This window comes from Triplophysa dalaica, chromosome 15, assembly GCF_015846415.1.
Source record: "Triplophysa dalaica isolate WHDGS20190420 chromosome 15, ASM1584641v1, whole genome shotgun sequence".
In the NCBI taxonomy this organism is placed as follows: Eukaryota; Metazoa; Chordata; class Actinopteri; order Cypriniformes; family Nemacheilidae; genus Triplophysa; species Triplophysa dalaica.
The window spans coordinates 20,600,629-20,714,940 of record NC_079556.1 but is presented as its reverse complement, the minus strand read 5'-3'; the positions used below and the strand labels follow the sequence as shown (position 1 = coordinate 20,714,940).

The window sequence follows — 114,312 nt, the reverse complement described above, 5'->3', positions numbered from 1 at the left end:
TTGATCATGTATGTTTACATGATCAAATATAAGTTTATTCAAGTGTGCTATTAGTATGCTTTTTTAAACTTACAGTAGGAAAGTATACTTTCAGTCTATTCAGGCCTCATTCATAAATGTTATGCAGAAACCATCCTAAATTAGATTTCATGATAATTTCTCAAAGTGAGTAAACTGTTAAACATTTCTGTAGAAACAACAGTCATACTGGCAGCAGTTTGCCAACTTACTATTGATTTAAACTTATGTCATTTACCGGCAACAGTTTGTTCAAAGAACACTTAACATTAAACATTAACAAGTTGTATTCTTTATCTATAAAATAACAGCCTCATGCAAAGCATTCTGGGAACGGAAAAATAATTTCTGGTTCCCAGAATGCTTTGCATGAGGCTGTTATTTTTTGTAAATGTAACTGGGTCAAGGGTAAAAAGTATTGCTTTTGGATTGTACATCTTATTTTACAGAAATCCTACAGAGTTTGTCGTCTCCTAAAAAACGTGTCCTATTTCGCCACTATTTCGCATGTTTATTTCCCTTTTTTCATATAATTTTTTTTCATAGACTGACTTTTTGGATGTTTAGACTCATACAATATAAAATATAACAGATGGTTCAATATAATCGTAACAAATTCATTCTCTGAGCATCTTATGTCACGTCCATAACTCAAAATGTCACGTCCATAACGTTGGAATCGCCCATACAGTTCATTTACATTGATATCTCACAGTATCACACAGAAGTGAGTACACCACTCAGATTTGAGTAAATATTTTATCGTATCTTTTCCTGTGATAACACTGAAGAAATGACACTTTGCTACAATGTAAATTAGTGAGTGTACAGCTTGTATAACAGTGTACATTTGCTTTTCCCTCAAAATACCTCAACACACAGCTATTAATGTCTAAACCACTGGCAACAAAAGTGAGTTCACCCCTAAGTGAAACTGTCCAGATTGGGGCCAAAGTGTCAATATTTTGTGTGGCCACCGTTATTTCCCAGCACTGCATTAACCCTCTTGGGTATAGAGTCCACAGGAGCTTCACAGGTGGCCACTGGAGTCCTCCTCCATGACGACATCACAGAGCTGGTGGATGTCAGAGACCTTACGCTCCTCCACCTCGCGTTTGAGGATGTCCCACATGTTCTCAATAGGGTTTACGTCTGGAGACATGCTTGGCCAGTCCATAAGGGACTAAGAAAAGTTGTTACGTAACCTACAAACTTTCTGAAACCTATACGAACCTTGGGGAGTATATTGAGCATACAAATACTACGCCACACATCTAACTCGTTTATTGACAAGTTGAACATGTTAAGCATGAAAGTAGTCACATTCAAATTTGTAAAGAAGTCAGAATGAATGAAGCACAGTTGAACCTCCTTTAATAAAAAAGTTGTCACTGCTTATTTAAACTAACTAAAGTTAACAAATTTAATGAAAATAAGTTACATATACTTTTTTTGGTTAACACAGTTATATCTCTGAGCCCTTCATTTATCATAACTGGCCAACAAGTCTTTACTGGATATCCTTCAACGCATTTTAAGGTAACAACATAGTGCAGGAATCATTCTTTTTTTACAATAAAGGTAAGTGACAGAATTGTTGCTGTTAAGGTGTTATTAGCAATATGGAATTGCTGTCAGTAAAAAAATACATGAAAACAAAACGACAGACAAAAAATGCAGTTCCACTTTTATCTACACGATATTCAGCATTTGGCCGATCATGTAACGGAATGATTGAGATTGTTATCAGCTATTTCTCAATTATCATGTGCTTTCACATGTGTGGATCTGACCATGAAATGACTTCTGGCTCTTGATGTTTCACCTGATTGGCTGTTGGCGGAAAGCGTCAGAGTGTCATTTGCACAAACACAAGCATAAATAGTCCAAAGGTGACACAAATATAAACACTTTGAGGTTCAGGCCACGGGTTTATTTTGAAGACGACAGACGCCCTGCAAAGTGAGTAATGCTGTACTTTACACTGAAGCTCAATGAGAAATTCTGTACTTTATTTCTCTGTCATACTGTATGTAATGTGAAAATGTGACATATTTGATGTTCACGATGTAAAGAGTTTGGGTGTGTCAAGTGGATACAATAAACGCTTTTTTTAAATACTTGCTAAACGAATGAATTATTAACACAATTACCTAAAGGTACCATTATGTCAGATATTCATAAAACACTCTTATATCTTTCACAGTCTGCAGACAATAAACAACTCTAGAACACTCTAGATTCTAGAACACAATACTTCACTCTCTTAAACATCGAGGTCTGTATTCTGTCCTTTTTTTCCGCATCATATTTGTTTAGTTTATCACATAAACTGATTGATTTTCTCAAATGGCAGTCGATGTTGCTTATGTATACAGTATATTATTCAGCAGGTCATGGAGGTCCATCTGTCTGCTGTGATTCTTCTGCTGAGTTTGTGTTCCATTGATGTTAAAGCTGATGATGTACCAGCTGATGTAAAGCCAGGCTATGACAAATTTCTCAGACAGCATGTATATGTAGACATGAATGAGGCGAGATGTAACAGTGAGATGAGTAAAAGACACATCACTGAAGGCCAAACTAACAACGACTGCAAAAAAGTCAACACCTTCATAACAGCATCAAAACAAGAGCTTAGAAAAGTTTGTAATGGTGCTGGAAAAAGTTATAAAGGTAGCGCACGCATGTATGTTAGCAACCAACCTTTTACTGTGGTTACATGTAAGTTACAAAGTGGTGAGAGATATCCAAAGTGTGAATACAAAGGTAAAAAGTCTACTTATGGTCGTTATATTGTTCTGGCGTGTGACCAGAAGTGGCCAACACATTATGATGGAGACATAATTGTAACAAATTAGGCTCATATAGAGCTCATATAGAGCTGTTGAATGCTTCATTTTGATTGGTAGACAAACATTTAAGGGTGTGCACTGCAATAAAACGCTTCCAGATCTGTTTTTGTTGATTTACAGATCCAAATCAAACCGAAATAACAGAAAATTTACAGTATAATTTAAAGTCATCCACATCATACATGAACATCAGCTTTCTCTGTCAAACTTTACAGTATGTGTCAACATGCAGTTTAATGTTAATAAAGCATTTCCAAAACACATAAGGGATTATGTACAGATTGTTATCACAAGAGTAACCCCAGCAGTGTGACAGTGTTATTAACAACGCTTCAAATACCAGAAACAGGCAACTTGAATTTTATATTCATAAATATAATGTCCTGTATTTTATTAAAAGGCATATTTATATTACATTTTTGTATAGAATTAAACCGTGCCTGTAACCCTGTGTTATTATTTTGAGTGGTTGTTATCTGGGAATATCAGATCTTGAAATTTCAGATCTGGATCAACTTCTCTTTCAGTTAGAGTAAATCATTTTTTGCAAAACTTTAAATGTTATGACTGACTATATTTCAAGACATGAAATTGCATTTAATCGCTCCTTTAAGGGCTGTCTCATTCTTGAAATCCTAAACTGGTAACATTCATTCCCTAAAAATTCCCACAATGCCAAGCAAAAGTTATAGAGCATCGATGTTTACCATGGCCCTGTCTCAAATGGCCCACGAGTCTGTAGAGCGTCCGGATTGTCTTTTCTGGGCTCAGAGGTGTGCTCACGAGCGCCGCCTTTGTGCTCTAGATGTGGTCTCTTGCGAAGCCTGCTTTGAAACAGACACTAGTTACCTACCCGGGAATCCTTGCAAACAACCAATCAGAGAACGGATTGGAGGAGCGTAGTGGATGTCAGACAAACATAAACATGATTTTTTCAATTAATGATTCTATAAAACTCAAAATTTTAATTGTTTCTTTTCACATTATTGCTTATTTATTTCTACTAACTATTAAAGTATAAAAATGTTTAATGCAATCCGTTTTCCAACTTAAGGGAATAAGCTCCTGAAGGTTTGTTGTAGATTTATATTTAATGGTCTCTGTAAAGCAGAACAACACAGCTTCTGTATTACACAGAAATGTTAAGTAACACCGTAGGTGCATATTAAGAACACATTATGCACACATTGTAAATAAATAGATATGCATTAGCAGTTTCATTACAAACATCTCCTGCTTAATGCTCAGGTGGCACGATCACCATATGAAATACTGAACTATGAAAACCTGAATGTCCTGTCCCAAAAAACAACAAATGGGACAACAGCGCAGACCAATAGTGAATGTCATCAGAGTACCGCGAGAGCGACTAGAAAGCACAGATCCTCTTTCCGGGATGAGAACCTCAAGTCTGTCCCAAAAATGCGCTCCCATGAACCCTTGTGCCTATAGGTCTGCACTTTCTGACGTCACCAAGTGGACCCAGAGCAGGTCCACAAGACCAGAGTGTGCCATTTGGGCCAGGGCCTATGTTCCCATACACGAAATCATAGATAAATAGTCACAAGATCCAGAAACAAACATTACCAAATGACTTACAGTTTTTCTAAATTGCTAAACAAAATGTACTCGCACTTTCTCAAAACAGTTAACATAATGCCCAGGTATCATCACAGAAGCATCCCACGTCATCATTAGTCCATGAACTTAACTCCAGTGATGTGGGATAAATAAAACAGCTCCTGTGTAACAACTTTTTTAACTAGAAATACACACCAATTCTAAATTCATTCCACTTCAAAGAAAAAGTCTCATTGTGTTACTGAAATTAATTGGTGCACTAAACAGTATATCTACAAAACTTTCACGTTAAACATATAATAGGTTCTTGAGTTTAGCCTTCAGATAAATATGGAAGCCCGTTTCCGCCAGGGTTGGGAATTGTTGGGAATTTTTGAATAAGTAACTCTTATCAAGGACTTAAGTATCTCAAAATAATGAGAAACTAAGTCGAAATTTTAACTTATGAAATTCATAAAAATGATTTTTAATCTGAAAAATATTAAATAAATAAAATATTAATGATCATACTTCTATTAAGAGGGCATTCCCTAAAGCCACAGAGCCTACAATTCATACAAACTGTGGATATCAAAATATGTATAAATGGCCTGATAAATAAAAATATATATATTTGGAATAATTTGATTTATAAACTGTTAATTACGGTTCTTGTTCATTCTAAAACTAATTACAATATGTATGGATGTATGTTATCATGCAGATCTATCAAACATCACTTCTGGAGGACCACTGTCCTGTGCAGTATAGTACCAGCCTTCGTTAAATTCACATGAACTGTTCATAAAGATCACACGCATGTGTGTAAAGCAGGGTTTAACAAAAAATCTGCAGTGTTTGTGAAATAATGAATGGGTCTTTTTCACAATTTGATGCATTCATTCCCGATACCGCATTCAAAGCATCTACATGCAGAGATCATGGCAGATGAGAGCAGATTGAATGTCAAATTAAATTACATACATTGACTGCTTTTTATGTATAGTCAATATAAAAATACACAATAAAACAATAAAAAGTTTCACTTATTGGATATTTCATTTGTCAATTGATTCATGTTTATTAATCTATATTTAGCACTTTAAATTTAAAGAGTGGAATCTCTTCAACCACCACCAATGTTTGTCATTCACCTGGATGAATCGATGGCAGCCAAATTGCGCCAGATATGCCCACAACACACCAGCTTATTGGTGTAGAGGAGAAGGACTGAAGAAGCCAATCAGTACATAGGGATGACTAGGAGGCCGTGATGATGGACTGATGCAGGTAGGGCAAATTTGGTCAGGATGCCAGGGTTACACCACAACTCTATTTCAAAGGACATTCTGGGATTTCAAATGACCACAGAGAGTCAGGACTGTGCTTTTTGATAGTATAGTGATCCACACAGACCACAACGGGAGCAACTACTGCTGGTCTCACTTACACCTCCTCCAGTAGCAGCCTAGTTTTCCTAGGAGGTCTCCCATCCAGGTACTGACCAGACTCAACCATGCTTAGCTTCAGTGGGTAACCAGTCTTAGGCACAGGGTGATATGGCTGCTGTTTGTATGGGGGAGGCAATTTGTACAGCATAAGGACAACAAAAAGCATAAGTGCAATCAAAAAACATTGGAGAGTTTTTTTTTTGACAGAGTAGAAAATAAATAGAAGTCAGAACTGATCGGTCAGGTGTTGACAGAAGAGATGCATTTTCAGACGATCTTTCTTGTTCTATAAACACCATGCAATGTGCTGTGTTTTACCTTTCTGTGTTTTTCCTATTTGCTCCTCTAATGCTGCTTTGGAACAATGCTCATTGTGAAAAGCGCTATATAGATAAACTTGAATTGAATTGAATGATCAAATCAATAGGAGCACAGGTAATTGTGCATCCTATAGAATCATCTTGTGGGCTTTATACTTCTTACTGTAAGCATACAGTATCATTACAGTACACACTTTATATGAGATACATTTCTCTATTCTCAATACCTCTTCCGTATTTTTGCAGAAAATAGTATACTTTTAATATAAAATAAAATAGTATACTAGGTTTGGGAGTTGTATTAGGACGAAAACAGTGCTCATCAGTTTCATCAATTGCGACGAAAAGGAAAACTGTTCTATTCTGTTCTATTGTAAACATGTACTTGACAAGAACTATGATGAAAGATTTGCTTTGACTGTTAATAAAACATAGTGGTTCAGTTTAGCTGGATGACACTTCCCTTTCCATTCAGCCTCAGAAACTGGTACTGGTATTACTTATTTGATTTCTGACACGGAGTCTTTTGTCATTTGCCTAGATAACATCATTTGTGGAAAGTAAGATTTGAATGAATAAATAAGTTTTATTTATTCAACATTTGACTGGCAAGACACTTCTGTTACAACATCCTGAAATAAGTCAAACATAACATAACAACATCGCAGGAGTAGGACTGTGATGTGTCTCTTGTTATGTCCTCAAGTTGTTTTTGTATAGGGTTATGGAGGGACGGACAGAAACCATGAAAACAAGGACCGCAAAATTCTGCAAAGTAAAAATAGTCAGTCTTATCCCCAGAATGTCACTGTGAAGATTCCGCTCAAAATACACCACATATCTTCCATTGTAATATGTTGAACATGGCATTATGAGGCCATATGTTTCTGCACACATGATGGCGAGCCAATTTCTGGTAAATAAACATTTAAAAGTGCATTATCTGGGATTGCGGCCCTTTAAAACGCCCTGACTAAACCTACACTATCTGCTTACCAGAAGTACATGGGGTGGCAAATGCTCCTTAACTAATGTGTTTAACATCAACCAAACTACATGATGCACAAATGTTAGTCACGTGAAATACTTCCCTCTTCAAGAACCCTCCGGTCGGGTGTTATCCAGCACGTGAACCGTGTGTCATCAAAACACAAAATTCACAACAGCGTTTAAACACTCATTGTGAATATTCTCAAACCACCAAACAAAGTACTGTGGAGATACAAATTCCAGCAGAAGAAATGCTTCTAATGTTTCGGTGTCAAGGAAGGCTTTTATTGGGGTGAACCTCGATCTAGATAGAGGTGAATCCCACGGTGAGTCAAGTAGGACTTACAAGCCTGGCTAACCAATGGGCACGATCCTAAAGAGTGATAGGCAGAGAAAGAGAGAAACAAAAAGAAGAAAACAAAACAGCACCCCACAAACAATTTTCCCACACAAACAATTTTCCCACACATAATACACATAATACACGTAACACTCTATATCAGCATGGCTGTGATTAGGTCAGAGGCATGAGGAGAGGATCGAGACAATCACTGTCATGCTGATATAGACACATATCACACGACTTCTTGTGCCAGAAGTTTCCTGCCGGTTAAACTTTGAGTAAATACAACTATATTTATTCATTCAAATCTTATTCCCAGAAATGATGTTAACTGGGAAATGACACACCGCTCCCTGTCAGAAATCATGCAGGAGCATTCCCCATAGTGCCGTCATTCCACACATAGAAAGGAAACCAGTGATATGAACACTGTTTGCTTGTGTTTTATTCTTTATTTTAAGGCCGCAACAAGAAACCCAAAAGGTGCTGCACTGTCCAAGGTGGAAAGATTTATGTGAACAATAAATAATTTGTCAATGCAAGTAAACAACTAGTCGCACACTTTAAAAATGTACGTAAAGATACAACATGGATATCATACATTTTACATACTTTAAAACTTTAGATAAGAAAATGTTGGAGCCACTGTCAGAAAGCAATGCAGTGGTAATAAACAGTCCTTAACTACTTTGGTAAAAGTGAGTTCAGTGGCTTCATCGTGCCTCTTGCTCAGTAATGGGAAAGAAGAAGTTGGGATACATATTATCTGACAGCAATGTCTTTTGGACCCTCTCTAAGTCATCTGAAAAACCTTTAGTGGTCCGCCCCATACTGGCTAGCCAACCCAAGGACTGATCAGATAAATGGAAGCCAGCTCATAGTCATTGGGTAAGAAGTCAACACCTTCAGTCGGTTTTTGCTTATTTGACACATAATTCCAACACATAATTCCTGATGTTTCGTTTTTGTATGGAGGGTTTGAGTTGATGTGTATTCTGCAACTGGAGCTGTTTCATCTCAAATTTAACATGGCAAAGGACACGTCACCGTACTGTCTTCTGATAATCTGGCTGGGTCTTTACTTGAGTCCTTTTACATGAGTCAAACACCAACAAACTCTTCTTTTTACATTGACCTCACCATGTGTCCATGTAATGGAATGGATGTTTCACAGAACCAGTTCTCTAACAGGTGTAGAGTTGGGATCAGATGCAAAAGATCTATTCTTAGTTACGTTCAAGGGAAAGTCAGATAACTCTGGAGACAGTTCCTACACATCCTTTACCAATGCAATGGAAGATCAAAATAAACAGTACTCTGGCACGACGGTTATATTCACGTTTTATATCGAAGCATGATGTTCCTCGGGAATCATTTTCAGATCACAGCCTCTGTTTGAGTCAGAACTTGTTGGTAAAGAAAAGAATACTTAAAGAAAAGTAAAGAAGCTCTCTAAATCAACAGTGTGGTAATGGAATGGTTGTTATAATTTCACTGTGCATTAAATTTAATTTGAATTCTAAATGATCATTTTAAAATATACAATACAAACTATACAAAGTTTGAGTACAATAGTACTCCCATTTCAATTACTCTAAACTCAATTAGGTTTTATTTGAATAGCACTTTTCACAAATTTGATCGCTTTACATACACCATAATTAAATTTATTATAATATTAATAATACTAGGGGGAAAATTAAAGAGATTGCGTCACGTGTGATGTTTCCAGCGTGATTGCGTAGCACGTGAAGTTGTGGATGCGCGTCATGGAGCCATCTGAGGCAGTGCAAGCCATGTATTTATGTTAAAAAAGTATATCATTTTCTAGTTTTCTTTGGAAATGTCTCCAAATTTCGCTAGACAACACACTTTCTCATTGGCTGGTGTTGTGTGGATCCTTGTGAAGCTGCGATAAGACTGAAACATGAAGTCCATCATTGATATGGACCCTGGAAAGCTTTTCTCATAAGATTCAATTTGTTTTCCACAGAATAAACACATGTATGTATGACATGTGGGTGAGAGAATTATCATGAAATTTTATGTTGATAGTCAACTATTCCTTAATTATTTTATTTTTTTCCTTTCACTCTTGTACTGCAGTCTTCACACGAAATATATTATATGACCACATTTCCAAAATCCATGAACACTTTTGTCATTTGTATATCACCACGAGCAAAACATGTGATATTGTCCTCACATTTATCAAGTGATAACATTTTCAAATGCAGTAGTTAAAAATGCATTAAAAACTGAATTATGGCTAATTCCATGCATTCCTGTTAGAATTATTTTGAGCCTCCAGCAGAAAATGAAAGGGTAAAAGTTTCACACAGCTAATTGCAATTTCAAATTAAGCCAACCTGTCCTGTAAGGGTAAATCTGCATTTACAGTTAACAACATGTGACATGAACATGAACCACATGTTAAAGAACAACCCTTTGAAACATATTTCAGTCATGTTGTAGCATTTCCACTGTGTCTCTAATGAGTTCTTGTTATTCTGTAATGCATTACCCATTGATGTGTGAGGCTCACTGTTGTCAGTGTTTGTTTTTATCTGTCAGTCAGTGTGTTATGAGTGACAGCGTTGGCCTTCTGATGAGAATTGTTTACAGTGTCATACACAATAAGTCATTTTCAGAGATACGTGAAGTGTTTTGTTAAATTAGATGAGTTTTGGGGGTGATTCATGTTGGTGAGACTGTTTGAAGAGTTTTGAAAATGTGGTTTCAGTACATTAGTTTTTACACACACACTTGTTAGTCTCGGACTTGACTTCATTCTTTCACTTGTGAAATGTTTTCTTCAAACGAAGCGGAACTGTGTTATTAAGTCTTATTCCATTTGTGTGAAGAAAATAAGCACGTCATGTTGCTTACACCCTATCTTGACCATGATTGGCTGTTGACTGTAAGCGTCACAAGTTTATTTGCACAAGCTCAAGCATTAATAGTCCGAGGTGACAGACAGAGACGCACTTTGAAATTCAGGCTACAGGTTTATTTTGAAGACTTCAGTCACCCTGCAATGTGAGTAATACTTTACACTAGCTTACATGAGATATGTTGCTTTTATTCATTGCTGGTATTTTAAGGGGGTACAAATGGAAAGTAGTTATCAACCAGCAATCTCCAAAGACCAGTGCAGTGCAATTCGTTCAATGTGTGAATAAAGTCTGTCTTAAAGCAAAATACTTTTTTGGTTTATTTCTACATTTGCAAGTATCTCCCCAGATAGCACACATCCATCTGGCTTACATCTATTTGACGTCTGCATTTACATCTGCGATACACATTTTGCTCATCTGCAATACAACTCGGAGACGTCTGAACGTCTGTAATACGTCTGCTAAAGATCTGGAGATCTGCTGCGCGAAAACATCTGCTAAACATCTTAGAAAGAGCAGCTTTACATCCATTCTAAATAAAAAACATCTTACAGACATTTATAGATGTCTTTAGGACGTCTGACAGCAGACTTCTCCGAGACGAATTGCAGATGAGCAAACAATGTATTGTAGATGTCCTGCAGCTGTAAAAGCAGACGTCAAGTAGACGTATGCCAGATGTATGTGTGCTATCAAGGTCAGTGGTTCATTATCTTTCATCGTACAAAATGCTGTGTTTTTCAAGATCTGTTGATCATCTGCTAGCGCTACAATATTTCTTTATCATATAAAAATGTATAATCCATTTGATGTTCATTATACGCAAATTATTGACATAGTGTTTTTCTTTAACATGTGCAAACCTTAACAATTCATCACACATAAGCATGATTTAATTTGCCAAAGCCTCGCTTATGTCAGATTTTTTAAAGTATTTTTTAATTAATAAAACATTCCAGTTAAACTGACTATTATGTAGCACAGTTTGGATTTAGAATTTCGTACAGAAGTGTATGATAGTTATGTTGTGCATTTCATTGTTTTACAGTCTGCAGACAAAAGTCATCTCCTGGAACACAATATTTCTCTCCCTTAAACATAAGGGAGAGTCTGTTATTATGTCCTTTTTTTTCACATCATATTTGTTTCATTGATCACATAAACTGATTCATTTTGTTAAATGGCAGTCGATGTTGCTTATGTATACAATATGTTATTCAGCAGGTCATGGAAGCCCATCTGTCTGCTGTGATTCTTCTGCTGATCTTGTGTTCCATTGATGTTAAAGCTTATAAAGGACCAGCTTATCTAAAGCCACGCTATGAGAAATTCCTCAATCAGCATGTGTATCTAGACATGAATGACCAGAGATGTAACAGTGTGATGAGGGAAAGACACATCACGGAAGGCCAAACTTACAACGACTGCAAAAGATTCAACACCTTCATAACAGCAAATGAACAAGAGGTTATAAGAGTTTGTAATAATGCTGGACACAATTATAATGGTACGGCAGGCTTGTATGAAAGCAACCAACCTTTTTCTGTGGTATCATGTGGATTACAAAGTGGGCAGATATATCCAAACTGTATATACAGAGGTAGAAGGTCTACTCGTTACATCGTTGTGGCGTGTGAGCGCGGGTGGCCAGTACATTATGATAGAGACATAACAGCAACAAAATAGGCTCAATATAGCCTCACTTTTAAATGCATTAAAAAATTTCAAAAAAAGGAGAAATGTAAAAGAAGAAAAACAAAAATGGTTTAATATGTTCATGATTTTGTTACCTCTCTGTGCTAAGAGTCAATAAAATACTCACAACTATTGAGTTTATGCGTTTATCACACATGATGTCACAGGTTTTCCAAGGGGGCTGTTGAATGCTTCATTTTGATTGGTCGACAAACATTTTAAGTTGTGCGCTGCAGAAAACGCTTTGAGATCTGTCGATCACATAACAGATCCTAATAAAACTGAAATAACTGAAAGGTTACAATATAATTCAGTCATTCACATCACACATGAGCTTTTTCTGTCAAACATTACAGTTAGTGTTAACATGCAGTTTAATATCAAAAGTATTTCCAAAACACATATAGGTAAGGGATCATGTACAGTCCAGTTATCCGGTTGATATTGCAAGAATAAACCCCAGCAGTGTGACAGTGTTAGTAACGAATGCAGACCTTTATTTTTGTTTTTTTAAGGTTAGACATGACGATCAAATGCCGGGAACAGGCAACTTGGTTAAATAATTTAAAAATATAATGTCATGCATGTTATTAAAAGGCTTATTTATATATAATTTTTGTGAAATATTAAGCTCTGCCTGTCACCCTGTGTTATTAGTTTTGTGTCAAGGAATTTGGGGGAGAAGAACCCAAATGCAGGCAGCAGCATTGAAGGGGATTTATTTATAAAGGTTTATTTAAAAAACACAAAACAAAGACCCACAAGGGGGTAAAACAAGACACGATAGAATAAAATAAGGAACAGGGAAACAGGGACTAGACTTACTAATACTGCAACTCAAAACAAAACAAAACAAAACTAAACACTTACTGGACTTGACATCAACAAGACCAGGAGTACAAAGGTAGGCACAAGGTACATACAGGACACGTGGCACGAGGCCTATACAGGCACGAGGGACATAGTACATTCGGGTACAACGGTTCACGGAATACTGAATACAATGCAAGAACACAGGACAATGAACATGAGGATGTTTTATGGGGAGACAGACAAAGGATTATTGACAGGGGACCAGGTGTAGGGGATGAAACACTCAAGGAAAGGTAACGAGGAAACAAGATGGTGGGAAACCAACCGGAGAGAGAGTATAGCAAGCCGATAGGCTCACTATCTCTCCCTACACAAACAACCTTATAACTCCACTGCAAGACCAAGAATAAACATGACATGATGGCTGAATCATGACAGTTTTGAGTGGTTGTTATCTGGGAATATCAGACCTTGGAATTTTGCAATTGGTCAATCAGAATCAAGTATTCGAGAGCGCCGTGTAATAAAATAATAGCACTCAATAAAATGGATTAAAAGATGAAACAGGATGAAGAAATTAACACTGATAGCTTGCTTGTTCAGGATTTTCTCTTCATGCTGAAAATATAAAAACACAACGAATAAATATAAAGAAATTGCTTAAAAAGGGTCTGTCAACACTGGTAATTGTCACACCCATAATAAGCCAGAGTCCACTTATGCAAATGTGTTCCTTATATGGCTGCTCCCAAGTTCCCTGTGCTCTCTGACCTCTGAGACTTCCCGGCATATTACCTAGACTACTACGTCAATCCCGCCGCCATATTGGTGAGGCCAAAAGTCCACCACAAATACATACGAGTGAATGGTGGAGCTGCAGTTTTCTGGATAAAAGCACAACATCGTTTTCATTGAAAACATAATTTAAATACTTTTCTATTTATGTTGAGTACAGAAATATTTTGGCTGCAGTTAGAGATGGTTATAGACTTGAATATTCTTTGTTATTGTCATACGGAACTGTTAAAACTCAGGCTTGTCAAGCAATCATTTTGGCTTAATAATTGTGTGCACATTGCTAATGTGAGATAGTTTAAGGCAGAATAAATGCACATGATCAGAACACAGCTCGTGCACCTTTATGTCCTCGGAAGAATTAAAAAAAATAAAAAAGACATATTTTATCTTTGAAAATGTCTAAAATTACTATAGAGAAAGCAATATCCACAGTGAAAAACATTAGTTTTTATATAATACCTAAATAAACAATATTGCCTTTGGTGTTTTGTTCCATGATTCAAATAAAACCCAGATACAATCTCTAGATGTCTGTGTTTTATTCTCGACTACTGCATCGTGGTCTGTTATTTATTCTTGTATTTTCTATAATATTTCACTAAACATGGTGCCATATAGTGGTTTCTCACGAATAACATGCACAAATATTGGATTTCACATTTCCTTATGACAACCATTCATTTAAAGTAGGGTATAACTATTGGGATATAAACCAACTAGAGACATGATAAAGTTATACTCTATATATGTCATAAACCATTTAAATGTGTTAAGAAATGTAAACGTGATTGCGCTTATAATGAAAAGCGCAGCTCTCCCATTGGGGAAACAGACACTAGTTAGTTACCAATCAGAGAACTGATGGGAGGAGTCTTGTGGATTTCAGGTATGTTTCAATAAAACTCAAAATATAATTTTTTCTTTTGACAGTATTGCTTATTTATTTCCTTCTAACTATTAAAGTATATAAATGTTTAATGCAATGCGTTTTCTTTCGTAAATGCGTAAAAAGCACCTGAAAGTTTGTTGTAGATTTATATTTAATGGTCTCTGTAAAGCAGAACAACACAGCTTCTGTATTACACAGAAATGTTAAGTAACACCGTATTTGCATATTAAGAACACATTATGCACACATGGTAAATAAATAAATATGCATAAGCAGTTGCATAATAAACATCTCCTGCTCAATGCTCAGGTGGCACGATCACCATATGAAATACAGAACTATGACAACCTGAATGTCCTGTCCCAAAAAACAACAGATGGGACAACAGCGCAGACCGATATGTAACAAAATTATGAAAGTGTTTCTCGTATAAATTTCAACCATTATTTAAAAAATGAAGTCAGAGAGATGTGGGTTTTGCCGGTTGTCACAGGAAAAAAAGTGAACACTGAAACAATGTGAGCCGGAGTCTTACCAATGACAAAACCCCTGTACTCCAGATACCGATTCACCACCTTACAAGCTGAATGAGACACAGCCCGTTGTATAAACATCAATGTTAAACTTTTATCTTTGAAGTTATTTATCATTTGCCTGATAAATAACAATAACATTTATTGTTTAACTGTAAAAAAACTTCTCTTTGAGTTTTCACATAAATCTGTGTTTCATCATGTAATAAAATCTACTTAGAGACATAAAGTATTAAACTAAAAGAAATCAGAAATGCTACTTCTACTAAAATATTAATAAAATTCTCAATATATCGTATTGTACTGTAACATGAAGTTCAGTTATCATTGAAGGATGCTCATGTCATTTATATTCCAATTAACAAAGGAAGGTCACTGTTAGTCTTACCTCTTTCATCCAGCAGATGGCGTAAAACACAAGAAGATGTGTGAGTTCATTCATGACTGCAGCAGATGATCAAAGCACAAATTATTTCACTTCAACTTTTCTGTTGAGTTTCTCAGCATACAACAGACAATGAGGAGTAAACATCATCAATCTGCCCAAAAGAAGGTGAACACAGAGCATTTGATTTCAGTATGAGGACAGATGCTTGGATTTAAAACAGTGAAACAGAATAACTTAACCATTTAATTTGATAAACTGTTCTGGATCATAAATAAATAGTCACAAGATCCAGCAACAAACATTACCAACTGACTTACAGTTTTTCTAAATTGCTCAAAATGACGTACTCGCACTTTCTCAAAACAGTTAACATAACTCTCAGGTATCATCACAAAAGCATCCCACGTCATCATTAGTCCATTAACTTAACTCCAGTGATGTGGGATAAATAAAACAGCTCCTGTGTAACAACTTTTTTAACTAGAAATACACACCAATTCTAAAGTTGATAAATCACCCATAAAAGTCATTCACTGAGCCCGGTTTACTGTGTACCAATGGCTGGGCAAAAAAAATCGATGAATTGTTTTTTTTTACATGCGATCGATGCTCAAAAGCCGTGAATCAATTTTTTTAAACTATAGAAATCATGTTTTTTAGCCAGTATAACTCTGGGCCATGTTTTGGATATTCACCATGTCCAAATACAGTTGTGTAAATTATTTTTGTTGTCATATTCCAGGAAACCCCTCCAAATTTCATAAAGCACTGCTGAAAGTGATAAACATTGTGGTGTGTTGTCAAGTCCTATGAAAAGACTGACAAGAGGACAGACTATATTTTCTGAAGTCTGTTTTTGAAAGTTTATTACTCTGTGCCTCAGGGGCCCAGGAACCTGCAGACAATTGTTCTTGATTCTAACAGGTCTCAACAAATAGAGGAACATTTATTTTTTCTATCATGTGTTATTCAATAATTATTCTACATTCAATAATTCAATAATTCTACATTCAATAATTATTCTACAACTCAAGTGTCCTTTTTTGTAATTTCCGCCTGAATTTGGCATACCCAATTTTTAACAGACCCCATAACCACATACAGTGGTATAAAAAATTGAATAATTTTGTATCATTTCACAGTAAACCTCTCAAAATTACTTGTAACTTGGTGTTGAGTTTCTTGTGGTGTTTTGGTCCGCCCCCCATAGCGCATTGCCATATCTCACCATCTGATTCACCTATTTGGACAAATTAGGGAACTACGTAGAGGTCAGAGTCTGAGCTTCCGTTTAATATTTATCTCATGTGAATAGACAGAGGCTCAGAGGCCCAAGCTTTTATCTCACGTTGCTGAAGTAGCACGTTGATGGGAGACATTGAAAGCGGATATTTACATTTACATTTAGGCATTTGGCAGACGCTTTTATCCAAAGCGACTTACAGTGCACTTATAACAGGGACAATCCCCCTGGAGCAACGTGGAGTAAAGTGTCTTGCTCAAGGACACACTGGTGGTGGCTGCTGGGATCGAACCAGCAACCTTTGATTTACCAGTTCAGTGGTTTAAACGTTTAAAACAACGAAAAGGGTTGGAAAAAAGAAAAAGATAATGTAGCATTTGTGGCTAAGTGTAATGCTGGGAAGAAGTTATTAGCTTAGATATTTGATGGATGTGTTGTTTGTTTACAAACATAAATTTCATACATCATAATTCATTTGACTTGTGGTAAAATAAAAATACATTCTGTGAAGACATTCTGTAGGATAAGAGCTTTCCATTTATATAAAGCTTGAACATGTTAGACATATTTGACCGTTATGAAAAATGTTCGTGATCATAAACATACATGATTTTAAAGGGGCTATGACAAGGGATATCATGAATTTCAGACTAAAAGTGACCCTGGATGACAAAACCTTAAGGGTCTTAAGGGTCAATTTTTCAAAATTGAGATTTTCACATCATCTGACAGCTGAAGAAATAAACTTTCTTTTGATATATGGTTTGTCAGGATGGGACACTATCTGGCGGAACAACAACTGTTTACAAAGCTGGAATCTGAGGGAGCTAAAAAAGCTAAATATTGAGAAATACGCCTTTGAAGTTGTTAATCTGAAGCACTGTAGCAGGCCATCCAATCAGAAAAATAACGTTTTTATACATCTAAGGTAGGCAATTTATAAAATATTTTCATGGAACATGATCTTTACAGGGGGGCACGGTGGCTTAGTGGTTAGCACTTTCACCTCACACCTCCAGGGTTGGGGGTTCGATTCCCATTTCCGACTTGTGTGTGTGGAGTATGCATGTTCTCCCCGTGCCTCGGGGGTTTCCTCCGGGTACTCCGGTTTCCTCCCCTGGTCCAAAGACATGCATGGTAGGTTGATTGGCATCTCTGGAAAAAATTGTCCGTAGGGTGAGAGTGCGTGAGAGAATGAGTGAGTGTGTGTGCCCTGCAATGGGTTGGCACTCCATCCAGGGTGTATCCTGCCTTGATGCCCGATGACTCCTGAGATAGGCGCAGGCTCCCTGTGACCCGAGGTAGTTCGGATAAGCGGTAGAAAATGGAATGGAATGGAATGATCTTTACTCAATATCCTAAAGATTTTTGGCAAAAAGTAAAATTTATAATGTTTTCCCCTACAATGTATTTTTGCAGATTACTAAAAACGTGCTACTTCAGACTAGTTTTGTTGTCCAGGTCACAATAAACGGGTCATTTTATGTACAATAAATGCCAAAATAGGTCACTTTTCCAGATACTAGAGATTCTAAGGTTTCAAATGCTACAACATATGATAGTTAGTTAGATATACTGTATATGTAAACATTAAGGGAATACTTTTGTGATGTCCTTTTGGACCCCAGAGTTTAACAGGTATAGTAAAACCATGTTAATATCGTAAGGAACAAAGCATGACTCATAGCAATAAACCAGACAAACATAACCATCAAGCCAACTTTCACATGCTGTAACCCCAAAAACCATGAAAAAACAACATCGGACGGACATATCACGTGGTCTTGCGATGTCAGCCGCTTCGCACACCCACACAGCATCTCACTGAGAGGATCGAGGGGGGGGTGTCTCATTTCAATGCGTGTCTCATACAGCACTCCTTCAGTTCTATCTGCAGTCTGGAACAAAAGCTCTATTCAACATGTTGAGCTGCTTCCCCTTCACACGACCACGGCCTGGCCATACTATTACTGTTAAACATTAAAGAGTGTGAGTGAATCACAGACTTCACCTGCATACTTCTGCATGAACATGTACAGTATCACATCATGTATCACATCATGTATCACATCAACATCAGCAAATTTTCTCTTCTGCTCCATTCTCTTACTGGTCTCATGATCCCCCTTAAGAAAAACACAGTGGTACATCATATTACCACAGAAATTCGGTTGCCCTTTCAAAATAAGTGTACTTATGTAAAGTTTATCTTCGTTTTTAAGTTTATTGCATGTATAGTAAGTTAACAAATTTTAGTTTCAAAAATGTATTTTAAATATAATAATAATTCAATACAAAATAGAAAAGATGAAGATTCACATGCCTGTCAACAAAACAAAAGGCAAAAATGGAAGCTTTTATTAATGTACTAGTGTACATTAGTACACTTTTATGAAAGAATATTTCGTTTTCGTTTGTACAGTTACTACTACAAGTGAACTTCCAGATATACTGATAGTATACTTGTTCAATACTTGTAACACATTTGTTTACTAGATGAAAGTACACTTAAAAGTTTTCTACTTTCTTTGAGTGAACTTAACATCCAACTTATAGTTTGCTGTTTATATTATTTTTGCACATTATGTACACTGAAATGTTCCTATTTATTGAATTTTTATGCTTCGGTAAATTTCTAAGATCAGTTCAGTGTGTGTAATGAAGATGAGCTTCAGTTTTATTTACTCTGAACTCTTCCATCTCAACGCTGAACATGTCATATAAACTTAAACATGTACGTTTATAAGATAGTATGTCAAACTATGTGAAAAAAGTATAGTCTACTCGGTCAAAAGAGTAAACACAACTACAAGTCAAGTTCACTCAGAATATTTCATTATACTTATATTGAAAGAATGAGGACAAGTATAGAGCAAATATACTTAGACTTTTCTGTCAGTATTAGTCATATTCTTCCGGAAAGTACATAAAAAACACAGAAAGTATACTGTTCCTTGTATTGTAGTAGTTGTTAATGTTTGAAATATTTTTTTTATATTTGTTTGTTTATGTAAAGCAGATGAGGAATGAGGCACAGGTTTAATTATGGTAATGCAGAGTATGATGATAACAGGAGGTCTTGAGCTCATATCTGTCATGTCTGACTAACTCCAACACTTTAAAAAGAAAACGTTTTGTGGATCGGCAGTCCTTTAACCTCATAGTATGGATTTATCCTTGATCACCTGCGAGTAAAGGATCATCAGGAGAATCACAGTTTAGGACCGTACATGTCCCTGCAGGAATAGAGGGAGTATTAATACTTCCTGGATTAAGGGTCATAAAGGGTACATTTCAGGAAGTGAAGAGAAAAATAAACAACTTGTGTCCCCTCAGCTTTACTTGTTAGGAGCAGATGTTGTGCTGTGGGGATTTCCAGTCTCAAAAGAGACAAAGTTCCTCTTTATTTTACCCTGAATGATCTCTCTTTAGCCACACTGTTCAATGACAACCAATGATTCGTTAAATTCAGACTTTGACACAACCTAAGCTGAAAAGATTGAAAATCAAGTCATGAATGTGTGTCCAGGTCATTGTCCAGCTAACACAAACTGAATGACTGTACTGTAAATAACACATATGAAATGTATGACAGTGCGGTCAGCTTCCTCATGCATTTTCTCTCCTAACTCTATACAAAACATGTACTCAAACCTAACCATGTCAACCATGCTCAATCTAAATTTAAAGGAGTTCAAATCTTACACAATCATCTGTCATCGTATCATATTAACTTAACTAATATGTCAGTTTGTATGATTATAAGAGTCTGATATGACAGTGTGTCCAATTATAAGACGTTTACATTTATACATTTGGAAGATGCTTCTATCAAAACGACTTACAATGCAATATACTATACATTTCTTATTATCTGCAATCCCTGGGATCCCATGACCTTGGCGTTGTTAGTGACATGCTCTAACCACTGAGCTACAGGAAAGCTGTCTGATATGACAGCGTGTATGCTGTTGAGTCTGATATGACAGTGTGTATGATTATAAGAGTCTGATATGACAGTGTGTCTGAGGGAGAGAGTCTGAAATGACAGCTTGTCTGATGGAGAGAGTCTGATATGACAGTGTGTATGATGGAGAGAGTCTGATATGACTGTGTGTATAAATATAAGAGTCTGATATGACAGCGTGTCTGATCATGAGAGTCTGATATGACAGTGTGTATGATTATAAAAGTCTGATATGAGAGTGTCTGATAGAGAGAGACTGATATGACAGTGTGTATGATTATAAGAGCCTGATATGACAGTGTGTCCGATGGAGAGAGTCTGATATGACAGTGTGTATGATTATAAGAGTCTGATATGAGAGTGTCTGATAGAGAGAGACTGATATGACAGTGTGTATGATTATAAGAGTCTGATATGAGAGTGTCTGATAGAGAGAGACTGATATGACAGTGTGTATGATTATAAGAGTCTGATATGAGAGTGTGTATGATGGAGAGAGTCTGATATGACAGTGTGTATGGTTATAAGAGTCTGATATGAGAGTGTCTGATAGAGAGAGACTGATATGACAGTGTGTATGATTATAAGAGTCTGATATGAGAGTGTGTATGATGGAGAGAGTCTGATATGACAGTGTGTATGATTATAAGAGTCTGATATGAGAGTGTCTGATAGAGAGAGACTGATATGACAGTATGTATGATTATAAGAGTCTGATATGAGAGTGTCTGATAGAGAGAGACTGATATGACAGTGTGTATGATTATAAGAGTCTGATATGAGAGTGTCTGATAGAGAGAGACTGATATGACAGTGTGTATGATTATAAGAGTCTGATATGAGAGTGTCTGATAGAGAGAGACTGATATGAGAGTGTGTATGATTATAAGAGTCTGATATGACAGTTTGTATGATTATAAGAGTCTGATATGAGTGTGTCTGATGGAGAGAGTCTGATATGACAGTGTGTATGATTATAAGAGTCTGATATGACAGTGTGTCCAATTATAAGACGTTTACATTTATACATTTGGAAGATGCTTCTATCAAAACGACTTACAATGCAATATACTATACATTTCTTATTATCTGCAATCCCTGGGATCCCATGACCTTGGCGTTGTTAGTGACATGCTCTAACCACTGAGCTACAGGAAAGCTGTCTGATATGACAGCGTGTATGCTGTTGAGTCTGATATGACAGTGTGTATGATTATAAGAGTCTGATATGACAGTGTGTCTGAGGGAGAGAGTCTGAAATGACAGCTTGTCTGATGGAGAGAGTCTGATATGACAGTGTGTATGATGGAGAGAGTCTGATATGACTGTGTGTATAAATATAAGAGTCTGATATGACAGCGTGTCTGATCATGAGAGTCTGATATGACAGTGTGTATGATTATAAAAGTCTGATATGAGAGTGTCTGATAGAGAGAGACTGATATGACAGTGTGTATGATTATAAGAGCCTGATATGACAGTGTGTCCGATGGAGAGAGTCTGATATGACAGTGTGTATGATTATAAGAGTCTGATATGAGAGTGTCTGATAGAGAGAGACTGATATGACAGTGTGTATGATTATAAGAGTCTGATATGAGAGTGTCTGATAGAGAGAGACTGATATGACAGTGTGTATGATTATAAGAGTCTGATATGAGAGTGTGTATGATGGAGAGAGTCTGATATGACAGTGTGTATGGTTATAAGAGTCTGATATGAGAGTGTCTGATAGAGAGAGACTGATATGACAGTGTGTATGATTATAAGAGTCTGATATGAGAGTGTCTGATAGAGAGAGACTGATATGACAGTGTGTATGATTATAAGAGTCTGATATGAGAGTGTCTGATAGAGAGAGACTGATATGACAGTGTGTATGATTATAAGAGTCTGATATGAGAGTGTCTGATAGAGAGAGACTGATATGACAGTGTGTATGATTATAAGAGTCTGATATGAGAGTGTGTATGATGGAGAGAGTCTGATATGACAGTGTGTATGATTATAAGAGTCTGATATGAGAGTGTCTGATAGAGAGAGACTGATATGACAGTGTGTATGATTATAAGAGTCTGATATGAGAGTGTCTGATAGAGAGAGACTGATATGACAGTGTGTATGATTATAAGAGCCTGATATGACAGTGTGTCCGATGGAGAGAGTCTGATATGACAGTGTGTATGATTATAAGAGTCTGATATGAGAGTGTCTGATAGAGAGAGACTGATATGACAGTGTGTATGATTATAAGAGTCTGATATGAGAGTGTCTGATAGAGAGAGACTGATATGACAGTGTGTATGATTATAAGAGTCTGATATGAGAGTGTGTATGATGGAGAGAGTCTGATATGACAGTGTGTATGGTTATAAGAGTCTGATATGAGAGTGTCTGATAGAGAGAGACTGATATGACAGTGTGTATGATTATAAGAGTCTGATATGAGAGTGTGTATGATGGAGAGAGTCTGATATGACAGTGTGTATGATTATAAGAGTCTGATATGAGAGTGTCTGATAGAGAGAGACTGATATGACAGTATGTATGATTATAAGAGTCTGATATGAGAGTGTCTGATAGAGAGAGACTGATATGACAGTGTGTATGATTATAAGAGTCTGATATGAGAGTGTCTGATAGAGAGAGACTGATATGACAGTGTGTATGATTATAAGAGTCTGATATGAGAGTGTCTGATAGAGAGAGACTGATATGAGAGTGTGTATGATTATAAGAGTCTGATATGACAGTTTGTATGATTATAAGAGTCTGATATGAGTGTGTCTGATGGAGAGAGTCTGATATGACAGTGTGTATGATTATAAGAGTCTGATATGACAGTGTGTCCAATTATAAGACGTTTACATTTATACATTTGGAAGATGCTTCTATCAAAACGACTTACAATGCAATATACTATACATTTCTTATTATCTGCAATCCCTGGGATCCCATGACCTTGGCGTTGTTAGTGACATGCTCTAACCACTGAGCTACAGGAAAGCTGTCTGATATGACAGCGTGTATGCTGTTGAGTCTGATATGACAGTGTGTATGATTATAAGAGTCTGATATGACAGTGTGTCTGAGGGAGAGAGTCTGAAATGACAGCTTGTCTGATGGAGAGAGTCTGATATGACAGTGTGTATGATGGAGAGAGTCTGATATGACTGTGTGTATAAATATAAGAGTCTGATATGACAGCGTGTCTGATCATGAGAGTCTGATATGACAGTGTGTATGATTATAAAAGTCTGATATGAGAGTGTCTGATAGAGAGAGACTGATATGACAGTGTGTATGATTATAAGAGCCTGATATGACAGTGTGTCCGATGGAGAGAGTCTGATATGACAGTGTGTATGATTATAAGAGTCTGATATGAGAGTGTCTGATAGAGAGAGACTGATATGACAGTGTGTATGATTATAAGAGTCTGATATGAGAGTGTCTGATAGAGAGAGACTGATATGACAGTGTGTATGATTATAAGAGTCTGATATGAGAGTGTGTATGATGGAGAGAGTCTGATATGACAGTGTGTATGGTTATAAGAGTCTGATATGAGAGTGTCTGATAGAGAGAGACTGATATGACAGTGTGTATGATTATAAGAGTCTGATATGAGAGTGTGTATGATGGAGAGAGTCTGATATGACAGTGTGTATGATTATAAGAGTCTGATATGAGAGTGTCTGATAGAGAGAGACTGATATGACAGTATGTATGATTATAAGAGTCTGATATGAGAGTGTCTGATAGAGAGAGACTGATATGACAGTGTGTATGATTATAAGAGTCTGATATGAGAGTGTCTGATAGAGAGAGACTGATATGACAGTGTGTATGATTATAAGAGTCTGATATGAGAGTGTCTGATAGAGAGAGACTGATATGAGAGTGTGTATGATTATAAGAGTCTGATATGACAGTTTGTATGATTATAAGAGTCTGATATGAGTGTGTCTGATGGAGAGAGTCTGATATGACAGTGTGTATGATTATAAGAGTCTGATATGAGAGTGTGTATGATGGAGAGAGTCTGATATGACAGTGTGTATGATTATAAGAGTCTGATATGAGAGTGTGTATGATGGAGAGAGTCTGATATGACAGTGTGTATGATTATAAGAGTCTGATATGAGAGTGTCTGATAGAGAGAGACTTATATGACAGTGTGTATAAATATAAGAGTCTGATATGACAGCGTGTATGATTATAAGAGTCTGATATGACAGCCTGTATGATTATAAAAGTCTGATATGAGAGTGTCTGATAGAGAGAGACTGATATGACAGCGTGTCTGATCATGAGAGTCTGATATGACAGCCTGTATGATTATAAAAGTCTGATATGAGAGTGTCTGATAGAGAGAGACTGATATGACAGCGTGTCTGATCATGAGAGTCTGATATGACAGCCTGTATGATTATAAAAGTCTGATATGAGAGTGTCTGATAGAGAGAGTCTGATATGACAGTGTGTATGATTATAAGAGCCTGATATGACAGTGTGTCCGATGGAGAGAGTCTGATATGACAGTGTGTATGATTTTAAGAGTCTGATATGACAGTGTGTCTGATGGAGAGAGTCTGATATGACAGCCTATATGATTATAGAAGTCTGATAGGAGAGTGTCTGATAGAGAGAGACTGATATGACAGTGTGTATGATTATAAGAGTCTGATATGAGAGTGTCTGATAGAGAGAGTCTGATATGACAGTGTGTATGATTTTAAGAGTCTGATATGACAGTGTGTCTGATGGAGATAGTCTGATATGACAGTGTGTATGATTTTAAGAGTCTGATATGACAGTGTGTCTGATGGAGAGAGTCTGATATGACAGTGTGTATGATTTTAAGAGTCTGATATGACAGTGTGTATGATTTTAAGAGTCTGATATGACAGTGTGTCTGATGGAGAGAGTCTGATATGACAGCCTATATGATTATAGAAGTCTGATAGGAGAGTGTCTGATAGAGAGAGACTGATATGACAGTGTGTATGATTATAAGAGTCTGATATGAGAGTGTGTCTGATGGAGAGAGTCTGATATGACAGTGTGTATGATTTTAAGAGTCTGATATGACAGTGTGTCTGATGGAGATAGTCTGATATGACAGTGTGTATGATTTTAAGAGTCTGATATGACAGTGTGTCTGATGGAGAGAGTCTGATATGACAGCTTGTATGAATATAAGAGTCTGATACGACAGGGTGTCTGATTATAAGAGTCTGATATGACAGTGTGTATGATTATAAGAGTCTGGAATGACAGCGTCTCATTTAAAGAGTCTGATATGACAGTGTGTATGATTATAAGAGTCTGATATGACAGTGTGTATGATTTTAAGAGTCTGATATGACAGTGTGTCTGATGGAGAGAGTCCGATATGACAGCTTGTATGATTATAAGAGACTGATATGACAGCGTGTATGATGGAGACAGTGTGTCTGATGGAGAGAGTCTGATATGACAGCTTGTATGAATATAAGAGTCTGATACGACAGGGTGTCTGATTATATAGAGTCTGATATGAGAGTGTCTGATAGAGAGAGACCGATATGACAGTGTGTATGATTATAAGAGTCTGATATGACAGTGTGTCCGATGGAGAGAGTCTGATATGACAGTGTGTATGATTTTAAGAGTCCGATATGACAGTTCGTCTGATGGAGAGAGTCTGATATGACAGCTTGTATGATTATAAGAGACTGATATGACAGCGTGTCTGATGGAGAGAGTCTGATATGACAGTGTGTATGATTTTAAGAGTCTGATATGACAGTGTGTCTGATGGAGAGAGTCTGATATGACAGCTTGTATGATTATAAGAGACTGATATGACAGCGTGTATGATGGAGACAGTGTGTCTGATGGAGATAGTCTGATATGACAGTGTGTATGATTTTAAGAGTCTGATATGACAGTGTGTCTGATGGAGAGAGTCTGATATGACAGCTTGTATGAATATAAGAGTCTGATACGACAGGGTGTCTGATTATAAGAGTCTGATATGACAGTGTGTATGATTATAAGAGTCTGGAATGACAGCGTCTCATTTAAAGAGTCTGATATGACAGTGTGTATGATTATAAGAGTCTGATATGACAGTGTGTATGATTTTAAGAGTCTGATATGACAGTGTGTCTGATGGAGAGAGTCCGATATGACAGCTTGTATGATTATAAGAGACTGATATGACAGCGTGTATGATGGAGACAGTGTGTCTGATGGAGAGAGTCTGATATGACAGCTTGTATGAATATAAGAGTCTGATACGACAGGGTGTCTGATTATATAGAGTCTGATATGAGAGTGTCTGATAGAGAGAGTCTGATATGACAGCTTGTATGATTATAAGAATCCGATATGACAGTGTGTCTGATGGAGAGAGTCTGATATGACAGCTTGTATGATTATAAGAGACTGATATGACAGCGTGTATGATGGAGACAGTGTGTCTGATGGAGATAGTCTGATATGACAGTGTGTATGATTTTAAGAGTCTGATATGACAGTGTGTCTGATGGAGAGAGTCTGATATGACAGCTTGTATGAATATAAGAGTCTGATACGACAGGGTGTCTGATTATAAGAGTCTGATATGACAGTGTGTATGATTATAAGAGTCTGGAATGACAGCGTCTCATTTAAAGAGTCTGATATGACAGTGTGTATGATTATAAGAGTCTGATATGACAGTGTGTATGATTTTAAGAGTCTGATATGACAGTGTGTCTGATGGAGAGAGTCCGATATGACAGCTTGTATGATTATAAGAGACTGATATGACAGCGTGTATGATGGAGACAGTGTGTCTGATGGAGAGAGTCTGATATGACAGCTTGTATGAATATAAGAGTCTGATACGACAGGGTGTCTGATTATATAGAGTCTGATATGAGAGTGTCTGATAGAGAGAGACCGATATGACAGTGTGTATGATTATAAGAGTCTGATATGACAGTGTGTCCGATGGAGAGAGTCTGATATGACAGTGTGTATGATTTTAAGAGTCCGATATGACAGTTCGTCTGATGGAGAGAGTCTGATATGACAGCTTGTATGATTATAAGAATCCGATATGACAGTGTGTCTGATGGAGAGAGTCTGATATGACAGCTTGTATGATTATAAGAGTCTGATATGACAGCTTGTATGATTATAAGAGACTGATATGACAGTGTGTATGATTATAAGAGTCTGATATGACAGTGTGTCTGATGGAGAGAGTCTGATATGACAGCTTGTATGATTACAAGAGTCTGATATGATAGCGTGTATGATTTAAGAGTCTGATATGACAGTGTGTCTGATGGAGAGAGTCTGATATGACAGCTTGTATGATTACAAGAGTCTGATATGATAGCGTGTATGATTTAAGAGTCTGATATGACAGTGTGTCTGATGGAGAGAGTCTGATATGACAGTGTGTATGATTATAAGAGTCTGATACGACAGAGTGTCTGATCATGAGAGTCTGAAATGACAGCTTGTATGATTAAAAGAGTCTGGAATGACAATGTCTTACTTTAAGAGTCTGATATGACCGAGTGTACCACGATGAGTCTGAAATGACAGTCTGTGCTCTGGCGGAGGGATTTCTCGGGAGCGCGCAGGTCATCCGCTCTTCCGCCCAGTTTTCCGACGTGATTCGCCAGCGCTGAAAATGGAGTTCGCGTAAAGCAGAGCCCACCAACTTCCCATTAAAAGTATTGACATTTCATGGCACGTTCCTGTGATAAAGTTGAGTAAATCAAAGAATTTATTCGTCTCCAGCCTTCGCTGGCGCATCGTGAGCTCGGGAGGGTTTGATTTGATCGCCGTATGAAGTCTGCGAAGAGAGTCGCTTGATCGGCTCATGTGGATTTTCCAAACTCGCTTGTCCTGGGATTTGGGTGTTGTAGTCGGATCAGGATGAAGAATACGCTGATGATTTCTCCTCTGGATGTGATTTACTGGGCAGATCGTCTGAAGTACTGGTTTCACTGGTTTCATACACCGTTTAGTGTTTTGGTGTCTCGCGAAGCATGCTCGACTGTACATCGGATCGGTTTCCATCAATAACGGGCGATTTTACATTGAAAATGGAGATATTTGTGATTTATTTCCCCGTCGTGAGTGCGAACTCGATGTTCTTTCCAGAACTTGGATCCCCGTGAGAAGAAAATGAGCGACGAATCAAATCAAAACAGCGAGTGAGTGTACACACGAAAACATACAACACAAACATGTTACACACGCGCACACACAACGAATGTCTGATTCTTATGTCTGAAAATATCAGTTTTTACCGAAGGACATGAAGCTAAATATGTAAAACATCTGCTCCTTTACGTCTGATCATATATGGCCTGTCTATCAATATGCAGTTGAATATGTCTGATATCATACATAACCTCTAATATCTGTTGTTCAGTCTGATCTTATATCTGATGCCTGACCATACATAACCTGTCTTTATGCAGTTGGATGTGAAATCATCATATATTTGATCTTATCATATATGGTCTGCCTGTCTGCGCTTAAATGTGTCTAATCATATCATATAACTGCATATCTGCAGTTGGATGTTTGATCATATGTCTGATCATATATGACCTATCTATGTCTGATACTATGTCTGCTACCCTATACATAGCTTGTCTATCTGCAGTTGAATATGCCTGATCATCTGATGTCTTATCTTAAATGACATGTCTATCTGCAACTATATGTTTGATTAAATATCTGATGTCACTCTGATCATACATAGACATCTGCAGTTGACTGTCTGATCATGTATACATATATTAGTCACATATAACCTCAAATATGCTATCTGGTGTCTCATACATAAGCCATCTATATGCAGGTGTATACGTCTGATCATCTTTACCCGTCTATCTGCAGTTGATATTGAGGATTGGGTCTTTACACAAGATGTCTGATCGCACATCTGATGTTATATACAGTATATCTACAGCTGAATGTGTTTGCAGTTTGTCACTATAATAATGTGTAGTTATCGGTGATGAGTTGTGTATTTCATCCAGATGTGATGAGATGTGGGAGTGTGTTGTGAACACATTTAACACTCACACTAATGTTAGCTAGTTTGTGCCTTTAAACCTTACTGAGCTGTCTGCGTGTGTGTGCGTGTGTGTTTAAGCGCGTACTGGAAGTGCGGCGCGTGCTCGCCGCGCACGCAGGGTTGTCGCCATATTTTTCTCAATCGTCATCGACCCCATTCATAAAAACGACAGAAAGAGGAGATGTGACGGACGCGTTTGTTATAGATGGACCGACATGTCGAAGCTGACGTATATGCGTGTCAACATTCGACTACAAGGCAGCGCTTTTTTTGACAGCGCGAGAGAGACACAAAACTGCGCCGATCACGTGACCCCGCCTCCATTCATAAAGAACCTCGCGTGCCCATTCACACCCATACACACACGTTCTCGCACTCGCATGCACTTATACACGCGCACACAGATTCGTGTGATGTCACAGTCGGCAGAGAAAAATACTTCAGTGTTTTTCGGCCTTCCATAATTGAAGTAACTAAGAGGTTTGAAGGAAGGATGCTGATAAAACTGACATCTTGTCTGATAGAAACCTTTGACATGGAAGCAGTTGAAATCAGTCATGTATCAGTCATGTATGTACTCATACAGTAACAGCACCCACACTTACTAAATATAGCGCAGCTGATTTAACAGTGAAGAAGTACTGTACCGGTACTGTACTGTATGTGTCATACAGCTTTACAATGATAATGAGATTTATAAAGAAGCCTTGCACCCTATAGAACCTTTCTTGCTTTTAAACTCAAATATATACAGAGAAAGGATTATTATTGGATGCCTATACAGGGTTTCGCCTGGGTCAGAGTTGGTCTTCGGGGTGGAAGACGAACAAAGCCGTCCACAGTTAAATGTACTTCTGAACGGCAAGTACAATACTAAAAAAATCAATGCAAAGAAACAGTTGATTTGTCATTTTATTTTGTTGTTAAATATTATTTAGTTTAACAACCTTTTTACAACCAAGTTATATAATGGGTGTGATGTTATGTGACACAGATATTACCTGTCACTCTCACGTCATCCTTTCCCTCTTTGAAGAAAATCTGTCATTTTCCCTCTGGCCTTCATTGATTTTCGTTTGCCAGACTTGATGACTATATTGATATATAATCATATCAGCATCATAAGACATCATTTCCCGTCCTTACATTGAAGTAGGAAGCATATGGTTTTTTTAGGCCCTACTTTGGTTTATGGAGTGTCCAACAACAAGTTTATGTACATACGATGTGTTTAAACACTATAATGTCGTAATAATAGGCAGTTATTCGTACCTTACTTCTTGACTGACTCTCAAATGATTCGCTCCGCAATTCATCCATCTTGGCCCCTCCTACCTGCTAACCTTGTGTCATGTGATTGGTCAGATGCTGTAGTCTGTTGTGATTGGTCAAACGTGTTCATCAATGTCGCAAATGGAACCCCAATACCATCATTAGAGGAGTACAATACATGTGGTTGGATGTCATGTATATTATATGTGTAGCTAGAGATGGCGGCGATTTTACCGAACCAATTTGAGCCCGAGTCTGACGAGGAAGAAGACGCTAATCCACAACAAACTCCACCACGACTGGAGCAGATGTTTGTCAGTGGCAAGTGACAACTCTTGTCATAAAAACTCCCAGTGTGACAACATGCATGTTGTGCTTTTGCTCATCAATGAAATAAAATATATTTTTTTCTTAAAAAACTGTTAATACTTTAGTAATACTATTATTTCGTCTTAACTGTGCGTTATCAAGGTACATAGAGCATTTCAGAAAGTCGACGTTATGAAAAATTATTGTAGTGTCACTCAAATATATCTATAGGTGCACGTGCGGGAAATGTTTCATAATGCAAAGTTAATAGCATGATAAACAAACTGGTAAACACCCCAGAAATAACGGTACATGCTAATGTAAGCGTTATATGCATTAGTTAAACACAGACATAAGGTACAAAAATATTTCTTGAAGTTAAGACACAAATGAAAATTCACACTAACAGGTTGTGATTCGGTGGAGCTAACAGGTCCAAATAGAGTTGGTATTGCTCCGCTTTCAAGGATCGTCGTATCACATACCCTGCAGTGAACGCGCTAAGATTATTAAAGCAATCTTCGGTGAAATGACGCGCGCACATTTAAACCCTGGGGTTATACTCATTTGGTATCGTTTGAAAAATGAATTGTAACCATTTTTCCCTCAGACGTCCTTCATTTGGTAGTTGAAATAAGACGAACTTAGTGTCACACCGTAGAAAACAGGTTTCAGACATGATACACACACATCACGTACGAGCGACAGTGTTTGGGGGAGGAGAAATACATTTTCACGTCAGTCTCAGCAAAACGTAGGCGGGGACTATGTGTAGTGACGTAGATACGCAGGTGAACTATTCCACGTCTCGTTTATTTGATTCAGAGTCGACTCCCATTTTTACAAGCAAAATAACTTTATTTATTCACCTTCGGACTTACAACTTGGCAGACAGCTTACTTTCAAACACGGCAACATAACAGACTGCATGAAACGTCATTTTCATGATCTCATGCTACCTACTCTTTAAATAACAGTTCTTATTTTCACTGTTATGTTATTTTATTTTATTAGCAGCTAGCTAACACCAACTTTTGTACTTGTTTCACCTCTCTGCTGTCTAAACTAGGCCAAATTATTTTATAGGTAATTTGCTATACATTTTGTCAAATAAATCAACTGTAAATACTATTGATTATTTAGACTTAACCTTACAAGTAACCACTCTTGCTAAATTACCTAAACACACTTAGGTTCTGGGGTGTTTTGAGGGACTTATTTGATGGATTCGAACAGCGAATATTGTGAGTTTGGTGTAAGGATGGAAATTAACACAAAACACTTCATCGCTGGATAGGACTTCAGTTCAGTTCCTCTTTATTAATTTCCCGAATGCAATTTGGTTGCAGCATACAAGTAAATCACTTAAGACAATACAACCACAAACAACACAAAACAAACAAGAAAAATATATATATTTTACCCTAAATTTAAAAACTTTACAGCTGAGGGCATAAATGAATGTCTAAACCAGTTTGTTTTGCTGATACGAGTTCTATAACGAATGCCAGAAGGGAGAAGGTGAAACATGTGATACAATGGATGGAAATCATCTGATAATAAGCTCTGAGGTCTACCCAAAACCTGTCTATAATGTAACTGGGCCATAGTCCTCTGCTTCCTCACAGTTCTTTTATTTCCCTGATTTACAATCCTCTCAATAGAATTGTTGTTTTTCACATTTAGAGAATAAAATCAGCATAGCAGTGAAATGGAAAACGGCTCAATATAAGATATCTGTAGAACATGCGCATCAATGACTTATCTTGGGTGTGACGAGACACTTATCCCATGAGATGAGACACGAGCCTGCGTTCACGAGAATTAGACGAATTGTTTCGACTTTTTAAAATATATCCTCAATGGGGAAATATATAGGGAAAATAGTATTTTATTAAAACATTTAGTCATTATAAAATCCCCTTGTACTTTATGAAACAAATCAAACTTCTATTCTAAAGAATTACTGTGTATTATACCACAGGGCAGTTGAATGCATCAATCTGATTGGCTGACAAACGTTCTTTAGGGCTGCAACTAACGATTATTTTAATAATCGATTAATCTATAAATTATTTTTTCGATTAATCGATGAATCGGATAAAAACAAAACCAAGAAAAGCATTCATTTCCAACCCTTTATTCAAAAACAGAACTTAAATCTTTAGAAACTGCACAAACATGTTGCTCCTTGAACATCCCTGAGCTGTTATAATAAAAATGGACTAACACAAAAAACATACACATGTATGTTTTAAATAAAGTGCCACCTGAGCTGCCAGAACAATAAATAATTTATAAAAAATAACGAACAATACAAATCAGAAAATTTGACAGGATTTGTTTTTGAATGTAAGAACTTGTTCTCTACACTAAACTGCAGACAGACACTCGCAGATGCACACACTCGCAGACGCACACACTTTTGCAGACGCACACACTCACAATCTCTCACACTGACACACACACACACACACACACACTCTCTCTCAAATTCACTTGAAGCTTATTCATTCAATTACTACCATCATTGTATTAAGTGCAAGCTTCATTTATACACCACATTTTAACAAAGCTTAAGATGACCGAGTGCTATAAAAGAACTTTAAAATTAAATTAAAAAGTACAACACACACAAATATATTTGTCAATAATAACCTATATGGGACAAAGCACAGAATATACACTGCAACAATTGCTTTTCTAACTTAGTTTTTTGTCCTGTTGTCAGTTCAAATATCAAAAAAATCTTAAATCAAGACACATTTACTAGACACATGAAAAAGCATAAGAAATGATGTCTTGTTTTCTGAAAAAAACACCTCAAAATTAAGTGATTGTTTGCTTAAAACAAGCAAAATTATCTGCCAATGGGGTACGAAAAATAATCTTAATGAGATATAATTTCAAACAGAAGTTTTAAGCATGAATTAATTTTCTCATGCCATTTTTCTTGTCTAGTAATCTTGAATTTTTTTGTAGAGGCTTGGACTGGAAACGAGAAATAAATTACTAAGTAAGAAAAGCTTTTTTTGCAGTGTAGCTATACATGACAACAGATTGATAAATGAATGGTTCAAAAAAGGCGAGTGAATAAAAACGTGTCTTTATTCTTGCAATGCAAAGTGCAAAGTAACTATACCAGCCCTGCTTTACTTCTGTTATTAACGTGCTAATGCTAACTTGTCATGCTTGTCATGCTGGATAACGAGTAAACATAAGCACCAGGGACATTACGTTCTTCACTTCAAAACGGAACAAAAGAAGGATTCTGTAATGACTTAACCTGCTGTTGAACTCCCTTCCTCCTCATCAAAGACTCCAACAAGTTTGCGTTTCAGGTGCTGGATCATTGCCGTGGTGCTCCCGTGCCATGTCGCTTTTGCATATTTTGCAGTTAACACACTTTTTCTGTTTATTTAGTGTGAAATGCTCCCGCACATTGGATGACTTGCGTCGTGCGGATTTCTCTGCCGCCACCATGTATCTTTCCTCCGCTTGTTTTTTTTAATTTTTGCTCCGCCCTGTCTATGACGCGCCAAACTCTGCTAGCATCAGTGCGCGAGAGAGACCGAGTGTGTTCACTCCGCTCCGCGCTCAAATAAAGTTTTATTTTTATAATCAAACGTCTCCGTGTCGCGCGACACAACGAATCGATTGTGAAATTCGTTGCCTACAATTTTAGTAATCGATTTTTATCGATTAAATCGATTCGTTGTTGCAGCGTATTAACGTTCAGTTAAACTCACACCTATGAATGTGTTCCAGGTCTGCTGACTGCATTAGTTCCATATCACTTCGCCAAGTTTAAACAACAGAAAGATTATAGCAGTGGTTCTCCACGCTGGCCCTCGAGATACATTTTCCGGGTTAAACCGCAGCTCTGATAAAACACACCTGAACAAGCTAATCTGCTCTTGATCTGACGTTTATAATGTCAAACTTTACTGTTAATGGAAATGTGTGCAGTTTCGTTTCAATAAACAAAGCATTTAAAAAACAATATAGAAATACATATACTGAAACCGAATAAATAAAATAACTAAATAGAAAAACAATATGCATTAATAAACACTGATAGCCTACTGGTTCATTTTTTCCTCTTCAAGCTGCTTATGACCTCAGTGTTCGGAATTGACATATTTGCTGTCAAGTGTTATTCTTTTAAATCAATTTAATGTATCTGATTAATTAATGTCTGAATGAATAACCAAAGTCAGAACCAGCAGGGCCGTACGCAGGATTTTTGAAATACAGAGCTCCAAAAACAGAATTTGTCCCAAACAAAAAAAAAATACTTTATTAGTCTACATAATATCAGTAGGCATGTGCATTTTAAAACGTTTGGAGTGCGAAGTACATAACAATTGCTAAAACCATCTTTGTCTTTTCATGTTTGTCAGTAATGAAAGTAAACACATGGTCAATAGATATTTTATTCAAATACTGCCAGATTAAAATTCAACCGGTCTTTCAAAAAGGATCATAATGCATTTCGGGTTCGAATTACAAAAGAGGTTTCCATTTTTGAGTGAACTGTCCCTTTAAATTTTTTGTGTAGCTACAGAAGTTGCAGATAGTTAAAGGCCCCCGTTTTTTTCTCCTGTTTTTAAAGCTTTGATTGTGTTTTTTGGGTGTTTAACAATGTATGTTCCTGTTTCTAGTTTTAAAAAAAACCTTTATATTTAACATATTTCAAGTCCACCGCTAGCTGTGTCTCGTTTCGTAAAGCTGCGTTTTTGTGTCCTCCATAGCTATCATCCTTTAAAGGAAGCGGTATATTCATTACTTTAAAAGCTTTTAGTATTCACTTGATTATTCATTGATTAATATTTATCAACTCATTTAGTAATTATGAGTTATACAACCAATCAAATATAAATAAAAACAATTCGGGCAAAAATATTCACTCTTACGTCTTATCACTTAAAACTTTTTTTAGCTGGAATTTGGAGTGAGATACAAGGGGAGTGGCTTCAGTGCATCATATACATGTCTTTGCTCAGAGCTGATTTGTCCAGTTTTGGTTTGCGATCTTTAACCCAGAATATAACCTGCTTCGGAGCAGGTTAGCCATGTAGCGAAAGTCACCATGGCGACGAAACCAATCCACCTTCTTAAACCCAAAAACTCAATGCGAACTAACCTGGGTATAAACCGGCTTTGTGCAATAGGCCTCAGGACCCTGTTTCAATAGAAGCTTCAACCAAGTCTGAGTTATAGCTTGAACTCTGAGTTGAGAAACTCTGAACTTTTGGTTAGGTAACAGCTGAACTGAGCTAGTTCAGTCATCTCCGAGGAGGCTGACTCTGAGTTAAGTGCGTGCACCACGTCTATGATCAATGGAGCGCCGGTATTGCGATTCACCATGGCAACGACACCAAAAAAGCAACATAGCTGCAGAAAGAGTTTGAGAGCGAGACACACTTTCATCACAGCTTTGCACACAGCGGATTTACTAATGTGGTCTATACATCCCCGGTGTTGTATAGAAAAAGGAAGGTTTGAAAGTGACATAGTATAATTGAATTAATAAATGAATATGGCAATAAACAAATAAACGATTCATTAAAAGAATGCAAAAAGACAGAAATAAATTATATAATCAATTTATTTCCTCATGTATTACTCAAGTGATGAGTGTCAGAAGTCAAGTGATTGTATATAGAACACTTTTTTAAAGCATGGCTGGCTTGAGTTCTGCTCAGAGCAGGTTTGAGAAGGACTGGATGCACTTCTACATTCATTGTTAATTACTTTTTAATCTGTCAATTTATTCTTTATTTTAATCTTATCTTTATTTACACTTATCAGTAATTTCTCGTCCTCCATTAAAAACAACCATCATGTTTATGATAGTGATTTAAATTATATAAAGAAATCCACTCTGGTCCTAAAATCCTCTACTGAAATGATTCCCTCCCCTCCGTCCCTATGAATTCATGCAGTCTCATCATCTTCCTCAGCAAAAGCAGACGACATTTGTTTTTAGTATGTGGGCAATGAGTCTTAAATGGAAATATAAATAAGATAGACCACTCGTGCTTTAAAGTGGGAGGATATAGAAAGAAACTCTGGGTCGACCAGGTTAGGTTCACAGAGTAAGTTACTATGGTTACTGACTCTTGAGTATATGTTACTTCTCTTTTAGAAACGGCTTGTGTTATTCACTTTCTCAGGTTTGACATACCTCACATTCTGAAACTGAAAACCCAGAGTTTCCCTCGTTTCAGGGTTAATATACTCAGTTTTCACTAAACCTCCTTTCCGAAACAGGCCTTCGACTCTGAACGAAACATCTCAACGGTGAACAGTTTTATTTGTGCATGTTGTTTTGGTGGAGTGAGTTTGGTGCTTTTTTTCTCACGATCTGCTCACTTCCTCACAGTATTTCAGGAACAGAGAATAAGTTGAGTGTTGTTGGCTGGTCTCGTGATCGGGTGAAATGATTCACCGTGAGCCGGTTTAAAACCGATAATAATATGATAGATGAGATTATAAATGAATCGGCTGTGGGTTTACTGCAGACTGATATGACTGAAATGTGGATATGGTGATATTTCTGAAATCCTTGTATGGTGATATTTCTGAAATCCTTGTATGGTGATATTTCTGAAATTGCAATTTAGGCTTATTATTCGACATAAAATATATTTTTATTTTACAAAGAAACGTGCAGCATTTGGGAAATATTAAAGGGGCAGATGTTCATTTCTAATTTGTTGTGAAAAAATAATATTGTGAGATTAGTATCGTGAATCGTATCATGAGTGGAGTGAATGGTTAAATCTCTACTCGTGATAGATGCTCTCATGAAGAGTTTCTCAGTTTCCACATGTAAAGAACTCTTATGAATAGGAGCTGATGTGTGTAGGGCAGCTGTGGTAGGAGATCAGACCGTGCTGGTACAAAGCTTGTGTGTATCTGTGTGCATCTTTAGCTTAATCAGTTTCAACTCAACAGAAGATATTTTGAGAGATGTCTCAGTGGTTTTCTGAAAGTCGGTGGGGTTCAGTTTTGTTTGATTATCAACATTCTTCAAAATATCTTTTTAGCGTGTTCTGAAGAAGAAAGAAACTCCGGTTTGACATGACACGAGGGTGAATTAATGAAGACAAAATGTTCATTTTTTCAGAATGAAGGTGGTGTTGACTCTGTTGTTGTGTTTGTCCCGTGTGCAGTGAGAGTTACGCGCGTGTCAGAGCTGTGGTGATGACCAGAGACGACTCCAGCGGCGGGTGGCTTCCTCTGGCCAGCGGGGGTCTCAGCTGCGTCACCGTCCACAGAGTGAGCCGACCGGATGCTGAGCCGCACTTCCTCATCCACGGAGAGAGACTCAAAGACAAATCGGTAATGATCGCATCACTGGGGGAGGGGGTCTTTGATGGGCGATGGATGACATCATCGCCAAACACGCTCGCAGGAAGTAGTCGTTTGGCTCGCCTTCAGACTGCTTTAAATAGATTCCCGCTGTATGACGCACGATGAGCTCATCGGTGAGCGGAGAGAAAGTGACATTACTGTGAGACGTGTTATGCTTGCTCTTACTGTAGACAAGAGATGCAGGTGTGTGTAAAACACAGACAACAAACACACACACACACACACTCTCATCTATATTATACATTCATGAATGGTTCATGTTGAAGTGGAAAAACATCATTGTGTTTTATACGTCCTGCCGCAGCAGCCTGTTTAAATAAAAGAGTTCAGTGTGCACATGTTACAGGTCTTTAAAAGCCGAAATACTTTGCCTCTCCATTCAGACGTTAATGAGGTGTATTGTATTGTGAATGATGCCGAGTTTCTAATAGAGCTCTTCATGGTGTGTTCAGGTTGTTCTGGAGTGCATCATAAGCATGGATTTGCAGTATAATATAGTCAACCCCATCTTCCATCACTGGAGGATAGACGACAAGAAGTTTGGCTTGACCTTCCAGAGCCCGGCGGATGCCAGAGCCTTCGACAGAGGGATACGACGGGCCATGGAGGACATTAAACAAGGTGAGGATGACAACGGCTCAGCGGCCAACATATTGTAGCTTCAGAAGCCAAAACCGTTGGATAAGCACTCCCCAGATAGCACAGGTATGTTTGTAAGATCTGGATAACATCTGATAAACATCTTGGAGCAGTTTTACATCCTTTTAAATCATAAACATCTCATGTGACATGAGGATGACATGCAGACGTCTCATAGACGTATTGCAATTGCAGATGAGCAAATAATGAAAAAAATAGGACGTAAATGCAGACATCAAATGGACGCCAGATGTATGTGTGCTATCAGAGTCAAGTCACTTTAGATATTTCACACGAGGTGATGAGAGTGTTGATTCATTGAATGTCTGATGTTCGTGCATGAATGCAGAAGTGTTCTCAGTTTAGCTGTGGTAATGGGTCAGAGAAGGAAATGAGAATAACCGCCGGAGTGATCTTTCTTTAAATCGAGGCACTGTATGGTGTCTTTGTCTCAAGTCTCTTATATATAAACATGCAGTCGTATCAAGTCTGGCTTTTAGCTAAACCTTTTCCCAATAAGAAACAACTCATGAACTAACAGCACTTCCGGTCACTGCCAGAATCCGATCGTTTTTGTTTTATACTTGTTGCACTATAAGCAGTGTTACGGATATAACCTGAAGGTGAGATTGGTCAAATTTAGACGGATGACGTTGAACACTCTCTTGAAATGGCTGGTGTGAAAGTCCTCTCATCGTGATATCTGAGATGTCTGTGTTACAATGCTGTTGTTCTTTCTTGCACAGAACTCAAATGTCTTCTAATGGCACGTCAAATATGGCTTCACAAGGCAAAAGGTTTTTATCTCATTGGTGACGTTTCTCATCATGAGATGTGCAAGGATCAATTTTGAAATGCTTTCATATTTGAATTTAGTGCTTATGCATTTCTTCGTTTATACCAATTAAGATGAAATATGAATGTTTTAATCTCAAACACATGGTTTCTTATCTCATCTTTCGAATGACTTGAATGATGGATTTTGTGCTTTTTATTGAGCACCATACAAGGAGATAAAACAACAGCGTTTTTATATTAAACTAGAAACAGCAGGTAACATTTTACAGAAGAAAAAACATCTGAACACCAGCCTGAACTTGTTTTAGTTGGTTAAACTGGTGAAGCAGGATGGTTGTAGAGGGTTTTTGGCAACTTTTTTAGCTGTTGAAGATGTTTTCCCAGGCTGATCAAGTGGGTGTTTAGCTGGTTAAAGTTGGGGTGTCAGCTGTTTTAGCACTTGGGGTTAGACTTGCTAAAAAGTGGCCAAAACCCCAACGGCATCAGACTGGGAGACCAGCTTAGACCAGCCAACCAGTCTAATCTGTTTTAGTGTTTTTTTTCAGTAGGCGTGGCAAAATGATGCTAACAATGTTTAGCATGTTGCTAGATTGATTTTTCAGTTTGGGCTGGTTACTAGGGTGTTTTACTGGTTGCTAGGTATCTATGTGCTTGTTTCTAGATGTTGTTAAGGAGTTATTTATTTGTGTTGAACTGAAGAAATCAAGTCATAAATATTTGTGATAACATTGTGGCGAGTAAATGACGAGAGAATTTTCTCATCAGAGTATTATTTTTTTATTATTTTAAGTGTGACTTGTGTTGACTCTTGCGTTTGATGTCATCGATGTACAGCACATTTTCAGAGGTGTTATTCCGAGTTTGGAGTGGAATTTTCCAGTGGCTGTTGTGTAATCGTTGCTGCGTCTTCTGTATTCCTCATGCATCGCTTCAAACCGCACTGTGTCCGTTCGGTGTGCAGACCCGTTTCTATGACAACCGAGCACATGGTGCACACGGCGAGTGCGGCCTGCAGCTGCTGGATGTGATGTGAAACCCTCCGAGCAACATCAACAACACAACGTTTTCTCTCTGATCACTGTCTGTCTGCACAAAAACTAACGCAAAAATAATCTCTACGAGAGTGACGAGCGTAAACTTTAAGACCTCAATTTTTCATTTGTACTTATTGAACTAACAGGTGCACTGACGGTGTACTGGATTAGTACTTGTAGCACATTTGTTCAGTTGATGAAAGTACACTTTGAAGTCTACTCTCACAGTAATACACTAGATTTGTAGTGATTTGCAAGTTTTCTTCAAGTGAAAATATCATCATACATACACGTTTATATAATGATGTATTATTTTCGCTTCAAGTACACTTCTTTGTTCCTATTTAGGTGTTTCACACTTTAATTCTTTCACTGGAAAAACACCTTGAGTGCTTTTGAAGTAGATTTGAGAAGATCAGCTTCAGTTTCACACTTTAGTTTCATGAGAAATTGCGAGTAGTTCAGTGATGTTATCATGTGATCGTCACCTGGTTCTTGTGTGATTCAGTGAAATTGTCGTTATTAAATATGAATGTTTGTTTGTTTCATGTGTATGTAGGGTGTCAGCAGTACAGTGATGCAGATGTTCCTGAAGATCCATCATCAGCACAGGTGAGTGTTTGTGTGCGTGACTTCACCTTCAGCTCACGTGACGGCAGAATTTCATTCATTCACATGCGAACGGGGCTAAAAATGTCTCTTCCACTGGAGCTTTAATGCTCGATCAATGCTGCTGCAGACCCAATCACACGCCTGTTGCTAGGCAGCGGGAGTGAATGTGTTGCCATGGTGATGGAGAGGCAGCTCCAGCGTGAGGCATGAAGTAAGGCCACGCGTCGTTAATGAAGAAGAACCACGTCAGGTTGTGTTGGCATCAGCATCGACGGAGGTCCGTTCTGAGATTGACTTCCTGTGTACAGAGTCTTTGTGAAATGATTCCGGTCTCCAGCTGTGCTGCAGGGCATGATGGGAATTCAGCTGTCTCGCGCGACACGCCTGAGCTCTTGATGTATGTGACGTGACCGCTGCAGCGACAGACTGAAAGCGTCCGTGTGACTCACAATGCTCTGTCTGTCTGATTCACACACTTGTATCAGGTATGAATACACACTTGTCAGAATGAAGATGGAGAGACAGAGAACATCTTTGAGTTCCTGCAGGAGGATCTGTCATCCCGTGTGTGTGTTTCAGTCATGTGACTAGTAGAACTGAATCCTGATATTTCCTCTTTCTGATTATTGTGATGTCTCAGTGTGTCCGTGAACCTCATGCATTCTGAAAGCATCTCACTCACGAGTCATCTCACTCATGTCTCGCACATGTCCTGTCTCATGAGTCCTCAGCAGTAGTGTGAGACCCGCGCTGTGACATCACAAGCTTCACATGATCTGTGCAGACGCAGCCGGACGTCTCCTTTCACAAACAAGTTTAACACAAATCCTCCTCTCACACCCGTTAACGTTCTGTCATTTATTTCATGTGCTGATAGCTCCACCTGCTGGAAAAAGAAAATTTTTTTTAGAGTTTCTCTTGAGAATAAAAAGTTGGCCGGTCCAAATATTTTCTGTTACATGTTTGAGAATCTTTTTGATTCAACAAAATCTTTTACATTATTTTACATTTGAATCCCGTTCTCTTAACTGGTTTATTTTAAGCGCGTATCAAAACTAATAATGTATAATATAATTCCGCTGCTCATGTCGTTATTAAATGAGTGTTTTGATGTGTTGTTGTGGTGACAGGTGAAGCAAGAGACTCCAGTGAGAGAGATGTTCTCTCCTCGAGGAATCGTGTCCACCGAGCCCTTCCGTGGTTCTTATGTTCGAGCTCCGCCCTTTGATGATGATCTCAGCCATCACTTTCTGCCACCACAGGTACTTCATCACCCTCCACATACAGTGATGTGAAGTCATACTGACTATGACTTGCATCATGAATCATCACACGGATTGATGAGAATTGATTGTGTTAAGGTTCGATGAATCACAGTAACAAACCAGCGTATTACATGTTCGTTTTTAATACAGGTTTTGTGATTTATTGTAAAATCCTATTAGTGAAAACTGGATTTTTTCTTCCCACCGGCAGGTTTCCTTCAACACCACGCGTCACGTCAGCTTTCAGATGGACGACGAGGAGATTGTGCGCATCAACCCCCGCAGAGACGTTCTCATCCGAGGCTACGAGGACTACCGACATCCCGTCTTTTGGAAACGAGACGTTGAGCGCGACGAACCGGACTTCATCTCCACCTTCTCCAAGCCGGATGGGAGGAAGTGCGAGTTCTTGTACCCTGAGGGCCCGGGGTCTCACGGCAAAGACTCGGTTAAGACCCAGCAGCCGTCCCCCCTGCCGAAGTCGAAGGCGTCCCGGCGGCGTCGTGAGGACGGGGAGCGCTCCCGCTGCGTTTACTGCCGCGAGATGTTCAACCACGAGGACAACCGGCGGGGCGAGTGTCAGGACGCCCCCGACCCCATCAAGCAGTGCATCTACAAGGTGAGCTGCATGCTGTGTGCCGAGAGCATGCTGTACCACTGCATGTCCGACTCGGAGGGAGATTTCTCGGACCCGTGCTCCTGCGACACCAGCGAGGAGCAGTTCTGCGTGCGCTGGCTGGCACTGCTGGGACTGTCTCTCGTGGCGCCCTGCATGTGCTGTTACCCGCCGCTGCGCGCCTGCCACCGCTGCGGAGAGGCGTGTCGCTGCTGCGGGGGCAAACACAAGGCCGCGGGGTGAGCCCGGGTGAGCCGACGGTTTGTTTTTTCATTCACCCGAGACGGGTGAGGCGACCCTCGCCGCGGGAGCTTTGATTGACGCGGCCGACCGCCGGGTTCTGCAGTGTCAGGGGGCTCAACAGGAGGAGACTCCTTCAGCGAACGGAGAGATCGCTTGAACTTTCAAGCCAACGCGTGTGACGAAATCTTTTGTACAGAGATTATATCAGAATATTCATAACAATGAAGTTGTGTATGTTTAAAGGGATTTTAGTTTTGTTTTCTTGTGACGTTGCAGTGATCCATGTGCCCTTTTCCTTCGACTGTAGATATTTGAACAAAGACAGCACTAGATATTATTTTCCATGAATTAAAATGCTTATTTTCATGTGTTGACGTGACTAAATGTTCTGGCCAGTAACCGTAATAAAGCGACAGCGGTTGTGTACTGTATATACAGTTTGACATCTTTCCAGGAATGCAAATGTATTGATCTCTTTCATTACAGTGCAGGTTCATGTTAATGCTTTTATCTTTAAGAATTTGATCATTTTCTTGAAGGATATACGTCATGAATTCAAGAAGCACTTACACTTAATGAACTGGCTCTTGATCTTCATCAAGACGATTCTTGACAGTCTAAAATAAACCTTCCTAATATGTTTGTTTTTTGTTTCTAATTGAATCTTATTTTGACGTGTAATGAAATAACGGGCACACATGTCATTTGAAACGTGAATTTGTTTGTGCCAAACTAATGCTATGACAGGGATCATCAGATTTTACTTTCTATGCAAATATTCCCATGAACCTCTACACAACACGCATATCTAACACTATATTCAAGCAGTGGTTTCATTGGACGGTACAGATGTGTTTGTCTGCTGCTGATGTATATTGTGTTATGTACATAGATCACCTTTGAATATTCTTTCACATTGAAAAGCGGTGGATGACAACGTTTGACACGTTCATAGAGATTCTCTCTAGTTTTGTACGGCGGGCGGACGAAAGACGAAGGTCCAGTTCAGACGCTGCTGGAAACAATCACTCATTTACATCAGAAGAATATAATTTAGCTATGTATGACTGTTAAATAAAACGTGATATCGTTCTCAAATGTCATTCCACTCAGATTACAGGTTCCGTGTTGTTTTGTATGGATTTCATCTAGTTTGTTTGGCGGTGATGGTAAAGCCTCATATGCAACATCTCTTCTTGTGTTTGACTATCACGTGCTGCTGTGCTTTTCTTTCTCTCCTTTTCTCTTCGTGTACATTTTTGACTTTTTCTAGGTTCTGAGATGAGTTTGTGATGCTTTGCTTGCACTGGTGACGTTGTGTATCGGTGGTTTTCCGCTTGACTTCATCATTCTTCATCCCTGATAAAGTGCCTGACATCCCTCATTAATCCTTCTGTTGCTTTCTATCTACAGTATGTGGAGGTTATATTTTTGTCATGCTTTGAAAAGACTAAATATATGATGTAATATTTATAGTTCAGTAACTCATGTCATAGTTGTATTTTCTCTATACAGATGTAGCTTGTTACTTTCCTAAATATCCAATGTAAATATGCATACAAAATGTTTTATGTTACAACATATACACTTATGACATCAATTACCATTAACATAATAAAATGTTCAGTTTCAAGTTTCGAATGTGTGTGTGATGATGGCTTCACTTCAAATGTTACCTGGTTGTTAAGAGAGAAGACACAAATGAAGACAAAGAACATCAGCTAAATAATATATATATTTTTTTTTTATTTGTTATTTTCACATACACAAAGCTCACCCAGGGTGTCCGCTGGGTCTTGAAAAGTATTAAAACTTGTTAAATCATTTTAGAGAAAATTAAGGCACTAATTAAATTAAATGCCATTTTCTAAAGTATTAAATGTTGTATAATTGTTTCATGTTTGTCCAGCAAACGGTACTAAATAACTTGTCAATGTAAGTTCAATGGATCCCGCCCATGTGTGCACCTTCTGATAGAACAGTCAGCTTTTGTGGGCAGAGTTTGGAGGAGAGACAGAAATGGCGGTCAGTGGCGAGCCAACCGCAGAAGTCAGAGAACGGACCAACAGCCTGGTGTGGCCAGCCGTGGCATCCTTGGAACCATCATCATCTCGTGCCTTCGTTTGAAATACAGAAATGAACACACGTATACCTACCCGGGTAGTGAAAAGAACATACATAATCCCAGAAAAACACACACACACACACACCAAGAACTTTCATCGACTCTTTCTTTGTTTGACGTTGTTTATTTGGGTTTTATTGTGCGCTTGTGCACTCAGGAAGCCGGCTTAGGTAGGCAGGGATTGTATATAACTGTCTTTAATTTTGTGTACACTTCTAAAACTTACCTGTTTTGTGGTATTTGTTGTCTGACTTTTTACTACTTCAGGCTCCGTAGTCGTACCTAGAATTTTCAGATTTTATCCCAGTTTCAATTTATAGCTAATTCGATTAGTTATCGGTAACACTAACACGAGCAGAGGGTTACAGTATATTGTTATTTTGTGAGGTTATAAAAACACTGAATGTACTCACAGCGCTCGTCTACAACATCTCACAGCTGGAACGAGTCTCATCTTATCCCGTATATCATATCTGTTCATGTTGAACTCATCCAGCACATTCTCTGACATGAGCAGCACATAGATCATCAGTGTACTCATTGAATCTGAGAGCTTTATGACTGACTCTGAATCATCTGGATGTAAGTATTTCTGGATTCTTTCATATAATGACTTATCCTTTAGCTCCAGTAAACAGTAAAACAGGTTCACTGAAGCTTCATCTGAGATCCTCTTGTCCTGTAATCGTTTAATGTATTGGGTTGTGTCTGTGATGCTGTCTGTGGTGTCTTCAGTGCGTGTGAGCAGACCTTCGAGAAGCCTCTGACTAGACTCCAGTGAAATGCCCATCAGAAAGAGTAAACACATCTTTTATAGAGACTGTTTTACCAATTCCAGGTACGCCTTTGGTCAGAATAATCTTCTTCTTCTTGGTTTTCAGTGACTGAAATATCTCATTGCATTTGATGTGTTTGTCCTGTGATGTCTTGGTTGTGTTTCTGAAGGCATCATCAATATTCAGAATCTCACGTTCACGGTTGACTTCTTTCATATCTCCCTCTGTGATGAACAGATCTGTGTAAATATCCTTCAAATCGGCTTCATTTTCCGTCTCACCCTCAAAAATACTTTCTGAATCTTCCTTCATATTGATCTTATGACTTCTCAAAAACTCTTGCAGTCCTAAAGTCTCTGTTATAATAACTAAAGAGAATAAAAGAGATATTATTTAATACATATGTTATTCACATCAGCATGTTCATCATTATTCACAAATTGAAACAAAAATGTATCTAATGTAGGATTACGGACCAAATCTCACATGAAACAGTTAAACACATCATGAAATTGGGTAGGATTAAATAAATAGGGCATGAAATGTAAGCAAAAGAAAAGTAGGAAAATATGAGGCATATATATATATATATATATTATTACAGTATATCTGATATGTTTATATACTGTATGTATATCTGTCCCGTTTCGAGTCTTCAGAATCTTGCTTTCTCAGTTAGTTCTGTGTTTATAGCTCAGATGTTTTTATCTACAGTAGATCACAGGAGGGATCAAGTCATTGGGTCTCGTTCACAGCTTGCATATGCACACATTTCTGCGTGAAATATGCATACGAACGATTTTAAGAACAACTCATGATTCAATGAAAAATGTGTTCTTTATTTCCTAAAAAGTATAGAGACAACTGAAACCACACTTACACAAAAAAACACTTCGTCTGTACGGTCTTATAAGTAATCCTTAATGCAGGACTAGCAGTGAATGAAAGGATTTTAATACATGATGTGGAAGCCAAGAACCACCCGACGCAAAGCGGAGCAACAAAGGAATATACTTGGAAGAGTCTTCAAAATAATAGTATTAATCAACTACCATAGTAGAGAATATAAATACTATGATGACATCTGTTTGCTTACTGACATTCTTCCAATTATCCTCCTCTGTGTTTTGAAGAATAAAGATATTTATACAAGTTTCTAAAAATCTTAAAGAGAGTTATAGTGTAGCTGTCTTGAGTTGTCTCACGTACATATATCTCATTATGAGATGAGACAATAACATGATCATTTAAGTTAACTTCAGGAGTCAGTTTAGTGTCTGTTTTATTTCTGTGTAGTTGAACACAATCTCTTACTGGTCCAGAAATACACTCAAGTCCCCTATCAAAAGCTAATCTTGATGTTGTGATTCAAAACGCTATGGGAACAGTCTTTGTTCGACCGGTTAGACACCTAAGGTCTAAAAATACGTGTGAAACAAACATATCTTCAGGTTCTTTTGTCTTCAAGGACCGCTTTGTGTGTGTGAGACTGGATGGAAGCAGATCTCCTCTAATCGGATCTTTCTCTAAGATTATAAGCTAAATAAAACTTAGTGGCTGAGTCGGAAAAGAGATGTGTCCCTCCGTGCCATAGGCTGATCTATCTAATTGGAGATCTGCAGGCCCTGTCAGTCTTGCCATCCTGGTAGGAAATGCTCCTGGGCTGGTCAAAGCCATTTTGTTTCCTCACCCAAATTATCCCCCGGAGGTTCCATTCTCCACCGTGCATCCGGTGGTTCTTGAGGCCTTCTGCCTTTCATGACATCAGAGCAGGAAAGACTTCACTTACTGTGTCCAGTACGTGCACCGCACCAGCCAGTGGCGTAAGTCGGAGCATGCTATGGGGGCCACAACCCAGGGGCGGCCCCCACTAGACAAACTATGTCACATTGGGTGAGGGACGCTATTGCCCTGATCCACAAGGCGGGTGGTCAAGCTTCGCCTCTAGGAGTTAGGGCTCATTCAACCAGAGGGGTTGCATTCTCTATGGCTTTAGAAAGAGGTGCCCCCTTTCAGCAAGTGTGTGATGCGGCGAGCTGGTCCTCTACGCACACATTTATCAAATTCTATAGCCTGGACATCCACTCCAGGCTCATGTGTCCTTGAGTCGACATCCAAGAGTAGGGTCTGAGGCCTCTTCAATGTCTGTGCGCACCCACTATACAACCTTTGTGGGTCCAGACACTTACAGTGCGGCAGCGTTGGTATTCTAGTTCCTATAGCGTTTTGAAATATAGCATCGAGAGTAGCTTTTGATAGGGAACGTTTCGGGTTACTAGGCTGTGACCCTGTTCCCTTTAAAAGCAGGAACGTGATGATGCATCAATGTGGGCGTGCTCTGACCTTTCAGACAAAGTTTGAACCTGAGGATGGGTTTGTTTCACGCGTTTTTATAAACCTCAAGTGTGTGTAATTAACTACGTCACCCACTGATGTTATTTAAGCTAAATTTTGGTGTGTTTGGCACACATGTTTCAAAACCGGTCTAACAAAGAATGTTCGTCAATAAAGAAGTGAACACTGACACAAAAAATATTCAAAAGTTTCAAAAAGTTTAATAGGCCATTGTAGTAGAGTAGGCGGGTCGAGACCGTGGATCGAGTCCGGTGAGTAATTGTGAATGAGCGCCAGCTGTGCGCACACCGAGCTCGAATCACGTAGGAGATAGGGAGCATATAAGAGTACGAGCGACCGGACCGTCGAGGAGAGAGGACCGGGCCCGAACATGTTTTACGTTTGTATTTATATTTATATTTGTGTTTATGTTTATGTTATTTTGCCGGCGGTCGTCCGTGAGGGGCCGCCGGATGTTATTATTTATATTAAAACTTTATTTGAATGTCTGCCGGTTCCCGCCTCCTTCCTTCCCTTTTATGGAGAATTTCTACTGCCATCAACACATTTGTCAAGGTTAAAGGTTTAGTGCTTGATTTGGAAAGGTGCTTATTTAAGAGTTATGATTCTGCCTCTTCATGTCATGTCTTTCTTGATCTTGTGGCAGAATCATGGCAGGATCCCTTTTCTTTATGTGGAGAGAGTAATTTTGAACCCTTTGGTTTCCATATGACTCTCTCTGGTCTCATCATTGGCCTCGCCCCACGTTTTCAAGTTACCATTCCATTAGTGTTTCATCCCGACACCTGTTCCCTTGTTGATTATCCTTTGTTCGTCTCCCTATTTAATGCCTTTGTTTCTGCTGTCCTGTGGCATTTGTTTTGTACTGCTGCGGAGTTGTGTCCTGTATTGTTTGTTCAAACCGGACCCTGTGGAAACCTTACCTTACCTTACCTCGCCTGTTTTTTGAGACGTTGTGTAAGTTTGTTTTAGTTTAGTTTTTTTCCCCCCACATGAGAAGTCTTTGTTTCTTGTTTTTATATTTAGTCCTGTCTTTGTTACCCCCATCGTGGACTTTTGTTTTGTTCCTGTTTTGTTTTGTTTTGTTTAAATAAATCTTGTTTAAAACCCCTTTTAGTTGTACTGGAGCGTACAAAGGATGATGATTGATGATTTATCTAGGATGAAAGATTAACATTACTGTTTTAAAGCCCCCACGCATGAAAACACACAATGTAAAGTTAATGAAAAAGACAAACTACGTTCAATTTATATTGTTTGCTCTTCTGTATCCTACGCTAGGGTATAAATAAAATGCCTACAAACATTCAGTAAGAAACCACTAGGCCATTGTTGATCCCCTGCTGATTTTGTAAGTTTGCCTGCTTACAAAGAAATTAAGGGTCTATAATTTTTATGGTAGGTACATTTTAACTGATAGAGACAGATTTTTTTTAAAAGGGGTAAGAAATGTTACATAAAAGTTATTAACTGATATGCATTTAAGTCAGTGAAATAAGTATTTGTTCCATGCCAACTAGCAAGATCTCTGGCTCCACAGATTGGTTATGTGCCTATATGGACCACACATTAGTCCTGTCACTTTAAGAAAGTACTCCTAAATCAGCTTGTTAAGTGTATAAAAGATGCCTGCCAACAGAATCTGTCACTTCCATTCAACCTCTCCACCACCATTGTCCAGACCAAATTACAAAGGATGTCAGGGACAAGATTGTAGACCTGCACAAACCTTGAATAGGCTACAGATAGAAGCTTGGTGAGAAGGAGACAACTGTTGGTGCGATTATTTGGAAATAGAAGAAATACAAAAATAACTATCAAATGCCCTTGTTTTGGAGCTCCCTTCAAGATTTCACCAGTGGAGTAAAGATGATCATGAGAAAGGCTAAAGATCAGCCAAGAACTACATGGAAGAAGCCTGTTAATGATTTCAAGACAGTTGGCACCACAGTTAGCAAGCAAACCATTGGTATAACGCTATGCCACAATAGATTGAAATCCTGAAGCACCCGCATGGTCCTCCTGCCCAAGAAGGCCCGTCTCGCTCGTCTGAAGTTTGACAATGAACATAAAAATTATTAAAAAAAGGCTTTGCTGAAAGTGCTGGCACTGCTGTGAGACCAAAATTGAATCCTGTGTTTGTAGGGAGAGAAATGTTGACTATGAGAATAATAAAATACTGAAAACTGGAACAAAAAACACCTGGGAACTCCAGGCACAGAGGCTCTCAGAAAACAATCCAATGCTGGAACTAGAAGTGCAAGTGCTTGAAAGTGCAAAGTGGTGGGCAGAGAGGAAAATCGCAGAACGAACAAAAAGTCCAAGTAGCTCTCTCTCAATGCAGCCTTACCGACACAAGATGTGGAGATCAGGAGTTAGCTGGAGAATCCTGGATACATTGCAACAAAAAAAAACATTAAGGTCAACAATAATCCATGATATAAGGCTCATACCAAAAAACATTGTCGCACTAAATGAATGAAAAGAGAGGCAGAAATAGGCCAAACCAAAACGAGTATCAGGTGATGGCAATCATCAGTGATGTAATCCTAAAGGTACAAAGGGAATCAGGTGATAGATAGTAGAGTAATAGGAAAAAATGAGGCACACGTGTAATATGAGAATATGGCGCTCCAAATAAATAAAAATGTAAAACAAAACCACTAAGACAGACTATAACATTAACCAGATCACTGAAGATGGGTCGTGGGTCTGCTTTTATCATGACAAAGACCCAAAACATATTGCCAAGAATACCAAAGAGTGGCTAAAGGAGAAGCATACTAAATGTCCTAGCCAGTCTCTAGACCCAGTCCTATAGAACATCTGTGAAGGAGGCTAAAACTCTAATTTGCTGACCGACAGCGACCTTAAAGATTTACAGAGGAGTGGACTAAAATGTATCCTGACACCCGTGCAAACCTGGTGACCAACTATCAGAATTTTTTTACCTCTGTGCTTGTCAACAATGGTTTCTCTACCAAGTAGAAAGTTATGTTTTGCTCGGGGATCAAATACTTATTTCACTATCTGAAATGCAAATCTACACTGTTAGCCATTACCTGCCATTTCTACAGTAATATATTGGCAACACTGTGGCCAGCTAGTTACTGTAGGTGTTTAACGGTAAAATACTGCAATGACTCTTTGAAGACACATCATTAAAATAATATATTAACTCACTGAAGTCACAAAGTCTTAGATGAATATTAAGTGTAAATAACAGATGAACACATGAAGTCCAGAGGAGAATTAAACATAAACCTCATTAACATCTTCACTTATTACAAACACCACTTTCACTTTATTTCTGTCATCTGTTTAAGGCCTTATTGAGAAATAACAGAGACGTAACTCTAGTTCGTTATGGTGGTTTCATTGTGTTTAAAGTCACCATTATGGTGATCAGTGTCTGCTTTAGTTGGTAAGTTTTTTTTTCCGGCAGTTGCATTATCATTTTGTTATGTACACTTATGCAATAACACTGAAAGAGACTTTTCAGAAAATGAAACTTTATGTTTGCTCAGTTACTGAAAAAAAACTCTTAAAGAAGTAGATTGTTATATAATAATAGTATAGCATTTATGATTTATTGATATATGTTTGGTAAATTAATACAGCAGTTATAATTTAAATATCTTTGCGATTGAGACACACTTAGACATTTGAAATACAAATCTCATTAACGGTGACAAACAATCATGAATGAGTTTTGTACTATGCACCCAGCATGCATTGCAGCATGATGCAGTTCAGTTGATTGTCACCATTGTTGAGATTCATATGTGGATTGTTGATCTCTCTGTGTGTCCGATTCATTCTGTAGATTCATCTTTTGACTATATATTGTGAGAGCTCCACTTCATGACAGTTGTCCCACCGGATGGTCAATTTTGTGTATAAAGTGTTTTTCTAAAACATGTTTCAAGTAAACAGTTTGTAATAAATATTTTAAAAAGAGTCAACAGCTCAACTAAAATAAACAACTCAATAAGAGCTTTTGCAGATGTACGACCTACAGTAACTAGCTGGCAACAGTGTTGCCAATATATTACTGTAGAAATAGAAGGTAAGGGCTAACAGTTTGTGATGAATGTATAAATTCAAGAATTGTGAGAGGTTTTTATTAACTCTTTACACAGACAGGTGATAGAAACACGAACATATTTATCAATTTTTGGTCGTTTTATTTTCCATTTCCACTTCTTTTTTTTTCTTCTTTTTTAATGCATTTAAATGTGAGGCTATATGAGTCTAATTTGTTAAGATTATGTCTCCATCATAATGTGTTGGCCACGTCTGGTCACACGCCAGAACAATGTAACGACCATAAGTAGACCTTCTACCTCTGTATTTACAGTTTGGATATCTCTGCCCACTTTGTAATTTACATGTAACCACAGTAAAAGGTTGGTTGCTTTCATACAGGCGTGCGCTACCTTTATAACTTGTTCCAGCACCATTACAAACTTTTCTAAGCTCATGTTTATGTGCTGTTATGAATGTGTTGACTTCTTTGCAGTTGTTAGTTTGGCCTTCAGTGATGTGTCTTCTCCTTATCTCACTGTTACACATCTGCTCATTCATGTCTACATACACATGCTGTCTGAGGAAATTCTCATAGCCTGGCTTTACATCAGCTGGTACATCATCAGCTTTAACATCAGTGGAACACAAGATCAGCAGAAGAATCACAGCAGACAGATGGACCTCCATGACCTGCTGAATAACATACTGTATACATAAGCAACATCGACTGCCATTTGAGAAAATCAATCAGTTTATGAATGAAATGAAACAAATATAACAGAATAAAAAACCTTGATGTTTAAGGGAGAGAAATTTTGGGCTCCAGGAGATGTCTTTTGTCTGCAGACTGTGAAAGATATAAGAGTGTTTTATGAATATCTGACATAATGGTATCTTTAGCTGATTTCATCATCCTTATGTGTTATAAATTAATTTGCTAGCAAGTATTAAAAAAAAACGTTCCATGCATCCACTTAACACACCCAAACTCTTTACATTGAGAACATCAAATCTGTTTTACATTTCATTCAGTACAGAATTTCTCATTGAGCTACAGTGTAAAGTACAGCATTACTCACATTGCAGGGCGTCTGTAGTCTTCAAATATACCTGTGGCCTGAACCTCAAAGTGTTTGTGTTTGTGTCACCTTTGGACTATTTATGCTTGTGTTTGTGCAAATGAAACTCTGACGCTTTCAGCCAACAGCCAATCAGGTGAAACATCAAGAGCCAGAAGTCATTTGATGGTCAGATCCACACATGTGAAAGCACATGATAATTGAGAAATAGCTGATAACAATCTCAATCATTCCATTACATGATCGGCCAAATGCTGAATATCGTGTAGATGAAAGTGGAACTGCATTTTTGGTCTGTCACTGACAGCAATTCCATATTGCTAATATCGCCTTAACAGCAACAATTCTGTCACTTACCTTTATTGTAAAAAAGTAGGACAAATGATTCCTGCACTATGTTATAATTGTAGGGGAAAGTCCAAAGACTCGTTGGCCAGTTATGATAAATGAGTGTGAGATGAAGTCAATCGAAGAAAACTTACTAAAGAAAAATCGGTTACACTTTACATTAAGGTTCCATTTGTAAATTATTTATAAATGCATGAAACATAGCAACTTATTTACAAATGTATTGTGAATCATAAATAAGCAGTTATGAATAGATAAACATAAAGCCCATCTTTTATCCACCTACCAAATAGTATTAACTTTATACATTTATTAATGGTTAATAGATGTATTTATTTATATTAAAGGGCTGCACTACAAAATGTAAATGCTGTGCTTACCAAAAAAACATAATTTCATTAAGTTTGTTAACTTTAGTTAGTTTAAATAAGCAATGCAACTTTTTTTAATAAAGGGGGTTCAACAGTGCATTATGCATTCTGACTTCTTTTTAATGTTAAATGTGACGGCTTTTCTATGAAATACAAACCGTATCAAAACCTCCTACAAATGCATGCGAGAGATCCACGCACACAATCCACAAATCCGTACGAGAGATCCAAACGCGTTTTTTTACCCAGACCCGGTTACATTTACAAATATAACAGCCTCATGCAAAGCATTCAGGGAACCAGAAATCCTCCAAATTCGTTTTCTGTTTTCCCAGAATGCTTTGCATGAGGCTGTTATTTTATTCAGAAAGATAAATAGTTCAATGACTAGCTAATGTTTAATGTTGACTGATCTTTAAACAAACTTTTTCCAGTAAATTACATGTATTTAAATCTATAGTAAGTTGGCAAACTACTGCCATCAAGACTTTATTCTTTTCTACAGAAATTTTTAACATTGTACGCACTTGGGGGGGTGAACATATAACTGATTTTTATTAGTGTGAGTGTGAGTGAGGTGGGGGATGACCGCATAACTGAAGATGATTGGCTTAGGTAAAGTACATTTTCATCTTTTGCCAACCAGAGGCAGAGAAGGGCAGGTTTTCACACACGAACCCATTCGCACAGAGTGAACCAATGCCAAGGAGTCAGAGAGCGATGGCAAGAGAGCAACAAGTTCAAATGTAGCTTTCGCAAACATAGAAGCAGAGGTGTCGAAAGTATTCACATTCATTACTCAAGTAGAAGTATAGATACGAGGGTTTAAAAAGACTTCTGTAGAAGTTGAAGTATCAACTCATGCTTTTTACTCAAGTAAAAGTGTAAAACTACTGGTTTCAAAACTAATTAAAGTATAAAAGTAAAAGAAATGTAAGGGAAAAAATGCCATTAAGGACAAAAGCTTAGGCCGCGCCACAGTGGCCTATTGTGCACTACCCCACCTCCTCAAAAACACATTTTTGTAAAGGCCATAATGACTATAATGTTATATTAAAATGTTAATGTTGAAAAATTTGGGATGCACTTGGCTACCTGTTTCAGCCGCATATATGCCCACACTTTTGTACAATGCAAATACATTAAAGAACCATATATGTGTACTATTGAGCTTTAACATGTGTTTCATAAGAAATGTGATCAGCCCAGGACAAAAAAAGAAGGAAGACTGCACGCACCCTCGCCCAACCCCAATCCCCCAAAATAGTCTTAAATGTTACTTATTAAATGATAAATAATTAAAAACAGGCAACTGTTTGCCAAAAATATATATTTTTCACTTACCAACACAAAACCAAACTATTATAATTACTAAATTCTGACTGGCAATTTTGTAAATATCAGTTCAAATGTTAGACGTCTCAACTTTTTTTTAAAGCCATTAGCTAGTGGGGCTCGGGTGCGCAGAGCTTGCAGCGCTACAAACCAAGTTGTTTTTTGCGTACAAACCAATAGGATGTCAGAATGGTATGTTTATACTTCTCATCCAACCACAATCAAATTCACTCTATCCGGATGTAAGGAGTAGAAAGTACAGATAACTGCGTGAAAATGTATGGAGTAGAATTAAAAAGTTGGCTAAAAATTAATTACTCCAGTATAGCATAGATACCCAAAATTTCTACTTAAGTAAGGTAACAAAGTATTTGTACTTTGTTACTTGACACCTCTGCATATAAGCACTACTTTTCCCTCATTGTGGTAAACCACAAGGAATGTGTATGTAATAGTAATTTATAGCCAGGAACAAAGTGCTTGTCGGATCTAAATCAACCCACATGCCACTACGAGATTTGAATTTTAAGATATCCCTATTTGAGCTTGGGTTGCTAGGGTGCTTGATAAGGCATGTCTTCAAAATGGAGAATGTGATTTGTGATTGTCTATTTGAAATGACATCTCTATCCAGATATCCCTTTGATAAAAAGTCTATGGAACTTGTTGCTAGGGTCCTCTAAATGGTTGCTAGGGCAAGGCTTGACGAACATTATATGCACGATCACTTATGAAAGTCATTGCACACCTCTCTTTAATAAGACACTGAATTTTACACCTCATTTATGGGTCTACGACAAACTGTGTGGGGCAAGCACCGAGGTTTTGTCCCAAAAAACAGAAGACAAAGAAGAGCACTACTAACTTTGTGAAAAAAATATCTTATAGGCTACTCAAGCAAAAGAATAAACAAAAGTAAAGGCCAAATATACTTAAACATTTATCTCAGGAAGATCAAGTATACTTACTTTAAGAGTAAAAATTAAGTATATTTCTGAGAAGTACATAAGAAATAGACAGAATGGGTACTTTCCTATTATACATTTTAAGAAGTATACTAAGCACACTTGAATAAACTTCTTTTTGATAAGTGGAGAACCCTTGACACAGTGAGCACAATGTGAGCTAAACCGTGGCTTATATATCATTGCTTTGGCACTACATGCATTCAATCACAACTTGTTTCTTCGTGTACCTACAGGCTCTGCGTACGCTTTTCAAAATGGTTAAGTTGAGTTAAAAAAAATAACACACAGTTTTTTTTACAATTGCTAACATCCATTTGTCTAATCTGAAGTCACATGTTATAAACTCAATTAGCACAACATCCATCTGTTGTGATCATACCGTTAACCCAATTCATGTTGTTTTCACATAATATTTTCACGAGCTCAGTTATATAAAGTCAATCAGCTTGTTTCTAAAATGCTTAAATATTCTTTACATACTAGCTTAACCAACACCAAAACCGTGTATCTTTCTTGTGTTATTTACAAATTCTCGCACACCGCATGACATTTACTTCTGCAACAACGGCCGCTTGCAGTAAAAGAGCTGATAAGAATTTAAAAAAGTGATTATTGAGAAATTGCTGATTTCTTATCTCCCTCTAACACATGTTGAAGTTTTTCCGTTTCATGATTGCTGAATATCGTAGAGATGACAGTGGATAAACAAGCCTTTATTGCGGCAATTCTCTCACTTACAGGTTTTGGACATTCTGTAAAGGGCCGATGAGTCCTTCAGTATGGTATTGTATGTCCTATCCACCTTTTTCTTCACAAGAGCCGAATGTAAATGTCCTTTCATAGCTCTGGCAGCCGCATTCTGCCCCTCTCAAAAATGTCACAACATTGTTTACTTCAGTATTTACTTCATTGTTAAACAGAAAAAAGGTTGTGTTACTTTTAACTCATCATTATTTAGTGTGTACTTTTGCATATTTTCATGATTTTGGACTTCTATGTAATTTCCTGTTGCATGCCATGTTTGGTATGATTCAGGTATGATTTAGTGCCATTGACTGATTCAGTATAAGATCTGTCAATTAAAGGGGTCATATTAGGAACACGTGTTTTTTTGTGTCTTTGGTGTGGTGTTTAGGGTTAGGTATCAAAGATGCATTCCATCTTAAAGCAAATACTCACCCACACATGCTTGAAATGCCTCATGTAACCACACCCCCTCAAATCTACGTCAGTTCGTGTTGTGATTTGAATGTATACGCAAGTAAGGTGGTGGACCTGTCAGTACAATTGCTTTGTAACCGGATGTTCCACATATGGTAAGATGCATTACCTTTCCATCACACGTTTACAGTATTCCACCAATCACTACGCACTGGTTAATTGACCAATCATAGCACACCTCGCTTTTCAGAGTAATGAGCTTTGCAAAAAAATCTGTGCATTTCGGAGTGGCGGAGCAACGAGGCGATACAAATATGCACGATATGTGGAAAAAACAGCGTTTTTTAACCTTAAATCATGTAAACACATTACATTACATCTAAAACAAACCGTGAACATTTTTTTGGCCCTGTCATATGACCCCTTTAAATTACTTTAAATTAGCATTTTTAAAAGGAAAAAGTAACTTTCACATTCTAAAAAATTATGTTAACTTTAATTGGCACACATTTAAAAAAGGAGGTGTGTCACAAAAACAGTCCAATGCAGATGTCTAATTATACATCTCTTTATTCTGTTTGGTGCAAAGAGAAAGATACCATTATGAATTGAATTTTTTTACGAGTGAACTTTAAGGTTCTAAGGTAAGATACTTCTTTATTTTAAGGTATTAAGTCATTCCAGTAAAATTCTAACATTCTGCCAAATCTTAGACTATATGAGTGTTTTTCCTTGTTATAGAACGTTTATGTTTTGCAGTTTTGCTGATATTATCACCACATCTACACTGTCTGAGTATTTGAATATATAAAGCATATACATCTTTTTTTTTTACAAAATGACAGATCGTTTCACTATAAGACCTTTATTCATCGTCCAGTGTCGTTTAAAGCCTTTGAAGCTGCACTGAAACTGTCATTTTGACCTTCAACCGTTTGGAGTCCATTGAAGTCCACTATATGGAGAAAAATCATGGAATGTTTTCATCAAAAACCTTCATTTCTTTTCGACTAAAGCAAAAAATACATAAACATCTTGGATGCCAACAGGGGTGAGTTAATTATCATGAAAATGTATGTTGAAAGTGGACGATTCCTTTAATAGAAAATTTGTTGTGTAAAACTTCTACATTTATCATTTTCACTTAGTTTAGTTAAGGCAGTCAAATTTGTAACTGAACATTACAATACCTAAACTAAAACTAAAATGAATATTAATTTTATTCGAACAATATAGTAAATAACCAAGTAAATAAAATGTAAAAAATACATTGCTAAACATACTAGTCCATTCGAAATATGAGTAGAATTGAAAACAACACTATAGTCGCTTTGATGGGGCTAAATGCTAAAAATTGTGATTTATTTATTTATTTTAGAATATTAACTTATCTCACATTTTAAGAGTCGCACACAAATTGGAACAGCCTTTAGTTCCTAGCATTGTTTCTTTCAATTCCACAAACTATGACTTTTATACCTTTGTGATTTTCAATGTTGGATACGATACAGGAGTGGTGAGGCTGGACTGGTCAACATCACGAATGGTGTTGTACACAAAACCTTCAGGTCATATTTTACTGACACAGATGACAGAACAGAACATTATTCTCATTACTGTCTGTTTATCTAATGACAACACATGCTGAAGTTTCACATTAATGACACGAAGATTATGAGTCCAGCTCTGATAACAGTGTTATGTGAAGGATGTGAGTATGTTTGAAGATCAATAGCGATCTGAGGGCGATGCTGGGAAAGGTCCAGATGTTCAGATATGAAGGCATTTAAAAGGCGGAGAGTCACTTTATTACAGAACATCCGACACGATGATCTTCACACTGTTGTCATGTCTTCTTCTGAGCTCTGCTGTCCACGCGGTAAGACATTTGCTTTAAATCAAGGTGATGAAATTATTCTAAAATGTTGGTAATGAAGAATAACTGATGTGTAGGCACTGGACACCTGGACCAATGGAACCAGCGACCCAAATGAAGAATGTGCTTGTGAGGCGTTCCTACCCAACACTACTTTCCCAATGGGAGAACTCATCTCACTGGAGAACACGGTGGTGGAGATCAACCACAAACTGGAGATAGAGATTAACAAGGTTTGTTAGAACCTTCTGAACTCAAATCATATGAGCGTCTAGTGAGATAAACAATGAAACTGTTACGATTCTTGTCTTGTTCTCTTATAGGTAGAAAGGTATGAAGTTCAGCTACAGGTCTATGTAGAGAAGATAGTAAATCTGACCGCGTTCATCGTGTTGATGGAGACCGATCCAGACTCCTACAGTGAGCTCCAGATAGAGGAGGTGAACATCAAGATCAAACAGGTGGAGGCTCTCATTGTGGAGCTGCAGGCGTCTATACAAATAACATCTTCTGTGCTTATAACCATACAACAACAGGTAACACATACACAACCGTCTGTTGAATCCTGTTTGCTTAAGTCTCGTCGATGTCTCAGATATTTCTCCTGATGAGATAAAATTCTCACAAATGTCTCTGTTACAAGAGTTACAGAAGAGATGTCAACAATGTGTCAAACTGAGCTCAGATTTGTCAAGTGTGCAATCAAAAGTAAAAATCATTAAAGATCTCAATATAAATGTAGACATTTCTCATCACATTTATTTAAATCCATATTATTATTTTACCTCTACAATCTACATTCATGTGCACCTCCAGACTCATGTGTTTCAACAATTACACATGTTTTTATTCCTCCTGATGGGAGAAACATCTGAGACCAAGTTGAGACACAACTCAGATCTCTTGAGCTACGAAGGAGAAACATCTGAGCAATAACGTTTTCCTCTGGTTTATCAAGTCTGTCAATACAATCTGTAGGGTGATCAGATGTTGTTTTGATGAAAACAGATCACCGTTATGATCTCGGTGTTGACTCGTCTGGAGATAACATATGACAAAAACCTTGTGTTGGTCACGCGTCGAGAATACATCAAACTTCAGCAGAAACTGGTGGAGTGCGAGAGACGCCACAATGAAATCTTCAATCCAAACATTGGTGAGTTCTGCCGAAACGACGTCAATGTTTCACATCTGTATTTGTAACTCATGTATTGTTGCTTTATTTCAGGAGTCTGCAGTCACGGCGGAATTAAACGAATCAGTAAACCCATCATCAGTCAGCTGAACGCCAATCTGAACGCAGGGTTCAAGTACGGAGGCTGGGGTAAAGATTCCAGTCCTCTGTCCGGATCGGAGGAGATGTATTGGTACGCCGGTTCTTCAGATCTTCTGCTCAGCAGAATCTCACTTTACGGCGACTATTATAAACTGATCATGAGACAAGCCCTCCACACGCACGAGCTTTATGTCTATAACAGATATGACTATAGAGGCAGCGGAAATAATTACATTGTACGATCAAACGCTCTTTATTACCAATACAACAATCCCTTCAAAATGGCAAAATACAACATGACCAGCTCCACCGTCGTGACCGAAGTTGTTCCAGAAGCGACCACCAGATTCTCGTACCATTACTCCTCCAATCAGAACCTGGACTTTGCAGCGGACGAGTCTGGACTGTGGGTGACTTACGCCACAGAGGCTTCTAAAGGTAAACTGGTTTTGGGGAAGATCGATGAAGACTTATTTAAGGTCCAGCGGGTTTGGCACACCAGCGTTTTCAAACCCTCTGTTGGTAATACGTTCATGATCTGCGGGGTTCTGTACGCCACTCGATCGGTGGACTCTAAAACTGAAGAGATCTTTTACACCTTTGACACTCGCACCGGACAGGAGAAACATGTTAGTATTCAGTTTGAGAAGTTTCAGGATTTATATGTTTACCTTGACTACAACCCAACGGATCAGAAACTTTACATGTACAACAACGGTTACTATGTTAACTATCATCTTTGGTTTAACTGAGCATTGTAAATAACTAAATCTGAATTAGGAATCATCGTACATTCAGCTCTTCTAATAAATACAGAGCAGCACAGTATGTTTTCTATTTCTGTTTCTCCAATAAACTATTTTAAGCATTCTCACTCAAGACTACGTTTTCCTTTATTGTCCAACAATAAGTGTACAAAAATATATATATTTTTTAAAATTTTAAAACATTAATTCACATGCTGTGAAAAATACAAGAGAATATAACCCAACAAAAATAAACAGTAAAAAAGGCTGATAATTTGACCAGCATTCTGCATCAGTATGTTTGTTAAAAAAACAAATTTAATTGGAAAAATACATGTCAAGTTATGAAATTCTTGTTCTTCAGAATGAGGGCAGGAGCACAACTACTATTGACATTTTGCTGATGTATCAGAATTTTAATATAAGGTTTGGCATCCAAAACATTTACATTTAGTCTTTTAGCAGATGCTTCTATTCAAAGCGACTTACAAGTGAGGTAAACAATGGGAGCAAGGATAAGGATCACATCAGGATGCATATTTCTTACTGAATGTGTTTGCTTAAATAATTTGCACTGAATAATAAAGAAAAGTATGTCAATAAGAGGTCAGAATAGATGTGAAGTCCTTCAATACTGTTAAAAGGTCATCTCAAGGTGAGACCTCAAAAAACTGCTTGAGAAATGGACAAGAGAACAGGAAAGATGATGAAATATGTTACAACAAACAGTTATATTTGTGTTATTCTATAGCTTTAATGAGTTTCGTTATTATGAAATGTGGAAAATAATAAAGTTGAATACAGTATATATTTATTCTGAAACATCTGAAGAGAAGTTGTCTCAATACTTACCACCCTATCGGGCTCTCCCATGATCATGGGCAGACTGGGAAGCGAATTCAGCCCTAGATTTTTAGGCCCACATAGGCCCTCCACCAAAACTGGTATATTAAAAACATATTTTAAAACATGCACACAAATATTGCATCCAGCATTTGTGCCTTTTCATGATATTAAATAAAAATGGATATTGTCTTTTTAATTGTATTTAATAGTCCTTAATGCGTTACTTTACCCAAAAATTGCAACTGATTTTCTCACCCACAGCCCTCCAAGACAATCCAAGATTTGCGTGGCATTGTTTTTACAAGAAGATATTAATGTTGATGAATATATTTGTTAAAATAAATGAATGTTAAATCAATAAAAGTAAAAAAACGCAAATACATTCAACACAAAAGTAATCCTTACCCTTTGTGACGTTAATCAAGCGTTTTATAAAGCAAGTCAATTGATCCATGCAAGAAACTGAAGGCTATTATAACAACTTCGGATGAATTTGAATCGCATTTACGTGCCCCACACACTTATAGGGCAGAGCATTTGTATAGTGCGAGTTCTGGGGGGAGATGAACAGATTATACATCATGAATGCAGTACAAAAAAAACTTTCTGGACTTTGACAGAATGTCCTACTGGTCAGTCCGCCCCTGCCCATGACCTAAGCACAAGCACCACTTTTCTGAAAGATTGGTAACCAAGAAACTCAAAAGTACAAACAGAATCTCTTCTAAATCTAAAGCACATAAAAAAGCAATTTTCACAAAAATGACTCGCCTAATGCTGATGCATGCAAAGCACGCTGGGAACTCTAAATTCACTGCTCAGTTAGTGAAATTAACTAAAAGAATTAATGTAGTCCCGACAAAAATAATTAAGTAAATATCCCTTATACAAGTTTAAGAGTGTCAAACATGAATTCACTCAATAATTTGTGCATCCAGAATTCCTAGATTTTATTTCAATAGTTTTATCGTAAATTTGGTTAAAAAACAAGAACGCAATTATATTACGTAAAGTTTTCTCAACTTCATGAAATCTACAACAACACAGAATCTTCTTTTACAGAGTTTGGTTCAGCTGATATTTTCTCAGCTCTCGTTTCAGATTCCTTGTGGAACACTTGTGGGTTCTCAGACCTTTATCTGCATCCCAGACAAAAAAAAGTATTTGCAACTGTACTTGCAATTATTTTAAGGTCACAGTTGACTTTAATGCAAGATAATATGATAAACTAAAGAAGCTGAAGGTCAGAAACAAATAGTGAAATGTGTGATGTTCCGGCCACGAACTCAGGTCTCCGGTGTGAGAAACAGTCACTTAGTTAAGTAATTCCAAGAGGGAAAAGGTTAAATGCACAAAGTCAAAAGGGTGATTCCACAAGGTTAGGAGGTACAAGGCTCAGGTGCAAACAATCACTTTTAACAAAGGGAGAACAAGGGATCAAACAAAAGCACAATGGGGCCTCTGGTGGCCAAAACAGTAAATAACAGGCAGGATGCTGACAGAAATGAAGGCATTTATTGGTGCACAAGCATTTCTTCTAAATGTCAGTTGCAAGTTCGTATATTTCCGAAATGCTGAAATATTCTTGAGCAACAAAAATACCCTCTACGCAAAATGTGTGAACACTTGGTTGTCATCTTGGAAACAACATCAAGTAATGCTTCATATAAGCATCTATCCTCACTTTCAGATGTCCAACTTTGAGCTGCCTTCCAGATATTTCTGGTTCTCAATTATCATTTAATTCGTAATTTACGTAAAATACATTATTTCTACATACCCGCTTGTCCTGTGAAGGTCCCTAGAGGGCCGCAGGAGACATGTATGTGGCCAGTCCGTCACATTTTAAAAATGTGTTTAAAAAGATAAACCCTCTCTGTTTCTCTCATCAGGTATTGTTCTGGCTTTTGTTGGAACTACTAACTTTGTATTAGCACATATTGTATTATCGCTTCTGTCTGACGCTTATTGCTCCCTGAACTCTCTGTAAGTCACTTTGGATAAAAGCGTCTGCTGAATGACTACATGTAAATGTAAATTGCATGTATATGAAACATCTAAACTAAACTATTATATAAAACATGTCATTTAGTCTTCATAAATGTAAATAAAATGAAATTCCAAGTGAAACACAAGGGCCTCCTGGAAGTGCTGATACTCAACGATGGACCGACACGTTTACATTCTCAAAATTTACAACCTGCAGCTGACTGAGTTTTATAACACTTCATGAGGACTTCACCAGGTTCTCTAAACAAGGTTTCCTCTCAGCTCAATAATCCACCGTCTCATTCAGTCCCCCAATAAAATACACCGCAACACTTTGAGTAAATAAGAGCCGTGCTGCTGTTTTAGACAATGACCTGTAATTCTCATGGGAATGAGACATGTGTTTGTGATAAGGTGTTGTATAAAAGATGATAGTTGTGTCCGTATAGACACAACAGACATGATGACTCCTCTTGTGTTGTCTCTCCTGCTGCTGCTCGCTCCGGCACACAGCTGGCTGGTAACACACTTCACATACAGTCTGTGTTAAATAATGAGGGACAAATGAGGGTTGTGATTGTGATACTGGTGTTTTTCTGCAGTCTTTAGAGGACTGGGGCTCTGGGAGTGTGGCAGGATCCATCGGAGACTTCGGACAATGTGTTTGTAATGTTTTTCTTCCGGATACGTCATTCCCAGCGGACCGCGTGGAGCACATGCAGACGTCCTCAACTGATCTGGCTGTGGAAATCAAGCTCCAAATCAACAAGGTGGAGAAAGATTTTGTCATATAAATCAGATTTGCTTCAGGCTTTGGACATCATGTGGTACACTCTTACAAAATAAAGAGGCTGAAATAAGTTCTTCAAAGAGAAACGACAGAAGAACATTTCAGTCAATGGTTCTTTAATAATATTTTAGAGTGTTTTCTCTTTTTAACAGTAACTGGTCTATGTGAATCTGTACCTCATTGGTTGAGGACGGAGAATAGTTCAAGATTTTATTTCATGTCCTCAGGTCACCAGCATCAAAGGTCAACTGGTGGTTCTTCTGAGCGAGCTCACTAACCTGACCGCTCGACTGGAGATTCTGCAGACCGGACCTGACAAGTTCATCAAACTGGAGTTCGAGCTTATCCGAATCGAACTGCGGGATTTTGAGGCTCTGGTCACCCAACTGAAAACATCTCTGAATATCTCCTCGCCGGCCATCGATGAACTCTACATCGAGGTACAGCAGAGGTCCTCAACTACACATGAGATGTCATTGTAGCATTTGCGTGGTGAACTTCTTTTTCGTTCGTTTTTTAAGATCCGAAACATGAGCTTAATCGTCGACCGACTGGAAAGCTACGACCGGAGCAACCTGGAGGTGATCCGCATCGAGTTCGCCAAACTCCAGAAGAAACTGGAGAAATGTCAGGACGACAGGGAAGAGATCTCTAACTCACCCATAGGTACAGTGAAAAAAAATATTCCGTAAAATAGTAGTTTTTTCCAGTAAAATTGCATGATATAAGCTTATGTTATAAATAGTTCCCCCCGTTTTTCTTGTAAATTTGCTTTATTTTTCTGTAAGTTTACAGTTCAGGGCCGTATTTTAAAAACAAACAATGAAAAATAAAAACTTATTTAAAAAACGGAAAAGAAGATATAAACATTAAACTAAGTTTTTAAAAAAAATCATATGATTTCCCCGTATTTCTTGAAAATCTGTCTTTTACTGTAATTTTACAGTTCTTGGCCGTATTTTAAAAACAAACTGTAAAAAATATAAACTTGTTTAAAAAACGGAAATGTAGATATGATCATTAAACTAAGTTTTTTTTTTATAAAATCATATGATTTCCCCGATTGTCTTGTAAATCAGTCTCTTTCTGTAATTAACCGCCTTTCTCCGTATTTCAAAAATACATGAAAAATCTGTAAAAAGCGGTAAAATTACTTTTCAAAATTTTATATGAAAAATCAGAAAGAAATGACAAAGAAACTGTAAAATTACGTTTTTTTATAATAAATGATCAAACTTTATTTAAAGGTGAGTGATCGTATTTCACAGGGTCCTGTACGCACGGAGGGATTCTCAGATTTGGTAGACCGGTCATCAGTCAGCTGAACGCCAATCTGAACGCAGGGTTCAAGTACGGAGGCTGGGGTAAAGATTCCAGTCCTCTGTCCGGATCGGAGGAGATGTATTGGTACGCCGGTTCTTCAGATCTTCTGCTCAGCAGAATCTCACTTTACGGCGACTATTATAAACTGATCATGAGACAAGCCCTCCACACGCACGAGCTTTATGTCTATAACAGATATGACTATAGAGGCAGCGGAAATAATTACATTGTACGATCAAACGCTCTTTATTACCAATACAACAATCCCTTCAAAATGGCCAAATACAACATGACCAGCTCCACCGTCGTGACCGAAGTTGTTCCGGAAGCGACCACCAGATTCTCGTACCATTACTCCTCCAATCAGAACCTGGACTTTGCAGCGGACGAGTCTGGACTGTGGGTGACTTACGCCACAGAGGCTTCTAAAGGTAAACTGGTTTTGGGGAAGATCGATGAAGACTTATTTAAGGTCCAGCGGGTTTGGCACACCAGCGTTTTCAAACAGTCCGTCACAAACGCCTTCATGATCTGCGGGGTCCTGTACGCCACCCGTTCAGTAGATACTCAGACGGAGGAGGTTTTTTACACGTATGATACGAACACCAGCGAGGAGAATTATGTTAGTATTCAGTTTGAGAAGTTTCAGGATTTATATGTTTATCTGGACTACAATCCTGCGGATCAGAAACTTTACATGTACAACAACGGTTACTATGTGTATTACAATGTGAAGTTCAGGGATGCTTAGAGAGATTCTCCTGCTTTTATAACTTCCATCTGAGGAAATGTAATATATGGAAGAGAAAATTAATGACAATAAATTGTACGCAAGCATTCAAATATTGTCAGTGTGTTCTCTTGTATTACAATAATGTCACTTTTAACTGCAGCTAATAGAGTTTACATATTATAATATTATATTTGGGTAGTTGACAAATATACCGTCCAATATGCTAGCCTATTTATAAATATAAACATGAATATATAACATTTATAACATATACATAATAATTTAATACATAATAATATATTATAAAAAATCTAGTACACATGTCCTACAGGTATATTTGGTACAATCACGAAAACATTACTGTTCACTGCCTGCTTAGAAATCCTTAAAAAATGCGTTATAAAATAAAAACATATTTTTTCTCAACGATTTAATTTTACAATTAGAACACAACTATCATTCATATCATTTGCAATCGTAATGTTTCGACACCTCACGCTCTCAAAAACGAAACAACAAAAGAGACTGACAGAACACATCAGCTAATCATTTTTTTATCATTTCGGGAGTTATTTATATATTTGAAGATGACGTATTATAGCATAAATAAACAATGTTCTCGAAAATATAAGTCAAATTATTGTAGCAGGAGCGGCACTGGGCGTGGTGGCGTAAACACGTGACATCACCACGCACCGCAAATAGGAAGCGCCTGTAGATCGTGACGCGCTGCAGGAGAACAGAACACGGGCTTGCCTGGTGCTGATGCTGCGGAGGATCATGACACTCTCACATGAGGTTTGTTTACTTTTATAACGGATTATATAGACAGCAGTGTAGCGATACTATCATCATTATAATCATCGTGATGAGAAATCAGTGCGCTGCGTGACGTCAGGAGAGAAAGCGCGACGCCTTCACTCGACGCATGCGTTCCTTCATTCAATAATGTCATCCTCTGTGTACCCGCATCATCACCCTTGAAAATTACCTATAGTTTAAAAGTATGTTTTTTGTGTATTTGTAGCTAAACCAAACACAAATGTACTATTGTTTTACTATAACAACCATAGACATGATATTTGTAGTCAAACCATAATAGCAATGGTACAACAGTACAAATGCCAAGAATCAACCTACAGGATATACTATAGTATTTATTTACTAATAAACTGTAGAAAAAATCCTACATACTGTATTCGAACCGTACTATAGTAAAAACTATAGTATACCACAGTATTTACTACAGTTCTATCATTCATACATCAAAATACTATAGTATACTATAATAATGACACCATAGTCTAGTATAATTGTATAATATTCTGTAGTATACAATTTTCCGGCAGTTTATTTTACACACTACGGTATACGGTATAGTATACTGTAGTGTTTTTGTCATGTGGGGATTGTTACTACACTTTCACTATAGCTAAACTAAGGCTAATTGACTTCCACAGTTTAGACTATCGTCATAATTTAAAATAATTGATTAGTTAGAATGAATAATGAAGAAGGATTAAATGATTGTTTAATGTAATTTACATGAAGTTTTTATGTCTTTTATTCAGATGATGACAGCCTCATCCAGGCCGCAGGTCCATGAGGGACGATGGCTCGATGGAGACTCTAACTGACATGGATGTTTCATGTGACAAAACTCAGGGTCAAAGGTGAGTTGTGCGTTGTTTATTCAATCTGTTGAAAAGGTTTGGAATATGTGAGGATAGAGGTTTTATTCCACACTGATATTATCTGACTGACTGCAGATGTGTAACTACACAATACTGGATCAACAAAAATGTCAATCTGAATTTTTCAATAGCACATTTATTTATTATCATCTTTGTTGTACATACAATTAATAGAATTGATAACATTAAATGTTTAAGTGAACATTCTGGTAAATGTAAATGAACAAAACCTGAGCAGGTCTGTCGCTGAAAATGAAACCTCAATTTAACAGAACATTTTAAATGAGAAAAGGCATTAAGAAACATAAAAATCCAGAAAGCAAAACGCAAAAACAATTTTATACGTTGATTCAGGTCACGTGTTGCTGGTCAATTAATAGAAATGAACCGACTTCTCAGAGAAAATCATCAACATAGCTCTACAATATATATCTTTTTCATTTCAGGACATACTCTTCTTGTTTAGAACTCAAAATAAAAGATGAATCATAATAATGATTGATTTGTCGTTCTGACAGATGAATATGGCAAAGAGAGACTATCTGGTGGAGGCCGCTCAGCAGATCCGCATGGCTCTGGACAGAGAAGTCAATGAGGATTATGAGGCGGCGTTCAGCTACTATAAGAACGGAGTCGATCTGCTGCTCAACGGAGTTCAAGGTACCGTCACATCTGCCCCGCACATCTCCTAAAAATCCTACAAATTTCTTGATTGCAACACAAAAGAAGATACTTTGAGAAATGTCTCAGCGGGTTTTTCTTATCAAACTTCTCACAGTGGATCCGAACAAGGAGCGTCGCGAGGCGGTGAAGCGTAAGACCACTCAGTATCTGAAGAGAGCCGAGGATATCTTCATATCATACCTGCAGGACAACATCTCAAAGGGGTCCACACATTTAGGGGTGAGCACAGCGTGTGTGTATGTGTAAGCTTTGGAGTGGCTCTCATGATAATCTTGTGGTTTCTCTCCGGCTCTTCAGGGTTACAGCAGTTTAAGGTTCAGGTCCATCAGACATCTGAGTTCACCGGTGGAGAATCTGTCCATGTGTAGGGTGCTTGGAGTGCTGGATAAGGTGCTTGTGAAATATCTTGTGTGTGTGTGTCAGCATCTGTTCTTCAGTAAGCAGAAGTGAAACACAGGAACAGGTGCGTTTGTGTTGTTGTTTTCCACAGGTGCTGACGGTGGAGAGTGTGATCAGCGGAGAGAAGTTTATCGTGAAGGTACTGAAACTTCATTCTTAAAGTGTTTAACAGCATCAATTCATCTCATGACTGAGAAACCCGACCCATGTTTCTGAGACCACTAACATCTGTGATAGTTACAGCACTACATTCTCATTAAAACATTTACATTATGGAAGGTTTAAATGGCACAACATTTTACAAAAGCGACTTAATGAAGCTTGAAACATAAAAAAACTTGTAAGACCACACGCTGCTTTCTACCCGTGGTCTTTGCAGACATGTCATCGAGAAGGCGGGACTAGTCACCAACGTGAAGAAATAAAAGCATAGACATGTATGTTCTGGCTCTCTCATCGCCAGAAAGAGAAGAATTGCACCTCACAGCTCCAATCCCATCATCCCCTGTGTTCTATTACTGTGAATGAAAGAGCTTTTCTGAATGGAATCTGTGGTGATCGTGAAGGTCCAAAACAATGAAACATGTTATTCTCAGTCAGGACGCTGTATTGACTTACTGTAGTTTAGTTTTCAGGTTTATTATATAAGTTTGAAATGTTCATTTAAATTAGCTTTCATTCTTATGTGTTTCTGTCTTGATGTTAAAGTTAAATTCTTAGCAATTTTGTCATGTGCCTTTATTATGTATATATTTTTTTAAAGTTTAGTTTGGTTTTTGCTCATTTAAAGGGACATTTTACCCAGAAATAAGAAATTCTGTCATCATTTACTCACCTTCAAGTTCTTCCAAACCTGTATAAATACGTTTGTTGTGATGAACACAAAGAAAGATATTTGGAAGAATGCTTGAAACCAAACAGTTCTTGGCCACCATTGGCTCCCATAGTAGGAACAATGCCAATGGTAGTCAAAAGAACTGTTTGCTGTCCTACATTCTTCAAAATATCTTCTTTTGTGCTCAACAGAACATAGAAATGAATAAAACTTTTTTGGGGGGGTGAGCGGTTTACTTTAGTGTCACAACAACAACTTGAAATAGATTTCAATTTTTAAATGATTTAAAAATATACACCAGAAGTTTCAATAAACAGAAATGTTAACCTTGTTTGACACACTATGTGAGATAAAACATATGATTCTTCATTTGTGATTCATCATGAGACTCTGCGTCAAGTGGATCGTCATCATATGAACTTAAGCAGTTTTTATTCTGATTCTCCTGTGATGCATTTAAGCTGTTCATCTGATTATTTCTCATTATAGTGATTTATTTGGAGATTTGCATAACTGTAATAGATTGTGAGGAACGTCATGACAATGTTAAATGAAAGATTCTGCTTTTCTCGACAGAGTTTATCTAAGTCCAGCTGGGAGAGTCGTGAGAGGTCCACCGTCATTCCTCAGGGCGTCCCGTTCATGGTGAAGCTGCTGAAGTATTACGTCAGTGAAGACTCCGTGTTCCTTCAACTAGAACATGTGCAAGGTCTGTCACATTAATCTCAAATAACACCTAAAGAGAAAATCCCTTATAAACATTCATTCATGGAGCAGGGAACTGGGGAGAATTCAGCATTTTACCTTAAGGGCCAAGACTAAGCGCAGAACAGAAACTTGTAAAGAAGATGACAACATCTCACAATAGTAAAGTCACATCACAGTGGCAGAAATGTTCACATCTTTCTAATGCAAGCAAATTCATCTGGTTGAAATATTTTGTCGAAGTATTTTTACTGGCTATGCATTTTTGTAGTACATTTGCAGTGTACTTGGCATGATTTGTTTTATTCTAAATGTAACTTGTGGAACTTCACAATTATGCGACCTGATGAGTATTTTTCTTTTGCTAAGTTTTATCATCTGTATTAAAATACTTTAATGAAGTGAACACTGAATCAGTGCTCTAGAAAAAAAATTGAATTGAATTTTTCTGTAATGCCACAGATATAGCAGCTTTACAGCAAATAGATTTTAGCAGTAGAGACAATAAAAAAAACGCAGAGAAGTAATGAAATTATTATAGTACGAGACATGGTACAATTGCACATTTTTCAAAAGATGTACATTAGTGACAGACGTCTCTATCTTAAAGTACTACAAAATAATACTTTAAAATGTTACTTACATTTAAAATTATAACACTTTTCTTGTATTTCTGTCTTACATTGTCCACATTTCTCCCTCTGCAGGTGGAAGACTGTTTTCCAGACTGCGTAAAGTTAGACTCAAAACATCTTTGGAGTATCCAGACTGCTCGAGTCCCAACCAGCACAAGATTCCCATGAAGAACAGCTACACCCTCCCCGTCCTCAGCCGTGAGGACCTGAACGACAACGGATCTCTGCTTCTGTGTGAACCTCTGGGCAACGGCCTCACGTCTTTACCTCAGGAGAATCTTCCTCTTCCCGTTCATCCCTGTGTCATCGTGGACGCTCGGGATCCTCTCGATGTCACTTCCGACCTTTTAGGAAACGATGTCCACATCGAGCGGATGGACTGGAACGCTTTGGAAGGGTCAATCTGTGACGTTCTGGTAAGAAACACGACAGCTCCGCAACTGACCCTCTGCAGCACCGTCGACGTTCTTTCACAGAGAGTTCGGATCCTTCCCAACACTTCCCAACACGAGCACACTGTCCGTCACTCCAAACCCGCTGGAAACGCACAGCCTTCACAGTTTGTGGCTGAATTAAGTGTCGTTCATTCTCATCACTGTCCGTTTCAAAAACAAGAAGTCTTCACGGAGTCGACTCATCAGGTGATCGCTCGCGGTGATGTCTGCGGGAGGTGGGGAATGGAGAATGGAAACGTTCTCAATCCGTTGTATAAACCGCTGCAGATGGACACGATTTTCAGCTCATCAGGTAACTGCACTCTCACTGGAGAGTCTGGACTGAAAGATGCTCGTGGTGACGGCTTGTGTTCTGAAGTAAAGTCAAAGATCAGGAGGGCCAGATGGAAGCGAGATGGAAGAGGTTTTCCAGAAGAAGAGGTTCGGCTGTGGGGAGCTCAGATTCTGTTGGCTCTGGAGAGTCTTCATGAGCAAGGCATCATCTGTCACGACCTCAACCCACGAAACATCCTTCTGCGCAGTAACGGTAAGTCACCTGACGCAAAGTTCACTAGAAAACAAGTCAACAGTGTCAGATCATTCACTCACTCACCCACATGTCATTCAAACTGTACTTCAAGGTCCCTTCAATGCTACTTGGGATTAGATTGGCCGAGTTTTTAGTTAAATATTAAACTAATAGAACACTTGATTACTTTTTTGTTTAAATATATAACAGTAGTGCACTCAAATATATAATTATTGTTAAATGTATACTCAAATTGCACTTATTTTTTGTTTAAAGCTGCCCTAACACACAGGGTTTCTGCCAATCTCATATTAATCTTGAGTACCTATAGAGAGGTATTGCATACTTCGTATCTTCGAAGAGTATTTAGTTTGATCACATTTTTAAAAGATAGATACAGCTTTAAGATTGTTTCCGAAAACATACGGCGAGTGCAGGGGGGAGGGGTAGGCTGAACCAATTCACATTGTCAACAAAACACAGACAAACAGTTTCACTCACGGCATGCAGTTCATGTCCGGCATCAATTAGCTTCATATATCAGTTTCAAACGATCTCCAAATCCAGTGTTATATTCACCGTTTATATAACATTCATCACCCAAATGCAGTGAACAAACAAACACCGCGAACGTATGCGCTCTCTCTCTCTTGCTTAAAAGTGAAAGTGACATCTGCGCATGCTCCATCTTCTGCTCTCCTTGCTGCCACATGCTTTTCCGGGAGAATTTTCCAATAAGGGACTAAGACAAGTTGTTACAAAACAGTTTACATGTTCGAAAAAAATGTTCCAAGACCTGTACGGTCGCTGGGGGAGTGTATCGAGCGCAGAAATACTACGCAATATGCACAACTCGTTTTTTGACAAGTTGACCATGTTAAGCATGAGAAGACAGCACGTTTAACATTGTGAAGAAGTCAGAATGCATGACACATCGTTGCAGGGCCCCTTTAAAAGTATACTAATGGTACACTGATAGCAATACTTTTTCTTTTTGTCAAGGTCTCACCTCTTTTCAAAAACATAGGAGATGTCAGAATGCTCTTCTTTTTTATTTAGTGAAAGTGTTTGTAATATCGCTTTAATATTTGCAAAATAAAACAACACTGTTAAGAGTGTGCTGTAGCACTGCATCACACGTGAGAAAATGTGAATTGAAGTGATTATTCACTGATAATCTCTTCTGTTAAATTTATAATTTGTACCTCTCAATAGATACTTTATGGTATTGTTGAACGAAAGTCAGGTAATATTCACACAGGTGAGGCGTGTCTTACATATTTTGGACAGTGGACGGAGGTTCAGCCTGAAATTAACCCAACAGCAGTGGAACAAATGTACGGTGCACCGGGTGAGAGCATTTCATATTCACACTGTATATTACTTCTGAAATCTAACACTGTGTCTACATTAAATCACAACAGTCAAGTTGAGTCTTTTGGTTTGCAACAGAAATTGGAGGCGTGTTAAAGATCACCGAGGCCTGTGATTGGTGGAGTCTTGGAGCTATACTGTATGAGCTTCTTACTGGAGTGGTGAGCAAAACTAACACGAGAATAAAAACTCATTCAACACCAATAATGTGATCATTACTTCTACTCAGAGAAAGAACTTAATCACAACTTAATCGTGCACATTTCACGTTAGTTAATGCATTAGCTAACATGTATTGACAAGAGCATAATTTGGGTGATTCTCACAAAGTCTTGTTCTTAAGATGTCAAACGTGATTTTAAAAAGATTAAAATAAAAACTTTTACAGACAGTTTAACACAATTTGTAACTTTTTTTAATAAAAAAGGCCTAAAGAATTATCATTACCGTAACTGTTTAAAACTGACAATCCCATTAGATGTTTTTCTCAAAAAAGTCATGATGCCCAAGCATGTTTTTATAAATGAAGTATATTTTAATAGAAGATTATACATGTAACATTTTTTATCGACATGAAAAAAGTAATGTACACAACGTGACGAGAGAAAACTTTTAACTAGAAAAATATAAATCTGTTGACCTGTTAAACATGTGGATTTGGTTCTGCTAGATGTGTTTCTTCACATAAAATCAAACTTAATGAAAATATTTTTGTGTGTCTTTTGAAAATTTTACAAAGGATGAGAATATTCTTCGTTTTTATTATTCATAAATATTCTGTCAATTATGTTTTTGGTCATTTGAGATCCTCCAGTAGAAAATCCCTAAAAAAGAAATCTGAATATTTACCTGTAAAATTGACTCAAATTACAACATATAATTATGTTAAAAATCGATAAGTGTAAAATACGTATAGCAGGAAAGCTATAAAACACATAAATAATACATTCCTAAGTTAAAATGTGGCTTTGTGTCAAATCGAGAACAGAATTATGTTTATTATGATCATGTTTTTGTGTTTCCGAATTATGTTTTATAATTCAATTCTTTTCTGCCATGATGCTCAGTGGTTTCGTCAGAATGACCCGTTTATTCATATTATTTCAGGTTCAGGCACATTTGTTAATCAAACGTTGTAACATTTATCATGAGGAACTATATCGCCATTAACTGACATGAACAAAGATTAATAAATGAAATGAGAAACAATATTGTTCATTGTAAGTTCAAGTATTGACTAATGTTAACCTTATTTTAATAATAATTATTTTTTCGCTATGATTATGAGTTTAATCACATTATTCTGAAGAATATAAGTATTGTGTAGAGTCAGTATTGCCTTAATCTCATTGTAATCTTATTTTAAGGGAGTCTGTTATTACAATGCCTTGAAAAAGTATTCATCCACCTTCATTTTATTTACATTTTGTTATGCTGCTGCCTTATCTTAAACTACTTTAAATTATTTTTTTTACAGTTATCTACATTATTACTATATGCACAATAATGACAAAACCAAAAATTTGGACAGAGATTTGTGACAGCTTTGCAAATGTATTAAAAATAATTAATACATTGCATAAGTATTCATTCCGTTAACTCAGAAGATGATTAAAGCACCTTTACAGACTCAAATCCTTTTAGGTATGATGTGACAAGATCTACCCGTCTGCATTTGGCAGCTTTCTGCCATTCTTCTCCTCAGATCCTTTCAAACTCTGTCAGGCTGGATGGAGATCATCAGTTTTATGCAGAGATGTTCAGTTGGGTTCAAGCCCAAGCACTAGATGGCCAATCAAGGATATAGACGGAGTTGCCCATAAGATACTCTTGCATTGTGTTTAGCTGTGTGCTTCATCATTGTCAAGTCAAAGTGAAAGGCTTGAGTCTGGCCACTCTCTGCAATAAAGCCCAGATTGGTGCAGTGTTGCAGTGATGTTAGTCCTTCTGTAAGTTTCTACATATGTGATCATGGAGCTCAACCAGATTGATCATCAGCTTCTTGGTCACCGCTCTAACCAAGACCCTTCTCCATCGATGGCTCAGTTTGGATAGAAGTTCAGCTCAAGTAAGAGATCTGGTGGTTTCAAACCTCTTTCATTATGTATAAATGGAGGCTAAATACTTCTGTGAACCTTCAAAACAGCAGATTTTTTTCAGAAGTCTTCCCCAGATCTGTGTCTTGCTACAATCCTGTCTCAGAGCTCTTCTGGCAGTTCTTTTGACCTCATGTCTTGGTTTTTACTTTGATATGCATTTTATGCTGTTGCACCTTTTATTGAGAGGTATGTGCCGTTCTCATACTTATTCAATTGAATTTGCTACAGGTTAACTCCAGGCGAAGTGTAGAAACATCAACAAGCAAAACTAATGTTTCTGAGCTAAATTTCAAGTGTCCCAGCAAAGGTTATGAATACCTATGCAATGTACTTATCTCAGTATTAAATTTTTAATAAATTCGAAAAGTTGTCACAAACCTGTTTTTTTGTTTTGTTATTTTTGTTCTTGGATTGTGTTGCATTTTTTTACTTAAAGTAGTTTAAGATAAGGCAGCAGCATAACAGAATGTGAAAAAAATGAAGGGGGATGAATATTTTTGCATGGCACTGTATGCCCGTCATTGGTTTTGTGAAGCTTTCTGAGGCTTGTTTAGATGTTCATTATCTCTCTCTCTCTCTCTCTCTCTCTCTAGCCGCTGTGGCAGTGTCATCCGTCAGGTATTCATCCTCACACTCCTCTCTATATCCCTGAGACCATGAGCACTGCGGCGGCGTCTCTTCTCACTGAGGTCTTTACATTCTTCAACACATGTGTCACTTGTGCAGCGTTGGCACATTATTAAATTTAATTGATAAACAGACAGCAACATACTGTAGTGTTGGCACAGATCCGGCCCACATCTGGTACTTGTGGATTCAACGTGGGCCGGAACTGGGCCGTCACTCTGTTGCTCTCTAGGATATTATGTTACGCTTTTCAAATCTAACTGATCTGTGTTGTCATTTTCATAACCTGATATTCAAGTCCAGCATATTGAATTGTGATTGGTTTGTTAAAAGGTGATTCGCTGAAAGCAGAAGTGATTCTGAGAACGCTCGGTTTCATTTACAATGAAACAGAAACTTCAAATCTAAATATATCTAAACGTTTAACAGTATTCAGTCACTGCAATTGTATTCATGAACAGTTGTTGGATGATTTGATGAACTTAAAGGTCCCATTCCCGGCGATCCCATTTTTCAACCTTTAGTTAGTGTGTAATGTTGCTTTTAGAGCATAAATAATACCTGCAAAATGATAAAGCTCAAAGTTCAGTGCCAAGCGAGATATTGTCTTTAACAGAATTCGCTTTTCAAGGACTACAGAGAACAGGTGGAATGGGACCACAGCCCTCTACTTCCAGGGTACATGATGTCACTATTACGAGTGCTTTTAATAACCTCCGCCCAAAGGAATACGGAAAAAAGCGGCGAGGCCTTCCTTCGAGAAGAGGAAGAGCCGCTGGAGAAGTGTTTGGTTATCAGAGATTGTAAACATTTGACTGAGCTACTGTATGCGCTAAACTACTTTCACTTTCCTTAAAGTCCTACAGCCTGGTAATTAGAATTCAGCTACATACATTCATGATAACCAACAGTCAAATAATAGCTTACATGAATTTAACATCGGCTGTGAAAGCTGTTCTGTTTAATACACAGATATTCTGTATATGTGCTTACCTCTTAAACACTTCTGTGAAACGTCCATTGAAGTTCTGCTTGCAAATGTCTCCTGGTCAATCTGCTTGTTTTATTATCCAACTCGGGTATAAAAAGCCAAAGCTTATTCTTAGATGAGGGACAGCGATGAACAATAGACTTTAAATATGTGAAATATAAAGCGTTTTTTGTAATTCGAAACATGAACATCCATTGTCAAACACCCCAAAAACATAATCAAAGCCTCAAAAACAGCAAAAGACTGTATCCTTTAAAGGTACAGTTAGTACACACTTTTGTGGTTAACACATAAACCGCTGATGGTAACCTGTGATCATAAAAAATCCAGCCTAAAATCGAAATTCTTTTTTTCACCCTCGTATCGTGTCAAAACTATGTGACTTTCTTCTGCAGAACACAACAAAATATATTTTGAAGAAAACTGAATTGACTTCCATTGAATGAACACAAAATAATTTCTCGAAGAAAGACTCGCATACAGGAGGACAAAAAATGATGACAGATTTTCTGTGACCTGTCCCTTAAATAGCTTAATAATGGATGAAGGATGAATTTTAGATCTCACATTAAACGGAACTCGACGGTTCTGAATGGAAATCATTATTGTAACCTTATTTAATGCTCTGGCTGTTTTGTTTGTTTTGGAAAACTGAAAATAGTATGTGTGAACTGTCCCTTTAATGTGCTGTTTTTCACTCAGGTATTAATGTGACTGATGTCAATGTTTTGTCCCTGCAGCTGCTGCAGTTTGACGCGGGTTATCGTCTGGGCTCTGGAGGAGGCGGCGTGAGCGACATCAAGTGTCATCCGTTCTTTCACTCCGTCCCCTGGCTCACACTAGCTGGTTAAAGCACCGCCAGTGCCTTCAGAAACATTTCACTTCTCTGTCTCAAAATGAACAAATGTTTTTATTTTTCACCTTTTATTCATCAGTTTGTCATGTGGAATCTGCTCTTGATTCGGGTGTTTGTTGCTGATTTTAGGGTAAATCTGCAGAATGCTGCGGAACGTAAACACGGTAAAGAAATGACACGCAGAATGTTGTGTAGATCTTTGTGAATGATGAAGCGTCTGCTGAGGTGCAGGTCTTCTCTTAAAATGACACCTGCGTTGATTGAACCTTTTAAAACCAAAAATGGGTTTTCTCAGTTTCTACAAATCTTCTCTAAACAACGTCTTGAAATTGACGACGAGTGTTTGATCACGGCTTTAATGTGACCCCTCAAGATACCAAAATATCTGTCATAAAATCTGTCAAGTGGGTTTGAGAGTGTCATTTTAGCAGAACTGAATGAGGGTGTGAAAGAGCTGTCAGGAGGATTGTTGTGCTTTATCTCCATCTGCTGGCACGAGAAGCGACACACATCAGCTGTTCTTACACTCACACAGAGTGTAGTGAAATAAATGTGTATGTGAAGTCGAGCGTCTGAAGAATGAATGGTCAGTATAGAATGTAGATCCTGAGAGTTTCTCAGTTTGCACATTAAGGGCATTAAAACTGAGCTTGCTGTAATGCAGACGCGAAGGTGAAGTGCAATATGACCGAAAGCAAACTTGTTCAAGCACATCTCACCATTTTTATTCGTTCACGCCATGAACGTCATTCTTTAGGGGTTGCAATTAAAAAAACACTCTCAGATAGTACAGGTACGTCTGTAAGACGTCTGCTAAGGATCTGGAAAACATCTGCTGTCTATAAACTGCTAAACGTCTTAAAAACAGCAATTTTACTTCCATTCGAAATCATAAAGATCTTACAGACATTTTCTAGATGTATATCTGACAGCAGACGTCTCAGAGACGTATAACAGACGTCTGCCAGATGTCTGTGTGCTATAAGGGTTCAATTCGTATTCAATGTGCAGTCTGAATAATAATAATAATAGTAATACTAAAACAGATCGACCTGTGAGACTTTCATTCTGCTCAATTAAACAAATTTTTTTTGAATCAAAAGGTGCATTTCACTTTATTAACCGTCGATTACAAGCTTTTGATATGATATATATATGGTAGTAAAAACACTCATAGTATATGAAAAATAATAAATGAGTTTTTATGAAGTGTTTTTAGGAACTGTCATTGCTTGAGGTCAACTAAAACGTTGCTGTTGGACTGAGAGCTGTGCGTCAAATCCAAACAGGATCTAAATGTCACTGATGTTCAGTTGTGTTGTTGAATCCAGTTGTGCAGTGATGATGCGAGCGACTGGTGAGGTCTGGATTATAGGAAGGTAACGAGCCGAGACGTTAGGCTCGAAGGATTTGTCGCCTGGATGCAATATGAGTTTGTTTGTGCTATGAAATCTTTCAAGAGTCTTTGGCAGGAAACACTGAAGCGAGACATCGGTCTGTAGTTTCTACAGCTGTGGGCTGATGGGTTTGTAGCCCCACTTTGCTTGAATGTGGCTGGAAAGTTTCCAGCAGTCAGAGATGTGTAGATGTCAGTGTGGCTTAGAATTTTGAGAAGGTGGGTTAACGTTGGAGAAATTGTCGAATTAACCGCAGCACTACAAGCTTCCTCTGCAAGATTCTTCATTTTTAAAGCAGTAAAACCCACATTCAGCATTCTCTTTATTGATGAACTATGACCGGTGATCGAAACGAATAAACTCCTGGTATTCGGTTTTTAATCTGTTAATCGTGAGAATGACAAACCAACTGACCACAAACTATCTTTAGTATTTGACCAAACGATTAGCTATGTCACCACATCCTGACCTTCAGCTGAAGACATGAGCGACTGGAACGCTCTTTCACTTTCTCCAGAAGCCTCGTGTGCGTGTTAAACACCACCACACAAAACTCCACATCTTGAAGGAGAAACATCGACTGATTCTCTTCTGGAAATGGCAGTCAGTCCTGTTTGAATACACTTCTATTCATAAGACATTTAACGCTTTGCAAGAAATCACATTTCATAAAGCTGAATCTACGCTTATCCTAAAATGTTAATAATTATTTTAGTTATTTATGTCATTTTATCAAACAAAATGTTTTACAGTTTGACGAAACACTTCAGAAATCGTCAAATCTATTGCCGATATTGTTTTGATTTCAGCGTTATTTTCAAGTTGCTCACAACAGAACTTAAAAAAAAAAGGCCAGCAGTTGCCAATTTATTTTATGCTCGGCGTGTTTTGCGATGCAAAGTTGCTCAATTCTCCACAACGGTCCAATCACAGTGCAGGAAAAATCCACACCAACCAATCAGTACATCCTACTTGTAACGACTGGAAAAAATGCAGAAGCTATGCCATCTTCAAGACACCTCTGATTTAGAATAATGTCCACCTTAACACACAAGTGGTTTAGCATGAGATTATGGGATTAAGGGATTTTACACAAGACAAACAGAACAGAGAGGTCGTGAGACACAAAATCTGTCAATTCATAATTAATGTGATATTGTGATGAAGAAAACAAGTGTGATCTTTAAAAGCACCTGCACTCTTTCTGCAGACAAGGGTCTGACACAATTCAGTAACACTACAAAATACTTGAAATGTTATACATTTCAGACAGAAACATGGAAATGAAAGCTGAATATTTAATGGACTGACTGAGTTTACATACAGGGACAATTTAAGGACACACATCTTCCCCTTAAAATTTTAAGGTTCTATCTGATATTTTGGTCAAAAATGAGTTATTCACATATTCTTATTCTGTGACAACTTATTTACATCATGACATGTTTGTTTAAAAAAACCAAATGGTTCTATCTACAAAATCGAATTATAATTTGGTGCTATAAGGTTCTATCTGCAAGAGCCAATCAGCATTTTGAATGCACAAGAGGACCAATCTGGATCAGCTTTCTTCATCATGTGACCGGACTCCTCAGTGACGGGAAATGTGAGGAAACAGTGCAACACTAAACATGTTTAAAAGAAGCCTCAAGGTTTTATTGATACTCTTGTCAACGAGAGCAGATCAAACAACAGTATTTCTGTATTGTTCAAAGTTTTGTTGAGGAGATTCTTTTTTTTATATTTATAGGCCCAACACTAGCTTCCTTATACCGATAGACTCTTTTAATGCAGTTAATGCCAAATAGTCAACAATGTCAAGAGTCTTGATAACAACATTAAACACGTATTTTTCTCGTATAAAAGAGATTTGTTCCTCATATCATTTTTGCTATATGAAATGCCCAAAACTTAAAAGCTTGATATCTCAAAACTACTCAGACCGCAGATAGAACCTTATAATTCCAAGATGACGATATTTCTTATCTTTAGATCATACTTGATTGAAGATTTTTATTTATTTGATGTACGCTCATGGGTGAGAATCATGTCTGCAATTACTTTGTTTTGTGGTATATTATTTTGTACAGCACCGTGATGAACACTTGTTTAATATGATTATATAAATGAACTGAATTTTAAACTTGAATCTGCATCCGTTGTGTGAACAGTCACAGACAATCCTACCCAATAAATGACCCAAAAACAACCAGTAATAAACCGTAAACTGTGTTTCATTCATTTTATTGTTTAAAATCTTTTTTCTTCCTCATATAATTTTGGTTCTTTACACATGTCGACAGAATCTGTTCCTTTGGAGTTGTGCGGGACATATTGTTTACCAAAGCGTGTACAAAAAAAACTACTTCTTGGACACACTGGAACATAGTGTTTCTGGTTGGCTCTTCACTTGTTGAGTTTGAAAATGTTTCTTTTTTTTTTACATTGAAAAGATTAAATATATGATATACTGTATATTACTATAATCGTTTCGCCAGAGAACAAGTAATTGCACAGATTGCTGCTTGTGCGTTGTCTCGTACATACATTTAAGAAATAAGGAGAGCGAGAGGCATCGTCTCGCTGGGCGGGAGACTCTGTAATACCCAGCAGACAATAGAGTGAAACAAAATAACATCAAGCTAATCAACGCAAATCCCCATCCCATCAACGGTTCCGTCAGTTATTCTACCAGTGTTGCGTCTGTCCTCCAGTTTATCGACAAATGCAGATGTTCTGCATGAGATGAAGACGAAGACGTGTTTCGTGCACGGGAGGAGACGGCCGGAGGTCCGAGCGTGCTCACATGTCCAGCAGCAGCACCCGAGGGTCCTCCACCACCGATTTGATCTTCCTGAGGAAAGTGACCGCCTCTCTGCCGTCAATCAAACGGTGGTCGTACGTCAGAGCCACATACATCATGGGTCTGATTTCAACCTGAACGAAAGCGAGAAGCAGAAACAACGTTAAGACGGACACAACTCGTACATATGGATTCACACAGTATGTACAAAACACCACAGCTAACCTTGCCAGCAACAGCCACGGGTCGGTCGAAGATGCCATGCATGCCCAGAATAGCAGACTGCGGGGGGTTGATGATGGGTGTCCCAAACATGGATCCAAACACGCCACCGTTGCTGATGGTGAACGTGCCACCGTCCATGTCCTCAACCGCCAGCTCATTCTTACGAGCCTATAAAACAGAAAGCTAATAAACAAACAAGCAAGAAACGCCAGATAGAAAACACTCATATTTTATGAGACCAAATCGTTTGAGTAATTAACCGCAACATTTTTCAGTGTGTTTCTCGTTCATGTGCTGTTTATTTAGGTCATGTAACATATTTAGCTAAATAAAGATTAGTTATGGTTAGCTGTTCCATTTGCAGCAAAATAACCAGACGGCAACCGTATGTATTTTTAAACGTGTAGCTGCATCGTGTCCCATTTCAACTGAAGCATCCCTCACCTTTTCTCCCAACTCATTAATGGTTTTCTCAATGTCTGCGAAGTTCATCGCCTCCGCACCTCGAATCACGGGCACCACCAGACCCTGCGACACACACGTTTAACACACATTCAAAACCCTGCCTGAAAATCTCATCATGTGTCTCAAACTCTGGTGATACACGTCTTAAAAATGTGTGATTCTGTGTTTTCACGTGTTGAATTACCTTTGGCGTTGCGACGGCCACGCTGATGTCCACGTAATCCCTGTACACAATCTCTTTGGTCGTGTCATCGATCACTGTAAAGACAACACGAGGGGTTTATTGGAGCACACAGACGGAATATGATGCTCTGGACTCACGCAGACACAGATGAAAGCATGTCAAACGTGATGTTTAATGTAGGCCAAACCGTTGAGGCTTTGGAAGGAAGCAGAAGGGTGGCTGAACATGTTCTTTAGAGTCAGAACAGACGACCACAGAACCACACGCGCTCACCATCTGAAGTGAGGAGATGCTACACGCTCAACTAGAGCAAGGCTCAGTGTGTGTGTGTGTGTGTACCTGCGTTAACTGCAGGCTGTTCTGTTAGAGCGTAAGCAGCCGCTTTAACAAAGGCAGACATGAAGCCCAGCTTGATGCCATGTTTCTTCAGGAAAGCATCTTTGTACTCTTTCCTCATCTCTGTGATGTTGCTGTCAGAGAAACACACACACACAAGTGTTTTAAGATAAAATCACTCAAAGTCCATCCATCCATTTCATACTGTCAAGAGCGAACACTTATAATCTTTCTCTGTATCTGCTGATGTTCACACATTCAATGCCACAAAATCAATCAACCTTCCACTTTAACAGGCTTCACTGTCAACAATCAAAATTAATTTGGGGGTAAAACAAACAAATAATTAGGCTGAATTTATTATTACCTGACACGCAGATATTTATTGTTTTAAAGGGACAGTTCACCCAAAAATGAAAATTCCATCATGAATGACTTGCTCTCTAGTTGTTCCAGATCGGTATAAATGTCTTTTTGTGGTTGAACACAGAGAAAGATATTTGGAAGAATGCTTATAGCAGCTTTCCTTTAGCTAAATGGTTAGAGCAAGGCACTAGCAATGCCAAGGTCATGGGTTCGATCCCAGGGGATTGTACATAGTCAGAAACAGATGTATAATACAATGTAATGCAAGTCGCCTTGGATAAAATTTCTGCCGAATGCTTAAATGTCAATATCAAACAGTTCTTGGGTCTCATTGTCCACCATAGTAGGAAAAATACAATGGTAGTCAAAAGTACCCCAGAACTGTTTGCTGTCCTACATTCTTCAAAATATCTTCTTTTGTGTTTAACAGAACAAAAAAACTATGGTGGTCAATGGGGTCCAAGAACTGTTTGATTAAAAGCATTCTTCCAAATTTGCTCATCAGAACAAAGATATTATAGAGGTGTGGAACAACTCAAAGGTGATGACAGAATGTTTATTTTTGGGTAAACTGTTTATTTAAGCATACACTTCATTTTTTTGAAAACAAGATTAGTCTTGGATCATTTTGCTTTGTTAATATGTTCATTTAAGATATTTAGAAAATATTTGTCCTGGAAAAACAAGAAAGTTTTCTAAGCCATCCGCGCTTATTTAATGCTTACATCATTTTATGAAAAGGTCTCATTTTCACACAATTCCTTAAAAGTAATTTGTCAATAAAGATAGAGGATATTGTTTTTGTGTGAACTTAAAAACGACATCACACGACACACGTTTTGTAAGAAATGTTTTAAGGCAGTCCAGTTAACCCAGCCGTTAAAAAAAAAGAAAGACGGCGTTTTGAGATTATGGCTGAAAAAGCTCTTTGTAATTCTGTATTTTCCTGTCTCTAACTCCGTTTAGCCTCTCCGGTTTCTCCGCTAACGGAATTATGGCCGTCCCAAGACACACGCTCTCAGAGAAAGGAGAGAAGACGTGATAAAAATCTTCACTTTCCCGACCCTTCAAATCTTATTGGCCGGTGGTAATAGGCCATAACGTCGCGGGCGTCTCGCGCGCTCCCTCCGCAGGGCGATCTCCGGGGACTTCGGGGCAGATGCTAGCAGGCCGCCGGGCGAGCGCCGCCGCTTCTTCATCTCCAGACCGACCCCGCCCCGGTCGAGTCTTCCTCCATCCCGTCGATGCCAACGAGATTAATGTGAGAACACGAAGCCGCAGGAGCTGAAAGACGATCCGGCCCATTTGCGCTGAGGAGAAACAGTCCTCTTCAGGGGTCAGGGAGGGAGGTTGTGGACATTAACGTTTCCTTGTAAATTAATAAAAGCGCATTTTACCCTTCTTATCTTTGTTTTGACCAACATTAGGACCAAATATTTACATTCCAGGCTTTAAGTGGCGATTGGGTTTCAGAAACCTCTTCCTGTAGCGCAGATTCCAATCTATAACCATTTCACATGGACATTGCGCAGCTTCTAATCGCATTTGGGCAATAAGTGAAATTTTCACGGGGCCATCAGCAGACTTAACACCGTTTTAAAAATACATCATTTCTGCTGAGGCTCCAAAAGGAAAACTGTAGACACGCTTGCCGGAAAACAGAGAAATGCACATTTCACATTGAATTTTTAGCAGAGAACAATCTAAGTCATGTGTAAGTTATACGCATTAATTTTCTTTAAATGTTCTTTGAAATATTGTTTGTTTTGTCAAATAGTGTAGTCTAGTTTTGCACTAATTTATGTTTCATTTGAATTTATTTTCAGAAATGTTGCCTTTTATTATTGTTTTTAAATATTGCTCCTTAAGTTTATCTCAGCGAAAGTTTTAGTTTATTTTTTCTAGTTAATGATTTTAGTGCATCATCTTATTTTAGTTTATTGCTTAGGCAACATATATAATGTTCATGTTGTTTATGATTTTCAAAAAATATTTGATTCATCAAGCTGCAGATTCCATTAAATGTCTTTAAGGACTGTTCACTCAAAATTCAACATATACACGGCCAACAACTGAAGAAAGAATGACTTGTGAAGCGTTTGAGGTTTCTGAACAAACCTCATGTCCACTTCATTGAAGGTGGTCAACATGGCGCATGTGCTTTGTGCTTCCTTGAGTCTCTGAGCGATCCTCAGCCTCATCCGGTTCATCTTCACCTGAGCGTCAACACAATCTGATGTTAGCAGAACAGTTCAGAGTATGAATGGGAATAAAATGATTTCTATCAAAAAGATGGTGTGGTACCCTGTGCTCTGAGCGGGCGCCTTTTGCTCCAGCGTCTACAGCAGCTGCAGGAGGAGCCGCTGTGGCTTTGATGGCTGAAACTACAACACAGTCAAAAGAGAAGAGAGCGTTCTCATCATTCTGAACACAAGCTCCAGTCAACACAGTCAGAATGAGAAGCCTTGAGTTGGCCTGTGCTGAACTGTAGATCTGACAGTAACTGACCTGGTGTGGATTGGATGGGTTGACCGGGTAGAGGGGGTACAGGGGGCATGGTGGTGGGGATGGCTCCCGCAGGAGCAGCAGGAGGAGGAGCGGCGGCTGCCGGAGGCTCGGCTGCAGGAGGAGGAGGAGGAGCGGCTGCTGTCTTAACAGCTCCAGCTGAAACATTAAACCACAGAGAAACACCTATTTACAATAATGACCACTTCCTAGCATACATAACAAAATAATCATCCGTTATATCTGAACTAAACATGTGCCGGTCTCTTTATTTTGTGATAAAGACACAAGCACAAAAGCTTCATTTCATTTAATGTATTCTTAACCAGACCAAAATAATATCATGATTTATTAAAAGCTAATTGAGAATCTTCTATTAATAGATATAAACCCCGAGCATGCAGACTCAAACTGATCATCTGCTTTACAATAAATCTGACATGTTTAAGTCCACAGGGCTGCTCGGTCTTTATCATAAACCACAGCTACTAACCAATAAACTCACGGGTTAACTCATCACAGTGAACAGGTAATGAAAAGGATGGTTTTTTTGACAATATTTACGATTTTCCTCCATCATATATATTTAGCACTTCTCTTGATAATATTTGCAAATCATCCAGCACTATGTGTGTTCAGAATCAGATACATTTTTACGCTTTCACAGTATTATGTTATGTCCACATTAAAATTAGCAGTATTATTAAATTGCGACAGGTCTAATCCAGACTCATGTTAGATCCGGCTAGGGCTGTCACGATTATTCATCGCGATTGTTTGACCTCATCGGATGGTTTCGGATCATCGCAATTATTGCACATCTTCATAGAAGACACAAGGGGGAGCTGTAGTGCCTGCATATCGCATATTTTAGTGTGTATAATGTAATTTAAAAATGATGATACTTGTAAAATGTTTCAACAATCACTTAAAAAAATCTTTAAAGCATATACCCTAAAAAAATGTATTACAATTTAATATCATTTGAGCCAATCTCAATGTGAAAACCAGCTTACCAAAATTATATTAACATAGAAGTCAAATTGCAAGTGCAATGTAGTCTTGCAATGAGAAAAAAACTGACAAGAAGCTTTTCTATGACTGATGGCATTTTAATGGGGGTTCAATTCACTCCTGATCAAACTCGCTTTACACGTACTTGACGGCTGGTTTATTGACATGTAAAAGTTTAGACCATAAATATATGATAACCCCATTTTTTAAGAGAAAGCAAAACATCTATTCCGAAGAATATGTTCATTTTAAAGCTGAATCAAAAATGTATGAGAATTAAATGTCAAAACCCTACAACAGAAAATTCATCGTCAAAACTGGAATGATTTAATCTTCACCCAAATTTCATAATCGTGACAGCCCTAGGTGAAGCCGGTACATTCACTGAGCACTTACAGGAAGTGTGTCAGTAATTGAAAAATAGTCACACCCTCAACAGAACCATACAGACTGCACACATTTTTACTTTAAACCCTACGGTACAAACGGCCCTTTCACCTCACAAACTACATGCAGATCTGTTAATCTTATGAAATAGAAGATGAGTGAAATGATGTGTAATTAATAAGAGAACATTACAGATGTGATGTATAGATAACAAGATGTATTTAACCAGGAATCCAATTAATCATGGTACACCTCTAATAACAGTTACTGGAAGATATTGGAGAAATTAGAAACAAGAAACCCAGGGAACATGCCACTGACCTCCTTTCTTAAGTCTGAATAAAGGAGTTCCTCCTTCCACTTTACCGCCATCAGGAACCAGAAACTCCTCGATGACTCCAGCGGCAGGAGACGGCACCTGCACCGACGTCTGTGATGGACCACAAAACACTTTTCAGTCATCTCTAATAGAAGTAGCCAAGCCTTGAACAGCACACCAAACCAACAACATATTCAGACATTCAAGTCATTTCTATTTTTATCTGGCCTGAAACAGACAAGTTTTTGCCTCTTACCTTATCAGTCTCGATTTCGCAGACCACCTCGTCCTCAGAGACCGTGTCTCCGACAGCTAAAAATAGATGAAACTGAGTGAATATGAAAGAAACACATCAGACGTGCTCAAAGCTGAAATCCAGATGATGTCTTACCCTTCTCCCACCTCACATCTCCCTCTGTGACAGACTCGGCAAACGCTGGCGTTTTTACCGTGATCACTTCATTCCCTGAAATTCAATCACAAGACATTTTACATTATATGCTGAGAGCACTATGGGCAGTCATGTAGTTTTTTGCAATTTTGAAAAACGAATATATTTTAGTGTTCATCTACACGTTTAGTGTAGATGATATTTCTTGTGCAGCCATTCTGGCCATCAAATATTAATTTTGCCCCAAAATTTTTTTACAAACACAAAAGTATTTTACAAACACAAATGCACATTGCAACTAAACTTGGACTCGTTTTTATCTAATCACAATTTTAAATCAAGATTAATCATAGGTTAATATTGAAATAATATTATACCCTGTATCAGTGATTTTTATGATGATGAAAATATTAGCAATGTTGGAAAAAGAAATACAATCGAAGAAACTGCGTTTTAACCCACGCCCAGCAAAGGCATACAAAAACATACAAAACACAATGTAGGCATACAGTATATTGATAGACGTGGTATATGATTATCTTGTTTATTTTGTTTTACATGTCCTTGATAAGCAAAACAAGTATTTAAAGTCTGTTCCTCAACCAGTTAACAATAAAGCCGACAGTGGAGAAGACTCGCTGCTCTTCGTTTGTCAGGTAACAAATTGCCGGCTCTGACACATATATCTGTTTTTATCATTTATAATGTTGATAATAAAGCTTTCCTGTAGCTCAGTGGTTAGAGCATGACGTTAACAATGCCAAGGTCATGGGTTCCATCTCAGGGGATTGCATATACTTAGAAACAAATGTATAGGATAATGCAATGTAAGTCGCTTTGGATTAAAGCGTCTGCCAAATGCATAAACGTTAATAAATAAAGCAAACGGGCTTGATACCCTATGAGTTAAGATCGTAAATTTGTAGGGATGCCACAATACTCAATATAATATTGAACCCTTCGATACAACCTCTTCTGTTCAATACATGTAAGTGAATTGTGTTTTTTTGCATTTAAATTATTTCTATGTACTCAATTACACTCTGAACCGGCTCTGTCCGTAGTTGTCTGTATCTAATAGCGAGTGGTGGTCGGGCGGTGAATCGAGGCTGCCTGCAACACCAGAAGCGATGAGAGACACGGGCTGGCTTTATTGTACGCACGTTCTACTAAAGTGATAATCTCCGAATTTGGCACATGAAGATCGTATTTATACACTCCATACAAAACCAGCACGCTCGTGTTGCTCTCACCTAGCACATGCAGAAGGAGCGTCTACAGCACCGTGCCAAAGTCTGCATAATGAAAATCATGCCACTCGATGGCCTTTCGGACAGCTATTTACTTCATAGAAAGAGCGTCTCCAGACGCATTGCATTTCTTCAAATGTATTGCTATCGAAGTTCATATATATTCTTTGGCCTTTCCCATTAAGCGCTTGTGTTTGCGTTGATACGTGCACCACACGTTTACTTCCATTACAGCAATCGCAAGTTTTGCTTTACGCTATTTTACATACTATGATGTGCTAAACCACTTTAAAGATGCTTATTTTACTGACATGTTGATGAACAGTAAACCGAAAACTGCTGTGATACAGGAATTTGTAACAGTTGATTTTTCTGGAAAGATAATATAATAAGAAAAGTTAAATAAAGAGAATTTCAATAAAATAGTTCTTAACTTCTTTACGGTTCCTGTCACATAAGCATAGAACAATGAAAAAACACTTTAACGTGCCGAGCCATCAGAACCGTGGGTGAAATACCGAGGTTGCTATTGAACCATGGGTGAGCTGCATCCCTATAAAAATGCGCTGCAACAAAGACCCATCTGCTTGTTTCCCTGTTTATAACGTGACCGTCATATGAGGAAGATATTTACTCATTCTATTGATCACAAGTGCACATAGATGTTGTTCTCTTTCTTGTTCCTTGTCAGTCTTATTTAGCTCTGCCTTGTATCAAATAAAATCAACTAAGGTTACAGGAACTACAGCAGAAGCAGTACTACATAGGGCTGTGGCTATGATAGAATTTCCTGTGCGGTGATTTTGTGTGGTTCAGTAGTGCGGTATGCGATATTTCGCCTTTATTCTTATTTCGGTTGCAAATATATATGAAATATGTTGTTGTGATTATTATGTAGCATATATTGTTGCTTTAAAATGACGAATTTAAAACAAAGGAAATACTTCTTTATATTTCTAAGTTAATGTGGAATTAGGTTTCAAAAGGAAATACATAAAAGCTAATTGTGTAGGCTTGATACAAAGAAATTTCCGCAGCCTCAACAAACTACAATCGAACAGCGGAAGTAAGTAAAAATGATCCAGTATTTGTGCAAATGTAACAGTGTGCACACCAGTTCCATGTAATTTAAAGATTTGGTCCACACAGCTGTGAAAGGAAAACATGGCAAAATAAAAGTAATATTATAACGTTTATTGCAATAAAAAGCCACTGGAAGGCAGGGCTTTTTTCAATATTTTTTTTTGAGTGCCACCATTTCATAAGTTTATAATAAGGCTATAGGCAATCCTGTGTATAGGCGATTATTAGTGTTAACAGTAGAAAATATGCTATTCGAGTTTATAAAAAGTACAGAGCAACAGGAATTACGCTCATGCAGAGCGAACGACAAACTTGTTAATAAGCAGACTCCACAGAACACAATAATATAAAGTACAATAGCTACATAAACATTTCAGTGAGTATATGATCATCATATTCATATTTGCCATGTTTTTGAGGAAAAGCAAGCCTATCTAAATGTTTGTGTGAAAACAGCATCCGTGTTTTAAAAGTCACCAAGCGAACAAGTTTATTAAAGCGCCTTGTATTGGTATTTCTATGTTGATCCATTTGATTCAAATAATTTTAAAGAGTACCTAGCATATGTTTTTTAGGCCCTACTTTGGTTTATGGAGTGTCCAACAACAAGTTTATGTACATACAATGTGTTTAAACACTATAATGTCGTAATAATAGGCTGTTATTCGTACCTTACTTCTTGACTGACTGATTCGTTCCGCGATTCATCCGTCTAGGCCCCGCCTACCCGCTAACCTTGTGTCATGTGATTGGTCAGATGGTGTAGTCTGTTGTTATTGGTCAAACACGTTCATCATTTGTCGCGAATGGAACCCCCCTACCATCATTACAGGATTACGGTTCACATGTGGTTGGATGTCATGTATATTATATGTGTAGCTAGAGATGGCTGCGATTTTACCGTACCAATATGAGCCCGAGTCTGACGAGGAAGAAGACGCTAATCCACAACAAACTCTACCACGAATGGAGCAGATGTTTGTCAGTGTCAAGTGACAACTCTTGTCATAAAAACTCCCAGTGTGACAACATGCATGTTGTGCTTTTGCTCTCAATTAAATAAAATTTCCAAAAAAATTTTTTCTTAAAATACTGTTAATACGTTAGTAATAATCTTAACCGTGCGTTGTCTTGGTACATAGAGCATTTTAGAGAGTCGACGTTATGAAAAATGATTTGTAGTATCACCCAAATTTAACTATATGTATGAAGTCCTGTAACACCAGCCAAAACATTAAAAAACAAAAAATGCGGTGATGATCTTAACACGTGGTCTCATTACTGTGGTTAAGAGGTTATCGTCACAGCCCTAGAACTACTGCATTAATTTATGGCAATAAATTAAAAATATATAATTAAAATTACTTTTGTATTTTTATACTTAAATAATACTTATATATAAATTTATTAATTAATGCTAACAAATTCTGTGGCTCACCAGTTTTTAAAAAATGTGTTACTGTGATGTGAGCTGAGCATAACAAAAGATCTGGGGTGAAACAGGCCACCGGTATGTAAACTTAACATATTTAAATTAGCCTGCGATCTTAAAAGTTGCAAAGTTAACAAAGATTTGGGAACACATACAAATGATTTTTAAGGAAGTCATTACAGATGAAGCAAAGAAGCATTAAATGAGAATATACAGTCTAATAGTTTCTTCTATAGTGATAACTTAACCCTGTTAAAAAAACTTTCTTTTGAAAAATAAGGATACAATTTTGAATTAAATATATAATTAAATATAAATAAATAATTATTGCAGACTGAATATTCGTGCACACCCTTAGTTCATCAAAACCATCCTCTGAAACTATATGCTAAGTTTTATGTTTTTAAGTTTTAAGACCATAAACAATATATATATAAAAATGCTTAAGAGTTCATTAATTTGGCAGTTAGTCGTGTCATTTATAGGTTTAGAACCTTTGAATCAGGCTGAGGACTATGCATCCATTTTTTGTTTCTGACCATGTGCAATCCCCTAGTGTCGAACCCATGACCTTGGCGTTGCTAGTGCCATCCTCTAACCACTGAGCTACAGGAAAGCTGCAAATATCTTAACGATCATAACGAAAGTTGGTAACCAGCGTCATAAATCAGATGAATCCAAATTAACCTGGTTTGGCTTTACCAGGTTTTGTCAACTCAAAACTTACTCAAAACTCAGAGTTTGTTCATCTCGGTTCGTGCCACAGGCCGCTGATCTCTACTGCTGCCTATTACTCAGTTTGCTACAAGTTGTTTTAGGTATGTTTCTAACTGCTTTTCCTAAACGTACCATCAGACACAATAGCGATATTTCCATGTGTTGGCTTGATTCCGTAAATTTCCCTGTTTGCAGCTACATTTCTGTTTTATTATTGTTAGCATATTTAGCAATACTATGTGTCTAGCGTAAAAGGACGTGTGTTGTGAATGTAATACATACTGTGAGCTGCAGTGGTGTTGAAGTATCTTATCTGATAGACACTTGACCTGCTCTCACACTTCCTGAAAAATGAACACCAAAAACCATCACAATACATACATTTCCCAAATATCTAATGATAATATAATATAATACTAATAACCAATGAAGGAGCTCTTTGACGATACTTACACACTGTTCTCGAAGGTGATGCACTGACTAGCTGATATACCTGTAGAAGAGAATGAGACACGACTTATGAGATATCCCAATTCAATCGGCAGAGAATGGAAGAGATATGAGGCTTTCATTAATATTTATTTCCTAAACATCCTTCCTTGTAGTGAATCTGTACATGCCAACAGAAGACTTACCTGATGTGGCCCTTCGGGCGAGAACATTATTACCCTGAAAGAATAAGAAGACAATAGCCATCCGTCAAGGTGTATCATAAACATGAACAGAATTACACAAAACTGATTCCTGAAAGATTAACGATTGAAACAGTACAGCGAACATACAGACGCTATATTTACACACTACTGACATGTAGCCACGTCACAACACACCAAATGCAAATCGGAGTCCTAAACACAACACGGCCACCGCTTTAAACACACATTAGCAATGTGATGTGACAGTCAGGGACAGATGTGAGGGAGTCACGTGATTCATGTATGTGAGAGTTCAAATGGTCAACAAGAGCTGTACATCATTATAATGAAGGGCACAGAACTACACTATAAAGATCTTAACATCTCTAACTTAATATTTTGTTTACACAATTTACCAAACGTTTTGGAACCACACATGGAAACAAACATCAAGCAGTGCCAAACAGCTTTTAACATCATCGGCTTATAATAATTTCCACACAGCCATAAGATAAAAGCCTGGTAGATATATTATGGCATGCCACTCATCATTAATCCCAAACATTAAACATGGTTTTATTATAGTATAACCTTACTAACCATGTTTTTAGAAACCATGGTTAATTTGAGGTCAGACTCAAAAAAATATTTGTTTATATAAAAGCATATCACTTAAGACAAAGTAAATTGTATTTTTATAGAATCTGAAATGAAAAAACGCAAACAATAGAGAAGACAATAGAGACCAAATTATATACAAAACACGGCACATAAGAAACAGACACATTGAGGGGATTATAGTTCACCTAAAATGAGTATTCCTTCATCATTTATTCATCCTCGCGTCATGTTGAACCCGTCTGGGTTTCTTTCTTCATGACTTTAGAACACAAAAAATATAGTTTGAAGTATGTTGAAAATCAAACAAAGTTGAACACAATGGACTTCCATTATATACACACAAAACCACCCAGACATTTCTCAAAATGTCTTGATCTTAAAATCTTTTGTGTTTCACTGAAGAAAGACTCGCATATAGACTTATGTCCACGTGAGAGTGAATCAATGATGACAGCAATTAGATTTTTTGGGTGAACTGTCCCTTTAAGAGCACACCAATACTGACAGAGCCGTCAAGTGTAACGTTAGTGTCGCGATAAGGAAGACAGTCTGACGTGATAATAACATTCACTGTACACAGATTATTTCACAAATAACTTCACACATTGGGTCAATATTTAAAACGAACACAGAGCTCTCCGAATCACGCTCTTAACATGACAAGTGACAGCAGGTGACTCCTCGCTGACCTCACACACATTGTGTTCCACTGAACTCTTAAACGTGCTTAATCGTCATGTGAAGTGCGTGTAAATGTGTTAATTGTGATGTAAACACACACTCGTGTGATGTTTTGCTGATATGTGATGTGTTTGTCCTGCTGCCCTTGGGCCTGCGCGCGGCCTGCCGCTGTCCTCCTCTTTCGAGACATTAATGTTGACGTAATTCGCGCTCGTGTCAGTCTGCGGCACGCGGGAGCGTTAAAGACGCACGTACCTGTCGCAGGGCACCGATGGAGCGCGCAAGGCTCCGGGTGAGACAGCGGGAACTGGACAACATTTCGTCGGTGTAGACCGCGCTCACTGCAGCTCTCACAGCACCGCCGGAAGCGGAAGCAGCGCGGGACGTACCAACGTCAGGGGAGGGAGGAGGGACGGGCGGGAGGTACCATAGACAGCTGATGCATGGGGACGGGGGAAAGGACGGAACCATTTATTTGGCACTCGTACTTCTTTATTTATTAGCAATTAAGCTATTTGTTATGAGCAAAAGCTATATTTTTTTGATGTTGACTAATAAAAAAAGTATGACGGTACTTATGCCCTGCTTTGGATAAAAAGTGTAAAACAATGTAACATGTATGCTTTATATCTTAAATAAACGCTGACCTATGCATTACTGCAAAACCTTCAATGTATACTTTGCGTTTGTTTATTCTTTATATTATTGTAGTTTAATGTTTTTGATGCACTTGCCTAATACGTAAATAGGAAGATATTTTAGTCTCAGTTTCCAAACCGTAATACATGTTTTGCAACACAATTAATACACAATGCTACACAATTTTAATTACATAAAGACAAGAATCAAAAGTAAGCACATCTCTGCTGCTAAAAGGCATTCGGCTGTGAGCTGCATGTGATTGGCGGTTCATTAGTAAAGGGGGGGGTTTAGCCACACCCACACCCAGCTCACTCGAGTGAGATGAGAGCGCGAGGGGGACGCACACTGTCAGTCAAGCGTCTCCAAAGCAACAGGTAAGCGTGCGCCTCTCCTCTCTTCATGCCTTCGAGTTTCTTTCAGACAAATTGATGCTTTTAAATTCGCTTTACTTTCTGTAGACTTTAAACGCTGTGAATCTTTCTCAGTAGAATTGAATTTATGACATATATACATATATTTGTTTGTCAAATATGTGGGCATTTATAATGTATATGAGTCAGTTTTCAAAAGTCTTTTTTTCTCTTACGTGAATTAAACGTCATCATTAATTCAAAATATTTGTAGAAATAATTATATACATTAACAGAGAATTAGAAAAAGACAATTTCACCATGTTATATTGAACATATATAATTAAATGTGTTTGTGTAATCAAAAATGCACATTATTGAGAGATTTTTTGCTCTTGGAATATTTATATTACTTTTATATTTTGCAATTCTAATGTTTGTAGAGGGTAAATAACACATGTGAAGCTGAAATGGCTCAACGGAAATATTTAAATATATCATAAACATTCACGATATGTTAAGTTGCTTTAAATATCAACCCTTGCTTGCATCAAAAGCACCTTAGCTACAGCAGATAATATTTTTCTAGAATTATTATTAATAGTTATTATAAATATTAATAATATTGACAAGTAATAATGTTGTCCCTATAACAATCTGAAAATATAGACAGCATTTTTCTTATAGGGCATAATGTAAGTCGCTGTTATAATTGTTTTATGAATACATTTATTTAATCACTTTTTTCTCCCAAAGTATTAGAGATACGGCTCAACGTTGAGTACAGCAGCCAACATGAATCTGAGTCCGCATGAACAAAGCATGCACAAGCCGAGCGAGGACTGCCCAGAAGTCAGTAAAGCCGACATCCTACTCCCCTGTTTTCGCAGAAACGCATACGACGAGTCCCTCGCTTCTTACCACAGCGGCTCCATCATATCTCACCTCCTGCGTAAAACTATTCACAATAAACTGACGTCCCTCGACAACAACCTCCTTTACATGCCGAATGTTTCTGGCGCCAGCGTGCTGGATTCTGAATGCAACATGGCAGATTTCGCTCAAGACGATCAGAGCTGTCTGTCTTTTAAAGATAGCACAGATGACCTGTCTTCAGGGAGCCAGCCCTCGAGTACAGATGTCGAGCGGCCGCTGACCGAACACCTCCAAGCGAAGCGTGCACGGGTGGAGAACATCATACGGGGCATGTCCAGCTCACCCAATTCCAGGTCACACGGAGAAGATGAATGTGAAGCCATCCGCTGTAGACGGGACATTCTGAAGGAGAACAAGCGCAAACAGAGACTTCCCCAACACCAGGAACCCAGTCAGTTTAACACGAGAGGCAGCGGCACCAAGACGAGCAAAGACGAAGAGTGTCACAAACTGAAGGAGCAGCTCCAGAGCATGCAGCGTCTCCTCCATCAGCTCCAGGAGAAGATCTCCCATGTGAATGACCAGAACTACTGCGTGAACGAGGACATGGCGGACGGGGAAGAAGAATGTGACATCCAAGAAAAAAGTCAGAGCAGCTACAAAGAGAAACTGAATGTGGACAATGGCAGTTTTACATCAGACGGTGAAGTCAGGAACCTCCAGGAGGCTCTAAAATGTGAGCTGACCAGGACTGTGAATGACAGCATTGACATGGTTTTCAGAAAACTCTCCACGGCCCTCCGAAAGCAACCAACCCACCCTCAGCCGTGCCAGAGTCCCGAGTGCCCCGAGAAAGAAACTCATCTGGATTCCCCTCCGGAGCTCTCGGACTCGGACGAAAACACCAGATCGGCAGAACGCTTCGAGAGCACGCCTGTCAACAGCCCAGAACACCAAACAGAAGCTCTGTCCCTAGTGGTCCGTAAACCTTCCCAGTTCAACTCGGTCGGTCAGGGTGTAAAGAGACCCTACCCGCTCCACCAGTCCCCTTTCCAGTTCGGCTACGGTACTCCGCTTCACGACAGCCAGATCCTGGAGCACCTTCTGAAATACGGACCCCATTCAGCCTTCTCAGCCCTCCCCTGTCTGCCTCCATCCTTGGAACGGTCATCGCCGGACTCCATGGAGCACACCTGGGAAAATGTGGCCATGCGATCAAAGGTAACCTCTGGACATCTGGTTCAGCACCATCGCCCCGGACCGCCAGGACTGGTGACTGTAGACGCACTTTGCCTGCCTCATGTTAAAATGGAGTGTGGAGATCTGCAGAGTATGGCGGAGAGAAGCTCTTTCATGTCACTCAATATATCCTTTTTACAAGCCTAAAATTGCCTTTAATTCTGCGGGGAGTATAGAGCATGCAATTACAGTATAGCATAAAGAGTATTCAGAGTATGCAATAAATTTATGTATACGACATGAAATAACACTATACCGCATGCTGTAATAGTATAGAGCATGTAATAAGAGCATAAAGCATGCAATAAATGTATAGGACATGCAATAAAAGTATAGAGCGTTCAGTTAGAGTATAGAGCATGCAGGAAGAGTATGAAGCATGCAATAAAACTGTAAACTTTGCTGTAGTTTTGCAGCAGGTATGCCAGTAACTTACTGTAGATTTAATAACTACTTAATACTGCTTTTCAATTAGTACTGTTCTCAATTACTTTAATCAAAATTAAAACACTTTATTCAAATGAGCAAGAAGAGACTGGCATTAGCACAGCAACACTGCAAAAAAGGACATTCTTCCGAAGCATTTTTGTTTTGTTTTGTAGTAAAAATATTTAAAACTTCTTAAATAACATTTACATAACAAGAAAAGTGACCTAAGATATTTATTGAAAGAAAAATATATAAACTACTTAAGTTTATGCTTAAAACAAAAAAATAATTAAATCTACAGTAAGTTACTGGCAAACCTGCTGCGAAATCACAACAAAGTTTTACAGTGTGTGATAAGAGTAAATAGCATGCAATAAGAATACGAAGCATGCATGAAGACTATAGAGAATGTTGTGAGAATATATAAAGCATGCAATAAGCGTATGGAGCATGTGAGAAGAGGGAAAAGCATTCAATAAGAGTATAGAGCATGTAATGAAAGTATATAAAGCATGCTGTTAGTGTACGAAGCATGTGATAAGAATGTAAAGCATTTAATGAGAGTATAAAGCTTGAAAGAAGAGTATAGCGATGCAAAATGATTGTGGGCAGCATACTTCGACAGATTTTATTCTATAAGAATTTGTTGAGAAATGTCGACATTTTAGTACGTAGTTTCTAAAACTGTACAGTGAGCACGATATGAGAGTTTCCTTGTGTTTCATCGAGAAAAATCACGAGACCTCATTTCATCAAACGTCTCCTTTCAATCTCATTGCAGTCAAGGTTTTGAAGATTCAAAGGATCTCGTTTGTGTCATTTCTTTCGTATTTTGCGCAATTTCATAAAGACAATATTTTTATTACGATTTCAACACAGATGCATTTAATCCTTTGAGCTCAATCTGAAAGAAACACAATGAACGTTTTAAGAGTCGCCGACAGTCGACTTGAAACGTCATCTCTGGATCGTGTTCTTTGTTTAGTTGACTGTTTTTATTTAATAGTAGTTAACATGGAGATATGGGCGAACAAACGAGCGGCTCTCAGGCTGGCCGAACAATCGCTGAATTGAGTGCAGCAGTGTGCAGTTCTCCTCACGCAGACTTCAAGGAGAATTTTTGCTTTGATCTCGGTAACCCCAAAGAAAATTGTAGCATCTTCTTTAATCTGGGCTCAGTAATGACTTTAAGTCTAGGAAAAGACAAATAAAAAGGAATACACGCCTTTGATAAGAATTGTTAGGAACAAAAGCCAATTTTCAAAGGCATAAAAAGCAACAGTTTCTCTTCTGGAAATTCTCTGATTTTTTTTCTCCGCCGGACTTGAAAAGCTGCGGAACATGTTCCTGCACTCTCAATGTGATTGGAGAGGATGAGAGAGGTCACTTTGGGATGTTTGTGAACAGCAGGCTCTCAGCTGTCATTATACACCATCATCAATGGTCACTGCGTCCTACGTGTGCCGGTATCGCAGTTTACCTTATGCTTGCCTTTTAAACATCATTATATTTCTATAATGCACTTTTTCATTGTGAGACAGAAGGACTACTCTCTCATTAGAATCGATGGCTTTTGTACTTGATCGAGAACCCAGAACAGGCTCTTCGCATTCAAGAAAAGCTTTCTGATATTATGTGTAAGGAGTCCCATAAATCAAATCCCTTTTCAGAAAGCAAACAGAATTTCACCATTTTTAAGTGCCGCTTAAATGTAGAAGGAGGTAAACCGATCCCGACATCCTCCAGGAGAAAATGTCATTTCTTTATTATATTAACACTCCGTGTTTCACAACAAAGCAATTACTGTGGACAGATAAGAGGCAAAGCGCTCAGATCCGAGGTCTCTAATTCAAGTCCTTAATCTCATTTGTGTGTCTCTTTCTCTAGTTAACACATGTTGTCGTGTCTTAATCGACTCTCTGGTCAATACACGGCTGCCTCGTGTCATTCATTTGCACAGATGAATAGAAAATGTCAATGTTTGTGTGTTTGGACTATTGCTGTGTTCTTTTGATTTTTCCCTTAAAGAGTTGAGTAGAAACGCATTCAGTTTTATTGCTGAAATTTGCTTGATGTTTATTGTGAGGTTTTGGAACCCTTAACTTTCTATACATTCAGGAGGGTCTGACTCCAAACCACCTGAAGAAAGCCAAACTCATGTTTTTCTACACACGATACCCAAGCTCGAACTTACTCAAGAACTTCTTTCCTGATGTCAAGGTATGTCACATTTCCTACTTATTTCTCTACCTGACCAAATTATTGGCCAGCCTCTATAGTTCATTGTATTAAATTCTTGTTATAAAAAAATATTGTGCATACAGACCAGGGCTTAGATGTAACACAACATCATTAAAGTCTTTGAACATTTCCACTATTCCTCTATAACATGGTTGGGTATAATATGGACAACCCCAACAATTGGTTTAAATAAAACTAGAAACTGTCCATATTTTACCCAACAATGGGTTAAACAACCCAGTGTTAAAACTACACAATATGTTGTAAAGGCCATATAGTTGGGTCATGTTATCACAATAAATGGGGTAACTTTCCATTAAAACTATAAGATCAAAAATAAGGAAATTGTAATAATGTAACAAAATGTAACAAATGTTGAGCTATATTTTGGCAAACAAAAGTGCAATCAATGAATTTAAGTTTAAAATGACTGAATTACTCAAAAATAACAAAATCAAAACAAAATGGAAGTACAGAATTAATTTATCTTAATGAATAATCAGTAACACAACAAACACAAGAGTTTTATTCTAGAATTAACTGTTTAAATAAGAGACTACTCAAATGATGTTATTGTGATGAGAGGAGTGCTTACTGTTGCTTTAGAAAGACAAACACAACATGAGATGCTTGAGCGATGAGCAAATGTTCCTGAATGTTGGGGAAGCCGATCCTGAATCGCTGGTTTAACTTTGACAAAGTTTCTCAAGTCAGCAAAAGAAGACAAAAGGGTTGACGGAGAGGAGCGCAAGCTCTTCTATTCACCGTTAACCCTTCAGCTCACCAGCTTTCAGGAGTCAACAATAGAAGAGCGCTGAGCCGCCCTATACAACAACACGCACGACACATCCTGTGAGTGTGCGTCCTTGTGATGAGTCAACACAAACCAGCAGAAAGCTTTAGCTGCTTGTGTGTGTTTTCCAGCCGATGATTGACGGAGCCGCGCGTGTTTAAGACACTACACGTTAGCAGAACCAATCCCACCAAACTGTGCTAGTTCTGACGGAAACTTTCTAGAAAAAATATTTTTTAGTAGACTTAATCTACTAAAACAGTTTTCGGGCAACCCTGTTACATTTAAAATGTAAAAACATTACAGAAAAGTATAATAAGGAAAAACCGCAAATATCATTACACCCTATTAAGCAACCTGTTAAAATAGTAACAGAACGATATGGAAAAACATTGATGTTTTATATTGAAACTTTTTTGCATTATTTAAAAGAAATCTTACACTCAACAGATCATGTGACTAATTTCAGAATAAAGTTATTTCTGTTATTGGTCATTAGAGAAGAATCACATTAACACGAAGGGTTGAGGGGTTGACAGAGCATTGGATCTTGTCTGGCCGGACCCCAGCTGCCCTGCTCGAGCGGGGTGAACCGGGGTGACCGGGCTCCCCTGACCTCCGGAGATCAGTGTGGCAGGTTTCGTGTCTCGTCTGTCCCAGGCCGAGCCTTCTGTGCTGTGGGAAGACAGAGCGGACAATGACTGGTCTAATCCCAGTGTCCGATTCCATCCCTGTCAACAGTCACAGAAGTCACCCAAGAGGAAAAGTTTCCTTCTGACCCGTCTGCGCCGTCGTTTTCATTCTCACATCCGTGGGAAGAGGTGTCTTTGATGGAGTTTCAGCCCCTGGGCATTTTCACACATCATCTTCTGTGTCAGTGGATACGCAGTGATAATAACAGGGCTGACGTGAAAACTGTTGTTACTTTAAATTCAGATGTTAAAACTATAAAAGGTCAAACTGTGAAATTACTAATAAAGAGTCAAGTTGCACACTGATGTTTGCTGAGACCTCAACTCCACCATATGAGCAATGAGATTGTAATTGTTTGATTGAACTGTTGTGTGTTTTGTTTGTAGTTTAACCGTTGCATCACGTCGCAGCTGATCAAGTGGTTCAGTAATTTCCGGGAGTTTTACTACATCCAAATGGAGAAGTTTGCACGTCAGGCCGTCATCGACGGGGTTCGTGATGTGAAGGACATATCCGTCAGCAGAGAGTCCGAGCTCTTCCGTGCCCTCAACATGCACTACAACAAAGCCAACGACTTCCAGGTATGAACACGCTCGTGATATTTCAAATGACATCATGCTTTATGTTTGCTAAACCAAATAATCCAGCTCCGACAGAATCAGGTCTGTTTGTTTTACATTTTCTGTGCTAATGTTGCTACGGGAGCCCCCCATAAGAATACAAATCTCAAATGAGTGCTCAATTATTTCTTCTACTCAATGAGATTAAATGGAGAGCAAATGGAAACTTTTGGTAATTGGCTTATGTGCGTCTCTACTGATATCAGATATTTCTCCTGAGTAAAAGAAAACTCACAAATTTCAGAAGAGATGGCAACAATTTCTCAAACTGAGCACAGATTTGTCAAGTCGGATTTCAAAGGTCAATAGTATTAAAGATAATTGTTATAGAAATAAAGTTAAATATAAAATTCAATTTTCTTCCTACGGGTAATTTGGTCAAATGAGGGCGATGCCGCGTCTGGTCTTGCGGAGAGCCAAAATCCCAGCGTTCAATGCTGCGGCATCAAACTGTCGGAGGAAGCCGCAGAATCTACTAAAACAACTTGAGATTATGTCCCGAACACGGCTGAGCGCTGTTTGGATTGCTACTGATGCGAAAGAAGCCAGAAATCCCAAGAGCCATTGAGCTGCCCAATGGGGATGAGCAGAGACAGCACCAAGACATTCCTTTCCCAGGGGATGCTTTTGTGTCTGGAGATGCACACGAAAGAAAACAAGTGACGCCTGAATACCCTGCCGTGAGAACGCCGTTCTTTCGCGCCTTTTCCGAGCAGTTAAGTTCGAAGCAACGGGCTGTAAAAAATCAAAGCGTCCATCCACGCCGGTCACCTAATGATTCTGACAATGTATTTGGTTTGTTGTAACTTAAAAAAAAACAAGTAGGATTTACTTATTTTGTGGGTAAATTGTGTGGATTTCTGCACACAGTTTTTTTTCAAGTAAATTTACTTTAGAAAATCATCAAGTTTTTGCTCACCGTTTTTTTATAGTAAATGTTTCACAATTTGATACACAAAATTGTGAGCAAAACTGGAGTTGCAGAGCGAAGGTGAGCGCGCTTGAACACGAGAACATTAAAGATGATGTTTAAACAGAAAGCCGTCGCTCATGCTCCCTGCCCCTGAATACAAAATCACGACACGAGTCACGTACATGCAGTATGTTTGGGATTGTGTGTAATTTAAACGTTTGTCCGTCAGGTTCCAGACAGATTTCTGGAGGTTGCTGAAATCACGCTTCAGGAGTTCTACAGCGCCATCTCTCTGTCCAAAGACTCCGACCCCTCCTGGAAAAAAGCCATCTACAAGGTCATCTGCAAACTGGACAGTGACGTTCCTGAGGACTTCAAGTCATCCTCGTACATATAAACTTATTTGTCTTACAGCGGGGAAAATAAGTATTTGACACATCAGCATTTTTATCAGTAAGGGGATTTCTAAGTGGGCTATTGACACAAAATTTCCACCAGATGTAGCCATCAAGCCAAATATTGAATTCATACAAAGAAATCAGAACATTTAAGTATACAAGTTCAGTCATAATAAATAAAGGGAATAAGTATTGAACACACTTTATTTAATACTTTGTAGAAAAGCCTTTGTTGGTGATTACAGCTTCTAGACGCCTCTTGAGACCAGTCGTCTGCATTGCTCAGGAGAGATTCTGGCCCATTCTTCCACACAAATGGTTTTTTAAATCTTGAAGGTTCCTTGGGCCTCTTTTATGAACTTTGATCTTCAGTTCTCTCCATAGATTTTCTATGGGATTTAGGTCAGGTGATTTACTGGGCCATTCAAGCAGCTTGATTTTCTTTCTTTGAAACAACTTCATTGTGTCCCTGGCCTTGTGTTTGGGATCCTTGTCTTGCTGAAATGTCCACCCTCTTTTCATTTTCAGCTTTCTGGTAGATGGCAGCAGATTTTTATCCAAATTTAACCCGGTACATTTCTCCATTCATCCTGCCTTCAATAATATGAAGTCTGCCACTTCCCCTTACTGATAAAAATGCTGATGTGTCAAATACTTATTTTCCCCGCTCTATATGATTACTCATTTCAAAGTGTCTTGATTGTAAAAGCTTACACGTATGTAAGGGCTGCACAATTACAACAAAAATCATAATTGTGAACCGTTCATTTTAATGAATGAATTTACATTAAGTGACCATGTAAATCTGTTGAATTATTGACATTCAAAAGTGCACACAGTTTTACACACATTATAGCAAATCATAAATTATCACAAATTACAGGCGATGATTATTTTAGTCTTTGAAATATCTTAACATGTCTTAACGTGATGTTTCTACAGCATGTATTTCCACTCGACAACAACAAAACCCTCGCAAACCATTGGAAATCTTATCCAGCACTAGAAAGCATCAGTCATATTCTTTGTTATTTATCTTGTGCAGTTTTATCACATGTGAGACCACAATATTTTGCTCTCTGACATTCAATATTTGATCACAAACAGGTGTGAAGTTTCTGTTGTTTGTGTAACAATGCTTTTCATGAATATGCGGTGTTCAAATGTTGAAATGGTGTAATGGTTTCTCTGTGGAGTGTTTCATGAAGAATTTGTATTCATTATTCTATAGAGACTGTAAATATGTGTCATTTAGCTGTAAATCATGGGAAATGGGGATTAGAGAAGTTTATGTCAGAGGAAAGATGAAAATATTTCATGTAGAAGCGTTTATACCAATATATCCTTATTTATCATACAGTATGTAAAAGTAGGAATATTCTTGTATGTGATCATCTAGCATTGTGTGTGTTTCTTTGAATAATAATAAAATATTCATGTTTTAGGTCAGCAGTAGACGCTCTTAATGATTTTCTGAGGGTTCAAGTAGAATAACTCACTCTTTACTCAAAAAATATGGAACACACCTGTAGTTCAAAACACGCCACCGTTTTTCACATACAAAATGACACTTTACCCTTTGAAATACCCTGAGAAATATTCACTGAAGTAAAGAGTGTGACAACTAGCCCCGGTGTCCTGCACGCACACACACATTCTATGTTTGTGTTCATTCATATTGTGAGATAAACAGCCCCGCGAGGCACTCGAGCAACTCGGAACATCTGAACAGATACAATTAAAGAAAAGAAAACATTAGTTTAATTGCTTTGTGAGGAAGAGTGAAAAAAATGCAAACGCTGGTAATTATTTAGGCTGTGTTCTCTCTTCAATTAGATCAATCTGCTAGACAAATAATTGATTTGTGTTTTCAATTAAAATGTACACACAGTAAGGTGAAGGTGTCTCCAGAAGATTAATTTGTCATGACTGTTTCTTTTATTCTGATTACTGTAAGGACTGTAAGGACATTTTCCATTAACACTCAAAATATTGTTCAGATTTAAATATTTCAAAAAGCAAAGATCCAGCAGACACACTTTTGAACAAATAATTGACCACAGTAAAATTCATTTTAAATTGTACTTATAGGTCCAATAAGTGATCCGTTTCTCTTTAATAAAATAAGAATCATCTTCAAGCAACCAGAGAGCCAAATCAATAGAGACTTTAACAAAAAACTATTCCAAATATTTGAATTGCCAGTTAGGTCAAAATAATTTTCTTCAGTATCCAATCATGGAATCATTGAACATAGTTTTTGAAGTGAACTGTAATGGTTGGGTGTAACTTATATATATACAACAGTTTACAAAATACCATTTAAAAAATATTGTTTATGTCAATATTTGTATAAAAAGGTGAAGAAGACTATCATTAATCTGTTCAGGGGAAGCTCATGCACTTTATTATTTACTGTATATGTTTAAACTAAGCTGCTTTAATGTGACTGTAGCCTGGAGGATGATGTCATTAAGGAATACCAATCATTTAAAAATGTTCATTTAATTTCATTAAATTCTTGAATTAGCTTATTTTTCATAATTGTATTTGAATGTAAATTTAATTTTAAGCATGTTTTTATGACTTATTTGCTTTAGGCTATTTTAATTTAGGTTTAATTTTGTATTTTCAGTTAATAAGTTTAGTGCCTCAACTTAGGCATCCTTTTGTTTACTTTTATGTTTTTCGAGTAATATGTAGGCCTATAGTTTACTTGATTTGATTTTGACAAACATATATAAAAACGAACAAAATCCAGGTAGTGAAATGATTTAAAACTCACTTTATTCGTTCATGTAATTGTGATATTGTAGGCCTATTAAACGAACAGATATGAGTTTCCTTTTCAGAAGATTGAGAATTGTGTTATGATAGATAAGTAGATGTTATTTTATTTTAAATAACACAAAGGAGCAAAATGAATGGAAAATACATTTGGGTTACTGTTCATACCTTCGGCCACAAGAGGGAAGCACTTCGATGTGAAATGAGTGACAATTTTTAAGATGTCACCTGCACATCTCTGAAGATGACATGAGGCTGCGATCCAAACCAGATCTTTAGATGCAGTTTATTTATGTTCATATTTAGAAAGTCGGTTTTGATCCGACAGAGCACCTGTATTTACTTCTCTCTTGTGTATTCGGTTTATGGTTTTCAGGATGATGTCACACGTGTCATGATGGAATGTGATTGATTGACAGATTGTGATTAAACAATGTAGAGTTTGATGGGGTGTCATGGACAAAGCATTTATTATCAGTGCGCACGATTATAGGATTATTAACAGTGTTGTTCCCCCACTGTCAGGACAGACCACCCGTTCCATGAGACCCTCAGTTGTGACGCTGGGGTGGATTTCTCTCCGGAGCACAACTTGAGCTCTGAGACTTCTGACTTCTGCCTGCCCTTCAGACTGAGACTCCTCGCCGTGGTATTGTGCGATCAACGGTAAATCTTTATTAATTTTAATTGGGGCCTCCATTTAAAAGAGCAATTAAAGCGGATTAATCGAGCCCGTCCCGTATAATGTCTTCTGTTAATTAGTTTGTCAGCACTGTTTTAATATCGCATAATGACTTCATATTTCAGGCTTGACATTAAAGAGATGCTGCGAGAAAAGAAATGGCCTTATCTGAATGTGACGCTTTAATGGGCGACGTCCTCTTCACGGTAGGCAAGGTCAGGGAGCGCGGGGACGGGAGCGCGGGCACCGGACCCCGGAGACCACGCGCCCGCGCCACCCTCAACCCAACAAACGCTTCACGCTGCTCGCTGCCCCCAGCTGCCTTAAAGCAACAGCTCACAAAAACTGAACCATATCTTCCTTCAATCGCATGTGGCTTTCTTATCCCTGTTCTTAAATTTAACATTGCACGTTTTGTAAGTAGTAGGAACAGTTTAGAGTAAATAAAACATGAAACTGATCCTCTTTCAACTCAATACATCTTCTTTAAAAATACTTTAAGTACACTTTATGGTATATTCAAGTACCTAAATAGAAACACAGTAGTATGGCTACTAAATGTTAAGTTAAGGAAAAATGCAATACAAACACATCTAGTAGTTTCCTAGAAAGTAAACTTCAAAGTGTACTTTCATTAAATGTGCAACAAGCATTGAACTAGTAAACTGTCAGAATATCTATAAGTTCATGTGAAGCAGAGTTGCAGTGCAAACAACAACGTTTGTTACTCTTACATGCATACTTTTATAAACTAAAAAGTGAGCAAATTTAGTCCCACGTGTAATGAAATGGATTTACAAGTGTACTATGACATTAATACTAACTTCCAGTGTTGGGTAAATTACTCTGAAACGTTAGTTAATTACTAGTTACTTATTACATATTTAATAGTGTTAATAGATTACTGTAGAAATGACTTTCCAAAAAGTATTTAATTACTTAATACTTTCTATCCTACATCAACCTTGAATAGTTTAGTGATTCAAGATTAGACATGAAACTAATCTTCATTTAATTCAAATAAACAATGTCAAACTACTCACTGTTATTAACTGACTTAAGTATTACAAATGTGAGAAATATACATTCAGGCATGCATTTTCAAGTTAGACTTTGAATGTTAATGTCAATTCCCGTATTGTATACATTACACAGTATTTAGTTCTATTACATCTGATGTAACTGTAAGTAAGTAACAGGAAAAACAAGAGTAATCCCTTACTTTACTTTTTAAAGGGAAAGTAATTAATTACAGTAACTAACTAGTTACACCCAACAATGCATACTACAAAAGGATAGGTATACTGTACTATGTGTAGTATATATATATACAGTATTTACTGTATAGGGCAGGATGTTTTTACATCACCTGACTGTACAGTATATGTCAGGATTCCAGATGCTCAGTGCTTGTGTGTCTGTTCGTGATGCTGCTGGCTAAAGTAAAGCAGAATGAAAACAGTCCCTCCATCTGCAAGAGCACCTGAGATGTGTCCATGTGTTCACTCCAGTCATCGTCCCTTCTTACGGCTTTCATGACCTCTTCCTATTTACAGTGTCAGCGAGCGGACGGACAGATCTGAACAGTGATGCTGATATCATATCACCTGCTCATATCTATATCATCATGCTTAATGATGGCCATATGTGAGGTACTGTATATTGAATAAGATTGTATTTTTTGATGATTTTTAAAGTACGGTTCTGTGAGATTATTTTCAGAGGAACAAAAAATGAAGCATAACTATGTCATATATTGAATAATGTGGGATATAACTTGACCTTCAGAAATTTATTAGTGTCCATGTAGGAATATCTAGCGTTATGAGTTCATGACACATTTTTACGGTTTCATCGGACGCACACTCGCTTGGCCCAAAATTAACTTCCGGTCAGTGTTTGTTTACTGGTCTATATAATTTAACTATTGATATTACATTACATTTAGTTTATATTCTTATTTTAGTTGATATTCATTGTAATTAAATCACTTACTCCTTAGGGACTATTAGGGAATAATGTTCCTAGTTGACAAACATAAAAAAACTTTACTTGTTCCAGCAGAGATTATTTCTTTAGAGATAAAATGTCATTTTGACAGTATTTTCTCAATTACTAGACACCAATCAAAAAAGATGAATAGGCAGTACAGGAACGTATGCATACAGTTTTTGGTAATAAAGAAAGAATTAGATACAGTGTAGAATTAATACAGTATTGATATGCATGGTGTTTAATATCACGTTTTTTGCCCATGCTGGTGACACCGTACACACATGCTGTTCCTCCAATTCTCTCTGTGTGAATATACCAGTTTCATACAATAAAACAAGATTATAAAAAGAATAATACCATAGCTACTTTCTGATAATGAAAACATGGACGGATGGATGGATGGACGGACGGGAGGAAAGGATGTGATGTTGGTGAAGAGCTCATTGGGTTTATTGCGGTGGTCTCTGGCGTGCGTCCCTGCTCATTTACAGCAGCACCTCAACAGCGGCGGCTTCATAAATCTCATTCCCATTATCCCGCTAATTAGGCAGGATTACAGGAGCATGTAATGCCCCCGTTTCCCCACAGATTGATTGGAGGATGGTCTCTTTGTTTTGAAAGCACTTTCTGATTGATGTACAGAGCCCTAGTTTGCAATTGTAATGGCCCAGATGTTAACAATCAAATGTGTTTCCGCTTCAGGAGCCTACAGTCTGTCAGAGAAGAGAAGAGCTACCCGAGTGTGTAACGACACATCACCCGAGTGATGCAGAGAGAGAGAGAGAGAGAGAGAGAGAGAGAGAGAGAGAGAGAGGGTGCTCATCTTCATTGATTCAGCAGGAAATCCTCTTCAAAATGACCAGGAACATTGTTTAATGGTTGTTGAAGAAGGACACCTAAAAACTTTGCACGTTCTGTTTATAACATTCGCTTAGCACAAAAGTACAAATATACATTATTTATATGCACAAAATGAGTCTTACAGTCTCATTCTCCCCTTATTAAACCTTTAAAGTCACAATGAATTTGAGTCATTAAAAGAAAGAGGGATACTTATTGAACTTCAACTGGAAGGTATTGAACTCTATGTGTAAGAACCTTAAAGTCTAGAAACAGAACAGAAATCTTATCATGATCTTAAATCCGCCATAAGAACATATCTTTCATGAAATATAACCAAAAATGTTTAAAGCACTCATATCATGTGTCTCTGATTATCATTTCCCACAAATGTTTATGGTTATTTGTTTTAGGGCAGAAGTATTATAATAATATCAGACCTTTAAAAAGATAGTCAGTCATGCACTGTAAAAAACAACTAGTAGCTTATTTTATTTTGTGATAATGTGCATCATTTTTGCACATCGTTTTTTAAGACATTTGTACTTAAAAAGTGTCTGTCACGTTTCTGCACACACTTTTTTGAAGTAAAATTTACCCCAAAAAAGAAGTAGATCCTCCATGTCTTTGTGTGTGTTTTAGAGACGTCAGCAGCACACATGAATGAAGAAGACAGAAGTGAAGTGTGTGTGTGTGTTTATGAGCCAGTAGAGGGCACAATTCATCCACTGAAGCCAAACGCACGCACGCGCGCGCACTCACTTACGCGCACGCACCAGTAAGTTACCGAGACTCGAACACTATCATCTGGATGAGAGAGGGACTGGTCCAATGAAAACTGATTTTGGCTAGTTAGTGCTACATGTGTAAAGAGAGAACCCCTACAGAGAAAATAGAGCTGATGTGATATTTCACTGAGCATAAACAGACTTTTGTCTGGAACTGTTAAAGAATATATTCTGACCTTCAGTTTTTCTTCATTATTCACTTCGAGTCATCCCAAAAAATTTAAATCATTTTATTAAATAGTTCAAAATACAAAACTCATGTAAGCGAACATCCTAACCATACATATATATATTTTCTTTTTTAAATTCTTCTCTAAAAATGATCTCCTCCAGCAGTGAAAATACTTATTATAATTATGCAGGTGTGTGTGTAACTGCATTATTCATGAGCTTCAATGAGATTCTCTTCTCAATCATTAAAAGAAATCATGTAAAGATCTTTTAAGGCTGTCTAGCCTAATGCTGATATTTCTTTTGAATATATTGTACAGTATTAATATGATACTATAATTATAAAAACACAATACCTAAGCATTTCTGGGTACTTTCTGCTACATGTTATGAACATGTCTCAGATAAACACTCACTATAGATGTTCTTTGTGTGATTGTGGAAATGCTCGATTCATAGTCAGCCGTGATTCTTTCATGCTGTAAGATATTAGTTCTTTGTGTGATTCTGGAAATGCTCGATTCAAAGTCAGCCGTGATTCTTTCATGCTGTAAGATATTCAGATGAAGATGTGTTGTGTTTCACTGCTCATTTCTGTAGTGCTAAACTTTTTCAATGTAGAAAATCATTTCTACAGTTCACGGCTTCATTTTAGAGTTTGTTTTCAAAGCTTATTTTTTAAAAGGAATTCTGCCGTGTTTACTTTAAAAAATGCATATATTCAGGTCATTGTTTATTTTAAAATTGCATGAATGCCCCTTCATATGACATGTCTTCTCGGACTGTCCAATGACCAAGCTTCCAACTTCTAACAGTGCATCAATCCCCAAACGATAAAATCAGGTCCTTTCCTACATTTAGATTAATCCAGAAGCTGGAGTTGTACGTCACAATTTGGATAAAAACACCACCAAAACTTGAAAATCTGGAATGTCATGCTTATAACAGCATGTTTAGTCCTGCAAAGCATTACAGATCTGAGAAATCAAAATTCTGTCATTATTTTTCAACCTCATATATGTCACCCTGGATCACAAAACCGA

At 37.8% G+C, this 114,312-nt stretch overlaps 7 protein-coding genes across 7 annotated transcripts; 6 read left to right on the top strand and 1 right to left on the bottom strand.

The window, feature by feature from the left end:
* Positions 1-8,565: 8,565 nt before the first annotated feature.
* On the top strand, positions 8,566-12,261 carry LOC130436787 (ribonuclease-like 3). The gene is made up of 3 exons (XM_056767735.1): positions 8,566-8,623; positions 8,729-8,865; positions 11,659-12,261. Exons 1-3 carry the CDS (start codon positions 8,566-8,568, stop codon positions 12,118-12,120), a joined length of 657 nt encoding a protein of 218 aa, XP_056623713.1. The 3' UTR covers positions 12,121-12,261.
* A 16,138-nt stretch (positions 12,262-28,399) lies between these two features.
* spred1 (sprouty related EVH1 domain containing 1) lies at positions 28,400-44,655 on the top strand. Its single transcript, XM_056768011.1, has 6 exons — positions 28,400-28,967; positions 38,605-38,773; positions 39,259-39,427; positions 41,837-41,889; positions 43,020-43,151; positions 43,366-44,655. Exons 1-6 carry the CDS (start codon positions 28,939-28,941, stop codon positions 44,011-44,013), a joined length of 1,200 nt encoding a protein of 399 aa, XP_056623989.1. The 5' UTR covers positions 28,400-28,938; the 3' UTR covers positions 44,014-44,655.
* Positions 44,656-60,334: 15,679 nt separating this feature from the next.
* On the top strand, positions 60,335-62,519 carry olfm4.1 (olfactomedin 4, tandem duplicate 1). The gene is made up of 5 exons (XM_056768453.1): positions 60,335-60,439; positions 60,514-60,669; positions 60,760-60,972; positions 61,445-61,592; positions 61,665-62,519. The coding sequence occupies exons 1-5, from the start codon at positions 60,389-60,391 to the stop codon at positions 62,462-62,464; spliced, it is 1,368 nt and encodes a 455-aa protein (XP_056624431.1). The 5' UTR covers positions 60,335-60,388; the 3' UTR covers positions 62,465-62,519.
* A 3,237-nt stretch (positions 62,520-65,756) lies between these two features.
* olfm4.2 (olfactomedin 4, tandem duplicate 2) lies at positions 65,757-68,231 on the top strand. Its single transcript, XM_056767734.1, has 5 exons — positions 65,757-65,813; positions 65,896-66,063; positions 66,311-66,523; positions 66,605-66,749; positions 67,352-68,231. The coding sequence occupies exons 1-5, from the start codon at positions 65,757-65,759 to the stop codon at positions 68,155-68,157; spliced, it is 1,389 nt and encodes a 462-aa protein (XP_056623712.1). The 3' UTR covers positions 68,158-68,231.
* Positions 68,232-68,861: 630 nt separating this feature from the next.
* Positions 68,862-83,484, top strand: rps6kl1 (ribosomal protein S6 kinase-like 1). Its single transcript, XM_056768620.1, has 12 exons — positions 68,862-68,937; positions 69,711-69,812; positions 70,352-70,493; positions 70,612-70,736; positions 70,815-70,907; positions 71,008-71,055; positions 72,328-72,460; positions 73,164-74,072; positions 75,316-75,405; positions 75,507-75,589; positions 78,121-78,216; positions 79,886-83,484. The coding sequence occupies exons 3-12, from the start codon at positions 70,352-70,354 to the stop codon at positions 79,994-79,996; spliced, it is 1,830 nt and encodes a 609-aa protein (XP_056624598.1). The 5' UTR covers positions 68,862-68,937; positions 69,711-69,812; the 3' UTR covers positions 79,997-83,484.
* Positions 83,485-83,626: 142 nt separating this feature from the next.
* dlst (dihydrolipoamide S-succinyltransferase) lies at positions 83,627-97,200 on the bottom strand. The gene is made up of 15 exons (XM_056768717.1): positions 97,068-97,200; positions 95,511-95,544; positions 95,329-95,368; positions 95,158-95,219; positions 90,394-90,468; positions 90,259-90,314; positions 90,005-90,113; positions 88,286-88,441; positions 88,082-88,161; positions 87,896-87,993; positions 85,415-85,545; positions 85,076-85,149; positions 84,871-84,954; positions 84,427-84,594; positions 83,627-84,335 (listed from the first exon to the last, which is right to left on the bottom strand). The coding sequence occupies exons 1-15, from the start codon at positions 97,128-97,130 to the stop codon at positions 84,201-84,203; spliced, it is 1,365 nt and encodes a 454-aa protein (XP_056624695.1). The 5' UTR covers positions 97,131-97,200; the 3' UTR covers positions 83,627-84,200.
* Positions 97,201-97,814: 614 nt separating this feature from the next.
* Positions 97,815-107,076, top strand: prox2 (prospero homeobox 2). Its single transcript, XM_056768236.1, has 5 exons — positions 97,815-97,828; positions 98,561-100,045; positions 102,461-102,568; positions 104,462-104,656; positions 105,838-107,076. The coding sequence occupies exons 2-5, from the start codon at positions 98,600-98,602 to the stop codon at positions 106,003-106,005; spliced, it is 1,917 nt and encodes a 638-aa protein (XP_056624214.1). The 5' UTR covers positions 97,815-97,828; positions 98,561-98,599; the 3' UTR covers positions 106,006-107,076.
* Positions 107,077-114,312: the final 7,236 nt, after the last annotated feature.

Excerpts from the sequence above, each read along its gene's own strand:
- LOC130436787 (XM_056767735.1), top strand. The coding sequence starts at position 8,566 with ATGGCAAAGGACACGTCACCGTACTGTCTTCTGATAATCTGGCTGGGT. Across the intron at positions 8,624-8,728 it reads CTGGCTGGGTCTTTACTTGA|GTGTAGAGTTGGGATCAGAT; the intron begins GTCCTTTTACAT and ends GTTCTCTAACAG. Across the intron at positions 8,866-11,658 it reads AACAGTACTCTGGCACGACG|GTCATGGAAGCCCATCTGTC; the intron begins GTTATATTCACG and ends GTTATTCAGCAG.
- spred1 (XM_056768011.1), top strand. The coding sequence starts at position 28,939 with ATGAGCGACGAATCAAATCAAAACAGCGA. Across the intron at positions 38,774-39,258 it reads AGAGACTCAAAGACAAATCG|GTTGTTCTGGAGTGCATCAT; the intron begins GTAATGATCGCA and ends TGGTGTGTTCAG. Across the intron at positions 43,152-43,365 it reads ATCACTTTCTGCCACCACAG|GTTTCCTTCAACACCACGCG; the intron begins GTACTTCATCAC and ends TCCCACCGGCAG.
- olfm4.1 (XM_056768453.1), top strand. The coding sequence starts at position 60,389 with ATGATCTTCACACTGTTGTCATGTCTTCTTCTGAGCTCTGCTGTCCAC. Across the intron at positions 60,440-60,513 it reads TGAGCTCTGCTGTCCACGCG|GCACTGGACACCTGGACCAA; the intron begins GTAAGACATTTG and ends ACTGATGTGTAG. Across the intron at positions 61,593-61,664 it reads AATCTTCAATCCAAACATTG|GAGTCTGCAGTCACGGCGGA; the intron begins GTGAGTTCTGCC and ends GCTTTATTTCAG.
- olfm4.2 (XM_056767734.1), top strand. The coding sequence starts at position 65,757 with ATGACTCCTCTTGTGTTGTCTCTCCTGCTGCTGCTCGCTCCGGCACAC. Across the intron at positions 66,524-66,604 it reads TCGATGAACTCTACATCGAG|ATCCGAAACATGAGCTTAAT; the intron begins GTACAGCAGAGG and ends TCGTTTTTTAAG. Across the intron at positions 66,750-67,351 it reads GATCTCTAACTCACCCATAG|GGTCCTGTACGCACGGAGGG; the intron begins GTACAGTGAAAA and ends CGTATTTCACAG.
- rps6kl1 (XM_056768620.1), top strand. The coding sequence starts at position 70,352 with ATGAATATGGCAAAGAGAGACTATCTGGTGGAGGCCGCTCAGCAGATC. Across the intron at positions 70,494-70,611 it reads GCTGCTCAACGGAGTTCAAG|TGGATCCGAACAAGGAGCGT; the intron begins GTACCGTCACAT and ends AACTTCTCACAG. Across the intron at positions 75,590-78,120 it reads ATGAGCTTCTTACTGGAGTG|CCGCTGTGGCAGTGTCATCC; the intron begins GTGAGCAAAACT and ends CTCTCTCTCTAG.
- dlst (XM_056768717.1), bottom strand. The coding sequence starts at position 97,130 with ATGTTGTCCAGTTCCCGCTGTCTCACCCGGAGCCTTGCGCGCTCCATC. Across the intron at positions 85,150-85,414 it reads ACAGCCTGCAGTTAACGCAG|TGATCGATGACACGACCAAA; the intron begins GTACACACACAC and ends TTGTCTTTACAG. Across the intron at positions 84,595-84,870 it reads TTAATGAGTTGGGAGAAAAG|GCTCGTAAGAATGAGCTGGC; the intron begins GTGAGGGATGCT and ends TCTGTTTTATAG.
- prox2 (XM_056768236.1), top strand. The coding sequence starts at position 98,600 with ATGAATCTGAGTCCGCATGAACAAAGCATGCACAAGCCGAGCGAGGAC. Across the intron at positions 100,046-102,460 it reads GCTCTTTCATGTCACTCAAT|ATTCAGGAGGGTCTGACTCC; the intron begins ATATCCTTTTTA and ends AACTTTCTATAC. Across the intron at positions 104,657-105,837 it reads ACAAAGCCAACGACTTCCAG|GTTCCAGACAGATTTCTGGA; the intron begins GTATGAACACGC and ends TTTGTCCGTCAG.